Source organism: Felis catus, chromosome X (genome assembly GCF_018350175.1).
Source record: "Felis catus isolate Fca126 chromosome X, F.catus_Fca126_mat1.0, whole genome shotgun sequence".
In the NCBI taxonomy this organism is placed as follows: domain Eukaryota; kingdom Metazoa; phylum Chordata; class Mammalia; order Carnivora; family Felidae; genus Felis; species Felis catus.
The window spans coordinates 107133685-107277863 of record NC_058386.1 but is presented as its reverse complement, the minus strand read 5'-3'; the positions used below and the strand labels follow the sequence as shown (position 1 = coordinate 107277863).

General features: G+C 38.8%; 1 protein-coding gene across 1 annotated transcript; it reads left to right on the top strand.

Moving 5' to 3' along the window:
• The first annotated feature begins 60784 nt into the window (after positions 1-60784).
• LOC101091264 (fibrous sheath-interacting protein 2-like) lies at positions 60785-136628 on the top strand. Its single transcript, XM_045050425.1, is given in 28 exon segments — positions 60785-61118; positions 61521-61646; positions 64184-64345; positions 65510-65649; positions 66984-67125; positions 67818-67928; positions 68349-68469; positions 76596-76664; positions 80148-80251; positions 82485-82527; positions 83661-83749; positions 85529-85589; positions 89302-89338; positions 93710-93743; positions 100623-100686; positions 100689-106021; positions 106023-109128; positions 109131-109448; positions 110597-115351; positions 115354-115997; positions 116000-117619; positions 117622-119433; positions 122509-123003; positions 124047-124147; positions 125252-125295; positions 130046-130089; positions 133307-133373; positions 136415-136628. Coding segments are annotated over 28 exon segments (19872 nt in total). The 5' UTR covers positions 60785-61019; the 3' UTR covers positions 136546-136628.
• Positions 136629-144179: the final 7551 nt, after the last annotated feature.

The following is a 144179-nucleotide window of genomic DNA, read 5'->3' as shown; positions in this document are numbered from 1 at the left end:
AAATGTAGTGTGTTTACTTCCATTGCTATATTGTATTCCACTGTATAAAAATGCCACAATTGATTTGGTCTTTCTACTCTTGATGGACATTTGCATGTCTTATAGTTTTGGGCTATTACAAAAGTGCACCTATAAACATAAGATACCTTAGGGTACACACCTAGCACTTCAACTACTGGGTCATAAGGTATGAAAATGTTATATAAGATAGTGACAAACTATTTCCAAAATGTTTGTACAAATTTACATTCTTATTGGCTGTGTATGAGATTTGCCCCTTTTGGTATTTAGTTTTTGATATTTATTTTTACCATTTTTAACATTTTTGCCAACTTTACTGAAGTATACTTTACATAGCACAACATTGACCCATTATAAGTGTACAATTGCATGGTTTCAGTAAATGTATAGAGTTGTGTGACTATCAGAATAATCCAGTTCTACAACATTTCCATCACTTCAAAAAGTTACCTGATTGCCCTTTATAGCAAATCCTCACTCTCATCCTTGGCCTTAGACAGTACTCTTCTGCTTTGTTTCTATATTCTTGCCTTTTCTGAACATGTTATATAAATGGGATCATATAATACATAGTCGTTTCTATGACCTTTTTCTCTCACTTAGCATAATATTTTTGAGGTTTATATATGGTATAGCATGTGTCAGCAACTTGTTTCCTTTAATTGCTTAATGATATTCCATTGTATGGATATATACTGGAGAAAATAATCAGGAGGATGTGACCACCAGTTGACCTTTGACTGGACCCTGATAATCGGAGGTTTCTCACCCCTCCCCTGCCCTTGAAATGTACACTCTGCCTACCATTCCCATGGTGGGAACCATTCCAAGGACATAGCCTTGAGAGAGTCAGGTGTCATTGAAACCATCTGGACAGTATACATGACTGAACCTAGTAAAGGCCTCTATATAAACTTCTAAGATTCTGGAAGCAGGTACAGAGATCTACTTGTCTTGTGGCCACCCAAGACAAGCCTTTTAAGTCAGTTCCCTTGCTTATTAAACCTGCAACCTACCAGTCTGGAGTGGTCTCCCTCCTTCAGTCTCTCCCTACCTTCCATGTACAGAGGCCAGTTTGTGAACCAACAGTATACCATTTTTTCTTCATTCCCTGGCTAATGGTCATTAGGATTATTTCACTATTGTGAATAGTTTTTACAGGCTATCATGTGTCTGTGTGGACAAATGTTTGCATTTCTCTTGGATGAATACTTATGCATGGGACTGCTAAGTCACATGGTAAATTTGCATTTAAATTTTTAAGGAATTGTCAATGGCTGTCCTATTTTATATCCTCACCAGTTCTAGTTTCTTAGTATTGCCTATTTTATTATAGCCATTCTAATGGGTGTTGTAGTGGTATGTCACTGAGGTTTTAATTTGCATTCTCTGAATGATTAATAATGTTGAGCTTATTTTCATGTGCTTATTAACCATTCATACAACCTCTTTGGAGAAATGTTTATTAAGAACTTTGTCAATTTTTAAATTTTTTTAAATTTGAGTTATTTGCCTTCTATTCTTGAATTGTAAGAGTTCTTTAAATTTTTTGAATATAAAACCTTTATCAAATATGTTATTTGCAAAATCCCCCAGTCTATGGCTTATACTTTTACTTATTTAATTGTATCGTTTTTAATTAAAGTGTTTTTTTGAAACTTTTTTTTATGTTTTAGAGAGAGAGAGAGCACAAGTGGGGGAGAAGGGCAGAGGAGGAGAGAGAGAGAATCTCAAGCAAGCTCCATGCTCAGTGTGGAGCCCAACACAGGGCTCAATCCCACAACCCTGGGATCATGACCTAAGCCAAAATAAAGAGTCAGAAGCTCGATTGACCCATAAACTTATTTTGAGATAAGTATAGGTTCACATGAAGTTGTAAGAAATAATACAGAGATCCCACTTTCTTCACAGGGTAATATCTTGCAAAAGTATACAATATCATGACCAGGATATTGACATTGATATGGTCAAGATACAGAACAGTGCCATCCCCAATGGGTCCCTCATGTTGCCCTTTTATAACCATACCCAACTCCCTCCCCATCCCTCTCTCTTACCCTTAACTCCTGTCAAATACCAATCTGTTCTCCATTTTTAAGTATTTTTCCTTTTAAGAATGTTACATGAATTAAATCATACAATATGTAGCTGTCAGGATCGGATTTTTTCTTTTTTTCAGCTTTATGGAAGTATAATTAACAAATGAAGTTGTAACTTTTAAAGGATACAATGTGATAGTTTGCTATAAGTATACATTGTGAGAGGATTCCCACCATCAAGTTAACTAACACATCTATCACATAACATATGAAATTTTTTTTTTTTGGTGAGAACACAAGGTCTACTCTCAGAAAATTTCAATTATTCAATACAATATTATCAACTATAGTCACCATGTTATACATTAGATTCTCAGACCTTATTCATCTTATAACTGAAAATGTATACCCTATTACCAGCCTCTCCCTATTTCCTCCACCCCCTCAATTCCTGACAATCACCATTCTACTCTCTATTTCTATGAGTTTGAATTTTTTAAGACTCCACAAAAAGTGATACCATGCAGTATTTGTATTTCCTCTTTACAGCTTATTTCATTTAGCATAATGCCCTCTAGATTCATCCATGTCATTACAAATGGCAGGATTTCCTTCATTTTTAAGGCTGGATGATATTCCTTTGTGTATATATCCCATGTTTTCTTTATCCATTCATCCACTGATGGACACTCAGGTTGTTTTCACACCTGGGCTACTGTAAATAATATTACAATGAAAATGTAGCATTGGGGGTACAGATGGGAGTACAGATATCTCTTTGATATAGTGATTTTGTTTCCTTTGGATATATACCCAGAAGTGGTATTGCTACATAATATAGTAGTTCTATTTTTAAATTTTTTGAGGAACCTCCATAATGTTTTCTATAGTGGCTGTAAAAGTTTATGTTTTGCCAACGGTGTACAAGTATTCCCTTTTCTCCACATCCTCATTAGCATTTATCTCTTGTCTTTTTGATAATAGACATCCTAATAGGTGTGATGTGATATCTCATTGTGGTTTTGATTTGTGTTTCCCTGATGAGTGATGTTGAGCACCTTTAATTTACCCATTGGCCATTTTGACGTCTTCTCAGGAAAAATGTCTATTCAGGTCCTTTGTTCATTTTTAAGTTGTATCATTTGGCTTTTTGCTATTGAGATTAACGAATTCGGGTATGTTTTATATATTAACTCCTTACTGAATATGTAGTTTGCAAATATTTCTCCCATTTCATAAGTTGTCTTTTCATTATGTTTATGGCTTCCTTTGCTGTGCAGAAGCTTTTTAGTTTGAAGGAGCCCCACTTCTTTGTTTTTGCTTTTGTTGCCTTTGCTTTTGGTGTCAAACCCAAAAAATAATTGCCAAGGCCAATCTCAAGTTGTTTAACCTCTATATTTTCCTCTAGGAGTTTTATGGTTTCAGGTCTTATGTTCAAGACTTTAATTCATTTTGAGTTGATTTTTGTGTATGGTGTAAGATAGGAGTCTAGTTTCATTCTTTTGCATGTGGATATCCACTTTTCCCAGCACCATTTTTTGGAGACTATTCTTTCCCCATTGTATATTCTTGGCTATTTTGTAAAAAATTAATTGACTATATATGCATGGATTTATTTCTGGGCTCTCTATTCTGTTCTATTGATATATGTGTCAGTCTGTGTGCCAACACCACACTGTTTTGATTACTCCAGCTTTGTAATATAGTTTGAAATCAGGAAGTATGATGCCTTCACCACTGTTGTCCTTTAGCAAAATTGCTTTGGCTATTCAGTCTCTTTATGGTTCCATATGAATTTTAGGATTGTTTTTTCTATTTCTGTGAAAAATGCTATTAGAATTTTGATTGGTATTGCATTTAATCTGTAGATCACTTTGGTAGTGTGGACATTTTAACAATATTAATTCTTCCAACCCATGAGCATGGCATATATTTTCATTTATTTGTGTCTTCAATTTATTTCCTGTCTTATAGTCTGCAGTATATAAGTCTTTCACCCCCTTAATTTAATTTATTCCTAAACATTTTATTCTTTCTGATGCAATTATAAATGGGATTGTTTTCCTAATTTCTCTTTCTCTTAGTTCATTGTTAGTGTGTAGAAACACAATTGAATTTTGTATATTGATTGTGCATCCTACAACTTTACTAAACTTGCTTATTAGTTCTAATGGTTATTTGGTGGAGTCTTTAAGGTTTTCTATAAAATGCCATGTTATCTGTAAAAAGGGACAATTTTACTACTTTCTTTCAAATTTGGATGTCTTTTATTTGTTCTTCATGCCTAATTTCTCTGGCTAGGATTCCAGTACCATATTGAATAAAAGTAGTGAGAGCAAGTATCCTTGCCTTGTTTCTGATCTTAGAGGAAAAGCTCTCAGTTTTTCACCACTGAATATGCTGTTAGCTGAGGGCTTATCTTATATGGCCTTTATGTTGATGTACATTCTATATTCAATTTGTTGAGATTTTTTAACATCAATGGATGTTGAAATTTGTCAAATGTTTTTTCTGCACCTATTGAGATGATTATAGGATTTTTAACCTTTATTTTCCTAATGTGTTCTATCAACATTGATTGATTCGCATACGTTGAACCATCCTTGCTTCTGATGACTAAATCCCACTTGATCATGGCGTATAATCCTTTTAGTGTATTGTTTCATTCAGTTTGTTAATGTTTTGTTGAGAATTTTTGCATCTCCATTTATCAGGAATATTGGCCTCTAGTTTTCGTGTCTTGTAGTGTCCTTGTCTGACTTTGGTATCAGAGTAATACTGGCCTCATAGAATGAATTTGGAAGTTTTCCTTACTTGATTTGTTTTGCAAAAGCTTTAGAAGAATAGATATTAACCTTTCTTTAAATTTTTTGTACAATTTACCTGTGAAGCCATCTGGTCCTGGACTTTTGTTTGTTAAGAGTTTTTTGATTACCTATTAAATTTTCTTACCAGTAATTGGGCTGTTCAAATTTTCTATTTCTTTATCATGCAGCCTTGGAAGATTGACAAGCTGATTTGACCCTGGACCCTCACGCAGCAGTTTAGTCAAACCCCTTCCAGGGAGAAACTAGAAGATGGATGAATTTTGTGTGTTCCCTCCACAGAGGAGGGGGTGCTCCTGCACCTGTTTACAAACTGTGTTTTTATTTTATTGGCTTTTAGAGCTAGATGATTTGGGGGCCCATCCCTCAGTTGGAAGCCATAAAAATTATGGCAGTAGATGTGCAGACAATCTCCTTCCAGGGAGATACTAGCAACTTGGTTTTACTGTTGTAGACAGCCAGAAGGAGGGAGTGGGGGAAGTGCCCACCAGCTTTTTTGGACTCCAAGGAGGATTGCAGTCATCATCTAGCTGCATGCTAATTAGAAGCTCAGGCAGCAACTTGGTATGCTAGTCAAATCCTTTTTAGGGAAAGATGGAGAGATGGGCATTTTTGCCTGCTCCCTCTGCACAGAACCTTGGAGGATTACAACAGTGAGTGCTGGCATGCCAATAAGAACCGCTTCTTTATTTGCCATGTTCTGGGGACTCATGAACAGAAGTCCCACTGACTTTCAGAACTGGGTGTTTTGGGAGCCCATCCCTCAAGTGGAAGTCTTAAAAGTTATGGCACTATATGTGTGGTCCAAACCTTCTGTTCCTCAGGGAGGAGTGGTGAGATTGGAATTCCCTCCCAATTTTATGGCCCTGCTCTGGGAGTGCGGTTTATAACAAGAGTGTATCTCAGCCTCTCTTATGTTTCAATGTTGGTATTTTCTCAGTTGCCCAATGTTTAGTAGTCACTTAGCTAGCTTTTGGATTTCTCTCAGAGGGAATTGCTCCATATATAGCTATACGTGCAATGCATCCATGGAAGGAGGGAAAATCAGGAGCTTCCTATGTTGCCACCTTGGTCTGGAATCCTCCTGGACTGGGTTTTTTACTCAGCATAAGTCCTTCCAGTTTCATCCAACTAGATGTATGTATTAATTGTCCATTCCTTTTCATTGCTAAGTAGTAATCCATGGTGTGGATGTACCACAATCTGGTTAATCATTCATCTGTTGAAGAACATTTGGGTTATTACAGTTTGTGGCTAGTAAAAATAAAGCTGCTATAAGAACTTACACAAGTAAACACCAAAAAAAAATCCAATTAAAAATGGGCAGAAGACATGAATAGACGCTTTTCCAAAGAAGGCATCCAGATGGCTAATAGACACATGAAAATATGCTCAACATCACTCATCATCAGAGAAACACAAATCCAAATTACAATGAGATATCACTTAACACCCGTCTGAATAGCTAAAATCAAAAACAAAAAATAACAAGGGTTGATGAGGCTATGGAGAAAAAATAACCTTCGTGTACTATTGGTGGGAATGCAAACTGCTGCAGCCACTGGAAAAAACACTATGAAGGTTCCCCCAAAAAATAAAAATAAAATTAACCTATGATCCAGTAATTCCACTAGTGGATATTTACCCAAAGAAAATGAAAACACTAATTCAAAAATATATACACCCTCCTATGTTTGTCACACCATTTTTTATAATAGCCAAGATGTAGAAGCAACCCAAGTGTCCATCCATACATGAACGGATAAAGAAGATGTAATACACACATTGGAATATTACTCAACCATTAAAAGGATAAAATCTTGTCATTTGCAACAACATGGATAGACCTAGAGGGTATAATGCAAGTGAAATAAGTCAAAGAAAGACAAATACCATATGATTTCACTCGTATGTGGAATTTAAGAAACAAAACAAAGGGAAAAAAGAGAAACTAAAAAACAGATTCTTAAATGTAGAGAACAAACTAGTGATTGATAGAGAGGAGGTCGGGGGGGAATGGGTAAAATAGGTGAAGTGGATTAAGAGTACATTTATTGTGATGAGCACTGAGTAATGTATAGAATTGTTGAATCATTATATTGTACATGTGAAACTAATATAGCACTGTACATTAATTATACTTGAATAAAAAATATAGGCCACCTAGGACCCTGGGTGATTCAGTCGGTTAAGTGTTCAGCTGTTGATTTTGGCTCAGGTCATGATCTCATGGTCTGTGAGACCGAGCCCCATGTCGGGCTCTGCACTGACAGCATGGAGCTTGCATGGGATTCTCTCTCTCCCTCTCCCTATGACCCTCCCCCCCGTCAAAATAAATAAATAAACATTTTTTAAAATGTAGGCCACCAATAAGTAAGTAAATTAATAGATAAATAGATAAAGTTGTTAACATTTATGTATAGGTTTTTGTGTGACATAAATTTTTATTTCTGTGAAACAAATGGCCAAAAATACAATTGCTTACTGATGTTTTTTAAAGTACAAATGTTCTTAATTCGTTGAAGTACATTTGTCAACTTTTTAACGGAATATTTATTTATTTATTCTTGAGAGAAAGAGAGAGACAGAGACAGAGAGAAAGAATCTCAAGCAGACTCTGCACTGTCTGCACAGAGCCCAATGCGGGGCTCAAACTCACAAACTGTGAGATCATGACCTGAACTAAAATCAAAAGTCAGACATTTAACCAACTGAACCACCCAGACGCCCCCATTTATCAACTTTTTTATGCATTTGCTTTTGATATTGTACCTAAGAAATCAAATTCATGAGTTCTCAAGACCATATTTTCTCCTATGTTTTTTTCTAAAATTTCTGCAATTTTAGCTCTTATATTTAGTTTGATTATCCATTTTGAGTGGGTTTTTGCATATGGACCATTATGGGGTCCAAGTTCATTCTTTTTGCAAGTGGATATTCAATTATCCCAACATCACTTGTTAAAAAGACAATTTTTTCCACTTACTTGTCTTTTCCACTTACTTGTCCACTTACTTCTACATCTTTGTAGAAAATCAGCTGACCATAGTGTAAAGGTTTCTTTTTGGACCCTCAATTCTGTTCTTTTGAGCTATTAATCTATTATTGTGCTATCACCATACTGTCTTGCTAACTGTAACTTTATAGTTAACTTTGAAATTTAGTAATGTATTTCTCAAATTTTGTCTTTCTTTTTCAAAATTCTTTTGGCTTTTCTAGGTCTTTGCATATCCAAATAAATTTATGATATATTTATCAGTTTCTACAAAAAGGGCCTGCTAAGATTTTGATAGGGATTGCAGTGATTTATAGATCAATTTAGTGAAAATGGCCATCTTGACAACACTGCATATTCTAACCTATGAACATGAACCATCTGTCCATTTATTTAGGTTTTCTTTAATTTCTACTGACAATATTTTTAGTTTTTATTGTATAGATCTTTCACTTCTTTTGCTAAATGTATTCCTAAATGTTTTTTGATACTATTGTGAATGGGATTATTTTCTCAATTTCAATATCTGATGGTTTATTGTTAGTATGTAGCAATACAATTGACTTTTGAACATTGATCTTGTATCATACAACCTTGCTAAACTCATTTATTAATTCTAATATATGTTTTTTGGGTTCCTTGGGATTTTCCACATCATGCAATCTGTGAATAAGAGTGGTTTTAATTCTTCCATTCCAATCTTGATTCATTTTATTTATTCATTCATTTATTTATTTATATTTATTTTTGCCTTATTTCACTAGTTAGATATTCCAGTACAATGCTAAAAGAAGTAGTGCAACCAGACATCTTTGCCATGTTCCCAAAATTATGGGGAAAGATTCAGTTTTCACTGTTAAGTATGATGTTACCTGGATGGATTTTTTTTTGTAGATACTCTTTTTTAGGGTGAAGAAGTTCTCTTTGATTTCTGGTTTGTTGCATCATAAATGGATGTTAGCTTTTGTCAAATTCTTTTTTTGTTTGTTTGTTTCTCTTGAGATGATCATGTGTCTTTTTTCTTTATTCTATTAATAAAGTATATTACATTAATTGAGTCTCAGATATTAAACCACTCTAGCATTACTAGACTAAATCTCATTTGTGTCATGGTGTATAATCCTTTTTATATGTTACTGAATTTGGTTTGCTAATTATATTAGTTTTCTATTGCTGCATAACAAATTACCACAAACTCAGCAGCTTAAAACAACACCCATTTATTTATTAGCTCACAATCTTGTAAGTCAGAACCCTGGCATGCCATGACTGGGTTCTCTGCTCAGGGTCTCACAGGCTAAAATCAAGGTATCAGTCAAATGGAGTCTCACCTAGAAGGTCTGGGGAAAAACATGCTTCCAAACTCATTCTTGTTGGTAGAATTGAGTTCCTTGTCATTGTAGGATGGAGACACTTGTTTTCTTTTTGACTAACATCTGGGAGCTGCTCTGAGCAACTAGATGTTGCTGATATCCTTGCTCTCTCCATTTTCAAGTAGCAATAGCATATCAAATCCTTGTCATGTCTCAAATCTCTGACTTGCCCTTCTGAGACCAGCCAGAGAAATCTCACTGCTTTTAAGGGGCATATGTTAGTAAGTCAGACCCACGTGAATCATTTCCCTATCGGTCAACTGATTTAGGACCTTAGTTACATCTGCAAAATCCCTTCACAGCAATACTTAGATCAGTTTTTGATTAAATACCTGAGAAAAGATGTGTGTACAAATAGGGCCAGGAATCTTGTACCACATTAGAATTCTATCATCCTAATATTTTGTTAAGTGTATTTGCATCTCTGTTCATGAATGATATTGGCTTGTACTTTCACTGGGATAGCTTTGACTTTGATGTCAGAAAATACTGGCCTCATAGAAGTTGGGAAATGACCATTTTTCCTTTATTTCTGAAAGTGTCAATTATTGTTATTATTTTGTCTTTAAATATTTGATAGTAAAGCCATCTAGACATGGACTTTTCCTCTTTGAAAAAATTTAAATATTATTTAATTTTCTTTGTTATTTGTCAATTCATAATTTCTATTTCTTCCTGAATCAGCTTCATTACTTTGTGTCTTTCTAGAAATCTGTCCATTTACTATAAGTTGTCCAATTTGTTGACACAAAATTGTTTATAATACCACATGTATGGGATTTAATGTGTCCTCCCAAAATTCATGTCCATCCAGAACCTCAGAATATGATTGGGAAATAAGATCTTTACAGATATAATTAGTTTAAAATGAGGTCATATTAGATTATGACCATTTGGATCCCAAATACAAAGACCAGTGTCCTTATCAGGCCATGTAAAGAGACAGAGTAGAAACACACATAGTGGAAAAAGCCTTGTGAAGACAGAGATTGTAGTTATGCCACAACCCATGGAATGACAAAGACTGCCAACAACCAGAGGCATCTGGGTGGCTCAGTTAGTTAAACATCCAGCTCTTGATTTTGGCCCAGGTCATGATCTCACAGTTTGTGAGATTGAGCTCTGTGTCAGGCTCCATGTTAGCAACTGGGCCCTGCTTCGGATTCTCTCTTTCTTTCTCTCTCCGCCCTTCCCCTGTTTGCACTCTCTCTATCTCTCTCTTTCAAAATAAATAAACATTAAAAAAAATGATTGCTAACAACCACCAGAAGCTGGAAGAGGCATGAAAAATTCTCTCCTAGAGCTTTTAGACAAAGTGTGGTTCTGCCAACACCTTGATGTTAGATTTCTAACCTCCAGAACTGTGAGACAATAAATTTGTGTTGTTTTAAGCCACCCAGTTTTTGGTAATTTGTTACAGTAGCACTAGGAAACTAATACATCTCCTTATAGTTCTTTTAATTTCTGTAGGGTCAGTAGAGGTTTTTTTCTTTCATTCCTGACTTGGTAGTTTGTCTTTCCTTCTTTTTTGAAAGCCAATGTAGCTAATGATTTGTTAATTTTGTTGATCTTTTCAAAGATCAACTTTTGCCTTTACTAATTTTTTTCTTGTCTTTTTGTTTTCTATTTCACTGGTTTCCATCACATCATTGTTATTTTCTTCGGCTTACCTTGAGTTTAGTTTGACCCATTTTTGTTTTGTTTTGTTTTGATATTTAGGGTAGAAGTTTAGATTATTGATTTGACTCCTTTTTTCTGACATATTTTCTGATATAGGCTTTTAAAGCTATAATTTTCCCATGAATCCTTGCTTTTAGTAACTTCACATAAATTTTGGTATGTTGTATTTTCCATTCAATTCAAAATACATTCCACTTTTCTTTGTGATTTCTTCTTTTGCCCATAAGTTATTTGGAAGTGTGATATTAATTTACAAATATTTGTGGATTTCCAAGATTTCCTTCTTTTGTTGATTTCTAATTTAATTGTGTTGTAATCAGGTAACATATTTTGTATGATTTCAACCCTTTCCAATTTATTGACTTGTTTCATGGGCTTGTGTATTCTATTTTGAAGAATATTCCATGTGTGCTTGATAAGAATATATATTCTGGAATTGTTGAGTGGAATTGTTGAGTGGAGTTGGTTGATAGTGCCCAAGTCTTCTATCATACTAATTTTCTGTCTAGATGTTCTATAATTATTGAGCGTTTTGAAATCTCCAACTGCAATTGCCAAACTGTCTATTTCTCCTGAGTCTCTGTTTTTAGGTCCATATATATTTATAATTGCTATACCTTCCTTACGTATTCACTGTCTTATAATTCTGAACTGTTTGTCCATGCTCTCTAACATTTCCTAAAGTCTATTTTGTTTGATATTAATCTTTTATTTTCAACCAGTTTGTGTCTGAATAGGAACTGTGCCTCTTGTAAACAGCATATATTTGGATATTTTTTTAAAATCCAGTCTATCTCTATGTTTTGTTTAGGGTATTTAGACTATTTCCATTTAATTTAATTCTTGTTATAGTGTAATTGCATTTGCCATTCTCAGTTTGTTTTCTGTTTTTAAATTTTTATTTATTTAAATTCAAGTTAGTTAACATACAATGTAGTATTGGTTTCAGGAGTAAAACCTGGTGATTCATCACTTACATATAACACCCAGTGCTCATCCAAACAAGTGCCCTCCTTAATACCCATCATCCATTTAGCCCATACCCCTATCCACCTCCCCTCCAGCAACCCTCAGTTTGTTCTCTGTATTTAAGAGTCTCTTATAGTTTGCCTCCCTCTCTGTTTTTTATTTTATTTTTCCTTCCCTTCGTCTATGTTCATCTATTTTGTTTCTTTTTTTATTTTTTTAAACATTTATTTATTGTTGAGAGACAGAGCATGATCAGGGGAGGGACAGAAAGAGAGGGAGACACAGAATCTGAAGCAGGCTTCAGGCTCAGAGCTGTCAGCACAGAGCCTGACATGGGGCTCGAACCCACGTACTGTGAGATCATGACCTGAGCCAAAGTCGGATGCTCAACCAACTGAGCCACCCAAACACCCATTTTGTTTCTTAAATTCCACACATGAGTGATATCATATGAGATTTGCATTTCTCTGACTTATTTTGTTTAGCATAATATACTCCAGTTCCATCCACATTGTTGCAAATGGCAAGATTTCATTCTTTTTGATTGCTGAGCAATATTCCAGTGTGTGTGTGCATGTGTGCGTGTGTGCATGTGTGTGTGTGTATGTATACACATATATATCTTGTTCTTTCTCCATCAGTCAATGGACATTTGTGCTCTTTCCATACTTTGCCTATGGTTGATAGTGCTGCTATAAACATTGGGGTACATGTGCCCCTTAGAATCAGCATTTTTGTATACTTTGGATAAATACCTAGTAGTGCAATTGCTGAGTGATATGGTAGTTCTATTTTTAATTTTTTGAGGAACCTCCATGCTATTTTCCACAGTGGCTGCACCAGTTTTCAGACTCACCAACAGTGCAAAAGGGTTCCCCTTTCTCCTCATCCTCGCCAAAATCTATTGTTGCCTGAGTTGTTAATTTTAGCCATTCTGACAGGTGCAGGGTGGTATCTCATTTTAGTTTTGATTTGTCTTTCTCTGATGATGAGTAATGTTGAGCATATTTTCATGTGTCTATTAGCCATCTGGATGTCTTCTTTGGAAAAGTGTCTGTTCATGTCTTTTGCCCATTTCTTCACTGGATTATTTGTGGGGTTTTTTTTGGGGGGGGGTATTGTGTTTGACATGTTCTTTATAGATTTTGGAGACTAACCCTTTACCTGATATGTCATTTGCAAATATCCTCTCCTATTCCAAAGGTTGCCTTTTAGTTTTGTTGATTGTTTCCTTCACTGTGCAAAAGTTTTTTATCTTGATGAGGTCCCAATAGTTCATTTTTGCCTTTGTCTCCCTTGCCTCCAGAGACGTGTTCAGTAAAAAGCTGCTGCGGCCAATGTCAAAGAGGTTTTTGCCTGCTTTCTCCTCTAGGATTTTGATGGTTTCCTATCTTACATTTAGGTCTCTCATCCATTTTGAATTTATTTTTGTGTATGGTGTAAGAAAGTGGTCCAGGTTCATTCTTCTGCATGTGGCTGTCCAGTTTTCCCAGCACCATTTGCTGAAGAGACTGTCTTTTTTCCATTGGATATTCTTTCCAATTAGTTGAAGATTAGTTGGCCATACATTTGTGGGTCCATTTCTTATGACTCCTGTCTTTGCTGTTCTTCATTGACTGACTTCCTTTTCACTGACTTCTTTTGGGTCAAATAAGCATTTTTAATGTACCATTTTAATTACCCTGCCAAATTTTGTATTCTATTTTTTGTTGTTTTGTTAGTGGGTGCTCTAGGGATTACAATATTTATCATGATCTACTAATTTATCATGATCTGTTTCAAATAATTACTAAATTCAGATAAGGTAGAGAAACTTTGCTCCAATATAAATCAGTTGACTCCTTTCACCTTAGTGCTATTATTGCTGTATGTTATTACATCTCTGCATATTTTAAATCCAGTAATATAATATTATAATTACTGCTTTATGTGATCTTATGTGTCTTAGATAAGGGAATAAATGAGAAAAATATAGTTTTTTGTTACCCCACATACTTACCATTTGTGGCAGATGTCATTTCTCCATTTAGATTTGAGTGTACCACCTGTCACTTCCTTTCAGCCTGAAGGATCTTCTTAAGTCCTTAAATCTTTAAGGACTTCTTTTTTTTTTTTTACTTTTAGGACTTCTTGTAAGGGTGGTGTGCTAACAAAAAGTAATGTTAAGATACCCTGGGTGGCTCAGGTGGTTAAGTGTCCGACTTTGGCTCAGGTCATGATTTCACAGTTTGTGGGTTCAAGCCCTGCAACAGGCTCTGTGGTGATAGCTCAGAGCCTGGAGCCTGCTTTGGATTCTGTGTCTCCCTCTCTCTCTGCCCCTCCCCCACTCGTGCTAGCTCTCTCTCTGTCTCTCAAAAATAAATAAACATTAAAAAATTAAAACAAAAACAAAAAGTTATCTTAATGTTTATCTGGAAATGTCTTCATTTTGCCTTTGTTTTTGAATGATATTTTTATAATAAATAAAGTTCTTCTCATTAAATAGATTTTCTTTTAGGGGCACTCAGTCAGTCGACCTTCCAACTCTTGGTTTTGGCTCAGGTCATGATCTCAGTGTTCGTGGGATCGAGCCCCATGTCAGGCTCTGGGCTGACAGTATAGATCCTGCGTTGGATTCTCTCTCTCCCTGTCTCTGCCCCTCTCCCACCCATGCTTGCTCTCTCTCCTCTGTCTCTGTCTCTGACTCTCTTTTGAAATAAATAAACTTAAAAAACAGGTTTTCCTTTTTCTTTGAGTATTTTGGAGAAAGGCAAAAATTGTATTGATGCTTCCCTATACATAATTGCTGCCTTCACAGTTTTCTCTTTGTCCTTAGCTTTTAACAGTTTGACTAGATAGCTGGGAGTTGTGGTTGCTCCATGTTGTCTCTAGTAATTCATGTTGCCTGCCATTTTCAACTTAACTATTGCATGTGACTTTTAATTTGCATTTCTCTGGTGAATAATGGAGATATGCACTTTTCCATATGTATATTGCCACTTCTTAAAAGGGGGAAAAAAACAATTTGACTATAATGTGTCTTGGTGTGGATCTCTTTGTATTTTTCCTACTTGGGATTTTATTTAGGTTCTTGGGTATGTGTATTAATATTTTTTTCAACTCTGGGAAGGTTTGGGCCATTATTTCTTCAAATATTTTTTGCCCCTTCCCCTTTCTACTCTTTTTCTGCTCCTGTATCTCTCTACTCCCATTACATGTGTGTTCATAGGCTTAATGTTGTACCACAGGTCCCTGCTCATTTTTTTTCCAATCCTTTCCCTTCTATTGTTTGTATTGGATAATTTATCCATCTTCAACTCCACTGATTCTTCTGTCATCTAAAATCTGTTCTTAAGACCCTACAATACATTTTTCATTTTAGTTATTATACATTTCAACTTCAGAATTACCATTTGTTTCTTTCATTTCTATCTCCTCATTGAGAATCTCTATTTGTTGCTTTATTGTTGTCATACTCACATTTAATTCTTTTAACATGGTTTCCTTTAGTTCAGTACATATTTATAATACATGCTTTATATTCTTTGCTAACTTCAACCTCTGGAGACACTCAGATATAGTTTCCAATGATGTATATTTTTCAGGGTTGTGGGTCACACTTTCTTGTTTATTTGTAAGTTTCATAGTTTTTTTTCCTTGAAAACTGGATATTTTAGATAAATTTTGTAGCCACTCTATAGTCTGATATTTTTCTCCTGAATGTTTTTGTTGTTTTGTTCATTTGTTTTTCTCTTTGTTTAGTAACTTGCCTGGACTAAATCTGTTAAATCTGTCACTCTTGCATTGGGCAAGGGTATGGTCACTGATGTCTCTGCTCAGTTGTTTTAAATATTCTTGCTTTTTTTATTTTTAAGGCTTGCTTCCTAGAGGTTGCTTCTTTATATGTACAGCTTAGTGGTCAGAGGTACTACTCGAACACCCAAGCCAGTATCATCTGTGGATCTGTGCCTTGGTAGGAGATTGCACTCAAAGTTCAGACTGTTTTCAGCTCTGCCTGTAGTTTTATTTTCTGCCAGGCCCTTTTGAATCTCCTATAAGCACGTGTAAAGCCTGAGTTGGCTAATACTGTGTGACTAGTGTGGGGTCCATTAAGGTCTTTGCTGCAAATGTGAGCAGCCTCAGCTAGGAATAGGCTGTTAGCTACAACTACAACAAAAACCTCAAGCTAGTAGAGTCAAGTTATTGGCCTTCTTCCATTGGCCAACCTCCTAGAAGTCAATTCTACTGACAGTAATGCTAAGCATGGGCATTGCTCTCTTTTCAAAATAGAGTGAGCCCTGCCCCTCATCCTTGATAGAGAAGAACCTCCACACCAATGGAGCTGAGGTGGGATAGGTGCATCCCTAGGCCAGAACGCCACAGACACCTCCTTTTCTTACCCAAAGCTCAGCAGTTTTTCAAGTATAAATGCCTCTCAGAATGTTGCATGCCTTTGGTTAATTTCCAGAATGCAAAAATGATTGTTTTTATCATTTTGTCCAGCTTTAGAATTGCCTTTTGGGGAATGGATTTGCCTATCTTTTCACCTAGCCAGAGCCTGAAATCTTGCTCCTGACAGACTTTAAAGTTTTTTGCCAGTCAAATGGGTATTTAGTGGTTTTTCATTATGGTTTTAATTTACCTTCTCCTGATTATTAATCAAGTTGAGCACTTTTTCATGTTTATTGGCTATTTGAATTTCTTCTTTTATCAACTACCTGTTTGAGTCTCCTGTTTATTTTTCTATTAGGTTGTCTTTTTATTTCTGAATTTTGAAAGTTCTTTATATATTCTGGATATGAGTTTTTGTAGTTGATTTATAAATGTACCAAAATCTTCTTAACCTTTGTAGCCAGTCTTTTAACTACTCTCTTACACTGTCTCTTGATTACAAGTTTTTAATTTTAATGTAGTTAAATTTTTATTAATATTTTCCTTTGTGCTTACTACTTTTTTCTTGTTTTCTAAACCTCTTTTACCCTGAGGTTATGAAATATCTTCCTTTGTTAACTTATAAACATTTTGCCTTTCCCATTTAGGTTTTTTTTTTCTTCTTAGAGTTGATTTTTACATACAGTGTGTTGTAGGGATCAGTTTTCTTCCCAACTTTTTTAACATTATTAATTGAAAAATGCATACTTGTCATGCCATTTCAGTTTTACATGAAGCATCAATTTATGTATGTGTCTCTGTGTATATCTCTGGACTCTACTCTCTTCTGGGTTATTTATTTATCCCCATGAAAATAACACCTTAGTTGCTAATTTTTATAAAAAGTTTTAATTTTACTAAAATTATAGACTGACTTGGGGAAGAATTGTTATCTTTTATATATTGAAATTACATCTGATTTTTTTTCCTTGGATTTGTCAAGGTGGCAGAATTACATCAATTTATTTTCTTGCGTTAAGCTAACTTGCATTCCTAAAATGAACCCAACTTGTTCATTACATTTCATTATATTTTAAAACAGTGCTGGTTTCAATTTTCTAATATTTTTCTCATGATTTTTGCACCAATGTTCATGAATGAGATTGGCCTATACAGATCTTCCTTGACTTACAGTGGGATTATATCCCAATAAACCCAACGTGAGTTGAAAATATTGTAAGTCAAAAATGCATTTAACGCACCTAATCTACAGAATATCATAGCTTATCCTAGCTTACCTTAAATATGCTCATAACACTTACATGAGCCTACAGTGGGCAAATCATGCAACACAAAGCCTATTTTATAATAAAGTGCTGAGTACCTCCTGTAATTTATTGAATACTGTACTGGAAGTGAAAAACAGAATGTATGTGTGGGTATAGAATGGTTGTTAAGTGTAGGAGTTATTTACCCTTGTGATCACTGTGGCTGACTGGCAGCTGTAGCTCAGTGCTGCTGCCCGGCATTACAAGAGAGTGTCACACCACATATCACTAGTCAGGGAAAAAGTCATAATTCAAAATTCAAAGTATGATTTCTACTGAATTTGTATCACTTTTACACCATTGTAAAGTAGAAAAATAATAAGCTAAACCATCATAAGTCATGGAACATTTGTAATTATCTCATAGTTCTTCTTGGTTTTTGTTATCAAGATTAAGCTAGCATCATAAAATGAATTGGAAAGTGTCCTCTTTTCCTATTCTCTGGATATGTTTGTGCAAGTTTGGTATTGTTTCATTTTTGAACATTTGGTAAAACTCACCGATAAGGCCATCTGTACTTGGACTTTTTCTTCACAGGAAGATTTTTAATGACAGATTCAATGCGTTTAATGCTTATTAAAAAATTCAGGTTTTCTGTTCCTTCTTGAGTCAGTTTTGGTAACATGTCTTTTTACCTCCACTCTAGCTCTTCTAAAACCATCTTCTACATGATCAGCTGATGAAATTATTACAAAAAGCAAAGGAGATTATATCATTCCCCTATTTAAAAGCTTTTAACAGTTTTTGATTTCTTTAATAAAAATTAAAAGTACTTGCATTCTCCTACAATACCTTGCATAAATCATCCCTGCCTAACTCTCCAGCCTCATTTTGTTCCACTCTTACCCTTGATCACTCTGATTTAGCCATACTGGCTTTTACTCTGCTCCATAATACAGAAACAAGCTGGTTCCTACCTCAGAGCATTGTGTTTGCTGTATCCTCTGTCTAGAATGCTCTTCTCTCTCAGTGTAACAATGCTGGCTCCTTCTCATTCTTCATCTTTCTCTGCTTAAATATCATCTCCTCAGAAAGACCTTTACTGACCACTTCATCTAAATAGGTTCTTCTTTCATTTTCTTTCATGGCACTTAATTATAATTTGCAGTTCTAATTGTTTTTTTTTAATGTATTTAATGTATTTTTCAATGTATTAAAGTAATCTATTTCTTGCTCCAGACTATAAAGTCTTGAAGGCCTGGGATATTGGTTGTCTTTATTTACCATCATATTCCTAGTACCTATCCCAGTGCCTAGAAACTAGTAGGCACTTAATAATTTTTATGAATAATTAATAACCCTAATAAAAGCTCAGATATGGCTAAAGGGTATAGCTTAGTTAGGGATGTATCAAGTTATAAGCAAATTCACTCCAAAGAGTTAGTAAAGACAGGAAGTTGAAGTGAATCTGATTCAAAAACAGTGAACAAACCAGAATTGAATAGGGGCCTTGAACGCAGGACTAAGGACATTTTATTTCTATCCTAAAGACAAATGAGAGCCATTGAAATTGTGGCAGGAAGAGATTAAACAAAGTGCCCAAGTTCTAATGGATAATTAATGGCTGAGCTAGAGCTAAAAGCAAGGTATTTGACTGCAATTTCTCTGTATTGGGTTTCTTCTCTAAGGAACAGCACTTGGGGTAGAAATATAAAAGCACAGTAGTTAAGCGATTGGGCTCTAGACTCTGACTGTGTTCACATCTCAACTCCATCACCTCTAACTGTGTGACTTTGGACCCTAGGTTCTACAATATAAAATGGGAATAATAACAGTACTTAATTCATCAGATTGTTTTGAGGATTAAATAAGATATTGTATGGTGGCAATGAGAAAAAATGAAATATGGCCCTTTGTAGCAATGTGGATGGAACTGGAGAGTGTTATGCTAAGTGAAATAAGCCATACAGAGGAAGACAGATACCATATGTTTTCACTCTTATGGGGATCCTGAGAAACTTAACAGAAACCCATGGGGGAAGGGAAGGAAAAAAAAGAAAAAAAAGAGGTTAGAGTGGGAGAGAGAGCCAAAGCATAAGAGACTCTTAAAAACTGAGAACAAACTGAGGGTTGATGGGGGGTGGGAGAGAGGGGAGGGTAGGTGATGGGCATTGAAGAGGGCATCTTTTGGGATGAGCACTGGGTGTTGTATGGAAACTAATTTGACAATAAATTTCATATAATAAAAAATTTTAAAAAATAAAATAAAATAGAGGCATCGGTAAAAAAAAAAGATATTGTATAAGGATATAGTAAGTACTCAATACATGGTAGTTGCTACTAACTACATGTACCCTCCTATTTCTGTTTACTTATAAGTATTAGAAATACTTATCAGTATTTTGTAATTTTTCTACAATAAGCATATTTTGTGTGAAAAGGCTAAATAGTGAAATTTAAATAGATGAAAAAATGATTTTAAAAACAGTATTCCTTCAGCCCAGAAGGATCATCACATCCCACTTTTTCAGTCCTCACCTGCATTATCTTTTGAGAGACTAGTGTGAATCCTCAGCAATAAATCTCATTGTCTTCCCTGAATTCTTTCTGATACAATATTAGAAGAAGGAACACCAGGTTGGATTTGGAGGCCTTACTTTTAAAAGATTATAATTTATAAGAATCTAAGATGCAGAAGAGAGAAAAAGGAGAGTCTTTATTCATTTTATTCAGAAATAAAATTTCTGAATTTCAACTCATTCCATTGTTAAAAGGAGTAGGAAGGATGCACAGAGAGAGTTCTCCAGCTGAAGAATTAACTTCCAACCTCCTTGGAATTTCAGGAACCGCTCATGTGAATAAGCTCAATTTCACACTCTGTTCTTCTCATCTTCAATATCCAAGAAAGTAAATTCAACAGAAAACAGTTCTTTTAGGCAGTGCCACATCAATTTACTTAGTGTTTCTCAAGTGTTGATGCAGCGGGGAGAAGGCAACTTTGCTCAATCCAAAAGTACAGAAACATGAGCATTGCTGAGCTACACAATGCTCCAAGTGGCCTAACACATTACCTATTTCTTTTCGTTCCCTTTCAGTAGGATTGCTGGTTTCCAGAGTTGAGTGACCTAGCTACTTTCTATATGACAACATTTTAACCTGGGCTCCATTGATGAGCTTCAGGGGTTCTATGAACTCCCTAAAATTGCATGTTCAGTTTTGTGTGCATGTGATTTCATTAGATTTCCAAAGGGCACTATGACCCAAAAGCAGACACGGTTCCAAAAACAAATGTGGCTTTACATCTGTATTGTTATAGTTTGTAAGTGCAAAGAATTGAAACCTTACCTTATTTGTAAAGCCCTAATAAAGAAGGCAAGCAACATGGATTAGAGAGCTGCATAAATGGTTTAAGTAGAGAGACTCTGAAAAGGCCATTTGCCTTGAATATATCCCCTCCATTGGTTTACCAAAGTATCCAAAATTCTTTCCATTAGCATATCCCTGTAGGGGCCTCCTTTGATTAGACTCAAAATCTTCTGGGAACTTTCATTCCATTGATTACAGGCTAGGTTATTCAAAAGAGCCATCCTGCCAAAAACAAGAAAAAATCCTGGATAATATACAAAAACACTCCCTTAAAAATATTTGCATGACTATAGAATAGTGTGAGGAATGCAAGGTCATATTTTCAGGAGAAAGTTTGATCTCAGAGAAGTAAGCTGAATATCTGAACACCAAAGCCCCTTGAGCCCTAAGAGCACTTGCTGATACTGTGCTGTACACTCTGAGCATCAGTTCCACAGTCTCAAGAGGCAAAGTGTAGAGAAATGAAGGCTTAGGGTCCACTTAAGTTAAGGACTCTTAAAGGAGACTTAACCCACAAAAAGCTGTAAAGGGACCTAAGTTAGGGTATGGATGGATCACAACTAAAATAGCTCCCCTATATTAAATAGGATTTGGTTAAGAAAACAGAAGTAACTCTATATATACCAAGTATGAAGAGTTTTAACACAATGAAAGATTTATACATCTGTTAGAAAGGCTAGAGGGACAAAGTTCAGGGAAGCTGCTGCCAGAGTTCTCACAATGCAGCACCAAAGCAGGCAATTCTTAAGAGCTCACCTGAAAACTGTGAATCTCAAGAATCTCTGGAGAGTTCCCAACATATCTTTCTGACTCCTTTACAGTGAAAATCTCAGTTCCTAATAACATTAACATACTTATTTGCTTTATCCTATGATATATATAAAGGCCCCACTTCCTCATACCATCACATTGGAGGTCAGGATTTTAACATATGAATTTGGAAGTGGAGGGGGACACAAACATTCAGTCCATAACAGAGGCATACAATGTCAGATCATCCCGTGATTAATTACTTCTGTGTTCAGATGGTAACCTCCAGATATCTATCACTAAGGTACAGTTTTCGTTCTGCAATTACTAAGTAAACTGTGGAGTGATTCTTCAGCACTATGTGAATATGCTTTTTTCCTAACAACCTTTTATCTGATGGTTTTAAAATACACTGGTGATCGCTGCCTGACCCATTCAGAAATTATTATATCAAGTGTTATAAAATAATGGTATCTCTAATTTTATCATTCTTTGACATTCTACTATGAAGAAGAGCTTTTTCTTTTCTCTGCTATTCTTTTATATAGATACAGATGTTAATAGGTGATGATAGATAGCTAGATAGATGAGAGATATACAGATGATAGAGATATTGCAATGGATTCATGGATTTTTTTTTCAAAAATCAATGTGTTATAAATAATTATAATCATTCTTATTTTGATACTCAGATTGTTCCAAATTTGACCAGAGGGCTCACCTTCAAGCTGTCTCCCATGGTCTTTTAATATGAGCCCTTTACTCTTTGAGTACTTTGTTGCTTTCTGGCACAACAGGATGTCCCAAACTCACTTTGTATTTGCCCTGCCCCAGACCTGGAATCAGCTATTTCTGTAAAGAGCCTTTGTTTTCTTTTAGTAGTGAATAGTATTTATAAACCAAGATCTGAGTGCTGGCTAAGCTTGTTGATACTGAAGTATCATTACTTCTAGGTCATTTTAGTGGATGGATATAGGAAATATGTTTTTGAGCCATGAGTTTATATTCATACAAGTAAAATTACTGTGACAAACATCTACAAGTAAAATTACTATGACAAACATCTTTAAGAAATGCACATTTTTTGAGGCATATGGCTGGCGCAGTCAGTAGAGCATGCGACTCCTCATCTTGGGGTTGTGAGTTCGAGCCCCACATTGACTGTAGAGATTACTTATAAATAAAACTTTTTTTAAAGAAGAAAAGCCCATTTTTCTTCAATAATTTTTATATTCTTAATACCTATATTTTTCTTACTCTTATTAGGGTTATACTTAATTATTTCTGGTTAGCAGATGAATATACTCTCATTCTATTAAATGTATATAGAAACATGTAAAAAGAGCAAAAGAAGAAATCACCCAAAATCCCAGAAGCAACCACTTCTGATATGCTAGAATATTTCTTTTGTCTCTTGTCTATATATTTTCCTTGCCACTCCTAAGAGCATATTGTGTATAAATTTTATATCTTTATTTTTAATGTTGTCTTTTCAAAAATCATTGAATAAATTTTCATGAACACTTTTTCAAATGTCTATTGTATTAGTTTTCTATTTCTGAACAACAAATCACCACAAAATTATTGGTTTAAAACACAAATTTATTTTCTCATACTGTCTATGGGCCAGGAATCCAGGCATGAGTTAGCTAGGTCATCTACTCAGGGTCTCACCAAGATGAAATCAAGGTGTCAGCCAGGATTGTGCTCTTCTAATGCTCAGGGTCCACTTGTCAGTTGATTCAGATTTGTGGCAAAATTCAGTTCCTTGTGGTCGTTCTTGTTAGCTGTCTGTCAAGAGTTGCTCTTGGCTCTTAGAGGCCACACCCAGGTGCTAGCACATGTCCCTCTCACAAGCCAGCTTACTTCTTTAAAACATACAAGGGACGTTGAGCATCTTTTCGTGGGCCTGTTGGCCATCTGGATGTCTTCTTTAGAGAAGTGTCTATTCACGTTTTCTGCCCATTTCTTCACTGGATTATTTGTTTTTCAGGTGTGGAGTTTGGTGAGTTCTTTATGGATTTTGGATACTAGCCCCTTGTCTGATATGTCATTTGCAAATATCTTTTCCCATTCCATTGGTTGCCTTTTAGTTTTGCTGATTGTTTCCTTTGCAGTGCAGAAGGTTTTTATCTTCATGAGGTCCCAATAGTTCACTTTTGCTTTTAATTTCCTTGCCTCTGGAGATGAGTCAAGTAAGAAATTGCTGCGGCTGAGGTCAGAGAGGTTTTTTTCCTGCTTTCTCCTCTAGGGTTTTGATGGTTTCCTGTCTCACATTCAAGTCCTTTATCCATTTTGAGTTAATGGTGTAAGAAAGTGGTCTAGTTTCATTTTTCTGCATGTTGCTGTCCAGTTCTCCCAGCACCATTTGTTAAAGAGACTGTCTTTTTTCCATTGGATATTCTTTCCTGCTTTGTCAATGATTAGTTGGCCATACTTTTGTGGGTCGAGTTCTGGAGTCTCAACGTCACTCCTCATCAGGGAAATACAAATCAAAACCACACTGAGATACCACCTCACGCCAGTCAGAGTGGCTAAAATGAACAAATCAGGAGACTATAGATGCTGGCGAGGATGTGGAGAAACGGGAACCCTCTTGCACTGTTGGTGGGAATGCAAACTGGTGCAGCCTCTCTGGAAAACAGTGTGGAGGTTCCTCAAAAAATTAAAAATATACCTACCCTATGACCCAGCAATAGCACTGCTAGGAATTTACCCAAGGGATATAGGAGGGCTGATGCATAGGGGCACTTGTACCCCAATGTTTATAGCAGCATTCTCAACAATAGCCAAATTATGGAAAGAGCCTAAATGTCGATCAACTGAGGAATGGATAAAGAAATTGTGGTTTATTTACACAATGGAATACTACGTGGCAATGAGAAAGAATGAAATATGGCCTTTTGTAGCAACATGGATGGAACTGGAGAGTGTTACGCTAAGTGAAATAAGTCATACAGAGAAAGACAGATACCATGTGTTTTCACTCTTATGTGGATCCTGAGAAACTTAACAGAAGACCATGGGGTAGGGGAAGGAAAAAAAAAAGTTAGAGAGGGATAAAGCCAAACCATAAGAGACTCTTAAAAACTGGGAATAAACTGAGGGTTGGTGGGGAGTGGGAGGGAGAGGAGGGTGGGTGATGGACATTGAGGAGGGCACCTGTTGGGAGGAGCACTGGGTGTTGTATGGAAACCAATTTGACAATAAATTTTATATTTAAAAAAAAATATACAAGGGAGCCTCTACCCAGCCTACTACAATATAATCACCAGAGTGACTATCTTGTCACCTTCAACACATAACCTAGTCAAGGGAGCGATTACTCCATCATATCCATATGTCTTGCCCACACATTAAGGAAGGAGGTTATACAAGGTGAGTAAACCATGGGCTGGAAACTTGGAAGCCATCTTAGAATTCTGCCAACCACAGCTATAAAATATTTCATCCTATCTTTGTACCATGAGTTATTTAAGTCTCCTATTGTATGCCAATTAGCTTGATTTCAAATTTTCAAAATTATACAGAAAATTGCACTGACCCATCACTGAAAACAGCATATTTTTATCAAAAGTTTATATATATATATATATATATACACATATATACACATATATATAATCTCCAATTATAATTCTGAAGACAAGAATTTTTTTCCAATTTTGATTTAACTTCTCTAGTGTGATATTGGTTTCAGAAGTAGAATTTAGTGATTCATCACTTATATATAACACCCAGTGCTCAACACAAGTGCCTTCCTTAATACTCATCACCCATTTAGCCCATTCCCCTGCCCACCTCCCCTCCATCAACCCTCAGATTGTTCTCTATAGTTAAGGGTCTCTAACAGTTTTTTTCCCCTCTCTTTTTTCCCCTTCCCCTGTGTTCATCTTCTGAAGACGAAAATTGACATTAACATTTCATCTTCACAATGAGGCTTTTAATAGGGGGTTACCCCCTTTTCCATCATGTGACCCTTGAGTTTTTAGACAATGATTTATGAACAGAATGTACCAGGAACAGGCATTGCAAAATTTTTATTCAACTCTTCAGTTAGGTTTCCAAAGCAGCCACTGAATACTGCAATGCTTTTGTGATATGAGTAAATGGCAAATCCTTTGTCATTTTTCACTAAGATTTGGACACTTGACCCAATGTGTATGTAAATTGATTCCTGTAAATTACTATTCTGCCTGAAATATCTAGAACATTTTTCTAGTCCTTAAGTATAATATAAGAACTCTGAATAAACTCTGTAAAATACAGAAGGGGGAAACACACATCTTGTATAAGGTTTAAAGAGAAACACTAGTAACACTAGAGGAACTGCACTGAAATTTAATTTGGACATTTGGGTATGGTTGCTCCTGGCATTCATCCATGTGGTATTTTATTTTTATTTATTATTTATTTATTTATTTTGAGAGCGAGAGGGAGAGAGAGAATTCCAAGCAGGCTGCATGACATCAGTGCAGAGCCCGATGTGGGACCTGATCCCACAAACTGCAAGATCATGCCCTGAGCCAAAATCAAGAGTCTGATGCTTAACTGTCTGAGCCACCCAGGCGACCCCCACATGCGTTATTTGAGAATTAGTTTCCTAGAATCTGAGATCTGAGATGACAGCATGGTATTTGAGGTGGCTTTCCAAGCCTCATCCTGTCACACACATAAAACATGAGAAAGTTAAGTATAAGAATTTTGGGGAGGACCTGAGGACAAAGTCCTACGTATAAGAGTGGTTCTACTGATATTCAGTACACCTTGCCCTGAGTCACATGCAAAAGCCTCTTCTAGCTCTAGAGTTCAATGTTTCTCTGATACTCTGATTCAGGATTCATACCTACTTCCCAAATAATTTGAAATGAGTTTTTTAATTTTTTTAATGTTTTTATGTATTTTTGAGACAGAGACAGAGCATGAGCATGGAGGGGCAGAGAGAGAGGGAGACACAGAATCTGAAGCAAGCTCCAGGCTCCGAGCTGTCAGCCCAGAGCCTGATGCAGGGCTTGAACTCACAGACTGCGAGATCATGACCTGAGCCTAAGTCGGACGTTCAACCAACTGAGCCACCCAGGCACCCCTGAAATGAGTTTTAAGATTAAACATGGGGCACCTAGGTAGTTGAGTCAGTTAAGCATCCAACTCTTGATTTTAGCCCAGGTCATGACCTCACAGTTCATGGGATCAAGCCTCAGGTGGGGTTCCATGCTGACAACATGGGAGCCTGCTTGAGATTCTCTCTCCCTCCCTGTCTCTCTCTTTCTCTCTCTCTGCCCCTCCTCAACTCATGCTCTCTCTTTGTCTCTCAAAATAAGTAAATAAACTTAAAAAGAGATTAAACGTAATTCAAAAATAGGACAAAAACATGAAAGCAGAACAGAGCCCATTAAGGAAGTAAAGAGACTTGTACTTAATCAGAAACCCAAGGAGACAAATAGCAAGGTAATGTTTTTCAGAATAGTGACATACCTTGAGGTATTTGGAACCCACCATTAATATTCTGCTAGACAAGTATTGGTGGCACTATCTTTTTTTCTTTTGCAGAAAAGGATTTTGAACAAGTAGCCCCAGAACCACCCTTCCTATGATACAATTCTTGTTAGCACAATGGATGGCCCTCCATGATCTGCCCATACCTTTTTGCAAGCCTCATGTCTTCTGACATCCCCTTCTCACACTAGGCTCTGGACATACAGAAACACCTTCACTTGCACAAGTGTGCCATGATACTTCAAACTTCCACGCCTTTGCTCCTGTTATTCCTCTGACTGGAATAGCCATCACTTGCACCCCTAATCCATCTGTCTAGTGAACACCTGATCATCTCTCATCTATGAAACCCTCCATGAATCTCTCTGGTAGAACTGACCATTTCCTCATCTATGACTCTGCTATGCGTCACAACATTTACATATTTTAGAACACTTTATGTATTTCCTGCTACAACACTATGAACTCCTGAAGGGGAAAGAACATATCTTTTCATCTCTGTATTCTCAGTGCCTGGCACATACTAAATGACCAAATTAATCAATTTTGAGTCTAGGTTGTAAAAGTAATTTCATAACTGTTTTTAACATCGTTTAAATCATTATATAATCCCATAGTGACTACTTTGAAGGCAATAACATTAATTTGGGGGATTATAAATTCTGGCAAGTTGTTAAAAATCAGTCACACGAACTTTATCCTCACTTTTAATACAGTGTCTTCAAAGACACTACAAGGTATTAAATTAAGGGATGCTTTGCTTTTGCTTTTCCTGTCATATAAATCAAGATAGGCCAGGTTATATTGCAATAGTAGACAATTTCAAAATCTCTGTGGGTTAAAAGTGTATGAGTCTTTTTTCTTTCCCACTGCAGGTCTAGGTGACTGTCTCAAGCAGCTGTCCTCCATTAGCTGGCTCAGCGTTGCATTTCCATTATCAGAGTGCTTCCCCATTTGACAAGGCAGAGGAAGAGAGTACCAGAGGATTGAGAACCAACAATTAAGTGATCCACATAGAAGTGATGCTGTCACTTCCACTCATATTCCATTGACAAAAGTAGGTCATATGATCACATCTAACTTCAGAACAGGAGAAAAGTATAGTCCTACTTTATGCCCAGAAGAAAGAGCAACAGCAATATAAGTGAGCAGCACTAACATTTACCCCAGTGGGGCACTGGTGGACTCCATCTAGGCAAGGAACAATGTTCCTCAGGCTATCATTTGAATATAAGCCCAGTTCATATGTGCTAACTCAATTTCGCTTCTCCCAATATCCCTGCTGTTTCCTTCAGCATCCCTTTATTGAGCACTCCTAGGTGCCAGACTTTATGATACATGCTTTCCCAGCTATTACCTTATTGGATTCTGACAACCACCCCAAGAAATAGGTCCTATCATTGCCTCCATTTGACAGTTATGGAAATTGAGGCCAAGAGAGACTAAATGACTTCAACAAGGTCATAAGTTATGAAGTAGTCAAACCAAGAAGCAAGAACCAAGTCTGCAATACTGTAAAACTTGCATTTTATGTCCATTGCACCACACATGCGTTCCTGTCCAAAGCTGAGCTCTCCAACTCTACTCTCCCTTCTTCCCCTTCCAGCAACTCCAGGAACTCCCTCCATTAGTGATTTACCACCCTCACTGATTTACATGAACCTCAGCCTCTCCTCTTCTATCCCCTTCCTGACAGTTGTTCAAAATCATTTAGTATCCCCCATTGAAATTGGTTTACTTCAACTAGATATATCCCTTTCTTCTCTCTGCCCTGTTTCTACCCAACCTCTGCATCCACCTGTGCCCTATTCTCTTCTTCTTTCATTCGCTGCAGTCTGTCCTCCACCCCCATCAGCCTGCCGGCTGCAACTTCTCTGAAGCATCCCTAGTGACCAAATCCTAGTGACAGTTAGGCACTTCCATGTGGCTTTGTCCACCACAGTGACGCAGAAGCATTCAAAATTCTTGGCCCTGCCCTCTTAGAAACCCCTTCCCTGCCTCAACCTCCAGAACACAGCACTCCTGTGACCATTATCTCTGTTTCCACTGGCTCCTTTGCCTCCTTCTCTCTCTTCATGTGGTAATTCTCTCATGTTCTGTTCACACTTTCATTCTCTCTTTCTCTTCTCTTCCTTCATGCTATGGACTGAGGTGTGTTCCCTGAAAACTGATATGTTGAAGCCCAACCCCCAGTGCGATGGTATTTGGAGATGGGGCCTTTGGGAGGTAATAAAAGTTAGATAAAGTTATGAGGGTAAAGCCCTCATGATGGGATTAATGCCGTTATAAGCTCTCTTGCGTTCTCTCTCTCTGTCTCTGTCTCTCTCTCTTTCTCTCTCTCTCTCTCTCTCACACACACACACACACACACACACACGAGGACACATTGAGGCAGCCTTCTCCAAGCTAGGAAGAGAGCCTTCACCAGAGAATCAAATCTTCCAGCACCTTGATCTTGGACTTCTACCCTCCAGAACTTCAAGAAATAAATTCTTGTTTAAGCTCCCCAGTCTATGGTATTTTGTTATGGCAGCCCAAAATGATTAAGAGACCTTCACTTTGCTTTTGCTTGCCTCTCCTCTCTTCTCCTTCTCCTTCTCTTCCTCCTCCCCCCTCTCTTCCCTCCTCCTTTTCCCCCTCCTACCCCTCCTCCTTCTTCTCTTCCTCTCTCTCTCCCCCCCCACTATCCTCCTTAGTAAACATATCTACTCCTAGGGCTTCAATTATCACCATTACATACACAGCTATGTGATATAATCACACTACAATGTCAGGCAAGTTACTCTGCCTCTCTGAGACTGTTTCTTCATTTATAAAATGAAAGTAAATATGATGCTGTCCTTTGCAACACTGTTGGAAGTACTACATAATCTGCTGAATGAGAAACAGTTTATACAGTTTGTAGCATGCAATAAGTGCTCAAAATATATGGAGTCTTGTTTTTTGGGTTTTTTCGGGGGGTGGCTGAGTAGATACAGCCAATGTAGAGGAGCCAATTGAAAGTACAGTAGGGAAGCAGTTTTGAAGAAATGGTACAAACCCCAGTCTATGGCACCAGTTAAACCTCAGTAAAATTCAAGTTCCACCACTTACTAACCTTGAAACCATGGACAAATTTCTTAGTTTTTTGAACCTCATTTTCCTCACCTATAAAGTCAAAATAATTAAGCATACATTCATCAGCCAGGCATTTAAGTACCTCTCCTTATAATCTTACTTCAGTGTACTTACCTAGTTTTTGACCCACTATTTTCCTATATATACCATATTCTGTAGCCAAACCATATTACTCAGTGTTTCCTATGAAGAATTTAATCATTAAATTGAATTCTTATAAGCTATCCTGGTGTAGTAGAGTCAAAAAGACCTATATTTCAGTCCCAGCTCTGCTACTTAGCAGCTCTGAAACCAAGAGCAAACTACTCTGATATCAGTTTGCTTATGTGTAGAAAGAAGATAATAATGATAATAAAATTCATCTGAGTACCTCAACGTTAGTAGCAGAATCCACAAAGCCCTTTATGATCTGGCCCAGTTTAATTCTCCAACTTTATCATTCACTGTTCCATGTTCACATCTAAGTTTCAGCCAACTGAACTGGTTTTGTCTCCCCAAAAGTCATGCCTTTCCTTGCCTCTAGATATTCATACAAACTACTGCTTGTTCCTGGAATGTTCCCATCTCTTCCTCCCTGCCTTTTTTTTCTTTGCCTAACTCTGACTTACATTATAGATCTCAACCTGAATGTGACTTTTTCCAGAACACTTTCTCTGCCCACCTCAGCCCATGATAGGTACTGCTTCTTTGTACTCCCACATAACGTTCATGCCCCAAATTATATCTTCTGTTTAGTTCCCTGTGTCCCCAATTAGTTATGAGATCTATGAAGGCAAGAGCCCTAGCTGCCCCAATGTCACTCCACAGTGAGGACCTCTCTGGCCACCAATCTGAAACCACTATGTACATATTACCCTATTTCAGTTTCTTCAGAGTCTTAATTATCTGAAATTATTATATTTGCCTATTTATTTATTTATTTGTTCTTTTTCTTTCTTCCCAGAGTATAAGCTCCATGAAAAAAGGACCATATTTGTCTTATTCCCACAAATTTTTAACATTTACAAGAAATGTGAGACATGGTAGGATTTGTCTGCAGGGAGTAGAGAGAATATCATCCAAATTTAAGAAAAATTACATGCAGAGGTGTTTGATACAAATTAGATACAGGCGTATAAGGACATAGTGACCAGGAAAACTGTGGACAGCTTGGAACACTGGACCAATGCATTTTTTAACCTGGTAAACAGAAGAAGCCATGGAGAATTTTTAAAAGTTAATTTATTTATTTTGAGAGAGAACGATTATACATGTGCACAAGCAGGGGAGGAGCAAAGAGAGGGAGAGAGAATGAATCCCAAGCAGGCTCCGTGCTTTCAGCACAGAGACCAACACAGGGCTGGATCTTGAGAACTGTGAGATCATGAACTGTGAGATCATGATTTGATCTGATATCAGGAGTTGGATGTTTAACTGACTGAGCCACCCAGGCGCTCCCCATGAAGAATTTTTGCACTGAGGAATGACATAAGGTGTAAGGTATGTACAGCTGTGCATATATATTGAAAACACAAGAACCAACAGGATGATTAGAAAGCACCCACCATTTTACCCTTTGGAAAGTGAAAGAGGGGCTGCCAAACCTACTGCACTAGTCAGGATTCTCAAGAGAAACAGAACCAAAAGTGTATGTGTGTGTTTGTACAGAGAGAGAGAGAGAGAGAGAGAGAGAGAGAGAGAGAGAGATTATAAGGAATTGGCTTCTGTTGATGACGGAGGCTTGATAAGTGCAGAATCTGCAAGGCAAGTTGGCAGGCTGGAGACCCAGGGAACAATGGATGTTGCACCTCTAGCCCAAAGGCAGTCTGGAGGCATCATTTCTTCTTGCTCAGAGAGATTAATCTTTGTTCTCTTAAGGCCTTCAACTAACTGTATGAAGCCCACCAACATTATGGAGGGTCATCAGCTTTATTCAAAGTCCACCACCAATTTAAATGTTAGTCTCATCCAAGAAAAACATGTTCATAGAGGCATCCAGAATAATGTTTGACAAAATATCTGGGCACTGTGGCACAGCCAAGTGGACACAGAAACTTAACCATCATACCTACACAGGGTTAATGTGTACTGAGAATTCATTACAGGGACTAACTAATCTAGTCTTGTTCAGAAAACCACGCAGCCTACTAGAAATCTAATATCTTCCTGGCATAGTCTAATTTATATTTAAAAAGTAGAAATTCCATATGTGACTTCCTTACACAAGCCCTTTTGCTAATCTTTTCCTAGATATATTAATTAATCCTGAACTAAGAGAATCTCTACCGACCCTTGCCATTTCAGAAGCAATTTTACTTTCTATATGCCAGAGTCTTTTTGCGTTTTCAGTATGAATTGCTTTCAGTGTGTGTGGTGGGACTAGGGAAAGTGGCAGGGTCAGGGTCAGGGAATAGGGAGGCATATATGCTTGGGGAAGAACATATATGAGGCTACAACTGTATTTGCAATATATAATTATTTTAAAACTTGGTGGTGAGTGTATTTATGTTTGCCATATTATTCTTTCTTAATGTTTATTTGTTTTATTTTGAGAGAGAGAAAGCATGATCAGGATAGGGGCAGACAGAAAGGGAGAGAGAGAGAATCCCAAGCAGGTTCCACACTGTCAGCACAGAGCCCAATGTGGGGCTCGAACTCATGAACTGTGAAATCATTACCCAAGCCGAAATCGAGAGTCGGACACTTAACCAACTTACCCACCCAGGTACCCATCTATATTATTCTTTTTTTTTACCTTTGAAGTGTTTAGAATTTTTCATATCTATATCATATATGGTCTATATAATTATATTTTAATATATTTATATTAATATTTGCTAATATTAATATATATGGCTCAGTATATTCAGGTCATATTTCTAAAATCACACAGAGTTCAAATCCAAGATTTTGGGTGATGACAAAGCCCTTACTGTTTCATTCTGCCTCACAGTACCCATTAATAATGCCCTCTGTAAAGTTGTCCAATTTTTATCATCAATTATTTTAATCATGGCTACATAACCCCTGTTTCTTCTCCTTGGCCTCAATACAATCTTCACAGCCCACTGTTAGCCAGCTAAGTTTCAGCAGCACTACAAACACAGCCCTGGGAAAACACCATCAAGAGGATTAAAAGCAAAGATCCCTGTTTATGAAAATTCCCAAGCATCTGTCACGATGTCTGGTTTAGGTATTTCCCAGCATAAATTAGTACTACATTTGTACTGACAATTCTTAGTAACTGGCGCCAAGATGTGGAAGAAGGTAGTTATTGGTATGAATTTGTTGGCTTTTACACTTGGCAATAAAACATTATCCTTGCATCCTGTCACCATCCTATGAGATTGCAGTGGCAGCTGCATTACCAAGGCAATAATATAAAAGGCCTTATGTTAGCAAGGCCCAGATGTATTGGCTTGAAAGAAACATGAGAAAACAAAGGTATATCTGGAGAATACCATACAAGCAGGGGACCTACAACAATCCTCAAAACTAGAACTATGCCTAGAAAAATGGTGTTGGCCATCACATCTACCCTATGCAATCACCAACCAAAACATATTCCTCAAAAATCCTCCAAATCTCAGAATAAGCACAAACAACAAAATAACAATAAAATGATTTTACAGATTCAGTGTAAGGCTTGGGCAAACAGTCATAACACTGACACCATGAACATTTGTTTAGCTCCCAAGTACAAATACAATGTAATCTAAAGCAGACAAGTCCTATGTGCTGGATACCTAGTCTTTTGACAAATTTCTGTCTCTGGTTTAATATTTACCCTTTGGGGATTACAAAAGTATCCAAATTGGATGTGTTAGTTTCCTTGGGCTGCCATAACTAATACCACAAATTGGGTGGCTTAGAAGAACAGAAGTTACTTTTTTTACAATTCTGGAGGCCAAAAGTTCAAAATTAATGTGTCAGCAGGCCAGGCTTCCTCTGATGGCCCTTGAAAAGAATCCTTCCTTGCCTTTTCTGTTTCTGGCATTTGCTGACAATTCTTAGCATTCCTTGGCTTGTAGATATATCATTCTAGTCACATGGATGTCTTCTCCTCGTGTATTTTTGCACCATCTTTCCTGTGTGTGCCTGTCTCCATGCCTAATTTCCCCTTCTTATACAGACACCATCAGAATGGATGAAGGTGCACTCTAAAGACCTTATTTTAACGTGATTACTTCTGAAAAGACCTTATTTCCAAATAAGGTTGCATTCTGAAGTATTGAGGGTTAGGATTTCAACAAATCACTTTTGAGGGACATGATTCAACCCATAACAGTGGGGGAGCCAGAAACAATTTAAAAAATGGAGCACATTGGGATAAATAGAAAGAGAAGAATTGTCTGTAACTTATAGCTTAATAAATAAAATTTTAAAAAACAGTGTGATGTAGAATAGGCACTTGACTAGTATCGGGGACTTGACCTCTAGCCTCAGATATGTCATGAATCCCCTGCTTAGTCTTGAACAAATAAGTTGACATCCCTGAGTGTTGATTCCCTTTAAGATAAGTGGTTTGGAGTTATAGTCTCTAAACATTCTCTGAACTCTGATATGCCATGATTTTGTTCGAGAAAAGCAAACTAAAAAATCAAATTCAATCCAATTCTTGGTGGTTGGGATATAGCACTTGATTTAGCATCCTCTCCAGTCTTGAATGCCACCATCAGGGTTATGCTGGGTAAAGAGAGGAAAAGAAAGAAACGAAAATGAAAAGAGAAAAGGAAAGGAAAGGAAAGGAAAAAAGGAAAGGGAAGGGAAGGAAGGCAAAGGAAAGGAAAGTAAGGAAAACAAAAGGAAGGGAAAGGGGAAAAGAAAGAGGTGGAAGATGGACAATGATTTTTTCAAAGGTAACCTTTATATCAACCATCACAAAGCCCTGGAGCAGCCCACACAAAGAGCCATACAGAGCATAATGTAAGGGTTGCTGGAAGGAGACTTGTGCCACACAGTGAGGAAGACACAGAGCCTTCTAAGGAGTAATGGGAAATGTGGTCTTGTTGCACTAATTAGGTCAGGTACACTGGAAACATTTGACTATTTGGCCACATTGATGCAAAATGGTTTATTTATGAGGAATCCTTAAACCCTTTGGGATCCAATGCTATTTCTTCTTCTTCCCCATTCTGTATTCTATTTTCTAAGCAACTGGAAAGGGAGCAGTTAATTGTTGAGCAAAATCAGGCTCTGTTCTAAGCTATTTACACACATTATCTCATTTTTTAAAACCCTATGTAATAGGTATTAAAATAATGATCAGTATTTATTGACTGCTCACTTGATATTGAACTTGGCACTTTATATGTATAATTTATTCCTTCAAACAATACTGCAAAGTAAAAAATACTGTGAAGCCCAATGTTTCCCATCATATAAACAAGGAATCTTTGGCTCAGAAAAGTGAGATAATTTGCCCAAGTTCACCCAGCTAGTAAATGGCAGAACTGGACTGATTTTCAAGCCTAGGCTCCTTATATTTTACCATGCTAATTCCCCATTTACAGATGAGGAAGTACTGAGGGATAAGGATGAGGAAGGCAGGGAGGGAGGGAGAGAGAACATGATCCATAGACCATTAAAATTAGTCTTCTGTTAATAGAAGAGACAATGAGAAGGACAAAAAGAAGGAAAAGTGATGCTACACACTGATGGAGGAAAATAAAACAGTCTTCTACAGAAGTGATTCACAGATCATTCTTATCAATTCCATTCTAAGTGACCATGAGGATTAGAGGGATTGTTGGAGAATGAGAAGAGCTGAAGAAGGAAGACTAGCCATGAGAGACAGCTAATTAACAGATGCAGCAAATGAGATTGTGTGATGTGTGTGTGTGTGTGTGTGTGTGTGTGATGAGAAAATCAAGGCAAAATCAGCAGCAGATGCTGAAGTGATACTCTCCCTTCGGAGGAAGGGAAGTTGAGATAGGACATGCAGCTATAAGACAAAAGCAAAAACATCCCAAGGAGACTGTTATTGTTGATACTTATTATCCCATGGAAATGACCTTCGATCAGGATGCATAATCACCGTATTGCATCCAATTACAAGTTGAAGATGAGACATGATTGCTGGTGTCATCTAATCAGAAGTTGGGAGACAATTATGGTAATAAGCCGGGCGGGAGCCTATATCAGGAGGAGATATACCTGGCATACAGACTCACCTCTTCTCTGCAAGAGAAGATTAGAGGTGAACTGGGGATCTACAGCCATGACAGCTAAAGGATACTAGGGAGTCTCAGACTATGCAAGGATTTGCACTGTGGAATGCTCAGGAGTACCACTGGGGTAGGGACAGGATGGATGTCACTGACCCATGGTTTTCAAAGTCTGGCTTTTGGATCCTTGCATCTCAACCACTTCTGGTGCTTCTGATTCCTGGGTCCCATTCCAACCCTCCTGAACTGGAACCTCTGAGAATAGAGGTCCAAGAGACTAAAGTTTACAGAATATCCAGGTGCCAATTCTTGTGATTCATTTAAAAACTGATGGAGCAAAGAGAAATAAAATACTGCATGCCTCAGCTAATACCAAATATAGGCCCCATGGGTCTCATCACTTGATACATTAAAAAACGTATCATTACCAATAGTAATAGTGATGTTATAAATTATGGGTGACAAACACAGAAGTTCATTGTAGTCTTGAGTTTTGAGGATTTTAGGAAGGGCAGATTATTGCACCCTTCTTGTAACTTAGTTTAAAATCTTTGAAACCCTTGGGTGCAAAGAAAATTGACATGTGGGTATATATTTCTTACCCCTCTACCCTCACATTTATGCTTTCCTTTTCAAAACGCCTTTAATCAGGTCAAATAAAACGAATCAACCCTCAAAGTACACACACGTCCAGTTCATTACATATTTGCTTTAAATGGGTATTATCGTCAACATTAAACAACTATAATTTAATGGGCACCTACTGTGTATTAGGCACTGGGCTAACCACTCCAAATGCATTACTTCACTGAACACACTCAACAGTCCTCATAGGTAAGTCCCATTATTATCTCCATCTTACATATGAGGAACTGAAGTTCAGAGGAGTTAAGTAATTTAGCCAAGGTCACACAGCTGGTCACTGGGGAAGCCAGGATAGTAATAAACTCTTCAGTGCTTTGCCCTGCAGGAAAGAAGGCAAGCAGCAAAACAGATGATATGAAACAATAGAAAATTCACAAGCCCTTCAGATTTGGCTTTGGAATGCAGTAGGTGATTTTTGGCAGAACAGTGTCCCTAATTAAGTTTGTTTAGGCCACTATTAAAATTAGTCTGAGTCTGCTGATGATGAACTCTTGTCAGCTGGGGCCACTAAGGAAAAAGGTCTGACCTCATTTTAAAAGAACAAATGAATACTTCAAAGTTAACAGTATTTAAAAGAGTAAAAAGTGATAAATTAAGACGAAAGCAAGGAGTCTGAGCAGTGTGCTTGGTGTTCATATCTTAAATAGAAGCACTTGCTTTCACATTGAAATCTCCTACTTCTTCTAGCCAATTTATAGCTTTCATCTTTGTGCTCCCCACAGATTTACTCTTTATAGTAATATCCATGTCATCTAATGACAAGATGCGATAACTAATGTGAGGTTGTGCCTGACCCCTAATATTCCCACACTGAAACTCTATTAGATTCCACATTGACAGCTCCTTGTGACTCCAATCTATGAGCTTCTCACTGAGCCAAAGAGTACAAGGTCCCTCAAGAGCAAAGCAATTTATTTAAATAACACAGTTAAGTAGATGGGAAAATGTGTTGCATTCAGAAAGCCAACATTCTCCTGCAGAAAGCAAAAAGCCCAGTGTGGCCACTCCTGATGTAGTGGTATAACTGGCAGACATTCCTCTGCCCCCCACTTCAGTCCTTCTGTTGGGTCATTTCCCAGTTCATTTCAGTAGAACCAGCTAAATTACTTTCTGAAAGATGTATTTGCAAGAGGGTTGTAAGCTTTCTATGGGGAAAACCCAGACTTTGGCTTACTGTGCTCAATACCCAGGGATTTCAGCAACCCCCAGGAAGGACAGATACTGAGAAACTGACGTCTTATCCAGATGACTGCAACAAAGCAAAAAACTTGAGCTTCCCACTGTTTAAAGAGTTGCCTGGACTCCTTCCTATTCAGAAAGATTCAAGGGATCTTGCCTACTATCTCATGAGTAATAACTTCTGGGACTCCCCCCTTAGAAAAGGTGAAAACACCTACTGTTTCTGAGGTCATGTTTATATCTTCCCCTGGCAGTGGTTGGGAACTCCTTGACAGTAAGACTGTAATATGTGTGAATGTGGAAATGCAAAGTCTACCCAAGCAGAACTTGAACTGCCATCGATTCCTTTCAACTGATAGAGATTTAATTGGTTGTGTAATGAGGCTGCTTAGGTGCTAAGAACAGCCTGCGCTCAGGGGAGAGCCATTTACTGTCTTTGAAGCCCACCAGAAATTGTGTCAACTCACTACAAGAAGGGCTGAGCCAACTGCAGCTGTCAGCTTGTCTCTGACTAAAGCTGAAGAGAATCAATCAGGCCATAAATCTTTTGGAAGAAGCCTGGGTTGTGGGCAGGCATTGAGAGGTGTGTTCTTAGCATTCTGCCAAGAGAGCAAGGCTCTATATGTAGGCATGAACAAATTTTTTGTTGCTCTTTCCTTTTCTTGTGACTCATTTTCTTCCTTGAAAATATTTCCTCTCATTTCTCTTTAGTCCCATGTTTGAAAAAGAATACAATGCTCCTTTCCAAGGAAAATCCTTCCACGAATTCCTATCTCAGCCCTCCCACTTCATGATCTCCTTGTACGAATTAACCAGTCTGTTGCTCTCCATAGGCCCCCTTCCTCTCTGCCTACAAAGATGCTCAACTCCATAAGCCTTCTATTCAGGCAGGTGATCCCTCATTTTCTAAGGCTCACTCAGCTTTCTTCCACTACCACACTCATCCCTTTATGCCTTTGAAATCTGGCTTCTACTCCCACCATTCTACCGCAAGTATTCTCTGTAGAGAGATCTTGAATGCATCGTGATAACCAAATATAGTGGCCTTTGCTTCATGCTCATTCTCTTGACCTCTCTCAAACTGTTGTTTTGTGAAAAAGCACTGGCCACCAATTATGCCATCAGAGCTGTCACAGGAAAGAAATCTATGTCATTATTCTGGTGCTCAAAAATCTTCAATGGGTCCCTAATTCCTGTTAAAGAAAGGGCAAACTCTGTACCCTGGCATTCCAGGCCATAATCCTCCCTCCCAGCCTCACTCCCAACTCTTCCCTGACATACTCCTTTTACTGTGGCCTAAACCACTTCCTGTTTCTGGTATATATTGTGACTATTTTATTTTTTTATTTTATTTTTTTTTTAATTTTTTTTTCAACGTTTATTTATTTTTGGGACAGAGAGAGACAGAGCATGAACGGGGGAGGGCCAGAGAGAGAGGGAGACACAGAATCGGAAACAGGCTCCAGGCTCCGAGCCATCAGCCCAGAGCCTGACGCGGGGCTCGAACTCACGGACCGCGAGATCGTGACCTGGCTGAAGTCGGACGCTTAACCGACTGCGCCACCCAGGCGCCCCTATTGTGACTATTTTAACTTATTGTGATAAGAACACTTGATGTGATATCTACCCTCTTAAAATTTTTTAAGTGCACGATACAGTGTTAACTATAGGCATGGCATTATACAGCAGATCTCCAGAACTTATTCTTCTTACTTCACTAAGACTTTATGCTGATTGATTAGTGACTCTCCATTTCCCTCTCCCTGGCCACTTCCCAGGCCCTGCCACCACCATTCCACTCTTTGGTCCTATGAATTTGATTATTTGGCTACCTCGTATAAATGGAATCATGCAGTATTTGTCTTTCTGTGACTGGCTTATTTTGGTTAGCATCATGTTCTCAAGGTTCACCCATGTTATCACATATTGCAGAATTCATTTCTTTTAAAATGCTGAACAGTATTCCATTTACGTATCAACCATATTTTCCTTATCCATTCATCCATCAATGGACATTTAGGTTGTTTCCACTTCTTGGCTATTGTGAATGGTGCTGCAATGAACATGGTGCAGATACCTCTTCGAGATCCTGACTTCAATTATTTTAGATAAATATATAGAAGTGGGATTGCTGGGCCATATAATAGTTCTATTATTTATTTCTCGAGCACCCTCCATACTGTCTCCATAGTGACTATACCATTTTGCATTCCCATCAACAGTGAGCAAATCTTCCAATTTCTCCACATCCTCGCCAACACTGGTTGCCTTTTGTTTTTGTTTTTGTTTTTGCTTTTTTGATAATACCCACCCTGACATTGTGACTATTCTTGCCTCCACAATATTGCTCACACAATTCTTTCCATTTACGATGCCCTTTGTCATATTTTATCTAACTCCACTTTAATAAATATTTCTTGAGCACCTATTTTGTGCCAGGGCCAGATCAAATATCACTTCCTTTGTGAAGCACTGGATCCCCACAGATTTTTTTTAATTTTCCTTGTGGAAATTCAAACTCCACAAAGACTTTAACGGTTGTTTTATCCCTATATTAACTCATACGGACAGAGATCATGTCTTTGTATTTCTGCTGTATTCAGCACAACGCTTTCTTCATAACACACATTCAACAATTTTCTGTCAAATAAATTCAGACTGTGCAGTTAATAATTCCCACTCACAATTCCAATAAATTCTGAGACATTTATCTAACTAAGTCCTCACTGTCCCCAAGTTCAGCAAGACAAATATGCCCCCTTCCCACCCCTCTGCTGGGCAAGAATAGTGAGGCTCTAGGAACACCATATGCCAGCAGTACTAAACAGGGCATATGTGAACAATACCTAAAAGGGCATGCTATTTCGAAAAAAAAAAAAAAAAAAAGCAACACCAAAGCTGCGGAGATTATCAGATGCCAGAACCAGCAATGCCATATGCCAAAAAACTGAAGCCAAAGGTGTGAGTGCAGCATCACATAGGAGATGAGGAAAGCATATAGGTCTTCTGAAAATGTAATGTTTTGAATTTCCTATACATACCAAGCCCAGCACTAGCATCATTGTCACAAAGATATTGAGACTCCAGAAAATCCTTAGACCTGAGGCCATTGTGTATGGGGTGGCAATAATCTACCTGAAAATAAAAAGCTGCCAGTAAGCAGATGCTTAGCAGGAGACGGAAAGGCTGAAACATCAGAAACACCTTTGTTTCATGGAAATAACACTAATTTAGTGAAAAGGGGAAGTGGGCTTTGGAGAAGAAAGAACATAGTTCCACCAAACTGTAGGTAACAAATAGCTCCTTTTCTCGTGCGTTGAAAGCGAGTGAAATGAGCAGCCAGGGTAGCTCAAGGGCTAAGTAACATGTATGGGGCTTGTTATTGCTATTATTTTGAGGTGTGCTTCTCATTTCTGGGAAACATCGTGAAGTGGCAGAAAGATCACAGGCTTTGGGGCAGATCAATCTTAGTTCAAATTCTAGCCTTGTGCTTATTAATTGTACCTTGGGCAAGCTATTTAAGCCCTCTAAGTCTCAACTCTCTTGACTATAAAATGGAAGTAATTCTACCTATTTTGCAGGTGACAGAAAAGCTAATGATTATAGCAACAACACTCACCAGGTAGCAGGCACTCCAAGGTTACTTCATGCATATTATTATCCCACATGTGTCATCACATGAGCATCTAAGCTAAGTTCTTTTAGCTCCCTGATCTTATCTATGAGGAAACTGAGACTCAGAAGAGTTAAGTGATTTATTCCAGGTCATAGAGCTAGGGAACGACACAGCCAGGACTAAAACCTAAATCTGGATGTGCTCTTATTCACTACAGTAGTCAGCCTTGCTAAAGACCACCTTCAAAAGTAGTCACACTTTCTCCCAAGGGATAAGACTGGGGACAGTTGTTAGTCTATTCCTTATTCCTTCTGTTGCTTCCAGACATTGTTCCTCTGCCATATCCCAAGAACCTTGTACTATCCTATACCCAGCCATCTTGCTATATCTAGCAAGAATTTTGGTTATTAGATGCTGAACTTTACTTTTTCAGGGCTATTGGATGTGTCTTATTCTAGTAACTCATAGTAGTAGTGGCAGAGATAGTGGTAGTGACAGTAGTAGTAACAATAACAGGAATAATAGCCTCCTGTTATTGACAGCTTGCTATATATCAGGCACCGCACCAAACACTTCATATACATGAGCTTGTTCAACCTTCACAACAGTCCTGTGGGGGTGGGCACTATTTAAGTAACATAATGTATGTTAAATCCCTGGAACAGAGTAAACTCAATGATTTCTCATTCTTATTATTCAATAGGTCTGCAAAATACAAAGCACCCACAGAAGGGATGAACCATCATTTTTCTATTAAGAGCAACTGTCCCAAAGGAGGCAAAAAACAACTTGAAAGAAATTAACTATGTTAGGTTTCTTTAAAAATGTTTTTTTTTTTGAGAGAGAGAGAGGCAGAAAGAGAGGGAGACAGAGGATCTGAAGTGGGCTCTATGCTGAGAGCGGAGAGCCCAATGTGGGGCTCAGACAACGTGGGGCTCACGAGCTGTGAGATCATGACCTGAGCCGACGTCAGATGCTTAATGGACTGAGCCACCCAAGTGCCCCAACTAGGTTAGGTTTTATGGGCAAGAAATAGAAGAAATCCCATTCACTTGTTTTTACAATAAAAGGTAAAACTCTGTTCAATAAATAAAAGTGAATAAAGAAAATTTTGCTTCCATTTTATGTGTAAATAAGGGAGAGAGGAACTAAGGAAAAGAAAAGACTCAAAGGGGAGATTTCAAAGAAAAGGGGTTTAAAGGTGCATATCAAGAGATCTTGTATTACATGGGAGGCAGAACAGAGAGAAGTCCCTCTTGGTCTTTTGGGGGTTCTGGATCTGGGCAACTCAGAGAAGCTTACACAAACTACAAACACTTCCCTTCACTGAAATTTCAAGGAGCTCATAGCCTCTCTGAAGCCCATCCTTCACACTCTCTGTCCCAGGAGGAACAGGGAGAAAGAATGAAATCAAGTCAGCAAGAACAGGAGAAGAGAAACAAATTTCTTTTAAACAGCCAGCATGCTCTACTTGCTGTTTCAGAAGCCTTTACCCCTATAATCCTTCCAGCTTTGCCACCTTAATGTCACCTCTGGTTATCACTCAGCAAACTTGACATACCCAAGATCATCAACCCCTCACCTTCACTTTCTCTCAAACTTAATCATGCTCAGCTCAAAGGTGGTGCAGACTCCATCACTTCTGTTGCTATCATCCACCCAACTCTTCCCCTGGACAACTAGCACCTCTCCTTCTCAAAGGCCATCTCAGGGTATTGGGGACTGCATTTTTTTTTAATTTTTTTTCAACATTTATTTATTTTTGGGACAGAGAGAGACAGAGCATGAATGGGGGAGGGGCAGAGAGAGAGGGAGACACAGAATCGGAAACAGGCTCCAGGCTCTGAGCCATCAGCCCAGAGCCTGACGCGGGGCTCGAACTCACGGACCGCGAGATCGTGACCTGGCTGAAGTCGGACGCTTAACCGACTGCGCCACCCAGGCGCCCCTTTGGGGACTGCATTTTAACACTCAGAGGCCTCTTTTGAATTCTTGCAACATTCACGTTGGACTTGACTTGAAGAAATTGTCTGTATATGTGTGTGGGTTCACGTGTTAAGAACTCAGAAAACTGCTTCAAGTTGTTCTAAGTCAAGCCGAAGGTCACACCCAAATGATAGGTCAAAGGTTTGTATATCTTTACACTATGGCATAAAAATAGTTTCTCCTTGCTCTTGACTCTTCCCTGTGGCAGTGTAAGTAGAATTATTTTCCCCAGACAATTTCTGTTTTTAGTCCAAGGCTTTTTTGCACTAACTTACTATACTTCTCTGAGAAAGCCTGATATTATGATGCATTATAAGACTGCCAGGGACTCCAGGGGTGCCTGGGTGGCTCAGTCGGTTGAGCATCTGACTTCAGCTCAGGTCATGATCTAACAGTTCGTGGGTTCCAGCCCCACACTGGGCTCTGTGCTGACAGCTCAGAGCCTGGAGCCTGCTTCAGATTCTATGTATCCTTTTCTCTCTGCCCCTCCCCTGCTCATGCTCTGTCTCTCTCAAAAATAAGCAAACATTTAAAAAAAAGACTTCCAGGGACCCTAAGCACTAGAACTCAAGTGTTCTTATAATTCACTGTTGGAGAATGGAAACAGGTGGATATTTATCATATGTATGTGAACAATGAATATTAGTGATCAGAAGATAGAGGTAATAAACTACTGTATGTAAAGCCATTAATTTATTTTTTTTAAAGATTTTATTTTTTTAAGTAACCTCTACATCCAACCTGGGGTTTGAAATCATGACTCATAGATCAAGCATTGCACGCGCCACAGACTGAGCCAGCCAGGTGCCTCAAGGAAAGCCATTACTTCAAAATGTTGTGCCAGTGCAGTATTCATGATAAAAGGTGAAACTTTTTTTAAAATAAAATTTCTATTTCAGTCAGAAGGAGCATCTGCTGGGTGAGTAATTTTCTGGAAGGAATGGAATTTTACACCTGTCACAGAGACCATTCCCTATTAGGCCTTTTAAATTAGAAAAGGTTAATTATTTCAGGTCTGGTTATAACGACTTCATCAAGGTTTCTTGTGAAATCTGATTAGAAGGCAAACATCTGATTGTTGGCCTGATAGAGATCACCACTATGTCTTCTGCAGATGGTCAGTATGCCTAAGCTGAAAGAGCACATGTGGTGTTTGGTAATGAAGAGTAGGAGTTAACATTATAGAGTTTAGAGACTTGGCATTAATCAGACATACATTACTGTGGCCTATTCTTTGAGTCTAAGGAATTTACAAAGTGAAAAGCTTGGCATTTTCCAATGTTATGCATGATATAAATCAGTCTTATTTTGACCATATTAGGACTTTTTCTTTGTTTTGCAACACAGTAATTTAACATTTGAAGTTAAAAGGATACAAGGCTCTAAGTATTGCTTCAGTTTCCAAAATTATATGAATTTTGGTACACTGTTGCAGATGATATGGCTCCCATTGCCCATCAATGTTGGCATGTTCTTCATTTTCCTGCCCCCTTGCCAGCTGCTCAGTTGGCCACTACATTCAACTTTGGCCTTGTGTCTACAACGTACATGAATGGGCCTCCCTTCAAGGGCTTTGTTAATAGCTTTCAGCATCTGCTTACATTCCAAGCATCAAGTACTAAATCCAGAGAGAGACTGGCATATGGCTGCATTGTTCTACTTGTAGAAAATGAAAAACATAGAAATGTACCCTCAACTACCTAACTTTAAACTCCCAACCACTGCTAGCTTAAAACAAACAACTTGAAGAGCCCCTTTTGTGTATGTATGTATTTGTGCATGTGCGTACATGCACATGTGTGCACACATTTGTAGAAAAGGATCTGAAATGTATTCACAACAAATATACATCAATATGTTAATGGTTTCCCACAAGGACTGGGATTGGGGGTGAGGCTGTAAGGAACTTTATCTCTTTATAATACATAGATGTTTCTGTATTATTTGAATTTTTGTATAACAGTTACACAATCCTTTTATTAAAAACAAAAACTAAAATACATGTAAGCATAGAAAAAAAGTTGCTTAGAGCCCACATCGAAGTGCTTAGAATTGTTACCTCTGGAGGGTAGGATTAGAGAGTAGGACTTTTACCTCTTTATAGGTTGTATGTACTTATAAATTGTAAATGGTTGAATTATGGGCATGTTTTCTTTTTTATATGTAACACTATGGTATTTTTAAACTAAAGTTTTAAATTACATTAAAAAGAATCATGGTTACAGAAAAGTGTTCTAGACCCCATGAATTGTTAATATCCATTACTTGCAATTACTCATTTGGCATTTCCATGTGCTAGTGGTATGATTTTAAGTCTAACAATTTCCATTTTGTTTTCCTATCATCATAGAAGGATTTGTAGCTATAAACAATCATAGTTATAGGAGTCTTGGCCTGACTGGATAAAGTTGAGGAGTGAAGCATAAACTTTCTGTGCATTCTGTAGAATGTAAGTTTCATAAATTCAGGAATATTGCCTGCTTTGTTCACAACTACATCCCCAATGGCTAGCATTTTTGCCTGACATATAGCACATATTCAATAAATATTTGTTGAATGACTAGATGAATAAATGTTCAAATCAAACAACAAAGTGAGCCAGTCAGATGTCTTTATGGTGAAAGAGCAGGGAATATGCCATGTAGATGGTAAGAGAAGAGAGGAGCATTGTTTAATGAAAAAAAAAAAAAACCTACTGAAATGGGGAGTCAAGAGATCTGGATCTAACTGCTGGATGAGTGACCTTGGACAGGTCTTTTCCTGCCTCTGGAACTCAATGTCTTCATTTGTTAACTTAGAGAATTAAAATAAATTTATAGTATTCAAATTGTTTATAACAATGGGCCTATATTATTTAAAAGAAACCCAATGGCATGTAAAATAGTTACAAAAGTAAAAATTCATACAGTCGTCTGAGATAATGTTCACCTAGTGTTAATGACTGTTATTTGTAGAGGTTTATTTTCATTTTGGTTTACTCAATTACTTCAATATTTTAGAATGATCATGTGTCATTTTTACCAAAACAAACATCATTGCATATTTGAAAGTGATGGTCAGCCTATGAAAATAAACAAAGAAACAAACAAAAAAACTATTGCAATTACCCAACACAATTAAAAGGAAGGACTGAGGGCTACAATCCCTATGGGTAAGATCAAGACTCTTCCAGACTTGACACCTCTCTGGAGAAGGTCAAGGGGGTCCCCAATGTTCTGCATGCTCCTGTTGAGACCACCACTCCACCTCCCCCTATAATCTCCATTATCAATTGCTATGCACTGAATAAGGCATCAGTCCCAAGAAGAGGCTACATTTAAAACTGATGATCTGCTCCCCAGCCAAGAGATCATTGGGACTCTTCATGCTCTAAATGCCTATTTACCTCAGTCATTACAAAAAGTTCAAACCACCTAGATCATCCATTATCACTCACCTTTTCCACATGAAAATGAATTCCTACACCCACTAATCAGACTCAGTCTACCACCCCTCCCCAAACCTCCTCAACCCTTCTGTGCGGTTCTCTGCAGAATCCCTGACATCCTCAATTTCTCTAAAATTTCCCTTGAACTTCATGCCTTATCAAAAAGTGGCTCCCTTCTGAAGACACTGCTTCCTATACAGCCTTCTCAAATGATGGCTATTTTTTCTCATACCTAATGTACCAGTGGGCAAGAAGCAGGGTATACTCTTCCTTGGTACTTTCTGTTCATGGGTCCTCCCTAAACCCTCTGGCCCAACTCCTTTTAATCACTTTTCTATCAGACTATATCACCTAGTATACTTCCTTACTGCGGTCATCTATTCTCCTGTTCAATCTCCCTTATTCAATGATGATTTTAGCTCATGGTTCACTCTTTCTCACAATTGCCCATGTCATCATTCTTGGAGATTTCAATATCCATGTGGAGTCTACATACATACATACATACATTGTCTACATTGTAAATAATCCATGCAATACACTGGCCTCTCAGTTGCTTGACTTCCAATCCAAAGATCTTGTCCTCTTACCAACCTCAGCCACCCATTCTCACACTCATTTCTTAGACCTTGTAATTTGCAAATTACCACAACACCTCAAAAATCTCAATTTTAGTCATCACTCTCATCCCTTTCTAATTTCTTCCAATACATCCACTCCACCAATCCTCCTACTCCTAAACTCTTATTTTTTGCTCTCCATTACCTCCCTCATATCATCATTTCCATGTTTATCCAACTTAGATCCTATGGTCTATTATTATAATCACTCTGTGGCATCCATTCAAAACTCTCCAACTCCCTTTCCCACCATCACACTTACCTGGAAAAACCTGAACCAAGGTTTAATTGGGCTCTCCATCTTCTTTATATCTGCATTCCAGCAACTGATCCTATATGGAGTAACTTTCAATGTAAGCACATGACCTCAGATCATAAGTGAGCGCTCATGCCCCTGAGAAATCACTCCCAAATTTTTGTCTCTAGCTCTGAATCCTTTCCTGAATTCCAGGCTCATATAGCTAACTGCTTGCAGTACTGGTCATCTGCACTTGAATGTCTACTTGGCATCTCAAATTTAATTTGTCCAAAATCAAACTGTAATTTTCCCCCTAAATACTATCTCAGTTCTTGTTGATTTCATCCTTCCAGTTCCTCAACCCAGATGCCTTGGAGTCATCTTGCATTCATCCCTTTATCTTAGGCCTCACTCTCTATCAGCAAAGCTTTTTCTCTCTACCTTCATCATATATTCATAAACATATCGCCTCTCTCTATTGCTGCCACTGTGGCCTAAGCTCCCGTTATCTCTTGCCAGGATTACTGCAACATCCTCTTGTTTGGGGTTAAATGTGTTCCCCAAAAAGGTATGTTGAAGTCCTAACCCCCAATATCTCAGAATGCTACCTTAGTTGGAAAGAGTCATTGCAGATGTAATTACATAAGTTAAAGTCATACCAGAGTAGTATGGGCCCTTAATCCAATATGACTGCTGTCTTATAAGAAGAGGAGAGGAACACAGAGAGGAGATGCCCATGTGAAGATAGATGCATAGGGAGAAAGCTATATGACAACACAGGCACAGATTGAAGCACTGCAGATGCAAGTCAAGGAATTCTAAGGATCAACAACCAACGGGAAGAGGCATAGATGGGTTCTACCCTGATTATCAAAGGGAGGATGGCCCCTCTGATGATACCTTGATTTCAGACTTCTGGCTTCCAGATCTATGAGAAAAATAAATTTCTATTGTTTTAAAGCCACCCAGTTTGTAGTACTTTGTTATGGTCCTAAAACACTGATATACCACCTTACTGGTTTCCTGGTTTCTACCCTTGACTACTGTCTAGTTTTAACACAGCAGCCAGAATGATCCTGCTAAACCTCTGAGCGAGATCCTCTCTTGCTTCTGTTCAAACCCTGCAATGGCTCCACTTTTCATTCTGAATACAAGCCTTACAAAGGTCTCTAAATTCCCATAAAATCTCTTCCCCTTTTATGAATCTGGTCACTTCTATTACTCTCTGCCTCATTCACTCTATTCTAGTCACACTGACTTACTTTGCTGTCCCTCAAACTTCCACACAGACTTCCGTCAAGTCTTCTCACTTGATGTTCTCTGTTATGACAATAACAGAGAATTTGACCATGCTTGCTTAGCTTTAACCTGAGTGTGGCCTATATGTGCCTTGTGGCTTATACTTTACATATAAACAAATGCATATAGGCTGTAATTGGGATGGAGGGAAGAATAGTGTTACAAACTACCTATTGGGAAAGGCCATATAGTTTAATGGCTAAGTAAATAAGACTTAGGGAGTCTGAAAGACTTAAGTGATCAAATTACTTAATAGTGAAAAAAGGAAAATGACCTATCCAATTTTTACTCTAAAAATCACCCCGGGGCCTCTGTTCCCTCATCTGTAAAATTAGAAAATGAAAGTTAATGCACTATTAAATCAGATGATGCATGCAAGGTGCTTGCCACATGGCAAGCATTCAGTAACTATCAGCTATTCTTATTACTAATCAATGAAATTCAAAAGGAGTGTAAATATGAGTACTGAGATACCAAGGGTAATTATTTTGAGGTCTACCAAAAAATAAGCTAAGCAAGCATTTGAGTGGACACATTTTCCTTTAGGACAAGTTTGGGCTTAAAAACTTCCTAACAAAATTCATATCAAACACTTGTGGAACCCTAGGATTTCACCAACTATAGACAGAAAATGATGTTGTTTGTTTAGATCTCTCTCAGCATTGACACTTTCTGTGTCCAAATGATGTATTCATCACAGCACCTGTGAACAGGCACAACCCTGGGTCTTGCAATGGGCTTGCTTCATGGTCATAGTTCCCCCAGACAATATTGCCACGCCTAAACACTTCCTCAGTTAAACCCAGCTTCCACCCCCACCCCTTGTCTTTTGAAGGAAGAAAATATCCTTTACCTTTTTCTCAAAAACAATCAAACTCACAAAAGAAAACTTTTAATCTATAAAAACCAGTCTCATAGCTCCAAAGGGAGAGTGACCTATTAGGACAGGACTACTGACAGGATAGATGTGACAATTCCACCCTTGTGGAAATGTGAGAAAATTTTAGGGAGAATCTACAGAACCTCAAGAGGGTTCCTGCTACTACTTTGGGCAGAGAGGTAGAATTAGACTTAAATAGAAAACCCAGTATTTGGACAACCACAATGACGACAGACTACATCTACTCATTCGAAAAGTAAAGTAAGTGGACGTAAGATAAATGGAAAGGATACCAGGATACCATGCTGGTGTTTCAAAATATGGATGAAGGTTAATTTGAATGTTTTGTTAGATTTCAAAAAATGAGACGGTATTTTATTTTCGGAACTTTGCATGGTCTTTGATGAGAGTGCGCCCTCTGGTGGCTCCATCAATGACTTGCAAGCGAACGGGCACCTTAACTCTAACACACTCTACCTTGAGCAACTTCAACTTCTCTAAAGGTGGAAAAAGGAAAATGACCTCTCTAATTTTAACTTAAAAAAATCACCTGCCCTTCAAAAGCTTATACCATTGAGTTCAATTTACTTTAATAATCTTTTTTCAACATAAAGGAAAGGTACCCAGTGTTCACTTTGTCTTTGGGTGATGAGTTCATGTTTGCTTTCTTTTTTTCCATAATAAGCATGCCTTACCTTTCATTTTCAAATATTTTTATTTTGAAATGTTAAAATCAGATAGAAAACTGTGAGCATCTGTGAATATACCACCCATGTCTCTAGAATTATAATATTTTTCCAGATTTGTTTCAGAGTTTCCAATCGTTTTCTATTTTGAAACCTATAGAAAAGTTACAAGTACAATTCAGAGCTTTTTTCCAGTTGCTGATTTGATGCCCAAATACTTTAGTATTTAATATAAGCAAAGACATTTTCCTACATAACCACAATGTAACCATGAAAATTTTCAGACCGCAAGTGCTGCCAATTATGTAAATTATGTCCCGTTGTGGCTCTGATAACCCATACCAGGCTGTCCACACAGAATCAGTCACCCTCCTCACCTTGCTGGAACTCCAACACTCCAAGCTAGGTTGCCCCTCCTACATGGATGCCTTTCTCAGGCTCTGGCAACCTCTACCAGACTCCAGACTCATCCCCTTCTGCCCGTGTATAAAGCACAGCCTTGCTCACCCTGTTCAGGTTCAGAAACCTGACACACCTCTCATAGATGCTATCCTCATCCAGCTTCAGCTCATACCCTCTCACCAGGCTTTTTTCCCTCATATATGCCCTGCTCACACTGTTCAGGGTCTGACACCCCACACCACGCCACTCACATGTGTGGATGCCCTCCTTACTTTGCCCCAGCTCTGATTCCCCATGCCAGACAGCCCACACAAAAAAAGAATTTCAACCTTCTTTAAGCTCTGTTATGGGTTGAGTTGTGTACCCCCTAAAAAGATATATTGAAGTCCTAACCCATGTACCTCAGTATGCTGCAGATGTCATTAGTGAAGATGAAGTCATACTTAAGTAGGATGGGCCTCTAATGCAATATAACTGGTGTCCTTATAAGAAGATGTCCCATCTGAAGACAGAGACATACAGAGAGAATGTCACATGACAATGAAAGCAAAGATTGGAATTATGCAGTTGAAAGCCAAGGAATACTAAAGATTGATGGCAAATCACTAGATGCTCGGAAGAGGCAAACCTGAAACAGGTTTCAGAGCCTGGCCTTGCTGACACCATGATTTCATACTTCCAGCCTCCAGAACTGAAAATAAATTTCTGTAGTTTTAATCCATCCAGTTTGTGGTACTTTCTTGCTCTAGAAAATGAATATAGGTTTTGGTATTGAGAAGTGGGGTGCTACAAGGCTATAACAAACCTAACAATATGGTTTTGGAATTAGTAAGAGGTAGGGGATGGAAAAATTTTAAGGTTCAAGATAGAAGAAACCTAGATTGCCTTGAAGAGAATATTGCTTGAAATATGAACGTTAAAGGTGTTTTTGGTGAGGTCCCAGACAGAAATAGCAAACAAGTTGTTGGACACTGGAAAAAAAGCTAATCCTCATTTAAAGTGTCAGAAAACTTGGCCAAATTATTTTCTACTATTGGGAGGAAAGTGAAACTTGTAAGTGATGAACTTACATAGTGGACTAAGGAAATTTCCAAGCAAAGTATGGAAAGCATGGTCTGGTTCCTCCTTACTACTTATAGTAAGGTGATAGAGAAAAGAGATAGAGAACAAATTGTTAAGCAAAAAGGAACCAGAATTTAAAGACTTGGAATATTCTTGGTCTAACCACATTACGAAAAAATGGGAAAGCATACTCTGGAGAGAACAAAAAGGTGTGGCTGAACAATCTTTGATAAAGAGATTATGAGGGTGACTCAAGGATCCAATCAACCATCTCAGCAGAAGCTAGGAATAGAAATGCAGTTATCCAGTAAAGATCTGTGGACAACTCTCTTTTCTGATGGCTTGTCTTGGATTCCTGTGAATTGTTTGGGAGGCTGGCAAAGTTTTTGAGAGTTTTATTCCTCAGAAACACTACCAGTATGGACTAGAAGGAACAGAGAGGAACAAAATGAAGAACGAATGACTGGAAGAGTCATCGTTGCAGGCACCTGGGTAAACTAGGATTCCTGGGTTCCAGAGGGCAGAGCCACCACTTCCTTCTAGAGGACAGAGCCACGCCTAGGAATGAGATGGTGGGGCCACCATCTAGGATGAATGGGTGGAACTACTACTTAGGACAAGGGTGAGGAGGTGGGTTCAGCAGGGGGGAGGGCGCAATAATGGGACTGGTCATGTCCTGGATTCCAGAGATCTGGACTCCCTTCTGGGTTCAGGGACTGGGGCCTCTGCCCAGGGCGAAGAAGGTCAGGTAACCTCCTTGTTTCCACAGGGAGGAGCCACCTCCTCAGCTGTAGAGGGCAGGGTAGCTGCCCAGGACTAAGGGGTGGGACCTCCACCCAGGGCCCAGGGGCAGTGTTATTGTCCAGGGGTGAGGGTCAGGGAGGCCACCTAGAGCCAGCATCCAAGTAATCTCTTCTTTCCAGATGGTGGGTTACCACCCAGAGCTGAGGAGGTGGACTCAGTGAACAGAGCCACAGAGAATTATTTTAAAGCTATAAATCCTAATGGAAATGCCCTGTTGTGTTGCAAACTGCTTTAAACCAGTGATACCTTTTTTTCTTCCAATTTCTCCCTTTTGGATGGGAATGTTTGTCCTATGCCTGTCCTACCACTGTATCTTGGAAGCAGATAACTTGTTTCTACAGTTCACAGATCCACAGCTAGAGAGGAATTTTGCCCCAGGATGAACCGTACCCTGAGTCTTACCTAATTTAAATGATATTTAGATAAGATTTTGCACTTAGACTTGATGCTGAAATAGGTGAAGTCTTTTGAGGCTGGAGGAATGGGGAAAATTATATGTGGGAAGGCCATGAATTTGGGGAGAGGGGGCAAAGGGCAGACTATTATTGGTTGGATGGTGTCTCCAGAAAAGGACACATTGAAGTACTCACCCCCAGTGTCTCAGAATGTGACGTTATTTGGTAACAGGGTCATTGTAGATACAATTAGCTAAGTTAAAATGAGATCACACTGGATATTTAGGGAAGATGGAGGCGTAGGAGGACATTGGGCTCACCGCGTCCTGCTGATCACTTAGATTCCACTCATATTGGCCTAAATAACCCAGAAAACGGCCAGAAGACTAGCAAAACGGACTCTCCGGAGCCAAGCGTAGACAAGAGGCCCACAGAAGAGGGTAGGAAGGGCGGAGAGGTGATGCACGCGCTACACGGACTGGCGGCAGGGAGCCGGGGTGGTGTAGGGGCAGCCCACCCAGCAAGGTGGAATCACCGAGTCTGGCTTGCAAAAGCAGAGGGGCCAGATGGAATGTGTTCTGACAGCCAGCGGGACTTAACATCTGGAATGTTAAAAGTCAACAGCTCTGCTCGGAGAGCAGGAGGGCACGAGGACACCGGGAGGGAGAGATGTTGAGCCCCAGAAGACAGAGCTCACCTTGGTGGGGAACAAAGGCGCTGGGAAGCGCCATCTCCCTCGCCCATCCCCCAGCCAAAATCCCAAAGGGAACCAGTTCCCGTCAGGGAACTTGCTGGCACCCCGCAAACACCCAATGCTGTGCTTCTGTGGATCCATCCTTCCGACGGGTCTGCCTCCCTCCTGGTGCCGCAGGGCCCCTCCCGAAGTGGACCACCAAAGGCAAAGCGAGCTGAGCCTACCCCTCTTGCCCCTGTGCACCTTGCGGATCCACCCCAGCTAATACGCCAGATCCCATCCAAGCAGCACGACAAGCCTGGCAGTGTGCAAGTAACCCAGACAGAGGCCACACCACTCCACAGTGAGTCCTGCCTCTGGGAGAGGGGAAGATAAGGTACACACCAGTCTGACTGTGGCCCCAGCGGTGGGCTGGGGGCAGACATCAGGTGTGACTGCGGCCCCGCCCACCAACGCAAGTTACTCCAGACAGCATAGGGGAAGAGTCCTGCAATTCCGCACCACTCCAGGGACTATCCAAAATGACCAAACAGAAGGATTCTCCTCAAAAGAAACTCCAGGAAGTAGCGACAGCTAACAAACTGATCAAAAACGATTTAAGCAATGTAACAGAAAATGAATTTAAAATAATAGTCATAAAATTAATCACTGGGCTTGAAAAAAGTATAGAGGACAGCAGAGAATCTATTACTACAGAGAACAAGGGACTAAGAAACAGTCAGGACGCGCTAAAAAATGCTATAAATGAGCTACAAAATAAAATGGAGGCAACCACAGCTCGGATTGAAGAGGCAGAGGAGAGAATAGGTGAATTAGAAGATAAAATTATGGAAAAAGAGGAAGCTGAGAAAAAGAGAGATAAAAAAAATCCAGGAGTATGAGGGGAGAATTAGAGAACTAAGTGACACAATTAAATGTAATAACATACGCATAATTGGGACTCCAGAGGAGGAAGAGAGAGGGAAAGTTGCTGAAGGTGTACTTGAAGAAATCATAGCTGAGAACTTCCCTGATCTGGGGAAGGAAAAAGGCATTGAAATCCAAGAGACACAGAGAACTCCCTTCAGACGTAACCTGAATCGATCTTCTGCATGACATAGCGTAGTCAAACTGGCAAAATACAAGGATAAAGAGAAAATTCTGAAAGCAGCCAGGGATAAACATGCTCTAACATATAAAGGGAGACCGATAAGACTAGTGACGGATCTCTCTACTGAAACTTGGCGGCCAGAAAGGAATGGCAGGAAATCTTCAATGTGATGAACAGAAAAAATATGCAGCCCAGAATCCTTTATCCAGCAAACCTATCATTTAGAATAGAAGGAGAGATAAAGGTCTTCCCAAACAAAAACTGAAGGAATTCATCACCACTAAAGCAGCCCTACAAGAGATCCTAAGGGGGATCCTGTGAGACAAAGTACCAGAGACATCACTACAAGCATGAAACCTACAGACATCACAATGACTCTAAACCCATATCTTTCTATAATAACAATGAATTTAAATGGCTAAATGCTCCAACCAAAAGACATAGGGTATCAGAATGAATAAAAAAAACAAGACCCATCTATTTTCTGTCTACAAGAGACTCATTGTAGACCTGAGGACACCTTCAGATTGAAAGTGAGGGGATGGAGAACTATATATCATGCTACTGGAAGTCAAAAGAAAGCTGGAGTAGCCATACTTATATCAGAAAAACTAGACTTTAAATTAAAGGCTGTAACAAGAGATGAAGAAGGGCATATATAATAATTACAGGCTCTATCCATCAGGAAGAGCTAACAATTATAAATGTCTATGTGCCGAATACGGGAGCCCCCAAATATATAAAACAATTACTCACAAACATAAGCAACCTTATTGATAAGAATGTGGTCATTGCAGGGGACTTTAATACTCCACTTACAACAACGGATAGATCATCTAGACACAGGATCAATAAAGAAACAGGGGCCCTGGATGATACATTGGATCAGATGGACTTGACAGATACATTTAGAACTCTGCATCCCAAAGCAACAGAATATACTTTCTTCTCGAGTGCACATGGAACATTCTCCAAGATAGATCACGTAATGGGTCACAAAACAGCCCTTCATAAGTATACAAGAATTGAGATCATACCATGCATACTTTCAGAACACAATGCTATGAAGCTTGAAATCAACCACAGGAAAAAGTCTGGAAAACATCCAAAAGCATGGAGGTTAAGGAACACCCTACTAAAGAATGAGTGGGTCAACCAGGCAATTAGAGAAGATATTTAAAAATATATGCAAGCAAATGATAATGAAAAGACAACAATCCAAATGCTTTGGGATGCAGCGAAGGCACTCCTGAGAGGAAAATACATTGCAATCCAGGCCTGTCTCAAGAAACAAGAAAAATCCCAAATACAAAATCTAACAGCACACCTAAAGGAAAGAGAAGAAGAACAGCAAAGGCACCCCAAATCCAGCAGAAGAAGAGAAAGAATAAAGATCAGAGCAGAAATAAACAATATAGAATCTAAACAACTGTAGAGTAGATCAACAAAACCAAGAGTTGGTTTTTTGAAAAAATAAACAAAACTTATAAACCTCTAGCCAGGCTTCTCAAAAAGAAAAGAGAGAGGACCCAAATAGATAAAATCATGAATGAAAATGGAATTATTACGACCAATCCCTCAGAAATACAAGCAATTATCAGGGAATACAATGAAAAATTATATGCCAACAAACTGGACAACCTGGAAGAAATGGACAAATTCCTAAGCACCCACACACTTCCAAAACTCAAACAGGAAGAAATAGAAAGCTTGAACAGACTCATAACCAGTGAAGAAATTGAATCGGTTATCAAAAATCTCCCAACAAATAAGAGTCCAGGACCAGATGGCTTCCCTGGGGAAGTCTACCAGACATTTAAAGCAGAGATAATACCTATCCTTTCAAGCTATTCCAAAAAGTACAAAGGGAAGGAAAACTTCCAGATTCATTCTATGAGGCCAGCATTACTTTGATTCCTAAACCAGACAGAGACCCAGTAAAAAAAGAGAACTACAGGCCAATATCTCCGATGAATATGGATGCAAAAATTCTCAATAAGATACTAGCAAATCGAATTCAACAGCACATAAAAAGAATTATTCACCATGACCAAGTGGGATTCATTCCTGGGATGCAGGGCTGGTTCAACATTCACAAATCAATCAATGTGATACATCACATTAATAAAAGAAAAGATAAGAACCATATGATCCTGTCAATCGATGCAGAAAAAGCATTTGACAAAATTCAGCATCGTTTCTTAATAAAAACCCTCGAGAAAGTCGGGATAGAAGGAACATACTTAAACATCATAAAAGCCATTTATGAAAAGCCCACAGCTAATATCATCCTCAACAGGGAAAAACTGAGAGCTTTCTCCCTGAGATCAGGAACACGACAGGGATGTCCACTCTCACCGCTGTTGTTTAACATAGTGTTGGAAGTTCTAGCATCAGCAATAAGACAACAAAAGGAAATCAAAGGCATCAAAATTGGCAAAGATGAAGTTAAGCTTTCACTTTTTGCAGATGACATGATATTATACATGGAAAATCCGATAGACTCCACCAAAAGTCTGCTAGAACTGATACAGGAATTCAGCAAAGTCGCAGGATACAAAATCAATGTACAGAAATCAGTTGCATTCTTATACACTAATAATGAAGCAACAGAAAGACAAATAAAGAAACTGTTCCCATTCACGAGTGCACCAAGAAGCATAAAATACCTAGGAATAAACCTAACCAAAGATGTAAAAGATATGTATGCTGAAAACTATAGAAAGCTTATGAAGGAAATTGAAGAAGATATAAAGAAATGGAAAAACATTCCGTGCTCATGGAATGGAAGAATAAATATCGTTAAAATGTCAATACTACCGAAAGCTATCTACACATTCAATGCAATCCCAGTCAAAATTGCACCAGCATTCTTCTCGAAACTAGAACAAGCAATCCTAAAATTCATATGGAACCACAAAAGGCCCCGAATAGCCAAAGGAATTTTGAAGAAGAAGACCAAAGCAGGAGGCATCACAATCCCAGACTTTAGCCTCTACTACAAAGCTGTCCTCATCAAGACAGCATGGTATTGGCACAAAAACAGACACATAGACCAATGGAATAGAACAGAAACCCCAGAACTAGACCCACAAACGTATGGCCAACTCATCTTTGGCAAAGCAGGAAAGAATATCCAACAGAAAAAAGACAGTCTCTTTAACAAATGGTGTTGGGAGAACTGGACAGCAACATGCAGAAGGATGAAACTAGACTACTTTCTTACACCATTCACAAAAACAAACTCAAAATGGATAAAGGACCTGAATGTGAGACAGGAAACCATCAAAACACTAGAGGAGAAAGCAGGGAAAAAAAACCTCTCTGACCTCAGCCGCAGCAATTTCTTACTTGACACATCCCCAAAGGCAAGGGAATTAAAAGCAAAAATGAACTACTGGGACCTCATGAAGATAAAAAGCTTCTGCACAGCAAAGGAAACAACCAACAAAACTAAAAGGCAACCAACGGAATGGGAAAAGATATTTGCAAATGACATATAGGACAAAGGGCTAGTATCCAAAAACTATAAAGAGCTCACCAAACTCCACACCTGAAAAACAAATAATCCAGTGAAGAAATGGGCAGAAAGCATGAATAGACACTTCTCCAAAGAAGACATCCAGATGGCCAACAGGCACATGAAAAGATGCTCAACGTTGCTCTTCATCAGGGAAGTACAAATCAAAACCACACTGAGATATCACATCATGCCAGTCAGAGTGGCTAAAATGAACAAATCAGGAGACTATAGATGCTGGCGAGGATGTGGAGAAACGGGAACCCTCTTGCACTGTTGGTGGGAATGCAAACTGGTGCAGCCGCTCTGGAAAACAGTGTGGAGGTTCCTCAAAAAATTAAAAATAGAATTATCATGCAACCCAGTAATTCCACTTCTGGGTAGATAGCCAAATAATTTTGAAGTAGGGTTTCAAAGACACATTTTCACACCCATGTTCATAGTAGCACTATTCACAATAACCAACAGCTGGAAGCAACCTAAATGTTCATTGATGGTTGCACAGATAGAGAAAATGTGGTGTATACATACAATGTGATATTATTCAGCCTTAAAAAAAGGAAAAAAAAATCCTACTACATGCTACGACGACATGAATAAACCTTGAGGACATTATGCTAGGTGAAATAAGCCAATCACAAAAAGACATGTGATTCCACTTATACCACTTATATAAAGTATCTAAAGTAGTTAAATTTATAGAAACAGAAAGTAAAATGGTGGTTACCAGCGGCTGAGGTGAAGGGAAGAAAGGGGACTTGTTTAATGGACTTGTTTAATGGACTTCCAAAATGTTTCATTTTGGAAAATGAAAAACTTCTGGAGATCTGTCGTACAACAACGTGAATGTACTTAGCAGTACTGAACTGTACATTTCAAAATGATTAAGATCATAAATGTTATGTTATGCCAGTTTTTTTTATCACAGTAAAAAGATGCATAAAAACCATGGACACAAAGTACAAACTCCTGACACATCAGGAGCAGTCTCAGCCCTTAATGTATTTACCGTCTAGTGAGCTCCTAGGCAGCATGGACTATGTTTTACTTACTGGTGTGTCCTCAGCACCCTGTAGTGTCTGGCATAGAGCAGGCACTCAAGAATTGTTGGCTAGGATGGGGCGCCTGTGTGACTGAGTCAGTTAAACAAGTAACTTAGGCTCAGGTCATGATCTCACAGTTCGTGAGTCAAGCCCTGCTTTGGGTGAGGTCGAGCCCCACTTCGGGCTCCACGCTGACAGTTGGGACCCTGCGTGGGATTCTCTCTCTCTCTCCCTGACTCTCTGCCCTTTGCTCATTCATGCCCTCTCTCTCAAAAATAAGTAAATAAAATAACTATATATAAAGAAATGTTGGCTAAACGAATGAGAAGGTAGAAAGAAAGAAATAGGAAAAAGGGAGAGAAAGAGAGAGAGGAGGCCAGAGAAATGAAGAGCCCTAAGGCAAAAAAAAAAAAATTATTGTGCTCTATGTGGGACCTGGAGAGGTGGTATGCCTAGGGCAAGGGGGGTGGCGTGGTCATGGTGTCATATAAAGGTGGCAAATGTGGAAAGCCAAACCTCTGGCCCTAGTGTATACTACACAATTACTCGTGGGCATGTGTTGAACAGAATCATAGCTTGTTGGAGGGCCAGGAAGAATTGTAAAAATTACAGCCAGCTACCCACTGACAAAGCTTGATACATTCTGATTTAGTTTAAATGAGGGGTGTTGCTTTCAGAGAGAAACGTAATCTCCACCACGCCCTGTTACACCAGACTTCTGAACCACTCCCAAACGCTGAGGCTCTTAAACCTGCGCATGCGCCAAAAGTTGGGGCAGCAGAACGAGTGGTGAGTGGTCCCGCTCCTCTTCCCCCCACCCCCACCCGCCGAGGGCTATGCCAGTTGGGGAGGACAATGCTGCCGCGTGGGACGCAACACAGTGAGGGGCGTGGCCTGGAGGACGTATTACCCTAGCGACCACCACCGTGGCGGCGCAGACTTGATCTAATCGTAGAGCGGGAAAGGTGTGAGTGAAGAGGTGAAACGAAGAGGGCTTGCTGCCCCAGCCCCCAGCACCCTGGGGGCTGACGGGCGGCCATGGATCTGTATCTCAGCAACTGCTGTAAGGTTGCCGAAGCCTCCACCACTAAGGCGGCCGCCAGCAGCCTAGCTGCCGCCAGAGAGCAGTGCGGCACCGTGAGTGGCGGCTAGTGCGGTGTAGTCGTCGTCCTCCTAGCTCCTGGGCGGAGTCTTGGGTCTGCGGGCGGACGGAAGGGGCGGAGACCTCAGCGGAGCGAGCGGGGGAAAGGGGCGGGTGCCTGAAGACTCAGCTTCAGGCTCCCAGGCGGGGCAGCCCGTAGTGGGGAGTGCTGCCTGTGGCCGCGACCAGCGTTGGGTGGGGTCCAGAGAGATGGCTGGCAACTCGTGGAAGCTGGGAGGTTTTCCGGGGCGTCAGCAGAGCGGGCTTTTTCAACCCTGAGTGGATGGTTCTTTGGTTTATGTGGAAGTATTAGCCCATTGAAATGTGTGTGAGTAGATTGATCTAAACTAAAAGGTCTTAAAAAAAAAAAAAAAAGACTTTCTCATTGTATCTGACAGGGCTCACAAAAAGAACCCATTCCAGAGGTCGGAGCAGCTAATCTATTGGATCTTCCTCTTGGGGTCAAGCTGCCTGTTATCCCAGGAAGCAACAATGTAGTCTACACTACAAATATAAGTGAAAAGGTAAACTGAGTTTTAATAGTGCTTAAGTGATTTTCTTTATTCTTTTTAACTTGCTATTAAGCTTGAAATACTTGCTATGATTTTGCTTTGAGTCAACTTTAATTTCACACACAAAGTGAAGGTAAAAGAGTTCAAATGTGTAGTGTCTGAACTTCACTTTAATGATGGAAGGACCCATGATATATCTCAGCCACCAGTTCATCCTTAGTTCCAAACCAAAGCCTGCGCTCCCAAAGGTCGGGGTCTTTTCTGCCTACCTACACATATCATGCTAATTCTTACTTCCGTGCCTTTGTCCATCTGGCTCCTGCAACCTGGCATGCACTTTTCTCCCCTCCTTCTTGACCTTCAATTTGAGCCATCTTTTAAGAGCTACCGTAAGAAGCCTTTTCACAAGTGTCACAACACAGAGCTAAGCTTTCCTTAGAATTTACATACCATTGGTCTGCACTATCTTAGTTATCACTGAATCAGCACTTTTAGTGATTCAGTGTGCTGCACTCACACTGTTACACATTTTAAGTCCTCTGCCTCTGTCCTTAATTTAGGCCAAGCCTGAAGGAGGTTCAGAACTTTCTAGCTGAGGGTGTGCTTTCATCACAATAGCAAAAGGTTTTACAGGAATAATCCTGACATCCTTATTCTTGCACTGTCTAGTATGTCATCAAGGATGAGTAGGGGCTTCTTGGTATTTCAGATACTTTTCTAATATATAGGATTTTTTTAGGTTTTACTGGTAGAAAACAACAGAGTTTCTCTTTTGAAAACGCATAATGTTCTACTAAATATATGTCAATCTCACAGAAATTGACTGAGTCACACTCCCACAAATTAGCTTTCCTAAAACATACTCAAACCCTATTTCACTACTAGTAGTAACATTCCATTTTAGTTTATAACTGTAGCCCTATCTGTTGGTTTTTTTCCTCAGTTATCTTCTATTTGCTATATTTCTATACTGTTCCTGCTGTTCACTTGTTAGCTACTTATTATTTCCAGGGTTTTTTCCTATACTCAATTACACTGATTATCTCTGTATTATATTGATTACCCCCAAAATATATGCATTTAATCATGATCAAGCACTGCATTCAACTCCCCCGAAGACTAACTTTGTGGGATCTTTGTCTTTTAACAGGATCTCCTCAAGAAAGTAAGACTTTATATTTACACCATTAGGTGTTTTTTTTTAACTCATTTTACCCTCATCACCACATTATAAGGTGAAGCTATGATTTATCTAAGGTCACAGGTAGATAGTAGCAGAGTTCAGACCAGAACCACCATCTCCTGACTCAGGGCACAGTTCTTCACCTGACCTTTCAGCTTCCTCAACTGCAGACCACTTAAGCACATCACTACAGAAACAGGGAATTTAAAGGTCTTTCATGTTTTTTTGAAAGCAAATGGAAGGCAGAATTATAGTATCCAACTGTCTTGTTTTCAATCAGATTAAAATGTAATAATGTAACCTACATATCTTTAGCTATGCACTAATCCAAACCTGACAAGTGATCCTATACTTCAACATTTTGATACCAAACTTATTCTCAAGTAATTTGTTTATAAATTAATTTGCTTATTAGTATACTAAGATAGCAACTGTTCACAAACTCCTTAAGTTGCCTTTGTTGTAAAGTTAATAGTAAAAACTTTGCCAATTAAGTTAGACATTCTGCTTTCAAGAAAAGATAACCTGTTAAAAGAACAATTTCAATACTTTTAAAATTTTTCCCTGTGACCTCCCACTGGCAGGTAGTGATGTTATAATAGATTCTTCAGTTCAGGGAAACCAATCATTTTAATTGACAATAGAAAACTTAACCCTGGCTTCAACAAATGGATTTGTTTCTTTCTTGATAGGTCAGTAGCCCAGGGTTGGTCAACATATGTCTGTTACCAACAAAAGTCAACATCTAAAAGAAGAAGCTATAACCAATCTGCTAATTGCAGCATTGTTTCAACTGCCATCAACTGCTGATCATTTCTTTTCTAGGAAAGATGTGGGCTTCTTATCTAGTCCCACTGTAAATTAAATCATTGCCCAGAAGGATGTCTTTCTTTGCTTTTTTAAGGAAACATTGGTAGTCAGTGAATCCAGTTTCCTGATATAGGTCCCTTAAGAAAGACAAGAGGCTAGCACAATCAAGCAGTCAGAAACTTACAAAGGAAGCTTTTAAATCTAAAAAGAGAGCTAGAACTCTATCATTCCCCTCTTGTCTTACCCCCTGCCCACATATGAAGCATCCTACCTGCCTTGCAGGAACTCTTAGGGCGACACATCACTGTTCATTAATTGGACGGAGGTTGAGGCTCTCACCTACCTCCAGCCTAAAGACAGCTTTGGTAGAGAAGAGAGAAAGAGAAAGGCAGCGAGATTAACCTAAATCAACCCCCTGTCCACATTCCCTCACTTCAGGTTCTGCTTGCATGCTTTATTTTCACTGAACAAGCTAGTCAGTTCTACAAATTGAGGTTTAACAGTGCAATTTCATCCATTTTACATATGTAATACTTTTGAATCTGTGTGTTTGCAGCTTTACCAGCCTTCTTACGACTTTAACCTGACTGATCCTTATTGCCGACTTTTGGAAACCAGCTATAAAAGTCTGCATGATCCACATTTAAAAGCATACTATAAGCGAAAAGATATCCTAAAGAGATTAAAGAAGGGCGGCTACATCACCAACAATAATAAAGTAGGTTGAAGCCTACTTCCTTTTAACTAGCAGAAGTCTAGGGACTTGATAGACACTTGGTTCTGTTCTTCACTAGGAGCTTGTATCAACTTTGGATAGACAGTAAAGAATATTTATTAGAAAATTCAATTACTCAGTATTTGGATTTCCAAATAAGACTACTTGTTCCTACTTGACCTTTTTTCTTTGATAACAGCAAAAGACAAGCACCAAATGATTCAAATATGTAAAGACATCCATACACACATATTTATTTGTGTATTTTCTCCCAGCTGTATTGTAGTGCCTTTCCTCTTGTTCTAAAAGTAATAATGGCACAGTATACCTATCAAGGAATATTTCATATACCTTTTGAGAAGACTAGAGACAAAAACCTAGCAGAAAACAGCATAATGAAATAAATTGGGGGGAGGATATTAAATGTCATTATTATACTGGTGTTTTAATAACAAATTCATTGGGAATAATAAATTTCTGATTATGATGTGAACCATATTATTGAAATAATATTATTTAGATAGATATTTCCTGGTGATATAGCAGTTTTAGACACCACTTTCCAAATTACTACCAAAATGTGCTGTTATTACCCTTGATCCCAAATTTGTTACTAAAATGAATGTTCTTATGACACTTTTCTCTGTAAAGCTTTATGACTGTCACAATTTTCTGTTTATACATTTGGTTTTCAGTTTTGTTTTTATAGGTCATATGTACTTTGAAAGAATTGAATAAGTACAGGCAGTATCTGACTACTTTAAAATTAGACTTTGAAAGAAACTATATAAAAGAACAAGTAAGTTAATACTTAAATTTGTTTTATTTGGGGCCTGTAAAGATAGTTTTTATGTAGGATTTAGGAGAAAGGTTTGGTCCTCTGCAGAATATCTACTTATAATAGCCTGACCTAAAATTACTAAGGTAACAAATCAAATAAGATCTCTAGAGATCTATAAGAAATAAAGATGAGACTTTTGCCTTTAATTTACAGAGAGAAATTTTCACTTATCTTGAATGGAGCCACGTTAGACTGAAATGCAGGTTAACAGAATTAACCATTTGTAAAGTACAGGAGGTTTACTAAGCCCTAAACTCAAGAAGGCATACCAAAGGACAGGTTTATTTCCAGCCAGTATAAAGACCTTATTTTTTTCTCTCTCTCAGAAAATCATTGAAAAACAAGTAAATAAATTGAATGAAACCAAGAGAGCCTATGACAGTTATGGAAACGCACAATTCCAAGAATGGCTGTTACAGGAAGGTACACACACAACTCCAGACCAAGAGCTGGTAATAAAACACAGGTACGACTGAAGTTAATGCATATTTCATGGACATACTATAGACCCCAGGAAGTTGTAAAACTACTAGAAATCATTGAAAGCAGGATGAAAAAAAAAAGTATTAGACACTATTTAACCCCCTATAGTTTTCAACATGGAGAGAAAGGAAAAGGAGATTAAGAGGTAACAGGTTTTGGGAACCCTGGTGCCAAGGCTTGGGAGGAGAGTTTCTTCCTGAGAAACTGGAGCCACCAGAAACCCAAGAGGTGGGCAAAACTGATATTTGAAGAAATCTAAAGTACAAATCCCTAAGCCTGGGAAACCCACGTCCATAGTAGCAGAGAGAGAGATGTGTTCAGCATGTTTCTAAATTACATTTAAGGAAAGTACTGCAGGGTCAAAAAGGGAAAGTTCCTATAACTTCAGCTGATGCTAATACAAACAGGTGTTGTTCCCCCACCAACCGTGTGTGTTCATTCAGCTATTACCCACACATGTGCACTATTACCATTCGGCGGCCAAACCCATGCCCTAGGAGGCAGAGATGAGTTCTGGTTCTTTCTCTTTGTCCTTTACCAGGGGTGAGGGCCAGTCACCCTTCCCTTGCCTCTTAAATTCCATGGATTCATGTCATGATATGCTAGAATACGTGCTGATCTACCAAAGTCCCAGACTGGTAATCTGCAGATCTCTCTATACATGGAAGGTCATTCAAGGACTTGGAAATTACAGAGAGACCAGTAACCACTTATTTTTTTTTGTAATTTTTTAAAGTTTGTTTGTTTGTTTGTTTGTTTGTTTAGAGCATACAAGTGGAGGGGCAGAGAGAGAGAGAGGGAGAGAGAATCCCAAGCAGGCTCCATGCTCAGCATGGAGCCCAACACAGGGCTCGATCTCACAACCTCGAGATCATGACCTGAGCCGAAATCAAGATTTGGACACTTAACCAACTGAGCCACCCAGGCACCCTTTACCCACTTATTTTTAAAGGAAATTCAAATTGACTTATGTTTTGAAGTTAGTCTTTAAGCTGATTTCAGCTGCCTTTGGAAATTCATGTTCCTCAAACTGCTGAGCTATAAATAATCTCTGTGTAAAATGTTTTTAATCACTCTGTTCCATATTTTGCCATTGTCCCAGCCACAATAAGAGACTTGTATAACAGTCTGGTAAAATTAGTATAGCATGGTGAGTTAGTGGATCAGGTGAGCTTAAAGGTTCCTGGAAAACTCTACATTTCCTGTATTTAAGAAACAAAAACAACCCGGAAGGTGGTTTGGGAATATCAAAATAGATAATATCATCATAAGGGAAACACCCAATTTACTTTAACTTATATTTGCACTTTTACTTAGATATTTAGATACGATTAGTAAGGAATTAGACAAGGTTGAGCACACGGCAGAAAAGCAGAGCACATTCCGGATGAAGGAAGAAGAACTACAACATCAGGACCACATTAGAAGAAAACTTAGTCTCCGTAGACAAATTGAAGAGGTGAGGAAAACCAAATTTTAAACATTGAAGGGGAAATTTCATATGTTTGTTTCATTGGTAAACATTTTTTAGCAATCCCACCATATTACCTGAAGCTATTTCAGGTCTAAAAAATAAACCACTATTAAAAATAACAATAATTTAAGGAATAAACCACTGTTTTTTATCAGTTATAATGGACAAGATTTCACTTAACATAGTGAGATTGACACCACAAATTATATATCCATTGCATTTCTAGTCACTTTCTGCTCTGAAAGTTTTAGATATTAACTCTAGTGAAAAATTATCATGCCTGTATTCTCTCAAAGTTCAGACAAGCCTATTTATTTCTCTGTCAAAATATATTTAAGAGCAACCGATTATATATGATATACCCCTTAGTCAATAAGAGAAAACCCTCTTGTCAACATCTTTTTAGACCCATCTTTGGAGCCAGGCTTATACTTGAATTAAGTTTCCAATAGCAAAATAATTATCTTCCTTTTGCCATTCAATTGCATTCGCCAACATATTCCCAATGAAAAGTGGTAAAAGAAGCCCATTCTAAAGCCAATGTAAGGTTTTTATTATGGTTGACTCGATTTCTGTAAGGCCCTTGACTTGATCTAATTTGCTTATTGACAAAATACAAAAAAAAAAGATAATGAAAGAAAACCCTCTGCTAACTACCATAATATCGTGCTCCTTAGGGATGGAAGCCAAAAAAAATGCTTCTTCTAACCAAGATTGGAGAAGAAGTAAAAAGAGAAGCCCGAATTGAGGAACAACGTCATAAACTCTGGGAGGAAGCCCACCGGAAGGTAGAGTGAGCTTTTACCAGTAACTTGGGCTATTTGAGAAAAAGCTTTTGCCAATTTTGATAATTAAAGTGTGAATTATCAAAAGTGGCCTAAACTCATGAGGATAGCTATTGATGGAGAGACCCAGTCTGGTCTGAACCTGGACTTCAAGGGTTGGTCTGAAATGGGACCAGTGTCCAGAAAGTGGGCAATGAGTTAAATTGGATCTAGTTGTTACAATATATTCTTCATGCTGGACAACAAAAGGAAACTCACCCTTACTGCCTTCCTAGCTTTGTACTCATTGTGACTTCAGAAATCTCAAAATAGGAATGAGGGCACCCTTCAAGTAGACCATCATATTTGAAATATCTGTTTTGCATTTCCAGTGGCAAGTTGCTGTTCAATTTTTAAATGTTAAATGTATTTTTTAATATTTAGAAACAAGCACTTCTAGAGAAAAAAATCGCTTATCATTTACAAAAAATGCAAAAGGATGACCTTAAGAGAGAAGGACCAGGGGGAAGTATAAATGAAAACAAAGGACAAGACAAAAGAGAAGGTGAGAGAGAAACAATAAATGATAAAGTCGCTAAGTAGAAGATGCATATCTATATATTAAATATGGTGGCTTTATAAAAAAAATCTCTATGTGCTTATACAGAGAGGTCACAGGCCCCTTGCAAAGGGAAATCCTAGAAGCCCACACTACCTGTGCCAAGCACTATGCAAGGCACCTCCTAGTTACAGCTCAAGTTGTAAAGAATCTACATACACACACAATATTATTATATATATAAAAATTTCAACGCTTCTATAAAGTGATTCAGTAGACAACACTGCCTGCACTACAGGTTTAAAAAAGGAGCCAGTAAAAGGAGACAGTATAAAAAAATACAACAAAGAAGGAGAAAGATATATATATATATACAGAGAGACAGAGACAGAGACAGACAGAGAAAAGGAGCAGTAAATGAAAACATTACCAAAAAAGAGAGAGAAACAAAGAGGGAGACAAAAATATTTTTATTTATTTTTTAAATGTTTATTATTTTTTAGAGAGAGATGCAGAGCATGAGCAGGGGGAGGGGCAGAGAGAGGGGGAGACCCAGAATATCAAGCAGGCTCCAGACTCTGAGCCGTCAGCACAGAGCCTGACGTGGGGCTCAAACCTGCAAATTGAGAGATCATGACCTGAGCCAAAGTCAAGCATTTAACCGACTGAGCCATCCAGGCGCCCCAAGAAAAATATTTATAAAAATGGAAGAAAACATTTCAACTCAGGACCAGTAAGATTATACAAAACAGTAAGAGAGCAAACTAGTAAGAGAAAGAGAGGGGGAGAAAGGATTTTTCATTTCCAATTTTTATTTTTTTAGGTTTTTTTAAAGGAGACAAAAGAAGAGACATTTAAAATATACCAAGCACAAAACAGAAATAGATAAAAAGTAAGAACCAAAGGTTAAAAAGAAGAGGCAGTAAGAAAAAATGGTACAAAAAGAAAAAAATGAAATGAAGAAGAGAAGGAAAGAATAAATAGGAGAGAAAAAGAAAGAAAACTGAACAAAATAAACCAGTAAGAAAACACACACATACACACACACACACACACACACACACACACACACACACACACTAGATGAGGTGGGTGGGAGGAAAACAAAAGCAAAGAAACAAAACAAAAGACTAGAAGGAGAAAGACAAACAGGCAAAGAAAAAAGAGTGAAAGAAAGAAGAAACAGATATACAGGGGGAAAATACAGGACAAAGAGGGAGAAAGGAAGATGGAGAGGAAAGAAGTTTAAAAAGGATAATTCAGTGGGACAAAGCAGAATAAAAATAGAGTGAGAGACACAGAGTCTCTCACAGAGACAAAGGAGTTTGACACAGAGAGTCTAGTGAGAGACAAAGGAGTTTGAGTCATCTAAAAAAGTCAGTTCAGAGGCGCCTGCCTGGCTCAGTCGGTAGAGCACATGATTTGATCTTGGGGTCATAAGTTCAAGCCCCACGTTGGGCATAGAGCTTACTTAAAATTTTTTTTTAAAGAAGTTGGGGTGCCTGATTGGCTCAATTGGTTAAGCCTCCAACTCTTGATTTCAGGTCAGGTCATGATCTCATGGTTTCATGAGTTCTAGCCCCACGTCAGGCTTTGTGCTGGTGGTGTGGAACCACCATTTAAATATTTTAAAATAAATAATAAGTCAATTTAAAAATACATTAAAATTAGGGGCACCTGGATGGCTCAGTCGGTTTAGCGTCTGACTCTTGATCACAGCTCAGGTGATGATCTCACGGTTCATGAGATAAACTTTAAAAAAATTTTTTTAAATACTTTAAAATTAGATGGATGGATCAATCAATTCATATATACTTAAATACATACATTCATATACAATTAATTCATATATCCTTACATAAATTCATATACAGATACACAGAACTGATTTTTTAAAATATTTTTAATGCTTATTTTTGAGAGAGAGAGAACAAATGGGGAAGGGGCAAGAGAGAGAAGGAGACACAGAATATGAAGCAGGCTCCAGGCTCTGAAGCTGTCAGCACAGGGCCTGATGTGGGGCTCAAACTCACAAACCTTGAGATCATGACCTGAGCCGAAGTCAGACACTTAACTGACTGAGCCACCCAGGTTTCCCAATAGAACTGATTTTTAAAAAGAGAAGCCAGTAATAAAGACAGGACACAAAATAGAGGGAAAAGGGAAGAATAATTTAAAGTAGTGAATATAATGAGAGTAAAACAAATAGGGGACTGAGGCGGGGTGGGATTAAGAGAAGGAAGGGACAGGAAGTAAATATGTCTATTAAAAGGGAAGAGTCTGGGAAAAGGAGTAACAAAGAGTGTGAACATGAAAGACAGCATGAGGATGCTGAAAAGGAGAAGCTAGTGAGAAAATTAAGTACAATCATGGACAGGAGGAGGAAATCAAGGTCTAAAAAGAAGAAATTAGTTAACAAATACAGTAAAATAAAATAGATACAGAGATACATAGATATAGAAAAGACTGGACTTTAAAAGTACAGTCCACTAAAAAAAGGAGTGTAAGAAAAGATAAATAGGAAGACATTATAGGAAGCAGTTATGACAGCTTAAGATGGGAGGAAAAGATGGAAGGGAGGGAAGGAAAAGGAAAGCAAAGAATTTTGAAAGGGATGAGGCTAGGAAACTTGGTAAAAAAAAATAACAAGATATAAGAGTAAGAGACACAGGAGTTTAAAAGCAGAAGCTACAGTGAAAATAAGTACAATTGAGGAAGGCAGGGAGAGGGAAAAATGTAAAAAGACGTCACTTAAAATAGAGTAAAATAAAGATAGGTAAACTGATGAGACAGTTCAGCAGTAGTTGGGGGGGATGGATGGATGGACAGACAGACAGGATTTCAAATAGAAAAAACCAGTAGTAAGACTGGACAAAAAGAAAACAAAAGGAGAGAGAAGGAAAGAAGTTGTTATAAGGAGCCACTAAAAAGAGAAAGGAAGGGAGGGAGCAAGAAAAAGGAAAGAAGGAAGTAAAGTTTGTATAGGATGAGTCAGTAGGGAAAAGTTATTTGCAAGAGACAGATGTGAGAGTATCAAGGAAGACCAGTAAAATAATCAAGTACAGAGGTGCCTGGGTGGCTCAGTGGGTTAAGCATCTGACTTTTGATTTCAGCTAAGGTCATTATCTCGAGGTTTGTGAGTTCGAGCCCTGCATTGGGCTCTGCACTGGCAGTATAGAGCCTGCTTGGGATTTTCTCTCTCTCTCTCTCTGCCCTTCCCCCACTTGGACTGTCTCTGTCTCTCAGAGATTAATTAATTAATTGTTAAATTAATAAATTAATTTTTAAAAATTAAGTACAATTGTGTAGTGTGCAAGAGATTTAAAAAGTAGAAGACAGTAAAAGAATGTAAAATAAAGATACAGGGGATTGATAGCCAGATAGATGGCCAGCCAGCTAGGCAGGTGAATAGATAGAAAGACCTGATTTTAAATAGGAGGAAGCAGCAGTGAAGACAGGACAAAGATGTATAAAGAAAGAGGGGAAAGGGGAAAAAAGTTTAAAAAGAGGAGTAGTAAAAAGAGAGTAGAAGGATGGCAGGAAGAAAAGAAAAAGAGGAAAGAGGGGGAAGGAAAAAGAAAAGAGGAATGAACACAGGAAGGTGGGAAAACCAAATGAAGGAACACAGACGGGAAATAGAGAGTGAGTGCATGAGTGGTTGGGTGGAGATAACAAAGGAAATAGGAGGAAGGAAGAAAGAAATGAGGGAAGGAAGGATGAAAAGGCAGGAGGAGAAAGGAAGGAAAGAAAAGAAAGAAAAAGAGGCAGTAAAAGAAATGGAGTGAGTAAAGATCTGAAGAAAGGGAGGGAAGGCGGAGGAAGTGAAGAATGGAGGGTAGAGAGATCTAAAGAGAAGTCAGGTAAAAATAAACGTGGTTAGATGGAAACCAGGTATATAGGCAGACAGGATTTTATGAGGAGGACCTCATACAAAAGACAATATTAAAAGATAACAGGAGAGCGGGCACCTGGGTGGCTCAGTCGGTTAAGCGTCTGACTTCAACTCAGGTCATGATCTCATAGTTCTTGAGTTCAAGCCCCATGCCAAGCCCTGTGCTGACAGCTCAGAGCCTGGAGCCTGCTTTGGAATTTGTGTCTCCCTCTCTCTCTGCCCCTCCCCCACTTGTGCTCTGTCTCTCTGTATTTAAAAAATAGATAAATATTAAAAAAAATTTTTAAGATAACAGGAGAGAGTATGAAGGGAAACAAAGTTTATTCATTTTTTAATGTTTTTATTTATTTTTGAAGGAGAGAGACACAGAGCATGAGTGGGGGAGGGGAAGATAGAGAGAGAGACACACACACAGAATCTGAAGCAGGCTCCAGGCTCTGAGCTGTCAGCACAAAGCCCGGAACCCATAAACCATGAGATCATGACCTGAGCCAAAGTCAGACGCTCAACCAACTGAGCTACCTAGGCGCCCTGAAGGGAAAAAAAAAAAAAGTTTACAAGGAGAACCAGTAAAAAAGGAGTATATGAAGAATGGAGGGAAGGAGGGAGTAAAGGAGCAGGAAAAAAGAGAAGAAAGGAAGTGAGGTGGGGACATGAGGAGAGAGGGAAGGCAGGGAAGTAGGGGTGGGGACGGAGGGAGGGAAGGAGGAGAGAAGGCAGGGGTGCAGGTTCACCAAAAGAAGGGGTGCAGGTTCACCAATCCAGAGGAGGACAGCAAAAGGAGTAAGAAAGAGACCTAGAGACAGTTGATGAAGATCTAAAGGTAGAAGGGAGGGAGGGGGTGTGGAGAGGGAGAGAAGGAAGGCAAGAAAGAGAGGAATATTCTAAAATGGGGTGAGACTAGGAAAATACTAAAACAAAAAGAAGAAAGAATATTAGACACAGAGAAGTTGAAAAGGAGGAGCTAGTAAAACATGATGTACAGAGTAGAGGACAGAGAGAAAGAGATCTAACAAAAGTCAGATAAAAATAAAAATAAAGATGGAAGGAAGACAGCTAGATGATAGGTAGGTAAACGGTAGATAGATAATAAAAGGTAGAAGACACCAGAGGAGAATATGTGAAAAAGGTAGAATGAGAGAGAAAGAGAGGAGAGAAGAAAAGGAAAAAGGTCTGGAAGTGGAACCAGTGCAAAGTGAATAAAGGAAGAATGGGAAGAAGGAAGGAATGAAGGAAGGGGTAAAAAGGTAAGAGGGAGGTAGTGCAGGGAAAATGGGGGCAGTGGGAAGGAGGGAGGGAGAAATGAAGACAGGAAGGACAGAGGGTGGGGATGAGGATAGAGATACAAAAGGAATGTAGCAAAGAGAAGGGAGGGAGGGTGAAAGGAAGGAAGACAGAGGAGAAGTAGGAAATAAGGGAAAAAAGACAAGTTTATGAGCAATGAGTCAGTAGGGGAAAGTGTTAAAGGAGAGAGGGAGACAATGGGAGGGGGAGGAGCCAATAAGTAAAGCAAGTGCATTGTGAATGATGGGGGATTTACAAAGTAGTAGTCAAGTGTATGTCAACTATACTTCAATAAAACACATAAACGTCAATAAAATACAATGTAATAAATATGGATAGATATCTAGGTAGGTAAATGGATGGGTGGGTAGGTGGGTGGATGGATAGATGGGATATACATTGATAGAAAGATAGATACCTAGATAGATAAAACTGATTAGAAAAAGGAGAAACCAATAAAAAGAGTACATAAAAGAGTTAGAAAGGGAAAGAAAAGAAATGGAAAACTTTTTGGACATGGGCCAGTAAATAGAGAGTAAAAGAAAGAGAGAAAATGGATGGACAGGATAAGATAGAATAGGGCAGGGGAAGATAGGATAGAGGAGGATAGAATAGGATGAGGCAAAATAGGATATAGGATAAGTTAGGGCAGGATAGGATAGGATAGGATAGGATAGGATAGGATAGGATAGGATAGGATAGGGCAGGATAGGATAGGGCAGGATAGGATAGGGCAGGATAGGATAGGATAGGATAGGATAGGATAGGATAGGATAGGATAGGATAGGGCAGGATAGGATAGGGCAGGATAGGATAGGGCAGGATAGGATAGGATAGGATAGGATAGGATAGGGCAGGATAGGATAGGGCAGGATAGGATAGGGCAGGATAGGATAGGGCAGGATAGGATAGGATAGGATAGGGCAGGATAAGATAGGGCAGGATAAGATAGGAGAGGAGAGGAGAGGAGAGGAGAGGAGAGGAGAGGGCAGGGCAGGATAAGATAGGGTAGGATAGGATAGGATAGGATAGGATAGGATAGGGCAGGATAGGACTGGGCAGGATAAGATAGGGCAGGATAAGATAGGAGAGGAGAGGAGAGGAGAGGAGAGGAGAGGAGAGGAGAGGAGAGGGCAGGATAAGATAGGGTAGGATAGGATAGGATAGGATAGGATAGGATAGGGCAGGATAGGACAGGGCAGGATAAGATAGGGCAAGAGAGGATAGATAGAGCAGGATAGGAGGATGGGCAGGATAGGATAGGGCAGGGAAGAGGAGGGAAAGGAAGCAGAAGGGAGAAGGAAAAGGAATAGAGAGAAAAGTTTTAAAAGGAGAACAAAATAAAGGGATTTTTTTAAAAAAATGATAGAGGAAATATGTGCAAGAGAAAGTTTTTAAAGGATGAGCCAGTAAGAATAGACAATGTGAGAGGAAAGAAAGAATGAAAGTTTATGAAAGGAGAGTCAGTAAGAAAAGCTCATAATTTAGTCCAGTGAAGCAATGAGGTGGTAACACCTGCCTCTGGGATAAAAAAAAAAATCACTTCAGCAGCTATATTGCTTCCTCCATCTTTAACGGTTAGCTTCTAATTACAGTAGGAAGTTTCAGGTAGGCATCTTTTTTAAATATTTATTTATTTTTGAGAGAAAGACCAAGCAGGGGAGGGCCTAAGAGAGAGAGGGAGTGAGAGAATCCCGAATAGGTGGTGCACTCTCAGCATGGAGCCTGACGTAGGGTTCGAACTCATGAACCTTATGATCATGACTTGAGGCAGAATCAAGAGTCGAATGCTAGGGATGCTTGGGTGGCTCAGTCAGTTGGGCGTCCAACTCTTAATTTCAGCTCAGGTCATGATCTTACAGTTCCGTGAATTCGAGCCCCACATCAGGCTCTGTGCTGACAGGGCAGAGCCTGCTTGGGATTCTGTCTCCCTCTCTGTTCCTCCCCTGCTTGCTCACTCTCTCAAAAATAAACTTTAAAAAAATCTCATAAAGAACGAGTCTAATGCTTAACCAACTGAGCCACTGAGGCACCCCTAAGGTAGGCATCTTAAACAGTGGCCACCTCAAATGGTTTTTAAAAAGGAAAATATTTTTAAAAATATGTTCACAATATCACATAGGTGACAGGAGAATGAAGAGATCTATTTCACATACGAAATAGACTTATACCACTATAATAAGGCCATCATCTTCTATCACATAGACACAAAGGGATGCATATCTTAAAGCTCTAGTGAAAATGCAATCAGCACACATAGTTTGGAATCCTTTTGTCTATCTGAATGATTAGAAACAGTAACTGTAGTCATCTCTTTCACAGCTGAGGTATATGTGTACTGTCACTTGCCCCTGCCAAGCTCTGAGGCACAGCCAAGGAAGATCATGAGCACTCTCACAGCATCTCCAGCATAGTTGTTTGTGCTGTCGTGCATCCCCACACAGAGAAAAGGCCATGTTCTCACTGGGCAGGATGGAGGGATGGAGTTTTTTCCCTTCTCCCAGAAGACAACTCTGCCCAAGTATAGCTTTAACTACACAGGATAATACTGTAAAAGGGATTGCCTTGCCTCCCCATCACATCTGTCTTCTGGTTTCTCAACCTTGCCACTATTGACATTTTGGGCTGGATAATTCTTTGTTGTGGGGGCTGTCCTTTGTATTGTAGAATGTTTAGCAGCATCCCAGGCCTCCACCCCCTAGATGCCAGGAGTGACCCTCCTCTGCCACATTTGTAACAATCACAATGTCTCCAGACATTTCCAAATGTCCACAAAGGGAAAAAATTGCCTCCCATTGAGAACCACTACTTATCCTCTGCAGTTCCTCCTTACAGCCCCATATGTATATTAGCATATAGCTCTCCTTTTATTGGGCATGAAAGAATAAATAGAATCTATCTTGGATAACTGTCATGTGCACTATTAAAAACAAATATTTTCTTGTGTTTCTTTAAGCTCCTTCCCCAGAGATAAAGAAAACAAGTGATAGTACCAGTGGCCAGAAATTACACCAAGGACAAAAACGTAATTGAAATTATTTGATTAGAAGTACTAAACTAGTAATTTGTAGAAAGATGGGATTTGGTACTGACCGCATCTGCTTACAATGCAGATAAATCCTCTATCCTATGTTATAAATGATGGATTTTGAGTAATATTTGCCAACAGTGCTACAGCCTCTCTTGCTTTCTGGATTAGACTCCCTAATTACTCACTCAGTTCATGTCACTGCCACCACATGCCCGTGAGCAGGACCGCGCATATTTTGCAGCTGACAAGTCTGCAAGCCCAGTTGAGAGCCCTGCTTCTCCATGGCCCCTGCTCCTGATCTCATTTCTGTATTTTTCCATTACCAACAAGATCCCAAGGCATTGTTTTTTAACCTGTTCCCCACTGGCTCCTACCGCTACTACTGCCAGTCTTCACTCAGCAAGCAGTTCTGCCTCCTAGGGAAGCTTTTCCCTGCATCTCATTTGTTTCATTCACCTGGAGAGTCATCCTTGCAGATTGCTGACTGGAGGTGCTACTGATGTTTCTGAAGCCAGCAGCCCTAGGGACCTAGTGAGGACCGAGACTCCAACCAACCCTCTTTCTCAAAACCCTGCCCTTCCTTAGACTTTGGAATTTTCAGGCCTGAAGTAACTTCTGTCACTTCACTGGCAATAGAAATATTTTATTCTGCCACTTATTTTTCCTCAGCAGTGGGGCATGCCCTCAGTGTTGCCCACTCTTATTCCCCTGTTCCTTTTAGAACAGCCTGACGGAGTAGCAGTTGTTGTCATTCTCAAATTTCAACCTATTTCTTGAATAGGCTTCTCTAATACATATATGGCTAGCACATTTTGCCAGTGCCTTCCTTCCTTTTGCTTTTGGGCTCAGTCATTGATTTTTCTAACATATTGCCTTTGTGGGGCCCCCATAATGGCCCTGAATTTCATGTAGCCTCCCCCATCTTTCTGCTTCTTTGCAAAAGATGATGTCCAAATGTCTGGGGTAAGAGGTGTGGCTAATGTTCTTATTTCTCTATGTGGCAGCAATATGGGCATCACCTAAACAATGTATTAGAAATGCAGATTCTCAGGCTTTACCCTGGACCTACTGAATTGGAATCTACATTTTCACAAGATCCCTGTGCTTTATATGCACATTGAAGCTTGGGGAACAGTGGCATCTGTGACCTCATGGAGGTGAAATAAAGCCATGGTGCTTAGATGAAATGTCTTCTGCCTCTGGTCTCCAGAGAGAGAGATGTTCTCATCTCTTCTGACATAGTGCTTGACCTGTTGACATTCACAGTGGAAGTCAGCCACCAGGGCAGTGACTCATGGTTCAGTCTCACTGAACGTAGAGCCCTCTGGCTTTCCCATTCCACCTCAATTCTGGCTGGCTGATCCATAACACTCAGGGTGGGGCCCTCTCACCTCCACCACAGTGACTGCCCTTGGAAATCTTCCCAGCCAAGAGTGGCTTAAGAAAGCAAAATCTCAAGGGGAAATAGGAAGAGATTGGTAAACAGGTACAAACTTTTAGCTATAAGATGAATAAAGTCTAAAGGTCTAATGGAAAACATGATGACTATAGTTGATTGCACTGTATATAATTGAAATTTGCTAAGAGAGCAGAACTTAAAATGTTTTCAACAACAACAAAATATAAATATGTGAGGTGATGGATGTGTTAATTAAATGGGGGGGGGATCCTTTCACAATATATACATATATCACATCACCATGATGTGTACTTGAGCTATCTTACAATTTTGTATGCCAATTATATATGTCACCAAAGCTGAAATTAAAAACAAAGAAAGAGAGGAAAAGAAGGAAGGGAAGGGAAAGGATACCAACGTCAGAGAAAGGCTTGCTCTGCTTGACCATACTATATTATAGTTTGTGGCCCATGTCCCAGGTGAAGAGAAGGTGGCAGCAGTGGGGGATAGTCTAAGAGATTTCTTCCTAGAACCGTTAAGTGGGGAGCAGAGAAATAGTTCTTTTCTCTCTATGCTAACTTCACTTGTCTGAAGCAACCAAGACCCAAAGTAAGAAAAATGTAAGAGCCTCTTCTGATTTCTTTGCTCTCCAGCTTCTCCCACCACCCTTTCACTTTCCCACCGTCTCTAAGCTGCTAAAGGAATAGACTTCCCCACACAACTTTCCTCAAGTCATATCTTCCTTCTTTCTGAGCCCAGATAGCTCTTCCTGGAGGGCTAGGGTATCTCCCTCCAGTACACTAAAGGAGAGTTATCTGAGCTAAGTATTCCAGTCTGTTGTTATACAAAAATGAAGGTTAAATTTAGGGAAATTCTCGAGACAGTTGCATGGCTTGCAAAGCATACTGTCTTGGCTATGTCATCCTATTTTTGAATGACAGGTGCTGAATATTACTTGGGTCTATATTGTGGCATTCCTCCTGTTAAAAATTCTAACCTCCTCTCCCCTAGTTCCACCCCCAAGCAGGTGGAGTACAAAACTAGGGCAGAGGTTTTGTACTTAGGGAGTCAAAAATGAGAAAATAATATAAAATTTTGAAACAGTAGCCCTGTTGTATAATGGCTGTTTCATACCTGTCAAGCCCCAAAAAGAAACACAACAAGAGATGGGTCTTCAGACCTACATCTGGAAAGTATGCTTACTGTAAAAAAATGTAAAATATAGAAAAATATGTAATATATAGAATGTAACACCATAATAAATATGGGAAAAAGGCACATTTTACTGAAGACATACAGATGGCGAATAAGCACATGAAAGAGTTGCTTAATATTATTAGTCATTAGGGAAATACAAAGTAAAGCACAATGAGATACCACTATATACCCAGTAAAATAGTTAGAATTTAAATAATTGAATTTACATAAGTGTTTCCAAGGACTTGAATCAGCCAGAACTCTGACACTACAGGTTGGAATGGAAAATGGTAGCCAATGTAAGTTAAACTACCATATGATCCCAGCCATCCCTGTCTTAGATATGTGCCCAAAAGAAGTGAAAATATATGTCCACATAGAGACTCATAGCAGCATTATTCATAATATCCAAAAAAACTGGAAACAACCTAAATGCCCATCAGTGGGGAAATGGATGAAGTGTAGTATGGAATACTATGTAGTAGTAAAAAGGAATAAACCATTGTTACAGGCAATAGTATTGATGAATCTCAAAATAAATATGCTAAATGAAGGAAGCCAGTCCGAGAAAAAAAAAAGAAAAGGAGAGAATACATCCTATATGATTCCATTTGTAGCAAACTCTAGAAAATGCAAACAATGATAGTGTCAGCAGATCAGTAGGTTGTCTGGAAGACGGGTAGAGAGAGGGATGAACTATACGGGGAAACAAGGAAACTTTTGGGGGTGGTGGAAATGTTTGTGGTGATGGTTTCAATAGCTTGTATATGTGTCAAAACTGGACAAATGGTGTGTTTTAAATATATGTGGTTTATTGTACTTCAATTGCATTTGGATAAAATTATTTAAAATTATATGATTTGTCTTTCATTTACTTTTAGGACCAGGTCACCGTTCTCTGAGTTTTGTAAAGGTTCCTGCCAAAAACTCATCAGTCTTCATATCTTCGCAGCATGATGTACAGAAAAACAAAGCAGAACAAAAGGTAGAAAGTTGTATGTCTCCGACGCTTTGTATTGATCATTAATTTATCCTGTTAACTATTATTTCTATGGGATATTGTCTTCACTGCCATGGTACTGACTGGTCAGAGATAATGGAGTCCTACACAGAACAGAAGGTTCTGAGTCAGCATCATGTTAAATGTACCATATGGTTTTGCAGAAACTGACTTAAAAATTTGCTGATACTGATAATAGCTAATGTTTATTGAGAATTTGCTGTGGGCCTGGGCCTGTGTTAAACTAGAAGGAGGGGAAAGGGGGAAAACAATTGACATGATATACAGATATGGAAAAGACATCATCACTACTCGTGAGGACTCACTATCCAAGGATTAGACACATATAAACAAAAGTCCTTACCATAAAATAAGACGAGAGTTTTGATTTGTACAAAATGTTTTGATTTGTACAAAATGTAGTGGGAGCACAGAAGATTTAGAGACTGGTCCTGCCTAGAGAAGCCTTAAAAGGCTTTATTAAAGGAGGGCTTCATTGTATTAGGTCTTGCGATATGAGTGGAATGCTTCCAGATGAATGAGGATATAGTGAGGCAGTATTACGCACTGATGTTAAAGTGTTAAGTGAGAGCATGATAGTGCAAGCCTGCAAAGCCGGGGCAGCGCCAGAGAGGAGACTGAAAGGTAGGTTGCAGCCATTGTTTTGTACACCTCAAGGAGAATGGATTTATTGTCTCAGTAGTATAGAACCATTGCAGGTTTTTGAGAAGAGATGTGAAATAAGAATGAGATGGGGTTTAAAAAGATATTCTGGGGGCACCTGGCCGGCTCAGTTGGAAAGGCATGCAACTCTTGATCTCCCAGGTCATGAGTTCAAGCCCCACATTGAGTGTAGAGATTACTTAAGTACATACATTTAAAAAGAGAGAGAGAAGTCTTTTTTAAAGCTAAAAAACAAATAAAAATATAATCTACTTGGGTCGCCTGGGTGGCTCAGTCGGTTGGGCGGCCGACTTCGGCTCAGGTCATGATCTCGCGGTCCGTGGGTTCGAGCCCCGCGTCGGGCTCTGTGCTGACAGCTCAGAGCCTGGAGCCTGTTTCAGATTCTGTGTCTCCCTCTCTCTGACCCTCCCCCGTTCATGCTCTGTCTCTCTCTGTCTCAAAAATAAATAAAATAAACGTTAAAAATATATATATATATAATCTACTTGAAGTGTGTGAGATAGATGCAGTGTTTGAGAGAGAGGAGATTAGAGGGAATATCGTTTTGAGTCTACTGTGATGGTCCAGATAAAAATGATAAGGCCCAAACTAAGGCAGTGGCAGTGAGGGTAAACCAGAGGCTACAGATTTAACACGTTTCAGAGTCAGACGGTATCAGGATTTGGTGACTCAATAGATGTGTAGATCCAGAGAGAGGGAGAGGATGATGATGATGGTAATGATGATGATGATGATAATGAGGATTTAATTTTTGTATATAGTTCTCTTGAAGTAGGATGTCTTTTCTCTGTGCTCCCATAGTGCTCAGGCTTACCTCTATGTCAGAAATCACTATACTGTGTCATCTTTTTCTGTCTGTTCAACTGTAAGATGATAAACTTAAGGTTAGGAATTGCATACCTTATTTTAATTCCAAGCAATGTGTTCAATCCATTGGATTGGTCCTATCTGAAATAAATGGAGTAACTCTAAGCTTTCTAGTATGGGTCACTGGATGGATAGTTATACCTTTTTTAAAAAGTTTATTTATAAAAAAAAAAAGTTTATTTATTTATTTTGAGAGAGAGAGCACATGGGTGGGGCAGAGAGACAGGGAGAGAGAGAAAATCCCAAGCAGGCCCCTCACTGTCAGTGTAGATCCTGACGCGGGGCTTGAACTCACAAACCATGAGATCATGACCTGAGCCCAAATCAAGAGTTGGATGCTTAACCAACTGAGTCAACCATGTGCCCCTGGGTTGTTACATGTTTAACCAAAATATGGAAGACAAAGGAGGAAAAAGTTTGGAAAGATGGGAGTACATGGGCACATGATAAGGTTCATTTGAAGTAGTTAGTTTGGGTACCTATGAGAGATATTCATCAAAGAGGTTGATACTGTGTATTAGCATTGAGACCAGAGCTTAGGAGAGACGTAGGGGATGGGAAGAAAAGGGGACATACTATATTAATGTGATTGCTCTAGAGCAAGCAAGTCTCTTTTAGAAGCTTAATTACTAATGAATGCTTTTTTCTTGAATATTAAACCATACAGAAACATAAAGAAATGACTAAAACATCACATATTTTAAATGAAGGTAAGAAAATGAACAATATTTATAATTGCTCTGTTGTCTTTCAGTTAAATAGTTTTGTTGTGTAGTTTTCTAAATTATGCCTTTTTACCCCTTATAAAATCTGTGATTATTTTGATTAAGGAAGATATAAAAATTATTCATGGTTGTAAATGTTAGTATCGAACATTTTTGAGTGATTGCTGGGTGAATAGGCACTTTAGAATCTGCAAACCATGGGGAAGTTAGAATCTCTGCTGTGGCTGCCTATACTGATAGGTAGAGTAAGTTTCTGAAGTACTGTGATTTGTGCAGATAATTCTCCCTAGGAGAAGGTCTCTATCCTCTAATGCCATCCTTTCTCCCCAGACATAAAAATACATCCAATTTCCCATCTTCTGGCTGAACTAGAGGTTCACTAAGTCTCTGATAGTCTCGGCAAAAGATTCCCATGAATATTCTACACACACACACACACACACACACACACCAAGAACACTACAACATCTCCATCTGGGTGGCCAATTAGCACCTTGAATCCAGCATGCACAAAACCAAATTCATGATCTTCTAGTCACCCCCAAACCTGTTTCTGTTCCTCCTTTTTTTCAGACACAAAGCTGGAGTCACCTTTGACCCTTTCCTATTGCTCGTATTCTACATCCAAAAGTTGTCATTTTGTCCAATTTACAGCCTTTAACTATCTCATAATCTTTCCCTCCTTTCCATTCACAAAACCCCTGCCCTTAACGACTGTAATAATTTGCCTCAGTCTCTTTTTCCTCTTGTTAATCTCTCCTACAGTTTGTTGTGAGTGTAATATTCTCAAAATACAGCTTCGAACATATAATTACTCAAAAGTCCTTGGTGGTTCCCCCTTGCCTACTGAATAAAGTGCAAAGCAGTTCATTCTGAGGCAGGGGGAGTGATGGGAGATTAAGCTTGGCAAAGTAATTTAGGAACAGAAGTTAGGGAATTCAGGCTTGTCCCTGATGGTGGTGGTGAGACACTGGAAGGCATCTTGTATGTGGAGATACTGTCTTTATTTGCATAAATAAATATATCCCTGACTGTGGTAATTCTAGACATTATGCCAGTTCAGCAAGAACTGTATCATTTTTTTTTTCATATTTAAAAGTACCTTTTCTTTCCCCCAGGAATCAAAAGTAGCTCACTTCAAGCTCCAGGTGTTTCTGCTAAAACAAATGGCCCCAGACATTCTGTGCAGGCTATTTTGAAACAAGAGGTAAGTAACATTCCATTTGTCCTAGATACAGACAGAAAAAATGAAGTATGGAATTATTATCAAGATTGGTGTAATACAATTTCATTCATTAAAAGACAATTAACCACCCTATAGTAAGATTTTATAAAAATTGAAATGCAAACCCACAGTAATAATGCTCTGCTACTTCAGACTTCCAAAGCTCATAGCTGTCAATTACACTAGTGTTGTCATACTGTAAGTATAGGGAATATCAGTAACAAGTTGTAAGCTACCAAAAGTGATAAGACCAAGACTCTAAATGTGTTAAAAAGATCCAAAATTTGAATGTTATATTTACCTCAATTTTTATAGAGATTTACCAGGAGCAACTTGAATGTTCCTACTTAGCCCTTAGGTTATAGGCTTCCTAAATGATGAGCTTCAAGAACTTCAAAGTACATACCTGTGCCCTACAGAGAAAGCAACAAATTGGGCTTTGAGAGTCATTTTCTCCCAGTGCTGATGGGTTGTGCAGAGATAGCCATGCTGCCTCACCCTGTCCCCTTTGTGACCAGGGGTCACGTATCTGATGGTGGGAAGTTGGTGGCAGACATTCAGGGTGCAGCCTCTGGTCACAGCATAGATTGCCTTTGCAGACTTCCATATTGTCATTTTAAAAATCAAATCCACATTGGCTCTGTTAGCCCTGTATTAACTGGCTCAGCTGTTCTAAACAGTTAACATGGTTTAAAAGAGATGTCATCAAGCAGGAAATTCACCAAAGTCTTCCCAAAAGTCTGCCTTCACAACTAAAATAGCAAGTGCCATCATTTGCAGTGTCCTATGTTAAATGCATAGTAAGCAACAGACTCAAATATATAGCTGCTCAAATGTAGCATGTCAGCCACAATATGCTTCTCTCTATAAACAAATATTTATTAAACACCTGCTGTGTACAGGGCACTGTATCACTGTATCAACATCCATAATTAGTATGCTTACTTTCTGAAAAAAAGAAACTTAACTACTCTAAGATAGTTTAGTAGTTGTACATTAGGAATTACTTTTCATTAGTCTCACTATGGAGCCATAAAAAAAGTATCCCCTGAGTGTAACATGGACAGTAAACTTAATACTACATACTTTGCCAAAAAAAGTCGATAAACACATTTAGACTATCAGTTTTTAAAGTAGGCTTTAAAATATATATATATATATATATATATGAACATTATGAATACATCAAATGGTCACAAAAACCTAATTTACTTTGAGAAATAGCATGACCACTTTTATTACAATAGAATATGATACTATTTTCCAACTTTTTTGCCCATTCCATCAGTGTCAGGAAATATACTTCTGGTGGCTTGTGTTTAGCTCTCAGACCTGGGAAAAAATAAAGTCTACTCGGTTGGATTTATCTTTCTGTATAAATATCTAAACAGGTAGAGCTCTTGGCCAAATTAAAGAGTCATATCCTATACATGCAGAAAACCTTTCTGCCTCCCAGCTTTCTAAAATCATGTCCCCTATAGTTTGTTTAAAAACCACACATAATCTTTTTATCTGTTCAATTGATTACCTTCCATGCTGATCAGTGCACTCCTCAGTTAATTTCAGAATACCAATGAATTCTACAAACCTGTAAATTCTGTAATATATAAACCAAATAAAACTTGCATTTTTATTATAAATGGACTTTTAACATTGTTTTCCTAAATTTCTGTATTTTAAATGTGAGAAATAGCTGACGTTCAAATTCTTTTAAAACCCCCTTGATGAATTTCATTGTTTTTTTTCTTGTGGCATATATAGGTGAAATATGCTGATTTTAATGAAGAAAGGGCCAAGAAATCAAGCATTAGCTCTAAGTCAGGTAAACATTAGCAACAGTTATTAAGTAAGTCCTAAAATCTATTAACCTATTCATTCAACTAACATTTATTGAGCTTCTGCTATATGATAAGCATTGTGCTAATTATTACATACATACAAAGTAGAAACTATACAAAGTAGAAAAGCCATGGTCCCTCTCCTGGATTTTACAGTTTAGTGGGGAACACTTATGCCAATAATCACAACCCATTACGATAAGTGTAATAATGGAGGTATGTACATAGTTCAGTGGAAGCATAGGGAAGCCAGGGAAACTTTTATAGAAGCCACAGTTGGGCTGAGACATGAAGGATAAGAAAAATTTTCTAAGCAGACAAATAGAAGGAGAACCTTCCAGGAAAAGGGAATACGTTTACTAACATATAGACATTAGAGCATAGTACATTTTTGGAAATAGAAATTTTCTCAGAATTGCTTTATCTAAAAGTTCCAGTTAGAGAATTTCAGGAAATAAAGCTTGACTGGTAGATAAGGGTTAGATCATTGTCTCTGGTAGGCCAGGCAAAGAAATCTACCTTTTATCCTGTTATTCAAGTGCAACTATTGAAGAATACTGGCAGGGTCATAATATAATCAGAATTTGCCTTTTCTAAAAAGGGGAAAAAGAGGGACGCCTGGGTGGTGGCTCAGTTGGTTGAGCGTCCGACTCTTGATTTCAGCTCAGGTCGTGATCCCAGAGTTGTGGGATTGAGCCCTGCATGTGGAGCCTGCTCAAGATTCTCTCTCTCTCCCTTTCCCTCCCTCTTTCTGACCCTCTCCTCCACTCACATACTCTGATAGATAGATAGATAGATAGATAGATAGATAGATAGATAGATAGATAAAGGGATAAAAGAATTAGAGGTGAAGAGACTAGAGGAAATGAGACAATAAAAATAATAGCATTTACTATATGCCAGTTACTATGCTAAATTTGTTATATCCTCTCATTTAGTCCTCCCACCAATTTAATGAGGACAGAAACATTTTTATCCACCATTTTACATATAAGTAAATTAAGTCTCAGAGTGGTAAACTATATTGCCCAAGGTTTCACAGTGTATGTGAAAGGTCTGTCTTACTCAACCAATTCTAGCCACAATGCCATACTGTCTCTTACTACAATTCAAGAGACTATTACAATAGTCCAGGCTAGAAATGAGTCCTGAACAAGGTCAGTGGCAGTGAGGATGAAGAGCTGGGTACATATTTGACTCAAACTAAGGAGGTTGAATGGATGAGATTTGGTTACTGATTGAATACGGGAGATGAAGGAGTTGAAGACAACTCCCAGATTTCTAGACTGGGCAACTAAATGAGTAGTGAATAGTGGTGCCATTCAGTAGACAGGCAGTATAGAAGGATGAACAAGTTTTGAGGAGAAAAAAATTAGTTCAACTTTTTTAGGTAGATTATACTTTCTCCTTTTAATTCCCTCTTTGATTTGAGAGTTATCCATGTTTCTTAATTATCAAGAAATTAATATTTTGGGTCACAGTTCTTTTAATTAAATTCAGAGAATATAGCCTGTAAATCTTGTAACAGGTTGAAGTTGTTAAGGTTTTCTTTGTGGCCAAATATGTGATTGCTATTTGAAAGTGCTCCATGGACATACCAAAAAAATGTGTATTCTGTATTTGCAGGATGTAAGGCTCTAAATGAATATTAAGTTACATTTATTGATTGTATGTCTTTACTAATTTTTTTGTCTACTAGACTTTTTTTTTCTTATTGTCTACTAGATGCGTCCAGCCATTAAAGAGGTGTTTTGAAGCTCTACACTATAATTGTATTTTTATCAAATTCCCGTTGCATTTCTAATATGTTTCACATAGGCTCTTCAGGACATGTAATCCACCATATTCATAGAAACCATAGAAGACTTGCTTATTTTTTGTAACAGTCACATTAGTTATCTATTGCTAAGTTTAAAAATCACCCCAAAGCTCAGTGGCTTAAAAAAACAATCAACATTATCCTACAGTTTCTGTGGTTAAGAATACAGGAACAACTTAGCTGCGTGGTTCTGACTCAGGGTCTCTCATAAGGTTATGATCAAGATGTCATCCAGGGCTGTTGCAGTCATTTAAAGGCTTGACTGGAACTGGAGGATTCACTTCCAAGATGGCTCACTCACATAGCTGTTGTCAGGAGGTCTCAGTGCCTCACCTTGTGGGCCTCTCCATAGGGCTTCTAGAATATCATGATATGGCATCTGGCTTCCCCCAGAGTGGGTGATCCAAGATAGAGGGGCTGAAACCACAGTATATTTTATAACCTAGTTTCAGTAAGTTATACACCATCATTTCTACCCTGTAGTGTTCATTAGAACCAAGTCACTAAGTCCAATGTACACTCAAGGGGAAGAGAGTTAACCTCCACTTTTTGGAGGGAGTATTAACAAGGAACTTATAGACATACTTTAAAACTACCACAACAGGGGCGCCTGGGTAGCTTATTTGGTTAAGCATCTGACTCTTGGTTTTGGCTCAGGTCATGATCTCACAGTGAGATGGAGCCCCATATTGGGCTCTGCACTAACAGCATGGAGCCTTCTTGGGATTCTTTCTCTCTCTCCCTCTCTCTCTCTCTGCCGCTCCCCCGGTCACACTCCTTACTCTCTAAATACATGAATGAATGAATGAATGAATGAATGAATGAATGAATATTTTAAAAAATAAATAAAAGGACTACAACAGTATTATCTTCACACTTAATTTTTCAGGTTTATGCACTTCCTTTCCAAAACTGTACACATGCAAAAACATACTCATATACAAAGAAACTCCAGAAGGCACATAGAATTTTAAGTAAACCTTTTAAAACAGATCATTGGGATTTACTGGTTATTCACAATACACTTTATATTTATTAGGAGAAAGATAAATAGTAATTCACCTTGACTTTGAACTGGCTCTAATTGGTAATACTACTTTCTATTAATCAGAGCCTTGCTTGTCTAAGACTATTTAGTCATGTATGCATATAAGTGACATACACCATTCCAGTATTCCTATGAATATATTCTACATGAAGACTTGCTTTAGGTATAATTATTCAGAAATATTTTCTAAATTCCACTTAGGCAATTTTGCTAGATGTCATGCAAAGACAGTATTTTGAGTAGAAAGAGATTATGACTGTTAGACTAATAAACAAACATCGATCCAACATCTATGTTAAAGAATTGATTCAATAAATAAGTATTATTGAGTGTTTACTATACGCCAGGCACTGTAAACCATAGCATAGTAAGTCCTATAAGAGAAGGAAGTATAGGGTGCTTCAAGAGCATTGAAAGAGGATGCCTGTCTATCTAGGCAGATTTCAAGGAAGGCTCTCTGAAAGAGGTGACACAAGCTGAGTGAATCCTAAAAGATGAAGAATTTAAGAGAGGGATACTAGAGTTATAAAGGAAATAGTAAGGGCACAGGCAAAGGGAATTGCATGTTGTTCAGTGTCTCTGGAGCATAGAATACATGTACAATGGTGACCAGAGATGAGGCTGGTGAGGTAGGCAATCGCCCCAGATCTTAAAGTATATTTTATGCCTTCCTGGGAGTCGATGGAGGGTGTAAACACAGCAGTGACAGCAGGGAATAAAGACATATTAGTACATGTTTATTACCATTTTACAATCTATACCATTACTTGTGAAAGATACCAACAAGTAATAATTTTCTTTCTCTCTCTCTCTGAAAATTCACCTGTAGCTCAAGGAGTCTTTGCTTCTCATGATTCACCAATTAAGTAAGTATCTAATAAAACTTAATAAAGTAATGTGTTATTTTAAGTTAACACTTTAATAATTACACAGGAGTGCTGCTTGAGGGCGGATGTTCCCATGGACACCTCAGTTATTGCAGTTCTGCCTGTATTCATTTTTTGCGACCTCTTGGGACTAAGCTAAAATTGTAAAGTTGGCAAAGTTATGTATGTTCTTTTACCTTCTCTCTAGTCACACTTTTGTTCTGTGTTCCCCTAACACACAGGGTCTTCATTCCCCTTTCAGGTAATACTACCTCTTCTTTCCAGGTAGCTTTCCAGGATCTAGATCTATTCTTTTCCCCTCTCCACATTCAAACATACATTACTCGTGCCTTTTGAGGTTATTGGTTTTCTAATGACGATGAATTAGTTTGTCATATAGTATTAATGACTTAATCTGTCACCCCATCTTTAGGATATTTGTACTGTAACCTAAAGTAATGAATCTCTAATGAGGCAAAATCAAGGACAGTGGAGAAAGGTGTTTCTTTGGGGGCCTAGGTGCCTTTCAGCCCTCCAACCTTGTGGCCACCTATTCTGCTAAAGTGCTGTTCCCCTCAAACTTGAATATTTTGTGCATATAAAATAACTCCTGATGGAACACAAATATCCAACACCATCATGTTTTAAACACTCAAACCAAATGAGGTCCAGGATAGGTTTTATAAATTCCAAATTCTGATGAAAATGGTTGGGTAAGGTGAAGCAGCGTGTGGTGGTAAATGGTGTTGACATTCAGAGCAAGCTTCCTAGAAAAAGGATTTTGAGCTTAGGAGTGATGAAGTCAGTTTGTCTGACTTACTGAGTACTCGTAAGATGTAAAGATGCTGAAGGAAGGAAACTGACTAGCCCACTGTTAGGACAGTTTAAAGAAATAAAGGTGAGGAATAGTGATTATGTAGTTTTAGAAAGTATTCATCCCTGTTCTCATCTTCCTCCTGCCATCCACTATACTAGACTACAGAACTACAGAATCACGTGAGTCTTTTCAAAAGCAAATGCTCTGGGTACCCTTTTGTTAAAAATCTTAGGTCGGCTAAAAGGAAGAACTTTCCTCATGACCTGGAGCTTCTTCCCCATTCTTCTCAAATAGACGGTGTTAAAATACTTTTAGCTATCCCTAGGACAATTCCAGGCCAGAGCACACCAAAACATAGCTAATGACACCATCTAGTCTGGCTCTGCCCATTGCACCCATGTCACATTCCCTTACCTTACAGAGAGGAACACAGGTTCAGGGGCTTGAGCTTAGTCCTCTTTGATGCATCTCATTGCTTCACAAAGCTCAATGCATCAACAGATGCATCACATCTGTTCCACCACTTACCTCTCTCCCTTCTCTTCCTCTCAAATCCTCATTTCTCTGTTTTTCCTAATGCTTAACCAAGGGCCATACACAGGAGCCTTAAAATAGAATTAGAAACCAAAGAAATCAGGACAAGAGGAGGGAAATGTGATAAGATCGTGGTGGGGTAGACAGTTGTAATAATTAAGCTTTGCATTTAGATATTGAGCATGTTCTTATGATTGGGATGGAAGATGACAGGAGAAAAACAGTAAAGAAGGCAGTGAGTCTTTCACCCTGAAGATTATGCTCAGAAGTCTGTATTTCATTCACTGAATGACAGTCTAATGGCTTTCAGGAGGACTGTGATATTATCAAGTCAATAACTCTGCTGAACAACTGTGACAGCAGCATGTAGGACAAATAGAAGACACTTAAATCAGTGCCCATTACAAAAGTCCATTAATGATTTGTGGACTGCACAATGGCCTTCCTTTTGGAGTAGAGACAAGTATGCATCCAAAACATGTTAAATGGGAATTTATGTGCCAAACTTTCTTGGGAGCCTACTATGTTCAGAGTATAGTTCTGGGTATTGGGATACAACGATAAATAAAGCACTACCTCTGACCTCAGTTGTTCTTTACAAAACATCAGGACAAAAGACAGGGAGACTTGAGGAATGCCAGAGAGTGAACTGAGGGAAGGGCAGTGGATAAAATGTCAGGAAAAGGGAAGGCCACCCATGGAACCACCCAGTTTTGGCTTTCAGATTAAACCACTGATGTTAGGATACAGAAGTGATGCTTTTAATTCCCACTTAGCCACTGGAATGAGTAAATGGATTTGGCAATAGAATGGACTGTGCATGTGGATGATCAAGAGGTGTAAGCCATCCCTCAAAGCTATGGGTCTGAGATACAAACAGAAGACCACCAATTAGATTAAAAATTAGGTATTCAGAGGACTAGGCAGACTAAATTTTAGGTTTGTCACATTAATCCTCAAGGGGTGGCTGGCCAACCATGTGAAGATACCTTTAAGTTATCTTCTGGACTAAAGCGATGTTGTACAGAGGAGAAGATCAGAAGCAGAGAGGTATATTTATAGCTTTGTGAAATGGCAAGTTAAATGATGAAAAAGTGTGCCTTCTCTTTGGGGCTTCTGAAATAATGGTCATTAAATATCGCTGCCCTCTTTATTTAAGAAGTAGAAAGTGAGCAGTACAAATGACCTAAACTTTAGACACTTTAATGGCATCAATCTATCAGGGAAAACCACCGAAGACTAGGGAAAAGTAGATGAAATATCATGTCACTCCTGAAATTGTGATGGAACTTTCCAATATGACAGCAGGTTCATTTGCATGCTTCTGTTCATTTGACACCAGTGAGAATCTGATAATTCATTGCAGATTGTAGATTGCATCTGATATTACAACTATTTTTTAGTGGCCTTCTATGAGGCTTCCTCATTTATCTGGTTAGTTTTGTTCTCAGATATTTGCCATTTCCTCTTATCTAAATGCATGCCTTTGGGACAGAAAGCCTGTGGGGACAGAGAGCAACAAATACACAGGACTCACCGGGTTCCACTTGCTGTGTATGGTGTGAGGCAGAGAAAGCAGAAAAGAGTCTGGATGCATTAGGTTGCAGAGGACCTACAAGAAGGAAATTGTGCTGGAGTTGGCCTAAGAAACTGAGTATCGGAAAAATAAATGAAGCCAAAGGATAGGAACTGTGTCACTGACATCCACATTCATGTTCTAGTTCCATATTGCAAAACGCTCCAAGTCTGAGGATGGGCTATTGCTACCTAACCCTAGCTGAGACCTATAAGTTTTTCTTTTCCCACTAGGAGTCAGGTTGTAATTTCAGAGACTGGCTGTATTTCTCAAAATTGAATTGTAGGCCTTGGAGAAAAAAGTAATTTTGATAACATAAGGGCAGGCCAAGTAAAAATGTAGAGTGTCATTTTTCCTTTAAGGAGGTCAGGAAGAAGAGAGGCAAATGATCCATGTCGGCAGGAAAATATAATATAAATCAAAATTACAGTCTTAGGCCTTGTTTTTTTAAACTTTTTTAGTATTCTATAATTTATATGATTGTGTGGTTCTCTTGCTACAATTTAGTAAAATATATTTTTGGTTCCATGTAGTAGGTGATAATAACGAATTCTGCTGAAAACATAGAATAGATTGCAACAACATGGATGGACCTAGAGAGTATAATTCCAAGTGAAAGAAGGCAGTAAGAGATAGATAAAAACCATATGATTTCACTCATGTAGAATTTAAGAATCAAAACAAATGAGCAAAGGGAAAAAAGGCAAACCAAGAAACAGACTCTTAACTAGAGAGAACAAACTGATGTTACCAGAGGAGAGATGAAATAGGTGATGGGGATTAAGGAGTGTGCTTGTTGTGGTGAGCACAGGGTGATTAAAATAAAAACCTTAAAAAAAGAGAAAAAAGCACAGGATAGAATATTATGATACTTAGAAAAGGGCTACATCTAATTTGGTATTGCATGTGATCAGAAACTCATTATTTTAATCCATGATTATCAATAATCATCCATGGGTCTTTTTCTACTGTAGTGTGAAGGGGAGGAGACTAGGAGTTTTGAGGAGGTGGGCAGAAAGTGAATTATCTGGAAGCTCTGATCAAGCAGAGCAGGCAGAAAGGACTAGCCCGCCCCCTCTCTCTCCAACCCCATACTCTTCCCAACTCACTACAAAACAAACTTGGCTAAGGTGGTTCATGAGTAGTAACTTCAGACAGATGTTAGTTTATGCAGCAGCTGTTTATTATTCTACTGTTTATGCAGCAATTATTCTGCTCCAGAGTAATGGAGCATGTCCTATACCCACAGGCCAATATCTAAGTAGGAGGCTAAATAGGGGGATTGGACAAAAAATAAAACTTACTCTTTTTTGTGAGTTGCTATGGAGAAAAAAAAATCTCCAAGTACAAAGGAGAAAATCTGATTCACTGATTAGGAATTGGGGGGAAAGTTACATAAATTATAAATCAGAAGTAATAAAATCAATCTCTCTTTACTTTTCAGACAACAAAACTATCATAACTGCTGTCAAGGAAAAGTATGTACAATGAAATTCACTGATAAAGCAACATGTTAAGGATATTTTGTAATATGAGATTAGAGAAAAATCTGTGAATCAGACAATGAGCAAAATCATCTGTTGACGTTAGTCAGTTTCCCTCTTTGTCTTCTTCTCTTCCTTGACTTTCACTCTCAGTTAATCTTGAGTTTTGCAGGGGTCCAAAGTTACTGTTATTGGCCCTTTGGGCAGAGGGGCTCAGGAGGATATATTGAAGAAGCATTAGGAGCTTTAGTCACCAGGTGAAAAGCATCAAATACCACAAACCCACTCCATAATGGGAAGCCATTAAGGGAAATGTCTTTGCATACTATTAAGATCTGGCTTAGGGCTGAGCATCCTGTCCCTTGGGCATGTGAACCAGGATGCCTAGATCTGTCTCTTAATTTTCCTAGGAGTAAGGAAAATCTTAGGGTCGTACTCCATCAAAAGAAATACCTGGTCACTTGAGAACTGCAACTTGGACCAGGCCAAGATCAGAGGGTGAATTTGATGAGCCCCAACTCTAGGGCTAGACAGAGGAATCGTGAACATGAGAGAGGTTCAGGGGAGTAGCACACACACACTTTTCACACATACACCTGCTCAATTCAGAAAACAAGCAACAAACACAAAGACATAGACATACTGGCACCAAAAGGATATTTCTTGGTTTAATAGTATAGTGAGAATAAGGTGAAAATCAGATTCTATTTATCACAGTTCACTTCATTATAAGAATGCCCCTATTTTATATACCAAGACTGGAAATGCCTCTTCTCTGCTACCTTATGAGTAATAATGTAGGACGTCTGTACATTTTCTCTGGTATTAAGAAAATAATATATATTGAAATTCTTGGCTCATATGTATTCGAACAGATTTGGACCAATTTAGATCAAGAAGGTAAGTAACTTACCTGTTAATGGTTAGATGTTAGAAGTGTTTGATTTCAGCCATGTTTATGTAAAACAAATGTTTTTCAACCATATGTTATCATCCCAGACTATGTTTTTCAAACTCAATAGCCATTTTCTAGTGCAAGCAGTAGGTGACAAAGAACACATTAAGAGAACTAGATAGCGGTGATGTTTGCACGGCATTATGAGTGTGCTTAATGCCACTGAACTGTACACTTTAAAATGGAAAAATGGTACATTTTATGTTATGTGTACTTTATCACAATAAAAAAGCATTAAAATATTTGGGAATTGGGGTGGAAAAACTGGCTTTTCCCTGTAGTGGCTTTCAAACCTCTAACGGATCATGAGAGATATGCTACCTACAACAAGGTGCTAACTTTTCATTGAATGTTGGCCTAAACCCGAACAATCTGGAAGGTAACTTTGGAGGTAATTGGGAGGCAACAACCACATTATAGGGAATCTGGTGCCCAAATGCCAGGATATCAAACAATGCATAGCCAGAATGCCAGGCATCCAGCCTTTGCTGCCGCTGACTTTTATGCACAGCTTTGAAAAATAAGAGTTTCTGTGGAAGGTATGCATTCTTGGTCTAGATGTCTTGAGGGTAACAATAACTTCAAAACAAATACTATTTTATTATAGGCAGGAGGATTTTTATGTTCCCAAAATATATCTTCAATAAGTAGAAGTACCTAAACAAATAGAGTTTTTCAGGTGCAATTTGCATCTGGCCCCAGTCCAGTCTTAGGTGTGACAGTGAGTACAATTAACCATTGAGGAAAATGTCATTCAGTTCTGGTCCTTGGGTTCTACTTCAGCTCATACTGAAGGACCCCCAACTTCCTCCTACTGCTCAGCCTTCTGGCCCTTTGAGTCTCAGGTGTATCTCAGCCTTTTGGACCTAAATGAATGTGTTTCTTTACTTCTGAGCCATCCTCTGTCTCCCTATCCAAGACAGTTTGCACTGAGAATTCTTTTGTTGCACCCAAACCCTGTTCACTTCCCCTAAATCATCAGTACTAATAGTTGACCATTAATTAAGCCTTAACAAGTAGCTGTAGTCATCAGCATATATAAAAGCACAGTGAACTTTCAGAAGAAGGCAACAACAGGCAGGCCACAGAGCCCACAGGCTGACCACTCCACTGTGGCGCTTTTTCACTATTGCCTCATAGCTGAATAGATGCCTACAGAAAAAGAGGCTACCTCTGCAAAGGCATACAAATGTTTTGGAGGCAAATTTGTTTTCTGAAATAGTTTGTTAGAGGTAATCTGGTTTGTATTTTTAAGAATTATTTCATGGATCATAAACACAGTCTGTCTTTTTGCCAGAGCATTGGTTTTCTATGAGCTTAGACACCCACCTGGCTATTTTTAAATTTATGTATTTAAATTCAAGTTACTTAACATACAGTGTTGTACTATTTTCAGAAGTAGGAACCAGTGACTCATCACTTCCGTATAACACCCAGTGCTCATACCAGCAAGTGCCCTCCTTAATGCCCATCACCCACTTAGCCCATACCCCCACCTGCCTCCCCTCTAGCCACCCTTTTTTTTTTCTCTGAATTTAAGACTCTTATGGTTTGCCTCCCTCTCTATTTTATTTTTCCTTCCCTTCCCTTATGTTTAGCTGTTTTGATTCTTAAATTCCACATGAGTGAAATCATATGATATTTGTCTTTTTCTGACTGACTTATTTCACTTAGCATAATACACTCTAGTTCCAACTCATAAACATGGAGAACAAACTGAGGGTTACAGGAGGGATTGTGGGAGGGGGGTTGGGCTAAATGGGTAAGGGGCACTAAGGAATCTACTCCTGAAATCATTGTTGCTCTATATGCTAACTAATTTGGATGTAAATTTTTAAAAATAAAAAATAAAATTAAAAAAATAGTAGTAAAAATAAAATAAAATAATAATAATACACTCTAGTTCCATCCATGTTGTTGCAAATCGCAAGATTTCATTCTTTTTGATCACCAAGTAGAATTCCATTGTATATATATACCACATCTCCTTTATCCATTCATCAGTCAATAGACATTTGGGTTCTTTCCATAATTTGGTTATTGTTAATAGCACTGCTATAAACATTGGGGTGCTTGTGCCCCTTCGAATCAGCATTTTTGTATACTTTAGATAAATACCTAGTAGTGCAACTGCTGTGTTGTACCTGTATTTTTAATTCTTTGAGGAATATCCCTACTGTTTTCCAGAGTGGCTGCACCAGTTTGCATTCCCACCAGCAGTGCAAAAGGGTTCCCCTTTCTCCACATTCTTGCCAACAGCTGTTGTTGCCTGAGTTGTTAATGTTAGCCATTCTGACAGGTGTGAGGTGGTATCTCATTGTCATTTTGATTTGTATTTCTCTGATGATGAGTTATGTTGAGCATATTTTCATGTATCTGTTAGCCATCTGGATGTCTTCTTTGGAAGAGTGCCTATTCATAGCTTCTGCCCATTTCTTCACTGGATTATTTGTGTTTTTGGGTGTTGAGTTTGATAAGTTCTTTATAGATTTTGGATACTAACCCTTTCTCTGATATGTCATTTGCAAATGTCTTTTCCCATTCTATAAGTTGCCTTTTAGTTTTGTTGATTGTTTCCTTCACTGTGCAGAAGCTTGTAATCTTGATGAGGTTCCAATAGTTCATTTTTTCTTTTATTTCCCTTGCCTCCAGAGACATGTCTAGTAAGATGTTGCTGTGGCCAAAATCAAAGAGGTTGCTGTCTGTTTTCTCCTCTAGGATTTTGATGGCTTCCTGTCTTACATTTAGGCCTTTTTCCATTTTGAGTTTATTTTTGTGTATGGTGTAAGAAAGTGGTCCAGGTTCATTTTTCTGCGTGTCGCTGTCCAGCTTTCCCAGCACCATTTTCTGAAGAGACTTTTTTCCATTGGATACTCTTTTCTGTTTTGTTGAAGATTAGTTGGCCATACAATTGTGGGTCTATTTCTGGGTTCTTTATTCTGTTCCATTGATCTGTGTGTCTGTTTTTGTGCCAGTACCATACTGTCTTGATGACTACAGCTTTATAATACAGCTTGAAGTCTGGAATTGTGATGCCTCTAGCTTTGGTTTTCTTTGTCAACATTACTTTGGCTATTCCGGGTCTTTTCTGGTTCCATACAAATTTTAGGATTGTTTGTTCTAGCTTTGTGAAGAATGCTGGTGTTATTTTGATAGGGATTGCATTAAATGTGTAGATTGCTTTGGGTAGTATAGACATTTTAACAACATTTGTTCTAATCCATGAGCATGGAATATTTTTCCATTTCTTTGTGTCTTCTTCAATTTCTTTCATAAGCTTTCTGTAGTTTTCAACATACAAATCTTTTACATCTTTGCTTAGGTTTATTCCTAGGTATCTTATGGGTTTTCATGCAATTGTAAATGGAATAGATTCCTTGATTTCTCTTTCAGCTGCTTCATTATTGGTGTATAGAAATGCAACCAATTTCTGTACATTGATTTTATATCCTGCGACTGAATTCACATATCACTTCTAGAAGTATTTTGGTGGAGTCTTTCAGGTTTTCCATGTAGAGCATCATGTCATCTGTGAAAAGTGAAAGTTTGAAAGTTTGACTTCTTCTTTGCCAATTTGTATGCCTTTTATTTCTTTTTATTGTCTGATTGCTGAGGCTAGGACGTCCAGTACTATGTGGAACAACAGTGGTGATAGTGAACATTCCTGTCGTGTTCCTGACCTTAGGGGAAAAGCTCTGTTTTTCCCCATTGAGGATGATATTAGCTATGGGTCTTTCATATATGGCTTTTATAATGTTAAGGTATGTTACTTCTATCCCTACGTTCTTGAGGGTATTTTATGTTACTTCTATCCCTACGTTCTTGAGGGTATTTATCAAGAAAGGATGCTGTATTTTTTTCAAATGCTTTTTCTGCATTTATGAAAAGGATCATATGGTTCTTATCCTTTCTTCTATTAATGTGGTTTATCACATTGATTGATTTGCAAATATTGGACCAGCCCTGCAGCCCAGGAATAAAGCCCACTTGATCATGATGAATAATCCTTTTAATGTACTATTGAATTTGCTAGTATCTTGTTAAGAATTTTTGCATCCAGGTTCATTAGGGATATTGGCCTGTAATCCTCCTTTTAGGTGGGGTCTTTGTCTGGTTTTAGAATCAAGGTAATGTGGCCTCATAGGATGAGTTTGGAAGCTTTCCTTACATTTCTGTTTTTTGGAACAGTTTTGAGAAGAATAGGTATTAACTCTTCTTTAATTGTCTGGTAGAATTCCCCTTGTTTGTTGGGAGGAAATACAAGGCCTCTTATTTGTTGGGAGATTTTTGATAACTGATTCGATTTCTATGCCAGTTATGGGCCTGTTCAAATTTTCTATTTCTTCCTGTTTCAGTTTTGGTAGTGTGTGAGTTTCTAGGAATTTGTCCATTTCTTCAAGATAGCCCAATATGTTGGCATATAATTTGTCATAGTATTCTCTTATTATTGTTTTTATTTCTGTGTATTTGCTTGTGATCTCTCCTCTTTAATTCATGATTTATCTATTCGGGTTCTCTCTCTTTCCTTTTTGATAAGTCTGGCTAGGGGTTTATCAATTTTGTTTATTCTTTCAAAAAACCAGCTTTTAGTTTCATTGAACTGTTCTACTGGGGGTTTTTTCCTATGTCATTTTTTTTTCAAAAATTTTTCAATGTTTTTTTTATTTTTGAGAGAGAGAGTGACAGAGCATGAGTGGGGGAGGGGCAGAGAGAGAGAGGGAGACACAGAATATAAAGTAGGCTCCAGGCTCTGAGCTGTCAACACAAAGCCCAATGCAGGGCTTGGGCTCATGAACCAAGATCATGACCTGAGCCAAAGTCAGACACTCAACTGACTGAGCCATGCATGTACCCCGCCTATGTCGTTTATTTCTACTCTAATCTTTATTATCTCCCTTCTTCTGCTAGCTTTAGGCTTTATTTTTCTGCTCCATTTGTAGCTCCTTTAGATGTAAGGTTAGGTTGTGTATTTGGGACCTTTTTTGCTTCTTGAGATAGGCCTGAATTGCAATGTACTTTCCTCTTAGGACGACTGCCTTTGCTCTATCCCAAAGGGTTTGGACTGTTGTATTTTCATTTTCATTTCATTACACATATTTTTTATTTCTTCTTTAATTTCCTGGTTAACCCATTCATTCTTAATTTTTTTATGTTTATTTATTTTTGAGAGAGATAGAAACAGAGTGTGAGTGGGTTAGGTGCAGAGAGAGGGGGACACAGAATCTGAAGCAGGATTCAGGTTCTGACTGTCAGCACAGAGCCCAGTGCAGGGCTAGAACTCACGAACTGCAAGATTATAACCTGAGCTGAAGTCAGACGCCCACCTGACTGAGCCACCCAGATGCCCCACCCATTCATTCTTTAGTAGGATGTTTTTTAGCCTCCATGTATTTTGAGGGCTTTCCAATTTTTTTCTTGTGGTTGATTTGAAGTTTCATAGCATTATGATCTCAAAATATGCATGGTATGAACTTCCTCTTTTTGTATCTGTTGAGGGCTGATTTGTGACCCAGTATGTCATCTATTCTGGAGAATGTCCCATGTGCACTTGAGAAGAATGTGTATTCTGCTGCTTTAGGATGAAATGTTCTGAATATATCTGTTAAGGCCATCTGTCCCAGCCACTTGGCTATTTTTTTTAACCAGGAAGCCATTTATGCTCAGCAATAAATGCTTAAAATCAAAGTTCCAAGTGATTTTGAATCAAAGGGAATCTTATTCAAAGAATAGATCGCAGCCACAGAGAATAAACCAACTTGAAATTAGATATTCTAAATAGATGCTTTGCTGTGTTCATTCTATACACCATTGCTGGATTCTAGCTATGCATCCTTTGATACAAGGAATTAAAGGCAGCACCTGTCCCTAAAAGAAATTCATATATGATTTCCCTTGTGTCCTGCTTACCTCCTTTCCAGGTAACTTCAGAAGAACTGAACAATATAATTCATAATATAATGACCTGGGTTGTGGCTGCAGTGACCATATATTATACCCAGCCATCACAAAATATGAAGAAAGGTTGCAAAATACTACATACCCATCGTCTGATGACTCTACTCTCTCTTCAAATAGTGCAAGTTGCTGTAGCACATGCAGTGAAATGCTTCTATATGAACTAAGTAAGGCATTTCAGGCAGAGGTCTGTACAGACACAGCTGACAGGTCACTACAGCAACCAGCAGCACCTGTAAGACCATCTTCTGCCCACAAAGAAAGAACAGTTATGGGAAAAACTCATCACAGGAAAAGACAACGTAAAACCTCTGGACCTAAAAATAATGAGACCACTGAATCCCCCAAGATTAAGACCTGCAAATATGATAGTCACCTTTCTGCACTGATTGAAACAGGCACAAAGGAATCTAAAGATGGCTCAGAACACCCACTGTCTACTGATGAAAAAGCAAAAGTTGTAAAGGAGATGCAGGAGTTAAAGAATGTTTTTGATAACTTTAAATATCATCTAAAAGAGGAAACTGAGCTGATTTTAGAAAATACATTTCATGAAATGGTGTCTCAATTAACCCAAACCATCCCCATTCTTTCTTCTGTTACAGGCAAAGCTCTGGTTGACCAAACTGACACTGACAAAGGAGACTTACTCTCCAATGCCAATATCTCCTCAGCAGCTGCTGAAATTATGGAAAGCGTGCTTGAGAAGTTACAGTCTGCAGTTGAGAAAAAATGTATTGAAGTATTTGCACAAGAAAATTTGTCAGTTCACTTTAAATCAGACTTACCAACCAGTGGAGAACATTGCATTTCTCCAGAAGAAAAAACTTCAAAAGCTTCACTGCCTTATACTGTGGAGAACATGAGTGATATTGCAGAGGATATGGTTCATGTGATTTTAGAAAAGCTGAGGGCTCTTGCATCTTCTAAGCAAAATGAACTTGCTCATCTTGAAATCACAACTGAATTGGCTTATCAACAACACAGGGAAGATCCAATATATGTGTCCCTTCAAAGAACCAGTAAAAGGAAATCCAGTGCTGAACCTGATGCAGCCAATTTGATTGGCCAAGAAGAAATACAAAATATAGTGTCAAATATTTTTTCCCAGTCCTCTCTGGTTGGTTATATACAGGAAGCAATCAGTACTATATTAAATTATATATGAATTGGACTTAATGAAAGGCTCATTGCAACTAAAGAAACAATGATCATCCTTCAGCTACTTGATGATATCTTGGCTCAGCTACATCAGAAACCACCAAAAACAGTTTTCCAAAAGAGAAGACACCCCAACCTAAGTAGTCCTTCTGGTACTGAAGAAGAGCACAGACTCACCAGCACTAGAGTAACTAATGATCCTAGATATGGATGCCTGTTTCCACCTATTAATGTTCTTGGCATGGTTCTTTATTCTGAAGATGAAGATAAAGAAATAGATAAGATTGTGGAAAATGTGCTGATTTCATCTATCAAAGGTGAAAAAGCAAAATTACAAGAACAGCTTCCTGATCACTGGTTAACAATGGAACATCCTGATTTAAAGTACAAAAGAAATATGAACTTACCTACAAAGTCTGCTTCTCAAGGCAAAGTAGCATTTCCCGACTGGGGATTAAAGACTGACCTTCCAGTTTTTGATAATAGGGACGTTTTTAATGATAATCCATGTTTGAATAATGAACTTTTGCTTCTCGGCCAACATGTAAAGCATCAAACACAAAAAGCCTCAGAAAATATAATTACAAGTATTTTAGCAGAGATGCTCAAAGACATATCTTCTGGGCCCTCTGGTCACCTAGATTATAAAAATGATAAGGAAGCTTCACTTCTTACCTCAGGAAGCCCACAAGATCGGTCCTTTCAAGACTGGATGAACCAGATGTTCTCTGTGTCAGAAATCCAAAGAGTATCTCAAGAAATTGTAGATGCTGTATTAAAAATACTTTACATAGCTTGTAGTCACATTATCAGCCATTACTCATCAGTACATGAAAATTCTCTAGATAATGCTGACATACCAAATAAAGAGCCATTAGAAATATGGTTTGAGAGTAAAGGGAAGATGAAATTTTTATCTTTACTTGGCATAGACCCTACAAGAGATCCCTGGTTAGAACCTGAAGAAAGTGAATCAACACCTGAACCTATAGTTCACATTAGTGATAAGATCATCTATACAATTTTTAAGAAGCTAAAATCATTTATGTGTCCAAAATTGCAAAACTGCTTTAAACTAGAAAGCCATGCTGATCATTCAAAGCCTGCACCTGACAGGAAACCATTTCAATCTCACCTTGGTACTTACACAACTAAAGTGGTAAAAATTGTTTTGGATGTGATACAGAAAGAACTGAAATATAATAAGAAAAATCTAAATCTTGGGAAGAGTGGCTCTCCCAAGGACTTTATAGATACAGGAGTTTTTGCTGACTATGAAAAGAAATTAGACTCCGTTGTCACAAGGCTAAATACTGACATTATGATAAATTCATTGGCAACTTGTATTTGTGAGTTGTTAAGTGGAAATACAGGTAAAAGCAATGTTATGCTCCCTTCAGATAAGCTAAGGTCTAAAATCTCACATGAAACTGCTGACATTGATCAACAGTGTCATTGTCCTTGTATGCAAGAAGAAGTTGACAAATGTACCAGATTGCAAGTGTTAGATAGAATCGGGGATACCTTATATGACATGTTACATGAGCTCATAAGAGACCATCCATGTTCTCCCCCATCTGATGAACAAAATAGAGAGTGGATCAATGAGAATTTGAGGACAACCACTGCACTGCAGTCTAATATTCAGCTCATTTCTCATACAATTCTAGAAGATATCATTAGAAAATTATGTAGTGTTGAAATGGATCACAGTTTCACAAATTCAGAATTTAAAGCTATCTCAGAGTATATTGATACTGACAGCCTATCATTTTCTTTGCTTATTGAGGAAATGAGCAGATGCTTTGACATAATCTCCAGCATGGTGTCCAGTATGATCCAGCCAGGTAGCAAAGAGGTGACTAACAACAAGGAAAATACAACTGCCCACAAAACACAGACCACAAAAGTAAAGCATCAAGATAAAATGGAAGTCATGGCTTCAGAGATCTTTGAAATGGTTTTTGCTAAATTGAAAGGGTTTGCCAATAGAAATTTAGAAATTCTGGGTGCTACAATCAGTGGAAATAAAAAGAGCAACAAGAGGTACTGGGAAAGTGAAAGTATCAACATTTGTACAAACACACATGAAAGACAATTGCAGTCTGCTTTATATGTGCATGCAAAGAAAGTATCAAGTACTATTTTGAAGGCTATGCAAACGGAATTAAATGTGAGCTTGCCAAATTTTGAAACAGGTATGACCAAGCCACTACAGGAGAAAGAAATGCTTAAGAATCTAGTCAATTTAATTTTAGATGCAGGGCATCCACATAAGTTTAATGAAACTGAACCAGAAGAGCAAGGCATTGAAAATTACAGATACAGGCCAACCTATGGAAATTTTCTTCCTGGAGGAGCTGACCCAGAATCTTATCTAGAAGATCTTGCAGATATAGAGAAAGAAAGTGCTGGAGAAGAAAGACCATCAGAAGAAACTAAATCAGAATCTCTTAAGCAATGGTACCTAGAAAGAACATTTAAAAAAATTGAAGTAGAACTCAAAGAGCCAGGAAAGTCCCCAGTTGTGCCCATTATAAGAAATATTTTGAATGAAATTTTTCAGAATCACTTAATTGATCAATTAAATGTGCTTACTCTCTCCCAGTCTCATTTATGGGACATTCCTCATGCTGGCAGTAAGCCATTTGCTCAAAAATCAATTCAGTCTGTGGATAAAAGAATGGATCTTTTAGTGTCTGAAGCAGATGTAACTGTTGTTGTAGGTAATATTGTTAGAACCATACTTAAAAAACTTTATTCTGCAGCCATGACAGATAGAAATGCAAATGAAAATAGATATAACACTATCACCTGCTTGGCAAATATCTCTTTTCCTGAACATTACAGTGGGGAAAAGGCCTCTGTTCATTCTACCACACTGGACAGAAATCCAGGTACATTTCAGTCCACACTCAGTAGTGGTAAAATAACCAAAATGAATGTAGTTGAAGATATTATACAGTCAGTATTAACAAATCTAGAAATGTTTGCTACTTCCAAAGTAAAAGCTCTCTTTTGTCCTCATATCAATCTCACAGTTCCAATAGCTTTGCCTCTACAGCATGATGAGACTGCTTTAAGCCAACCATGGCTATCAACCAAAGATTCATATTCTGATGATCAATGTTCCTGTTGCTCAGTGGATCATAACAAGTCTGGAGAGACCACCTCAATATGTCACCCGACTGCCTGTAAATTAAATAGATATGCAACAGAAGTGGCTAGACTAATTTTACAAGGAATCAAACAGAAGTTAGACAAAGAAATGGAAAATCCATTCTTAGCTCATAATATTGCGGTTTCTGACAGGAACCCAAGTCAGACTGTCAACACAGTGTTAAGTATTATGTCTACTAAAGGTAAATATGAAAAAAACACATTTGACAGAGCGATTGATCTAAGTTGGCCAGAAGATATTGTTGAAAGGCTGTTCAATAAAAGCGATTATCGAAAAAAACTTCAACTTCAAATACTAGATACCATTGAGGGTATCTTAAGTGACATTTGCGAGAAAACACTAGATGAGAATAATGTCCTACTTGCTGAATCCACTCTTAATAAACGTAATACAAGTGGGAAACATTTAGAAGCAAACTCTGAAATAAACGCCAAGTGTGCAAATAAGGCTGTTCCAATGCTTTTAGTTCCTAAGTCTTGTGTCGCTATGATTTCCAGTGATATGGTGAATATTGTTCTTCAGAGTCTCACTTCTGCTATCATGCTTGGTGTAAGTGCAAAGGATTCTATTTCTCCAAAATTGCCCCTGATGTTTTCTGGTGTATGTCCCAAATCAGAGCATCAACAATCTCCTGTTATGGACCCAGTGAATGAAGGGAAAAGGGAGATACATCCATTTGCAAGAAGGGGAAGAGATGTACAGCTGAAATCAGTCTACTCTGATGATAATCAGACAACTGTACTTAAAAAACAAGATGCCAAGAAATATGCTTCTGACCCATGTGAAGAAAATGCTCACTTCATTACTAAAACCATTTTGAATAGATTAAAATCTTTTGCCACAGAAAGAATAGATTTTCTACTTCCTCTTGATAGTCAGACTAGAGAAAAACCATATGTTTTCCCAGAACTTACAAATTATAAACAAAACGACAGTCTATTTCTTGAAGCAAACCAAATGCCATCAGATGTGAGTATCCCAAAAATCTCAACAGCCAGAACCATTCTTGGTCAAGATGTCAACAGATTACACATTTGCTAAATATAGGGAAAAACATAGACCTCCAATTCATGTATCACAAGGTAGTCTTAGGGAATATGCCGACATAATTGCAAGTACCATTTTGATGCTTATAAAAAATGACATAGATTCAGAAATCCAAAAGATGTATTCATATCCAAACAATACCTCATTCCAAGAAACCATAATTGTGAGTGAAACTGTCAACAACATCTTCAATAGTTTACATGATAAAATATCTTTAAAGGCAAATAGGCTTTACTCACAGCAGAACCCTAATCTATTTACACAACTAGCTGTACAAAATGAAATATTGCCTGGTCAAAGAAAGATGGAAGACAACACTGAACTATCTCTTTTTTCAAAATACCCACATCAAAACCAAACTCTATCAGAAGCAGAAAACCTGAGAAGGGTTTTGGAAGAGATATTTAAAAATGGAGAATCTAGACAGGAAAAAACTGCTTTGTTAAGTGCAATTAATGAAATTTTAAAGAAGGTATATCAGAGGGTAATGGAAGACATAGGTCATTGCCCTCCATGTAATGAACTCCCCCACTTTACATCTGATTCTAAAATTAAAACATCAATAGCAGCACACAAAAAACCCTTGCAGTCATATATAAGCAGTGTTGCAAATGACATAGTAGAAAGTGTTTTTGGAAAAATGTTCTCAATAGTTATGACATCCTTATATGAAAACAATAAGGTCAGGGGAGAACTGGAAGCATCTGGCAGTGATGAATTACTGGTGAATCCATCATACTTTCAAGACTTGAAACAAGCAGAAAGAAGTGTTCCCCCCGAACATGTGATACTGCAAGTTTGCCCTTCTACAGGCATTAGAAGCATGACTTCTTTGGAAAACACCTTACTGCAAACTTCTCCATTGCAAGTGGGTGAAGAATTGGCCCAAAAGGTTCTCAAAAAGATCACAAATTTTGTTTTACAAAACCTAGAAGAGAATTTGTCCCCTAAAGATCAATCTGATGAAATGCAATCTCTGAGGCCATGCAGTTCTAAAGCTAGTTCCAAAGGCAGCCCTAATGCGAGTTTTAAAACACACTTTAAAGCAAAATCAAAAGTTCTCTCTTTGCCTAAATTTGGAACAAAACCACACCTAGAACCTAGTGGTGCTAAAGCCAAAAACAAGACCAAGTTAAGTCCTAGAGAGAAGACTTTAAGAGGCAGTCAGTCCAATACTGGCATTGGTCTGCCATACCTGCTATCAACAGGGGATGCTAAAAACTCCTTAGTGAGAAAAAAACTCCCCACTGCGGAACTAAAAATGTATGCCAAGGATATAGTAAGCAATATTCTGGAAACAATTGTAAGTGAATTTCAAAAGATGAGGCAAAATAGAATAATGGTAAATATAAACACTTTAACTTCTGATCAAATCTTGACAGCAAGCAAAATAGTTAATGCAGTTTTGCAAGGATTATATGCTACAAAGAACAACAAGTTGGCCAGCCAAACAAAAGGCTCCTACTCACATGATCTCAAACTTTCACAGACGAATTTTAGGGCAATCTCTCTTGCAAATCCAGAAGCCCATTTGTCTTTGGAGAATGTTTCTTCGCAGCTAGAGAAAGTCTTTCCTAAAGAAGATATTTTTAAACAAATGCTTGATAAATGGTAAACAGAATCAAATGACATAGAAAATGAAAAATATAAGCTATTGATGATAGCTGAGACTGTTTTGAATGAAATTTCAATGAAAACAAAAGAATTAGAACAATCTGTTTCACTTTTAAATTTGTCATCTCTTGATGCTTGTGAAAGCAGGTACAACTTTAAAAAAGCTGCCTTTAGAACTGCGGGTTCCCAAGTACAAATTAACATATTTGGTCAGGAAATTGTTAAAAAGCTATTTGAAAAATTAGAGGTGTACTTCATGACTCAGATGTTCATAACAGATGGTGAAGAGATGCTAGAAAGCAAGAAAGAAACTACTACTAGAAATCAAGGTGGCTCCTTAACAACAAACATCCTCAACAGTGTACCAACATATAACACAAAGTTGAAAGACAAAATATTTGGGGGTTCTAGCCACCAAATTGCTCAAGAGATCATGGAAGGGGTTCTGAACACCTTAGAATCATTTGCAGACCTACAGTTTAAACATATCTCTACATATGCTTTTTCTGAAATTGTGAAAATACCTATTGAAAACTTTTTTGCTGTCCAACAGAAGCCATTAATGAAAACGATATTGCCCAAGTTACAACAACTTAATATGTTTCCTGATGAATCTAAATCAAGTAGTATGATCTCCCAGAACATGAAGACGACCCTTCGACAGCTTCACTCATTCCATTCAGAGCTGCTTACTTATACTGCTAATACTGTCAATAACATGCTTGGTATAATTAAGAACAAGCTAGACAAAGAAAAATGCCAAATGGAACCATCTTCAAGTCAGATTATCAGCACACTGATGGACCAGTGTACTCATTTCTATGAATCTATGATAAAAAGCCATCCAAAGGAAAATCTCCAATTAGCTGAAAATGCCAACACTGCCAATTGGCACAGGTTTGTAACTGGGATGGGAATGTTCACTTCAAAGTCAAAGGGAGTTAGCTGTGGGGATGATCTTCCACAAATCCCTGGCTTGTATTTTTATTCAGAGGAAGATAGAAAAGTAAAGGATAAGATTTCCTCAAATCTATCTTCATATGTCAGATACTCTGCAGGTGATACACCTAAATCCAGAAAGCCATCGGAAGGGCTTGAATCAGAACTTAAACCATTATATTCTAGAAGTGAAGGCCAAGGCCTCAGCCATTTTGATCAAGCCATGAAAGGAAACAGCTCTCTCCCAGAAGGCAGCATCTTACAAAAACCATCTCAGAAATCTGGTGACTCTGTGCAAGCAGCACCAGAGCACTCCACATCCTTCATAGAAATGGAAGAAGGTGAAAATCAAAGAGTTCATTACTGTGAGTTCCCAAAACCAGTTGTTAAGCTAAACCAAAAACAGACAAGCATTTCTCCACCCAAAATATGTGTAGCTGAAGAAAATATTGTCAATACGATGCTGTTGAGTTATGGCCTCTCAAGTCAAACCCCACAAACTAATGAAAGTATAGAAACAATGAAGCCATTTTTGTATCAAAGGAAAAGCCTTTGTCTCTAATGTCTGAAGAACAAAAGGATAATAAAAGCCTGCTTAAAATATGGGAAAAAAGAATCAGCTCTAAAACCAAAGAAGAAAACAGAAGCCTTATAGCAAGTGTAGACAATTTCACTTTACTGGAAAAATGGAAAGATAAGTACCAAATATTAGAAAAAATAGCACCTCTTGAAGAGGCTGAAGTCATTGCTTTTGCAGATCAAGAACTGGGACCACAGGAAATCCATTTAGTAGCAAGATATGTTACTACAGCTGTGGTCACACATTTCAAGAACTTTGAAGCCAGAGGTGAGTGAGGAATGACTTATAAAGAATTGGCATCATTTTAGAAAAAAAAATCCATGAGTTTTGTTTCACTTCTCACATCCAAGAAGCTGCATCCGTTGCTTCTCTGAAAGTAATCTTGGATTTGGGGTGGCTGATTGTGTGTTTTTCAACTGGTCAGTATGCTAAAAGGAAAAAAAATGTTGATACATTTACATAATTTTTATTTGGAGGAGTGTTGTGCAGTTTTCACTATCAACAGATGAAACTAAATGGGCATAATTTAAAGTGATATATTTTGTTGGGCATGAGGTATCACTAGGACACGATGAAACCAGTTGTCTTTCTTGGGATATACAGTTGCTCTAAAGGCAAATTCCCAAACATAAGTTCAAAGAGGGTTTTTCTTTTTATGTGTTTTTTTAAAAGAATGATTTCTTAAATTATAGTCAGACTTTCCATACATAGACTGTAATGATCCAACTTATTTTTGATATATACAGTTAGTCTTTGCAATTATTGGTGATAGAGTTTACAAGAACAGTGGCATCAAACTTGTTCTGTTCATGTGCCACTGTTCTGACTTAAGCTTTTTATTAAGTACAATACTCTAAACCCATGCTTACAAATAGGATATATGCACTCCCTTTTTATGAATGCTTACATGCATATTTTTGGGTTGAACCGTATAAAATAGCCATTTTTGTGTGTCAAAAACTGTCAAATATCAGCAGTTTCATTCAGTTCAATTTACTGTATACTATAGAGTCCCAAACTGGATAATTAGCTAAACAGCTGAAAATGTTTTCAAGAATAATATGAGGTCTCTAGTTATCACTGGAATCACTCTAGGGCATTGCACCTAAAGTTGAAAATCATTTCTCTGCCCCAAGATTTCCAAAAGCTAGAAATATGTTTATACAAGAAAGAAACAAACACTTACAGATCTGAATTCTGTTTGGCCATTTTCTTAACTTCCTGGTGGAAGTAAAGTCCCACATGTGGGAAATAGAGATTTGAATAAAACTCAGTTCCTTCCTTGACTAGGTTTTTCTATTTCTTGAGTGAGGTACCCCCAAGGTAAAATTCGTGTATAAAATATTGTTAGTATTTTGAATGCTCAACATTCTCCCTTAATGCATGTTAAAAATAGTAATGTTTTCTATTTTAAGGTCCTCTTGATGAAAAAGTATCTATTGTTTCCACACCGTTAAGGAAAAAATATGAATCAAAGCAGCCTCTAAAAGACATTAACTATGATTCTTCACTTTATCAATTTTGTGAACATCTCACTGAACTGGTTATTTCCTATATAATTTCAAGCATTTATGACTGTACTGAAGATGGTGAAACAAAGCAGAAATCACTGGAAAACCAAGATGCAGCATTTAGCAAGGTTATTCTAGTTCATTCACAAGTGTTTGCAAGTTGGTCAATTTCTGTCAGAGGACTTGCTTTAAACATTTCTGAAATCATTATTCAAATCCTTATTAATAGTGACATTTTAAAGGAAGACATTACACAAGTGGTTTCTGTGAAAACAAAATATATTTACTGTCCAAGAGTAGCTGCGGCTGACTTCGGTGATCTCTTTCAGGATCTCTTAATAGGAGTGATCCATGTTCTGTCCAAAGAAATAGGAATAAAGCATCAGCATGGCAGCAGAGGAAGAAACAAGCCACTCTCCATGCTTAAAAGCCATAGTTTGCCCATTTGCAACAAAACCAAAACTATGAAAAGACAGACAGGCCCCAGAGGTTGGGAGTCAGCTCCTACTCAACAAATTAATCAGCTAGCACAGAAAAATAAACTAAACTCACTGGCATGTAAGTTAGGCACTCTGGCTGGTAGCCTAAAAACTCATGGATCCAAGGAGGTAGTCAATAAAATTTTCAATATTGTTTTCAATTTGTTTTTGCCAGATGAATGCCCGAATTGGGACACGAATTCCAATAAAATACCAAGAAAAATGTTCCTATCTTCAAATAATCAGCAAAGCCTTAGAATACCTAGAAATAACCCAGGACTCTCCCCCAAATCAGCTTTTCTTCTGAATGTTGTATGTGAGAAACTTATTAGAATACTTTTGGAAGAATGTACAGCCAACAACTTCCTTACAGATAGCCCTCCTTCTGATGAAATTTCAGTAGAAGGTCAACTGTTCAACATACTACAAAATGTAGAGGATTATTGCAGGGAAACTATGGACTCTGGTTCACCATTTGAAGAATATGACATGTCAGACCTTTTGGAAGATCTGGCAGAAATAAATCAAGAATCTATGCTTAGTATTACTTCCCATACCTTGGTAAAATCCTTAATAGAAAAACTGTCATGTGGTATACATCAACCTCCCAGAAGTCCACTTTTTACAAGCAAGAATTTAACGTATAGTACTAGAGAAAGACTCCCTAGCTTCCCCAAAGGAAAAAGGCCAGAATTAAAAGAATCAAGACTGGGTAAACACTCTGTAAGATTCGTGAGTTATGACAGCAAGCCTTTGACAGAACCACTGAATAATCCCAGGGTGATACATTCCAAAACACAAGTCCAATTTTGTAAGCAATTTTCAGGAAAATTCCCTCCTCTACCTCCTCTTCAAAGACCAGGTAAAAAAGAATTGAATGCAACAGCCATTCTTAACATGAAACATCCAGAATGCATGTACACAGGGGTTTACTCTGCCACATTTCTGGAGGAAATAATTGCAGACATTTTCCTTAATCTCTCTACCTCATTGCAGGGCAAAAATGTAAACATCACTGAAGCTCAGCTCAATGAGATAAATATATTAGATGTCAACTCTGTAGTGAATGAATTTAACAATGCTCGAATCACTGTTTTACGGGATGTTGAAGAAAGCATATATTTTCCATCAATCAATAAAGAAACTGTTAGAAAGATTGTTGACTCAGTTAATAATGATGTTTCATGGGAATATGCATTACAAGTTACCAGTGGCCATCATCTGACACATGCTACCACCTCAATAGCAGAACAGATAACTAATGGCATATTGAAAAAGAGTGTAGACTACCAGCTCCCATTGTGCTTTGTAGGAAAGATCATGCTTAATTCATATTACCCTCTTAAAGCTTAAAATATATTGCAGAAACTTCAAAACAACCTGAGAGAACTTAATTACCAAGGTCAACATTCAGCGGGCTATACTACCATATTATCACACTCATTTTTAGAAGATGTCATCAGAAAGCTATTATTTCAGCTCATTTCTCCACCCTGCAAGGCTTCTTGCTTTGGAAAGAAGTATTTAATGACTTCAGATTTTAATGAGATGCCCACCTGTATAATAAATAAGGTTTTGTTAGCCATTTCAAAGCATAAGATTTGGCTCACTAAATATGATTGTCAACATCTATATACAGAAAAAAACCTTCAAAATATGGTGGAGTCTGTTTATAATAATGTTTTACAAATATCTGACTCTCTTGTGTCAATACAGAAAAGTATAGTAAGCCAAAGCCCAGTTATGCTTGACCGAATGGCCAGTCTCATTATTCAAGAGATTATTGACAATCATCTTCAACCCTTTTTGTGTGGAGAGAGCTTACCTTGTTCAATGACTCCATTGGATGAAATATCAAATATGGTTAAAGGGGTGCTCATTGAGGTCACAGAGTCACATAGACCTCTGAAGCCATCACTAGGTATGGACTTTTATCCTAATGCATTTGTAGAAGATATTGTTGCTGGACTATTATCAAAGGTCTTTAATCCAAAATATAACACTGAATATGAACTGGATAAAACGACCCAAAAAGTAGTAAACTCAATAAATAACCATTTTAACCAAGCTAAAATCTGCATTCTTCGTGATGACCAAAAACAGTCTTTCCCCACTGTAGATATAGACACTGTGGATAAACTCATCAATTCAGTTTATGAGGATGTTCTGAAACAGCATGGGCTAGCCCCTGAAGTTGACAATGAAGAACTCAAAAGCAGTGATATTTTTGCAGAAAATGTTGTCAATTTAATTGTGGATGCTATTTCTGATTATCTTTTTCACCCACTGTTTTCTGGGGATTTGTCAGCTTCTTCCTATGCTACTTTAACAGCAGAGAACATTATTCAGAACATCTTTAGTGACAGCAGTGAAACTACCAAGTCAAGCCAGCATCTATCTCCATCTAACACCTTGCTGCCATACACATTTTTAGAAGCCATAATTAGAGTACTGTTATCTAGAATCTTTCCTTCTACATCTAACATGGTTCCATGCAGTGAAACTCCAAAAGGTAGATTAGGAATTAATTGCAGTGAAATCTCTTCAAAGCTAATCAGTGATATTAGGATGAAAATTTCCCAACATGAAATTCGATTTTCAAAAGATGAAGAAACCGAATCTACTTATTCAAAGGATGATGCTCAGCATCTTGCTGATTCTGTATTAAGAAATATCTTGCAAAATTCTGGGTCTAAAGAGGCAGTTGAGCATGATATCACAAACAGTAACAATGTTCTTATTGACAGATTAGCAGGTTTTATCATTAAAAATATCTGTCAGCAGCATCTCCATCCATTTGTGTATGAAAAGTCATTACTTCCTCCATCATATACACATTTTGATGATATGAGAAAGCAGCATGTTTTTGTTGGTGTTTACTCCTCAGCCTTTTTGGAAGATGTAATCACTGGGGTTTTAAGCAAAATATTCCACAGGGTGTTAGGTATTGTGCAAACAAACTCAATAAGAGATTCAGGAAAAGAACTGTTGGCAACAGCTGAAAAACTCATATATTTGATAACGGAAGAATTCTCAAAAGCTCAAGTTAGCATCCTAGAAAATGCAAAGGAACAATTGTGTTTGCCACCAGTACACAGAGACATAGTGATCAAAGTTATTGACACAGCGTATAGCAAAGTTTTACAAGAATATGAACTGGGACCTGATAAAGGCTTTCTTGAGGATACAAAAACATTGGCTGAAAGGGTAACTAAAATTATACTGGATGAAGTTTTTGATTTCCAAATTCATCCAGATTTTATAGCAAAGCTGCCTTTTAAATCATATTCAAGACTCAATGCTGATGTTTTGATAAAGAGAGTTCATTATGCTATTAGTAAATCAAGACCCCGAAGACAGACCTCTACAACATATACCACTGTATTATCACATACACATTTGGAAAAAATAGTCACTCAGGTTTTATCTCAGATAAATCCATTGAACTGCAGTGCAGAAGACCCGGATTTTTTGCAGTCAGACTTCAGCAATGCATTTGTGAGGCTGATTGGTGAAACTATGTCAATAATTTCTAAACATGCAATATGCATTATTAAACATGGAAATGAAAAACAAAATGTGACTTCAAAGAAAGACATCCAGGCTATGGTTGAGGCCATTTACACTGATATTTCTCATTCAAGTCTATACCAATCTCTTACAAAAGATAAAGAAGGCATGAATAATATACCTATTACAAAAATAGCAAGTTATATAATAAAAGAAATATTTAACCATCATTTTGAGTCATTTTTATCTGGAGATAAAACTTTTCCTTCAGGTACAGTGGGTCAGACTTATCAACAGAGAGCAACAGATCCAGAACAAAGAGAATTATTGTTTATTGTGAATTCAGCTGTCCTTTTAGAGGATGTAATTTCTGAGCTTTTATGCAGAATCCTCTATGTATTCTCACATAATGTCTTGGCTGCTGAGAACCCATGTAAAGCAAAAGCCAACATAACTAACATTGTTACAACATTAGTAAAATCAATTGTGCTGGAATTCACCATGTCAGAAATTTTAGTTGCAGATCACTTGGATGAAAAACTGTATTTTTCAGAAGGATATAAAGAAATGGTTAAAAAAACTGTCAGCCTAATTTACAAAAAAATATTAGATGATTATAAATCTCTGATTCATATTTACAGAGCTATACAAAGTGATGCTGTTAGTTTTGGGGAAAAATAGGTTATTTGCTACTAGAAGAAATTTATGATTATCAAGTGGAGTCATTAGTTTTGGGAGAATTAGCAGCTTATTCCTATTCCTCCCTCCAAGATGAGAACATCATCAGAAATGTGCTTGACACCATCAACAATGATAGCCATGTTGTGACATCATGTATGACTGTATTTCCATGTTCCCTTTTAGAAGATATTATTTACAAGCTTCTAGCACATATATTCCCTTCATTTGAGAGTGAAACTGAACTAAATGAGAAAGAGGTGCCACCAGATTATGAGTTTGTGAATGCAGCTTCAAAACTGACTGATGAAATTATAACAGAAATTTCTCAACATGAAATTAGACTTGCCACAGCAGAGGAGCATGTGGAAAGTATGCAGTTAGGGGCAACTGAGAACTTTATTGACTCCATATGTAATAATATTATGAAAAAAATTAAATTAGAAGATGAAACACAGAGCAATACATGCAAAAAGGGAGACTCATTCCTCAAGAGAATAGCTGGTTTTATTATGAAAGAAATTGTGGACCACCATCTGCAGCCATTTTTACATGATGAAGAATCACCTCCCTATGACTTACCCAAAAATGACCACATCATTGAACTCTTAGAACTTGATAAAGTAAACAGTCCTTCCCACAGACTTCTGTGTATTCTGCTACATTTTTGGAAGATGTCATAATTGACCTTGTTCACAAATTTTATACTCTCCCAAGTATTGCTGAAAACCCTAAGGACAAAGAGATATCAGAAGAAGACCTCATGGGCATGGCTATAAAATTTGCAAATGCCCTGATTGGGGAATTTCGGAAAAGTAAGATTAAAGTCCTAGCAAATGCTGAAGAAATGTTTTCTTTTCCACCAATAGATAAAGAGACAGTCAATAAAGTATCTGATTCTGTATACAATGAGGTGATGGAAATGTATGGATCTAACAATGTTCAGAAAGATGATGGAAGTAACATTGTTATAGAGATGATAGCTGCTTTAGCCAAAAAGGCAATCTCTGCTTTCAAGATTCAACCCCTTTTTTCAGGAGACTGGTCTTCCACCTTCTTTACATTTCTAAATGTGGATAACATCATCCAAAGAGTTCAACACCTACCATATAATAACTTTACAAAAATAAACAGAAGCTTGAAGAACCACCCAGTTTCTTCACTAGAACAGTTACCTACACTTACTTCTCTGACTTCAGGCCTGAAAGATGTAATGGACACTTTGGAAATAGGTAGAGGAGCACTTCATGGAAAGGGGAATTTCAAAGAGGACACATCTATGAAAATAGGCAGCATCCATGAGCCAACCTGTACCACTATACCTAGCATTATGAAGGGTGAATTAACTACCCTAGCATCAGGGTTAGTTGGAGGTGTGGCAAATAAAAAGAAAGGGGTTCTAAGAAAATCCCCAAACACCCTACATGATAAAGCAGCATATGTAACTCAAGAGGATGGCAAAAATTTTGCCCAGCCTGCCTTAACAAATTCAGCTAAAGAGAATGTTCCTGCAAAAGAGGAAGAGAATGAGAAAACTAAAGATAAAGAGATTAAAAGTAAACCAGACAGTCCATCAGAAAATAACCCCAGGTTTTTTCCTGCTAACTTTTTAGAAAATGTTATCTCTGAAATAGTTAACAGATTGATTTTTAATTCCTCACTGGGTACAGATGCTGCGTGTCAAAACGTAACCAATAATGTAAATCAAGCTGAGGTCTATGACACAGCTATGAAACTCATTGATTCTCTGTTAAAAGAGTTTTCAGATGCTCAAATTAAAGTATTAATCCCAGGTCAGGTTGGTCAGTTCCTCCCATCTGCAGATAAAGTTTCATCTGTTCACAATGTACCACCTCTCAGGCAAAAAGAGCCATCTGTGGATAAAGCACCTCCCCAGAAAAAAATGGCACCTGCAACTAAAACACCTTTTTCTGATGAGGCACCTTCAATGGCTAACATACCATCAAGTGATAAAATGTTGGTCAATAAGATTGTTCACTCCTCTATATGCAATATTTTGCAGGAATATAGATCTCAAGACTCCATTTATAAGGACATAAATAGCAATGGTGAAAATTTAGTAAGAAAGCTAGCTAATGCAGTAATAGAAGAAATTTTGCAGCATCAGCTCAACTTGCTACTTTATGATGAGGTTCCAGCTGCAGCATGTTTGCCTCTAGAATCTAAGCAGGTTATGATAAAGGTCCATAACGTAGTCCAAACAGCCTGCAAAGAATGTCAAACATCATCACCATATACCACATAATGCTACCTTGCAAATTTTTAGAAAGTATAATTTCTTCTCTCCTATCAAAAATTTTCTCAACAGTATCCAATGCTAAAACAGGAATATCTGAAGATAATTTGTACGCAGAACTGGATTTCCTTCAAATGAAGTTAGTAGGTACAATTATGGCAGAGATCTCCAAAGATGAAGATATGATTGTACAGCGTGTAGAATCCTTACATCCTAATGATGATGAAATTATTCAATTGGTTGTTCAGACAATTTATAATAATCTCTTGCCACAGTTTGGATCTCAAGAGAGCACACAAAATTGTGTCAGCAGTGGTTGCAAAATCCTTTCAGAAACCATAGTTAATTTAGTTATACAGGAAGTGGCTGGCAACCAGTTGCAGAACTATTTTTCTGGAGAGCTAACACCACATCAATGTATAGAAGTTGACAATGTTGTTGAAAATATCCTTAAAGATGTTATCCAAACCACTGAAGTTCCCCAGCCTCAGCCATCATGGGCTTACAAACTGCCTTTTAACATAATAGAAGAGGTTGCTGTAATTTTTTTGTCAAAGCTTTTATCTATGTTTCCAAAAGTGGATAAGAAACAAAACAATTCTCTAAATGCTGAAATGCAAACAATAATCTCAAAAATCTTAAACTCATTCCAAGAACATCTCTCTAAAAGTCAAATTATTATCGTGCCACAGGCCAAAGAATCACCCACTGTATCTTTAGCAGATAGTACAACTATTGAAAAACTGGTTACTTCTGTCTATAACAGTGTTTTAAGGCGCTCTGGCTCTCATATTTCAGTGTATAAAGATTTAATAGGTAAGAGCAATGTTCTCTCTGATATAATAGGATTTTTAATGGTGAAGGAAATTTCCAATTCAGAATTTCATCCTCAAGTAGAAGGAGAAACATCAAGTCCAGAGTTGGTTCTGGAAGCTGTCAAAATTATGGAAAAAGTGGTTAAGATTATTGATGGCCTCAAGTCAAGGAAAAAGCCTTCAACCAAAAAAGAGACTGTGTTAGATGCCAGGTTTTTAGAGGAAACCCTGGCCTTGTTCTTGGCTAAACTAATAAAGTTGCCAAGTGCCTCAGGCAAAAATGCTAAAGAATTATCAAAGTCTGAGGTAAATAAAATTGCATCTCAATTGACAAAATCTGTGACAGCTGAAATTTCCAGAAATAATATTAGTGTTGTAGCTACTAATCCTGAAGAAAACTTTTTAAATCCAGAAAGTATAGAAATTATTTCTCAGATGGTCGATTCTATTTATAATCATGTACTACAACAATCTGGAACACATGAAGAACTTTATTATGACATGAAAGGTACAAACAATGTCTTCTCTAAACAGGTAGCTTCTTTAATCATCAGTAAAGTTTCCAGTTGCCCATTAGAAACAATTAGCCTACAAGATTCACAGGCTGATCTCTTTGGCGATTTGGATGTTGGTCGAATTGTTGAAAAGGTGCATGACCATGGTGTTAAAAGAGGGCCTGAGCTAGAGCAAAAAGAATTAGGTCAAGATTTAAGCAAAGAGGAACTTCCAATTAAAATAATTCCTCACCGTGGGAAACAACCAATCAATATTGATCCAGACATTGTTGCAGAACACTTAGGAGTCATTTCTATAAAAACACAACCTCTTGAGAGACTGCAGATGGAGTGTTTAACTAGAACTGGACATAGCATTGAAGCACTGAGAAGAATGGCAATAAGTGGGAGGAGTCACTCAGTGGACACACCTGATGCAGGAAAGGGAAAGAAAGAAAGACGCGTCTCATTGGATGAAGGGGGACGACTGAATATAAAGCCATTAGAGGTAAGTGCTAAACACAATGGTGAAAAGAAATGAGTAGTTACTGAGACCTGGTTGTCTTGTGATTTCCTTCCTCAGGTAGGTCTATGGGAATGCATTTGTAAAATATGGTCAATTTTCTCTTGTCCAGCCCAGTAGAATTGGACATTGATTCATCCAATTCCCTGCTTCCCTGGGACTCACCCCATCAGCAGTGTGGCTCAGTGTAAAGGTGGCAGGCTATTTTCCATTAGCCAGTCAGACTAAACTGCCATTTCTTGAAGAATGGGAATACGGGGAAATACCCTTAACAGTAAACAGGACTGACTGGAATTGTAGTCCTCATTTGGCAAATCGGAAGAAACGTGATTTTTATAATCCCCACAATTCTTTTTTTATGGGTGTGCATTATCATTAGTACTGTATGGGTCCAAAAGGGCCAGTTAGAATAACAGGTAAACCTGTTAAAGATTGAAATCTTCAAACTTAAGGCTTCACAGTAGTATTGATTTTACTTAGAAACTTTCATCAACAAACATCAGGCTGCAAGCTCTTTAAAGTTTATTTGTTTCTTCTCATTTTGTGTTCATTACATAACATTTTCCCAGTTTCCTATATTCATACACACTTAGGAGATGCCCAGTTTCTTTCCTATTGTACCCTTGTTCTAGACACAGTTGTCTCCATGCTTCTGGTTTTACGAACTAGTTTTTCTGAAGTCCTATATTTGGGCTCTGAATATATTTAAAAGGGGCTTGAAATGCGAAAACACTGTCCTTGGTACAATATGACTATTGAAAAACAGAGAGGGAGGGAGGCAAACCATAAGAGACTCTTAAATACAGAGAAAAAACTGAGGGTTTATGGGAGTGGGGGAGAGGGGAAAGTGGGTGATGGGCATTGAGGAGGGCACTCGGGATGAGCACTGGGTGTTGTATGGAAGCCAATCTGACAATAAATTATATTTAAAAAAACAATATAACTATTGAAAAAATAGTTCTGTTTACAGATCTTAGGGCACTAGGGCATAGGAATTGTCTTTCCAGATGGAGTTACACTGATCCAGCTCCCACGTTCCCATGTAATGAATACCAAAGCCCCTCTGTATAAATGAGCCTCTTGCAAGGATGATGGTGTGCACTCACACTCAGGATGTGGCCTGTGATTTACAAACTGCGCAAAGTTCTATAGAACCAGCCTGCCTGGAGCATAAGCCTAGGAGCAGATTTTCCTTAGCATTATTTTACAACCCACTGAACTAAGTCTCAGAGCTGGTGAATACATTATGGGTACATTTTTTGTTTCAAGTACTGAGATTGTCATAGACACCGATGGAGTCTCCTTGGTCCTTAGTTTCTTGGACCAGATGAAGGTCCTTTCCAGAATTAAAATGTCCTTTTCTCTCTGGGTTCTCAAAATTACATTAGCATTTACTTAGTAGCCTTAATGTATATACAAGTAATTCCTTGGGTACAAGATCTATGTGTCTAAACAAAGAACATTACTCCCAGGTCATTACCTCTTAATCATCTGCAGAAATATCTGTCAGTCTTGGTTACCTGCTTTCTTCTTTTACATCTTTTATCAGTACTTTAACTGTCTCTTTAATCCCACAGAAAGTTGGAAGAGATTAGCTAATCAAATCAACTACTGCTGCTACTCTTTTTTTTTTAATTTTTAATGTTTATTTCTTTTTGAGACAGAGAGAGACAGAGCATGAGCAGGGGAGGAGCAGAGAGAGGGAGACACAGAATCTGAAGTAGGCTCCAGGCTCTGAGCTGTCAGCACAGAGCCTGATGGGGGCTCGAATTCACGAACCGCAAGATCGTGACCTGAGCTGAAGTCAGATGCTTAACCGACTAAGCCAGCCAGGCGGCCCTCAACTACTGCTGCTACTCTTAAGGGAAGCAAAAGCTGTCTCAAGAAAAGCAAACAGATATAGATAGCTCAGTTAAGACAGATACTTTGCAGCTATCTGGATAGCAGTGCTGTCCATCCCCAACATGGAGATGGAGGTTTCAGAAAGAACAGTACATCAGTTTGAGGAACCCAGACAACTCCCAGGCTAGTCTTCAGTCAGGAATCCTCAAGCAGTGTGCTTCATGTGCTATTTTGAGGTACCAAAACTTTCCAACACACCAGCCACATGTCTATCAAGACTCACACAGTGATATATTCCAGAGCCACATAGATGACTTGAGTTTTTGAACCATTATTTCCTTCCACCAGCACAGATCATCAAAATTGATGGTGTTTCGGTTTCTTAACAGGAGTTCTTCTTTCATTTTGTTTTGCACAAAAGGTATTACTGTAAGGGACCATTTCTCTGGAAATCTGGTTTGCAGTGTTACAGAGATGTAAGATTGATAATTCAAATTGATTTAAATGTTCTCTGGCATCATCAAAGGCTACAGAAATAGGAAAAGTCATTTACTTAATTATAACTGTCTTTTCCTTGATCGGTCTTTACCATTGCACAATGGAAAATGACAATTGACTAGGGAGGTGAGGAGAGATGAAGATTTACTCTTTGAAGCTCCTTTAGGAAAAACATCTTCAAGGATTAGAATGTAGAGGGGTGACAAGTGAACATTCAAAGCCCTTCACAATCATTTTTTAGAATCCAGGTCAGCCAATATCTTGCCTCTTTTTTTCATGAAAATGTCTATATTTAGATTACTCTATGATTAGTTCCCTCACTAAGTTTAGAAAAACATGTTGTCATGTCTAAATCTGTTAACAGAACTTTCCAGGTAAATAATGAAAACAGAATGTAATTAAAGTATTTGTGCATTTTGCATTTCTTGGCAAGAAAAAAGTAAAATGTGAAGCAAAAGAAAAAACTTATGTAGGTTCCCTTCTTTGGACCAAATGACACTATTCTTGAATGCAAAACAAAAAGATTGTTGAATGAACAAATATTGCTTATGATGTTTTTGTTTATTTCTTCTTTAAATATGCCACTACTATACCAATAAATGGCATTTGAGGATAATTTTACTAAATTGAAACTGACGACCATATGAAAATTGCTTTATTACTATATAACCACAAGAAAAAATGAGGCTGTTGTTTTTAATATTGTCTCTTCAATTCCAGACTGCGAGTAGGAATTCATTTCAAAATTTAATAAAGCCTGACATCACCAAAGTGGAGCTTTTAAAAGACGTCCACAGCAAAAAAGATCTTATCATTCGTTTGGTAACTCATGATACTGATCCAAGAGTTTCAGAAAATAAAATAGAAGAGAGCTTAACTTCTGATGAAGATGAAGTTGTTTTACAAGAGGTTATGAAAGAACTTCCAGAAGTCCCATTTGAAGATCAAGTAAAAGAAGACATGAAGCCCATTACAAGCACAGTGGCTTTTGCCAAGCCACTGATGAGCAAGAGAAATCTGAAAAAATTTTTGTCACTAGGAAAATATTGTCATCCCAAATCCACTGCAACTACAACAAATACTGAAGCATCACCAACTCAACGGACAGAATCTGAGGAGACACAACAAAGAACTGTTTCTAAGCCTGATGTGACCAAGTCCAAATCCTCAACTGTCACAGATTCTTCCTTTTCAGAAAGAAAGACACAACTAAGTGTAAGTGACAAATGTGACTATCAATGACCAGGTTTCTATAGAAAAGGCACAGAGTTTCACAAACTTAGTCCAAGTAATTTACATTGGATAGGAAGAAAAGGTCATAAACTGGATCCAGGCAGTGTCTCCCAACTTTGATGATATTTACAACGAAAGGGAAGTGATTAACAGATGAAGCCAGAAGCGTCAATTGAAGAAAAATAGATCATAGAAAGAGTCCTAAGTTAGTTAGAAGGACAAGAAAAAAAAGAAAATGGAAACCAGTTAGGAGAAATGCATTCTAACTATTTAAAATCATTGATTTATTTCTTTTTTGTACTCAAACCTATAAATACTCGCTGGAAGTTCTGTTTGCAGAAATTCCATGCCAATGGGCAAGACCAGAAGATGGGCTAGAGGGGAGTAAAAAGATTCATGCAAATTCAGCCTATCTGGGTTTGAATTCTGGCTATGCCACTTAGTAGCCATGTGGCCTTGGGGCAAGTTACTTAACTTTTTTTCTCAAAAATTACTTATCCAACTTGTTGCAACATAGCAAGTTAGTCAAAGTATGTTGAATATTCCTCAGCCCATAAGTCCCACTATCACTTTGATGCACATCTCCTGTCCCTGGTTCTGTATCCTAGTGATGGTCTGGGCCTCATTGTCCTCTTGGGTTAGCTGTACCAAAAAATTGTACCATAAATGTGTTTGAAGAATACACATGATTTAGGATTTCCTGGTGAGACAATATCCTGGATTATCCATTTGTAATAATTTCCAGGTTAACCCAAAAACTGCAGTGAACCAGAGAAAAGAAAACACAGAAGTACAACTCTGGCCAATTCAGAGAGCGCACCATGGACAATAGCCTCAACATAAACTCAGATCTAGTTATTAGGATCTATTTATTAAATGGAAGCCATGTGAGATTCCAGGAGCAAACATAGTGTGCCTGGTTAGAAATGCTGGCTACATAGATAACTAAGGAAACATTATAGTATATTTTACTTGATTTATTACAAAATTTCCTTTTTGTAATTACCTGACTTGTACTTTTCCAGAGAGAAGAAATGAAATCTAGTACTGAACCAGTACATTACTTCTTACATAGAATTATGAGTTCATCCTCGTACAATGAAGAGGATCTGCCTTCATCTTCTAGGTACAGTTAATTAAAGCAATACGAGTTGGCTAAGAAAATAGAAATGAAATGAAATTATGTTGGTGGCAAGCATGGGCCCCTCAGGTAAACCTGTGAGGAAGCCAGTGTCTTGCCCCTGAAACTCCCCTCAACTCCTTCCCCTCGTTCCCCTCTGTGGTTACTTCCTAGGCCTCCCCTTTCCATCTTCTCTCTCATTCCTATTTATCTGGTCTCTACTTGCTTCTTTCTATTACAGTGGTCTACTTAGTATAGTTAGGTTAAGTCTTAAATGTGTCAGACTGGAACCTAAGAGACAGGCCCTGGATCAACAATAGTTCCTGCACTAATGGCCCACTGAAAGGGCTTCCTACTTAGTTTCCTTATGTACCTAAACAGTCAACAGTGAGGCACTATTACAGGGATCCCCAAAATGGAGGAGTTATGTAGGTTGGAGCATTCAGGGAAGAATTCTCAAAACCAGTAGAGTTTGAGTCGGGCCTTAAAGGATGGATGAGATTTAGATAAGTCCATCCAAGTTGGGGGAGACTGTGAGAGAAAGGCTGGACTATGCAATATTTATAGGAGACACTGTAGACTTGAAGTCTGGTTAAAACTTTTTCTAGAGTAGTCCAAACATGCCTAAAATTGTTTTTATGTTTATAAAAATATTCACAAACTGGGAAGAGGAGCACTTTGCATCATGGGAGAAATAGGGTATAAGGAGAAAAATCTACCTGATGGCAACTATATTCTTTTCCACCTCGCACTATGAAATTAAGTTTCTTTTTGACCTGATGCCATTTTAGGACAACTACCCCTGGCCCACCATTGATCCTCTCTCCCTTTATGATGGTTGTAACATACAGGTAATACAGTATGTTACATGCAGTATTGCTGGCAACTCTCAATTATTTGTGTCACTGAAGAAGAAAAGAGGGCACATACAAAACCAAACAAAAGTCGATGTAGCAATAATTTTCACTTGATTTGAAAACTCAGAGACATACCATTCCAGATTTACTTCTATATGAATAATGATTTTGACAGATTTTTCTTTAATTTAGCCAGTATTCCTTCATATATTAAATACATAGAAAATGAAATTTCTTTATCTTTTTTTTTTAGTGGTGGTGATCGTCCCTCAGATCCAAGTGCCATAGTATCAGAAGGTTGGATTGATTTTTTTTCTCAATTTAGATACTATTTAAAAAGACTTTGTTCAGCATTGATAAATTTCCTATTGTGAAACATGTGAAACATGAAGTAGGTTGACCTACTTTGGGGGTGTAGTTAACATAAGCTGACTAGTTTGCTTTTCTTCTCTTCTCTTCTCTTCTCTTCTCTTCTCTTCTCTTCTCTTCTCTTCTCTTCTCTTTAGAGAGTAAGAGCAGGGGAGAGGGACAGAGGGAGAGACAGAATCTTAAGTAGGCCCCACACTCAGCACAGAGCCTGATGCAGGGCTCGATCCCACGACCCTGGAATCATGACCTGAGCCAAAACCAAGAGTCACACGCTCAACCCACTTAGCCACCCAGGCACCCCTAGTTTGCTTTTACTGAATCACTAAGATTTCATTAATAATTCTGGTATAAAGTACATGGTGTGATATTAAGAGTTTAAAATTGCCATGCTCCTGTAGGAAATATGAGTTTATCACATCTGTACGTGGACTAGAGCTCATGCACTAGGATTTAATCATCTCTTTAAGAATGTATGCTTGCATTGCATAACTAGCTTAGCCCCAGTAAAATATATAAAGAAGCTTTTAAAGCTACAAATTAAACCTAAATTTATTTGTTCATGTTAAAATCTTGCTAGGGTAGATTCCATTTTATCTTTTGTCTCTGTTAGAACTGACTCACTAAAATATTTACAATTCAAGTTTTTGGTCACCTATTCTTTTTTTTTTAACATTTATTTTGAGAGAGACAGCGTGTGTGGGAGTCAGGGAGGGGCAGAGAGAAAGGGAGAGAGAGAATCCCGAGCATGCTCTCTGTGGGTTTCGATCCCACAAACCATGAGATCATGATATGAGCAGAAATCAAGAGTTGGATGCTTAACCAAATGACCAGGCATCCCTGGTCCCCTGTTCTTTCAAACTGTAAAGGATCAATGTGGTTCTCACAGTGACAGCACTGGCCTAGAGGGGGGAGTGTAATGTTTACTATAAAAGTGGCCTTGAAAGTCAAACTACAGGGCTGGAGTTGACCTTAATTATTTCAAGCCTGCAGCCCACTCAAAAAGTTACTCAAGAAAGCTATCCTCTCCACTTTTAAGTGGAAATAAAACTTATTAAATGATGAACCATAGAGTATTGTTAAGTTGACCAGAATTCCATGAGCAGGTCATAGTCAGAAGATGATGTAATGTACCACTGGTGTGTACCCTGCAGTATGGAATCATCATAGGATATTAGAGCCAGAAAGAAGCCATCTAATGTAACTTTACTTTAAAGATGAAGAATCTGGGGCACCCAGGTGGTTCAGTTGGTCAAGTGACTGACTCTTGCTTTCAGCTTAGGTCATGATTTCACACTCATGAGTTCGAGCTCCGTGTTGGGCTCTGCACTGAGCATGGAGCCTGCTTGGGATTCTCTCTCTCCCTCCCTCTCTGCACCTCCCCTACTCATTCTCTGTCTCTCTCAAAATAAATAAATAAACTTTAAAAAATTATTTAAAAAAATAAAGATGAAGAGCCTGAGGTTCATGGTGGGGAAGTGACTTGTCCAAGGTCATACACTGAGTCAGAGTATAGATCCCAAGTCTCCTAAACCTGAATCCCATTGTATTGTTTTCCTCAATTTCATTGCACTGCATTATGCTTAGTTCCTACATCCTTCGGTAATACTGCACCTCTCGAGTTTATTCATTCAATCACATTCAACAGAGATTCTCTGAGCACTTTCTCTGTGCTAGACACTGTTCTAAGTTCTAGAGATAAAGCCCTGAGTAAGAGAAACAAAGTCCTTACCCTCATTCTAACTTGGGATTCAGGGGGCAACATAAACACAATCAATCTAGATAAGAATAAGTACCCCCCATCTCACGTAGGGTAAAAGCCAGAGTCTTTACAGCAGCTTACAAGGCCCCACATGGTCTGGATAGCTCTCCCTGCTCCCCACGACCTCTCTGACCACCTCTTCTTAGGATCCCTCTTAAGCACTCTACTCCAGCCACACACGCCCTTATACATGCCAGGCATTCTCCTTTCTCAGAACATTTGCACTTGCTGAGCTGCCTGAAACATTCTTCTCTCAGAGATCTGCATAGCTCACGCCTCACTTTCTTTAGATCTTTGCTTAGATATCATCTTCTAAGTAAAGCCTCCTCTGAGCACCTTCTTTGAAATTGCAACCCCAGGGGTGCCTGGGTAGCTCAGTCGGTTGAGCGTCTGACTTTGGCTCAGGTCATGATCTTGCGGTCCATGGGTTCGAGCCCCGCATCGGGCTCTGTGCTGACAGCTTGGAGCCTGGAGCCTGCTTCAGATTCTGTGTCTCCCTCTCTCTGCCCCTCCCCCACTCATGCTCTGTCTCTCTCTCTCTCTCTGTCAAAATAAATAAACATTAAAAAAGATTTTTAAATTGCAACCCCAGCACTTAACTACCATCCCACACTCGCTATCCTCTTTCCCTGCTTTAACTTTTTTCCTAGCATTTATACCACCTGATAGATTGTATGTTTTTACTTGTTTGTTGGCTATCTCCCTCCCCTAGAATTTAGCTCCATGAGGACAGGGATTTTTGTCTCTTTGCTATATCCCCACATGCCTAGAAAGAAGGCACATAGTAGGCACTAAGTAAATATTTGTGGAATTCATGAATGAATATGACAAAAAGAAAGAAGAGCCAACATGATAGAGAGTGGCTGGCTAGATTAGTTTGTTCCAAGAAGTCCAGAAACATCAGACCTCAATGACAAAAGGAAGCAGCTGCAGGAAGATCTGGAAGCAGAGGATCCCAGGTACAGGGTACAGTAAGTGCAAAGACCTTAGGATGGTATGAGCTTGGCATGTTAGAGGAAAAGAATAAAGGCCAGTAACAGGAGCCCAATGAGAAGAAAAGTGGTATGAGATGGGGTTAAAGAGATAGCTAGGGGTCAGATCACATTAGGGCTTGTTATAGACAATGGAAAGGAGTGTGGATTACTTTTTGGGTTGCAGCAGGAATCCTGCAGATTACTTTTTGGTTGCAGGGAAGTGATATAATCTAATTTATGAATTTAAAAAAAATCCCTATGGCTACTATTTGGAGAGTGAGCTGAGTAAGGATAGGGTTAAAGCAGGAAGACTGGTTAGGCGGCTTTAACAATAATCCAGCCAAGAAATGACGGTGACTTGGACTAGGGGTATAGCAGTGGAGATGGTAAAAAGTGAACAGATTCAGAGTGTATTTTGAAAGTAGAATCAGCAGGACCTGCTAATGGAGTGGATGTTGGAAGTGAGGAAAATAGAAAAAATCAAGGATGGGTCCTACAATTTTGGCTTGAACAACTAAGTGCCTTGTGGTATCAGATGGTGAGATGGTTGAGCAGTGGGTAGCAAGAGTGGAGAGGGGACAGGGAACAAGAATTCTGTTTGAAGTGTGTGAGAATGGGACCATTAGATACTCAAGTGGAGACATCACATGAGCAGTTGGATAGTTTAGAATTCAGTGGGGAGGTGAGGGCTGCAATACAGATTCTTAGTTTCACAGACAATAAAATCTAAACTTGACTCTATCTGGCACTCTCAAGTACCTGGAATTTTTCCATCCCCTTTTTATCAAAACAACTTCTTAGATATATCCAGAAGGGTTGCTATGCACTTAGACTAGACGTTTAAAAAATTATATTGGAATGATGGCCCGGACAAACCCAAATGGCCCCAATCATTAAAAAAAAAAAAAAAAATCAGTTCGAATATGTATAGTACACAAGACTTCCTAAGGCAGGAAAGTACATTCAGATACCTTAGAATAACTAGCAATTGATAATAAAATTTATTGGATATTCTGGTTAACCAGTTTCATTAGATAATTCAACTATGGGATCTCCTCATATTGAAAGTATCTGAAGTTTTAGTATATTTTTTCTAGAGCCCTTGGCCCAAAGGGTAATCCAGAGAGAATCTTTTCATCTTGGTCCTTTATGATTACACGTGTATAAAATATATATTCAAATACATACACATTATTTCATCTGGTCCTCTTGTGAGAAAGTAGTCACATCCCCATTGTACATATGAGGAAACAGAGTCAGAGAAGTTACAGAACTCACCACTGTTCACTGAGCTCCATAATGAAGCTAAGATTCAAACACAGTTTTTCTGACTCCAAACACGTCCATTGTTCTACTGTTCTCTCCCTCCCTAGCTGTGGGTCCTTTTGAAACTTCCCTCTTGGTATCATCTCTACCTCCTAAGGCCAAATGTCAGTGATGTCTGTCAATCACTGATGTCTCCTGGAATTCAAGATAATGCCCCAGTGCTCCCCTGATCTTCATGGGAAGCAACCATTTCCTAAGAGCAGCATCGTCCTTTCCAGCCTTTCTCTAGCTGGCAGCCCCATCCAGTTCTTTTCAACTCCCTGCAACCAGAGAGCTATAGGGGTCCTTAGAAATCATCCACAGCCTAATTTCCCATTTTACAGATGAACGAAGAAGCCCACAGAGTTTGAGTGGCTGTGCAAGATGCACAGCTAGTTGCAAAGCCTGCCTTTCCTGATGTGCTGCCTGGTGTTCCTACCACATTACCCACTGTCTTCCCCAGTTGGGGAGTGAAGGACCAAGACTTGTGCCCATAATTCTAGGGGTCTTACCTCTTTTCAGCTTTTTCTGTTTGCTTAATTTCTGTGATCCTTTGTTAAATTATTGAGATTATTTTTGTGCCAAAATTTGTACATGTCTCTGAAATAATTGTTTTTCCAATATTGTATTTTGATCACAGAAAGTCTTGAACGTCGAGATCTGGAAAGGGCAAGCAAAATTAAGGTAAATATTTTTCACTGGCCCTTCATTGTGAGCTAGTGAAGCCCTGATAGAAATAAGGGACTGCCTTCAAATGAGGGACTGTATTGTGTGTTCTGAGGTCCATCAGGAAGCACTCCCTTGTCCACACCCCCCATAGTGCCTTAAAATAATCCTGCACAGTTTGGTTCCTGTAGCCTCTAGAGAAAAGCTGAACAGGAGTGAGTCCCAGTGCACTCCCAGGTAGACAAGACAAGGGACCTGGTGGGGGCAGAGAGGGAACGGGTGCTTCAAAGAGGAAGGGGCACTGCTTGAGGGAAATTAGTGCTCATTCCAGCTACTTCCCATTATCCCTGAGCACTGACCCTTCATAGACAGCTTTCCAAATGTCTGAGCAACTCCTCAGTGTGATCCCAAGAAATTTCCCTTCCCTAAGGCCCTCTTGGGAAGTTTCCAATAATGGCTGATGCCACGGATCCTCCTGGACCCTCTTCTCTGTTTTGTATCACTTTTGCTTCTCTCTATGATTGCTTTAACCTCTCCCCAGCATGCACACACATGCACACGCATGAGTGTGCATACACACACACACACACACACACACACACACACACACACACACACCACATCAGTTTTCCAGGCACTTCTCATTTAGCAATGCTAACATCTATTTGACAACATCAAGCATCACTTAGAAGCCATGGTTTCCAAGAAAACATTAAGAGGAGAGGTAGAATCTCCAGTGTGGAGGCCTACTGATAGACTTTTCCATTGCCAAGCTGATTCCCTGACTCATCCTGACTCTTTTTGCTGATTGTCCATCTCACTTGCTGAGTTTTTTACCATTGTAAAATTAGACATGATCCATTAAGATATTCAGCATTATTGAGTAGCAAAGAAATTCCTGCTTGCATTCAGCTCCAGAAAAACATCAGTCACTATATACATGAATGCATACACTCTCCATTGTCAGACACAAAAAAGAAGCCATTATATTTCCCTTAATGCCAAAGTCCTTACTATAGTCTAAACACCCCTGTATGAGCTGCCCACCATCTCTCTGCCCAACCCCCATTACCTCTGTGTGACACTCTGTTACCCTTCCGTCCACTCATTGTCACTCCTCTGGATACACTGGCCTCCTTACTGCTCCCCTAAAATGCCAAGCATGCTCTTACCTCAGGGCCTTTGCACTTGCTCTTCCTTTGCCAGGAACACTCTATCCCCAGATAGCTGTGTCTTGCTCCCCCATCTCCTTTCAGTCTTTGCTCAAAAGTCACCTTCTCTGTGAGGCCTTCCCTGACTACCACCATGTAAAATGAAAACACACACACACACACACACACAGTATCCTCCCCTATCCTGCTTTATTTTTTGTCATAACACTTAAGTCATTATTCAATCATTCATTTATTTAACAATTTTTTATCAAGCGCCTACTATGTGCCACGCACTGGAGATTCAACAATAAACAAAGCAGACAAACATTCCTGCCTTAATCCTCTGGTAGACTCTCTATTCACTTGAATATAAGCTTCATGATGGCAAGGGCTTTGTTTTGTTCATAACTGTATGCCCAGCACCTAACACAGGGCTGAAATATAGTAGATGCCCAATTAACATTTGTTGAAAGAACAGCCTCAGCCATCAGAGCCAAATTTAATCTCTGTGTTAGGAGTTCCCCAGCTTTCTCCCCGTTAGTCTGATGTAAAGCCATAATTGGAAACTACTACACAGAGTAGAAGTTCTCAACCGTGGCTACACCTGGAATCATCTGGCAAACTTTAAAAACTGATTCCCAGGCCTCACCTCCAGAGATTCTGATTAGTCTGGGTTGCAGCTGGGGCCTTGAGAGTTCTAAAGGCTGGCCACTTTAATGTGTAGCCAGCACTACAAACCATTGACTTCACCTACTCATGTCAGGCCATTTGGGGGCATCTGCCGCACCCAACCCCACCTTCCTTTAGATCAGAAGTGCTCAGCCTGGCTGTACGTAGAGTCAACTGGGCAACTTAGAAAACAAAGAAATGCTTGCCCCACCCTCAGGGGTTCCTGTTCAATTTGGGGTGGAGCTCAAGCATGCCTATTTTTAATATTTCTCCAGATGGTTCTACTGTGCTGCTACTGCTGAGAACCATTTCTTTAGATTGTCCCTGTCCCAGATTATCCCTTTAAATATCCTCTTTTGCAATGTCTTATGTCCATAAGCTGCCTCAAATCCTCTTGGAAGAATTAGAATCAAGCTTCTATGATAATACTCTGCCCTCCTCACCATCAACACCAAACACACTTCTCTCATCTTGCATGTGTTTATGCCTTAGTTTATTGATTTGCCACTTCCTTTTTAACTGCCACCATCACAGAATGGCTACCCTGCAGCCTGGCCATCTCCCCCAGCCTATTTTGTGCCCTTATAGGATCATGCTGCTTCTGCATTCCAGGAGGGGATAAAAGTCCACAGAGCAAAGCCAGCATCTGAGCCACTATCCCTGCCCTACCACCTCCATGCTCCCACAACCCCACACTGCCACTTACTCGCTCCAGACCTCACAACTGTTACGAATTATTTAAAGGGAGATTGGAGTAGTAAAATGGACATCCCTTTTCCCCCTTCTCCCCTTGAGACCCCCCCATGATTATCTTCTCTCAGAGAAGGATCTAAAAATGTTATTTAGGGGCGCCTGGGTGGCGCAGTCGGTTAAGCGTCCGACTTCAGCCAGGTCATGATCTCGCGGTCCGTGAGTTCGAGCCCCGCGTCAGGCTCTGGGCTGATGGCTCGGAGCCTGGAGCCTGTTTCCGATTCTGTGTCTCCCTCTCTCTCTGCCCCTCCCCCGTTCATGCTCTGTCTCTCTCTGTCCCAAAAATAAATAAAAAACGTTGAAAAAAAATTTAAAAAAATAAATAAATAAAAATATTATTTATTCCAAGCTCCAGGAGGGAGGGGGCATGCATGGCTGACATTTTTTTGCAACACTTGAGCCCTTGAAATTATCCTATAGGGGCAGCCCATGTCCAAGCCTGAGGCCAATCCTGGGTGTCACAATGGGCAAGAATTACAAGAAGTCATGCCTAGGAATGGCCAAAATCCCAGAGAATAATTGAGACTGCAGAGCACCAAGATTACAGTGTATAATGCCACACAGTTGTGCTTTGTCCCTTGAGGGTTTCCACGTACTTCTGGTATTCACTGTCCAACAAAGGACAGGGGGCTTAAGCTAGTATTTCACCTCTGTCTTGGCAGTTTATCACCCTCTATCAACGTGAAAGTGGTCTGGGAAGCCTTTATTCTTCAAATGATGGCATTTCAGGTACAACATATTTATCATTTTATAATGAAGCTCTCAAATATGTCATTCTAAATATAGAAGTTTTGATTATTCATTCCCCCCTTGCAGTGAGTGGCTCCTGTCTTGCAGCAGCCTTACCCACCACCAATATGGGGCTGAAATAATATTACTAACAGTGTATCTAGATTGTTATTTGCAAGTTATAATGCAGTTCTCTGAGTTGAACCTCACAGCAAAGGGGTGACATTTACTGGAAGTAACATTTATTAGGTATTGGCTATGCACCAGGCATTCTGCTAAGTATTTTTCTCACATCCACCCTGGGAAGCATCATATCCATTGTATTGATGTGGAAACAGAGTCACTGAAGTGAAATAACTTACCATGCCATGTTGCCTCTGCAAGTCTTAAAGTCCTGTTATACAGAAGAGAAAATGGAAGCAAATGACCTGCCTGACATTGCAAAGCCAGAAAGTGGTAGAGCCAGGGCTCTAACCTCACAGTTCCTGTGACTTTTATCCCACATTCTTTCTTCCTACCAGCCAGGGGCTACATCCAGTTGCCACTGCATCTCAGAATGGGTAGTGACCAAGGAAAGCCTGCAGCATTGAGTGGCAAGTAGGAAAGGAAAGATCCCACCTAGGTTTTTGACTGCATGTCCAATCAAATAGGCAAATCATATTCTTCTGGACCTTTAGTTTGACCAGGACACCTCCCCCCAACCCCTGCATTCTGCACATTAGAGGAACTCACTGGCAGCACCTCTGAATTCAAATAACACATTTTTTCTCTGATAACGGCTTTTGAAGGGAGAAATGCATAAATGGCCAACGTTGTGCTCAAAATAGTAAAAAGGCCCACCAAGGAAAATTTATTAGAAATTACAGTGATGTCTGTTTATGAAAACCCATAAGAAAAAGGGGACTTCTCTAGGCCAACACATGCCCATTATGGCTTATAATGGTTTTTTTGTTTTTGTTTTTGTTTTTTTTTTTACAAAATACGGTTTTATCGGGAGTCTAAATCAGTTCATAGTGTGAAGTGACATACTATAGTACTTGGCGTGCATTGTGGCAAATTCAATTTGGCCATAAACACATCTCTTTTCTCATAGCAACCAGTGTCAACCAAGTGAACCCCACTACACTGCTCACAAGCTGATCAAAGCAGCATCAGGGTATCTTGAAAGAGAGTTGGTCTCACCATGCTGGCTTCATTTTGACATAATACCTAACTCCTACTTCCAGCATGTTGTGAATGTCACACCCAGTGATTGATTTCTTTCCAGAAGTTTTGCTTTGAAAGGAGTAGGAATTGTTAGCCAGAGGTTTCACTGTGCCCCTAGGGATGAGCTTTGTGTATGCTCTTATTCTAGCCAGTGCCAGTCTTTAAATAATATGCAGCATCCACTAGAGCAGTGGCCCAAAGTGTTGTCCAGTGACAGCTTGCATCAGGATCACCCAGGATGCTTATTAACAATTCAGAATCCTGGCCCCTCCCCAGGGAGTCCCAGTTAGTGTCTCTGGGAAATGGGGTCCAGGCATCTGCTTCCTTAACAAGATCCTCAAATTGCAAAAATAAAGTTTCATTTTTCCCCTACAGTGAGATTTTCAGAACATGGCCTTGCAGTATATGCCTCCATCCTGTAACTGAAAGTCTTTTGTCTTGCTTTTTCAGACTGTAGGTCTCTCCATTTAAGCCTTTGTCTTTGCCTCTGCAAATTTTGACTTTTTCCTTATTTCTAGGTTGTCCTTATTTTATCAACTACTAGCACATTCCAGGACTGCATTATTAATTGGAAAAGCTAAACTTCTCCCCCTTATTTGGGAGTAAATTTTCTATCTGCTACTTTACTTTTAAGCATAGATTCTTGAGATTCCCAAGGTTATATTGCTGGCGAAGATCAAAACCTAGTTAACTGCAAAAGTTATAGAAGAACATTGTCGTTTACTGGAAACAAGAAAGTATGTGGTTTATTGCCTTGTTGTCTTTTCATGACATCCTGTCATGATGCATCAGCAGCACAGATAAATGCTCATTTCGGTCCTTACAGATACAATAATCATTCTGTTAACATAAATTATGATAGACTTTAAGAGCCCTTTGCACAAAACAACTGGTGCAGAAAAAAATGGGTCCAAATGGAGACTTATTGGCCACACAAGTCCTTTATAGCTCACACAACAAACAGATCACTTGGGGTCAGTCAACTGAAAATTTACCCAAAGCAAGTGAGAAACGATAACCTTTTTTAATGCACTGCTGCTTTTACCTGGACATTCTGAAATGGACGGAAGTAACATTTTCATGTGGAATTAGCTCCTCAGGCTGTTTTGGATAGTTACCTGATGGCATGAGGGAGACACGTACTGCTGAGCTGGCTCAAGAAGCATCAGGGTGCAGGCAGTACAGAGCTGGCCTGCACGTCAAAGCCTGGGCTCTAATGCCAACTTGGCCACCTTCCTACCTCATCCAAGGTCATTAAGGTCATCTCAGATGAGGCATCTGACCTTACTGAATGTCTCTGGTTTCCTTCCCAAGAGTGTCAGAAGGAGCAACTAAAGATTCCTTGTGTTATCATAATGAGCACTGAGAAATGTATAGAATTTTTGAATCACTATATTGTACACCTAAACTAATATACCACTGTCTGTTACCCATACTGGAATGAAAATTTAAAACTTTAAAATAAGACTCTTTGTGAAAGCACTTTAAAACTCAAAAGTTTGAGGCGCCCTGGGTGGCTCAGTCAGTTAAGCGTCCGACTTCAGCTCAGGTCATGATCTTGCGATTTGTGAGTACAAGTCCCCAGTTGGGCTCTGTGCTGACAGCTCAGAGCCTGGAGCCTGCTTCAGATTCTGTGTCTCTCTCTGTCTCTGCCCCTCTCAAACTCTCACTCTGTCTCTCTCTCAAAAAATAAACATTAAAAAATTTTTTTAAAAACCTCAGAAGTTATTATATAAATGATTCTTTCTGAATCCTAAATTATCAGTCCCCTAGCCTGACAGGCTCAGTTAGAAAGCCCAATAAATGACCAGATTTATCTTTTGGTTTGTTTACAGATGCTGATAAGCCCATTACTTCCAAACAGCGGTCTGAAATGTTGAAGAAGGCATCATCAGTTCTGTCCAAAGTGTTTTCAAGATCCAAGGCCAATGTTTCCAGATCTTCCTCAACCTCACCCCCTCACTAGGACAGAAGCTGAGGCTGCTGCTACACCTAACATCAATAATGGTGCTGGCCTTCCTCAAAAAATAAATGGTTTTTGAAACATGACATTGTGTACCACACGCTGATTCTTATACTTTTAAATTCTTATAAACAGTAAGAGCAAAGAATGTACAAAAAGGCAGCTGGAGAAAAGAAGGGGTTAACAAATGCTTCTGATTTTGGCATGAAAAGAAGGACTGTCCCTCCCAGAGGGATGTATCTGCCAGGCAGCGTGGGATTCAATCTCTGCTCTTGAGGGCCCTGACGCCTTTGCTGGCAAAATAAGACTAACTTAAAAGTGAAAGTGTGACACCAACAAGAGTGAGTCATCATGTATTTTGTGTGCTCTAGGAGTTCAAAGAAGGGAGTCATGGTTGTGAGCTGCAGTGGTCAGGATAAGTTTCCTGGAGGAACTGGAATTGAGGTAATCCTCAAAGGACAGGTAGGACCAGGTAGGCCTGGAAAGTACCAGGAAGGCTTTCACCTCTGGTCACAGAGCTGCATACAATGCCGCCATGTCTGAATGATCTAATTCAGTGCTGTCCAATTATATATATATATATATTTTTTTTTTCATTCCAGTACAGTAGCCACTAGCCCCACAAAGCTATTTAGTCACTAGTATTGTTGAACTGAATTTTTCACTTTATTTCCATTTAAATAGCCATGTAGAGCTAGTGGCTCCCTTACTGGATAGGACCAGTCTAGTTAGTACATGGCCTCATGTACAGTAGCCCAATTCAGATTAGGTTGAAGAATTCCCTGAAAGCTCATTTCCAAAGTCTATCCCCAAACACCAGTGCAACTGACTCCTCAGAGGGGTTCTGGAAGCCTCCAGGCATCCTCTTGGCCCCTTCAAGACACATGAACCACCAATGTGGCCAGAGGGAGCTTTCCAGTCATATCTGTTCTCCTGCATTTGCCAAAACTCAATTGATGGACAAAAGATAGGCCCCTTCTAGAACACCAAATTCAAGGCATCACAAAGAGCAAATCAGAACCTGTTCCTGCCAGCTGGCCTCAAACATAGTGTTTGGCTAGAAACTGCTTCCACAGGACAGAAACACCACTCTGGTACTGAAACCACCACTCTGGCCTCCCTCTATCCACTCAGTATACAGGAAGATGATCAATCAACTAGTCATTCTCATACTTTATCCAAAAAGGTCAGAGGAAGGTACCAACCTTATCCAAAACTCCCCAGGGAAATATTTCTAGGCAAGTAAATTTCCTTTATGCTGTACTGATAGTCCATAAATGTTAACTGAACTTTTGCAAATAAAATGGCAGGCAGTTCTGCCCAAATATCACCTATCCCCCAAATTTGGCTGCCTTCATCTATTCACTCATTCCTGCCCTTACATACTGAAATTCACCACATGCAGCAGCCTAAGTTTTAAAGTCATTTTTTAAAGGTTCACAATGACAAATACTGATCTTACATATGGATTTAATTTGTTTTTATTAATAAGTAGTATAAATCCAGTTTGGAATTCAAAAGTACAAACGGTGTGGTGAAAAGCCTCTTCACCTCTCCTCTCCCAGATGCTACCTGGTTCATTCCAGAAGCAATCTCTTTTACCACTGAATCGAGTGTCCTTCCCGATATACTCTATGAGTAACAAGTGTGTTAATGTATGGCTTTAGAAGGAAGTGTAATTGAATATCTTCCCTCAAAAAGGCAGAAAACAGAGAGGAAAAGATGGAGGGAGAGGAGAATGGAAGGAGAGACAGAGAAGGCAAGCATGCTATTTGACAGACACTATTTCCTGGAACCAGTGATTTGGTCAGTTTCTATGGTTGCATTTGTAGCTTCAAATAAACTCAGTCCTCATTTTAAACATGCTTTTTGTTGGGGCGCCTGGGTGGCTCAGTCGGTTAAGCGTCCGACTTCGGCTCAGGTCATGATCTCACGGTTTGTGGGTTTGAGCCCCACGTCAGGCTCTGTGCTGACAGCCCAGAGCCTGGAGCCCACTTTGGATTCTGTCTCCCTTTCTCTCTGCTCCTCCCCTGCTCACACTGTTTCTCTCTCCCTCTTCTTCAAAAATAAACAAACATTCAAAAAAAATTTAAACAATGCTTTTTGTCAAATTAATGTCAATGCTAAATATCAAAAGGTGAGCACCACCATGGGAGGAAAGGCCCCTACCATAGTGGTTCAAAGCCTGCTGGCCAAAATACATTAAGAATGCTTGAGCTAGTAGCTATAGTCCTTGGAGATGGAACCATCTAAATATAAATAGATTTAAGTACTAAAAGTAAAAATGCACTGCCTCACTTGCAATGAAAGAAAATGCAAATTAGAATAACCTGAAGGTATCACAATATACCTTCCAGAAAAGAAACAAGGAATAAAATGAAAAAAGCCAGCGATGTCCAGAATGTAGAGGGAAAATTACATTTGCACTCTACAGTGCTGATGGTTCCACAAATTTGATCTTTCTGAAAAGAAATCTACTAATAAGTAAGACAACCGATTTTCTGTCTGTACTTTTGGATCTGATAACTCCACTTTGGGGAATGTGGTCCAAGGGAATAATACAAAAGGAAAAATTTAAAAGGGACTCTGTATAAAAATGTTCATAACAGTACTATTGATTATGATGAAAAATTATAACAATCCAAGTGGGGGAAATGGTGCAGTGTGTTAACAAGAAACAATGCCATACAGACACTGAAAATGACAAGTGCCATACAGACACTGAAAATGACAAGGATAGTGATAACATAAATACAAGTGTACATTTGACAAAAACAAAATCAGCTTGCAAAATAAGATGTGTACTCTGATAACAATCACAGAGTATATTTTATGATTTGGCAATCATATGACATACTAATAAAAAATCCAAATAAGTTAGAGATTTAATTTAATAATCATGAGGGGTTTTTGCTGTTATTAGCTACTTGCTAATAAATGCCTTTCTCTTGAAGAAATATCATCATAATCACCATCACTTCTTAAGTCATTTCTAACCCTATCCCAAGCCAAATGGAATATCTAATACCTCAGTTTCTTGTGATGCATGAGAAAAAAGAAAACATCAGTTCAGACTTTTTAAAATGGCTTCTTTAAAGAGGTTAGGTCATCTCCAATCATCCCAAAGTACTCTTCTAAACCCTAAGCTGGCAAAAGGTATTCAAATTTTTGACTGAAGTTCATTGTGGAGAGTATACTGGCCTTAAATATAAAATTACAACAGCCATGTATTTGTGTGATACACATACACTTCAGAGTAACTTAATTAACATAGGTCATACCGCTTTGCCCCTTTATAGGACCCAACATATTAAGTTCAGTATTTTTAATGATTTGTCTAGGGACCAATATATCTTTGATGACATACTATTGGTCATACTTAATTTATAGAATACCAAATGCTTATCGCAAATGTAATTATAGATTATTTCCTACTGAAAAATATGACCTGCTCTTATCTATTTTATGACGCAGTTTCCAGTAACACTTGTAGAAATCAGGAGCCACTTATTTAGTAAAGGAAGAACTCTAAGTTAAATCCTAGTGCAAATAATTACACCCAAAATATGTCTTCTAAGTTGACAATTTCAGATAAAATAAAAGACATCATGAAACACTTAACTTTATTCTCTGGTCCTGACAGCACAGCACTGAGCACTTTATACTTCACTAGAATACCACTTAGACAATGACCAGGTTATTCCTTTCAAAGAGCTTCAAAACATGTTTACAGAAGGTATGTCCTGTACCAGATAAGGATTATTTCCATTTTAGGATTCAATGAGTTTATAAATTGCTGAGACAGATACTTATCCGGCCCAAAAGGTTAGAGGAAGCAAAAAGGGACTGACAGACTAGGACGTTAATTAGGCTACATGAAAGAAATATTGATACGGCAAAAAACAAAAAACATTCTTAATTGAGCACTTCATTCAATGTGGCTGTTTAGCCTTGAGATCACTGGGAATTTGTCCACCAATGAATTCCAACTGTCTTCTGTGAAGTGAATCCATGAAAGGAACATTCACTGTACCCAAAGATCAACTAACACCAACTGCTAGCTGGTTGCTTCAGGCTTGGCCTAGTGCAGGGTGCATATGCGCCTCTCAGATCTCTGACTACAGGGAGCATAAGTGACAAATGGCCACAGCTGCTGAGCTCTGAAATCCAGTGCTGTGTAGCTGAAATCCATTATCCCTGCATGTTCACCAAGGCCAAACTTCCCACAAGCTGCTCTCAGCCAATGACTGAATGTGGCAGAGATATTAAGCCATTCCTGTGAGACACAGGACTCCCTTAACAGGTGACTTGGAGTCAGGGATGCTGCCAGGGAAGAACTCCAGCCTGACAAAGGATAGCAAGGACTGGCTCTGACACTACTTCACAGATGTAGAAAGTAGACAGGGAGACTTAATGAGTTAGAACAAGACAGTTTATTACAGCACAGCAAATGGCATCAGCATGAGTATCAGTGAAGCTTTGCAAGCTCCCCTGTCCCAAATCCTACAGAACAATGTAATGGGCTCAGATGGGGCACTACCCATGCAGTGGGTTGCATCGCAGCTGAGGAACCCAAAGTCAAGGGCCCAGGACTTCTTGAGCAATGAGCAAACAAACCAGTGCCCCTCCCCTGGGAAGCAAGCATTTCAATGATAGTCACATTGTGGTCACCTTGCCCTGCACAAGTGGCTCAGTATTAGGGAGACCAATGAGCCTTGCTTTAAAAAGCCTCACCAAGAATGTGCAAGGATGCTCATGACCCACAGTGGACTGCCTCTCCCAACAGACTCACTTGTTTTGCCAAAATGTTCTTAGAACTGCACCACATGGTCCAAGATCTTTCCTACCCAACACCCCTCCTTCCTTCCCTCTCTCTTCCACAGAATTTAGACCTGCATCTAGTCTGTCCATCAGCTCTCCTGGACTTCTCTAGCTCCCACTCATTTTCCCTCACAGGCGTTTTCACTAGTAAATCTCTTACATGCCAATCTCATCTTGGCATCTGCTTCTCAGAGAATTCAAACTAGCACAAATGGTGCCAGTGGTGGTCCAAGAAAACAGGCTGTGGTAAGATGGGGTTCCAGGACTGCCTCAGTCATTGGCTGGTGGACAAAATGGACACTGTCCTGATGGGGGTGTAGGGCACAGACAGTCCCAGGCACAAGATGGCAGCCCAAGTGCTAAACAGTTCTCTGGAGATGACCTGGGAAAACTGGGAGAATGGCCTTGCAGATGTGGTGATTCAGACTTTTGAAATATATGAGAGGAATATGGCCTACAGAGACAGTGGAGATGGCTGAATACTGTCAAATTGTACTGACGCCCTGCAACAGGGTAATGAGAAATGGATGACAGTTAATAAGTAGCTAAAGATTAAGTGTGAGAGCCAGAGACTCTCTGTGGAGCTTACAAAGAAGTCCTTTTCTCCCGCAGTAGAGGAGCAGACCAAAGAAGAACATATGGGAGTGGCAGAACTCAAGCGAGACTAAATACTCAATATTTAATACGTGGTGGGTCTGCTCTGCTGAAGTCAGGGCCACATGACTCCATGTAGTTGGAAAATCCTGAGACCCTGAGACATGGAGTGGGAACATCTAGCCAGACACTCCTCAGGGTATTGGCTCTGCAGACATCCCCTCCCAGACTTTACCTTGCAGAGGGGACCACTCTTCCCTAATGAGAGCTAGCATTTTCCCTTCACCGGAAGATGCTGCAGAGCCTGCTCCCTCAAGGCAACACTCGTATCCCCCTCCAAGGAGCTGTGTCCAGCCCCTCTCCTGGTTCCTAAACTGAAAACTAGGATTAAATCCCACATTTAATCCAGCATAACCTGGCTAGGTCAGTCCTGAGCCTAGTAAAGAGAAGAAAGAATAACACCAAAAGAGCTGCAAGAATTAGCTGACAGGCACTGACAGCAGCCAAGGAAGCATTGGGTTTGGATTTTGAGGGTGCTATATCAAGAGGAACAGAAAAGCAAAAATTCACTGATTTGAGAGGACATTCTCAAAATACAGATTTAATCCCCTGGCAAGGACCTGCAGGAGATACAAAGTCTCTACTAAGGTGGCTCTTAGAGGCTTGGAGAAAGTGATGGCTACCACTGAACAAAACTGAAATGCCTGAGCTGTCCTGACAAATGGCAAAAGAAGGAATGAAAAGGCAGAGGGAAGTGGACGTGCTACAGTGGAAAAACCCCATGAGACGGTAGTGTTCCATGGGGCGGGGGCAGGGAGGTGCAGGAACACCTCATTCACCAAGGCCATCAGGAAGGCACTGATAAAAGGGGCACCAGCATCACTAAGTTCAGAGGTGACCTCCTCTACTGGCCAGGGATGGCAGTAAGAGACCATCACAGAGCTGAGGCCCTAGAGTAATAGTGACCAGGTAGAGGTGCTACCTTCCAAAAGCCAGAAGGTTGCAAACACCAAAATGAACCACAAGGCCTGAAGGACAGCCAAGAGAGTCTTACCCACAGGGAGTTGCAGAGATGGCGGATGGACTGTGGTGTCCCTAGGAATAATACAGATGGACAGCGAGCAAGGGTATCAGGATCTACAAGCTGAAAAAGACAACAGTGGAGGAGCAGGGGTTTCAGGGAGGTTTCCCCAATAAAAATTCTGAATTCCTTGCTCAGTTTCCAAACTTCAGCTGTTTGCAGACCTGGAAGAGGTAGCTTGGTCCACAGAAGGAAGGACAAGGATGAATATCCCCTCAGTACTTCCCTTAAAGGGACTTATAGCCACTTGCTTCAATGTATGAACACTGAGGAAAGAATAGCCAGAGATTTGCGGAATACTGGTTTCAAGATCAAAGTTGACATTTGTACCTAGAGACCTGAAGCATGATCACAGCCCTGTTAGACTGGAGGTTTCAGGGCTGAATAATAACTGAAGGCCTGGCCTATAACAAGACTCATAGGGGGCTTGCAGACCTGCCTAGTGGTCATTTCCCACTCCCCAAATGTGTGACTGGAACCGAGTTGCTGCTTGAGAGTAATCCCCACATGGGTCCTTAGCCTAATGGGTAAGAGCTGTCACATGAGGAAAGTCAAGTGGAAACCTCTGAAACTGTTCCCCTCCACCATGGACAAGAATAAACTGGGATGGTTACTTTTCTGTGTCAACTTGCCTCAGGCTGTAGGGGGGTTGTCAATCAATTAATCAAACATCAATCTAAATGCTGCTGTGAAAGCATTTTATAGATGTGATTAACATCTACAATCAGTTGATTTTAAGTAAAGGAGATTATCCTCATTCAGGGTGGGCCTTATCTAATCAGTTGGAAGAACTTAATAGCAAAACTGAGATTTCCCTGAAGAAATTCTGCCTGTGGACTGCAGTGTCAGCTCCTGCCCAAGCATTTCCAGCCTCATAAATTTCAGACTTAAATATCCTGCCCTATAAATTTCAGACTTGCCTAGCCAGCTCCAACAACTGCATAATTCAATTCCTTGCCCCCCCCACACACACACACCCACCCGTCAGAGCTATCAGGGGTTCAGTTCCAGACTACAATAAAGCGAGTATCACAATAACACGTTAATGTATCTTTTCACTTCCCACTGCATATAAAACTTATGTTTACACTATACTGTAGCTAAAGTGTGCAATAAATAGCATTATGCATAAAAAAACCAA